Source organism: Myodes glareolus, chromosome 12 (genome assembly GCF_982192425.1).
Source record: "Myodes glareolus chromosome 12, mMyoGla1.1, whole genome shotgun sequence".
NCBI classification, from domain to species: domain Eukaryota; kingdom Metazoa; phylum Chordata; class Mammalia; order Rodentia; family Cricetidae; genus Myodes; species Myodes glareolus.
The window spans coordinates 18,908,883-19,049,161 of NC_142037.1; the positions used below are offsets into that span (position 1 = coordinate 18,908,883).

At 45.9% G+C, this 140,279-nt stretch overlaps 7 protein-coding genes and 1 long non-coding RNA gene across 17 annotated transcripts in view; 5 read left to right on the forward strand and 3 right to left on the reverse strand.

The window, feature by feature from the left end:
* The window catches only part of Nfatc4 (nuclear factor of activated T cells 4), a 13,527-nt gene extending 7,300 nt beyond the window's left edge, over positions 1-6,227 (forward strand). Inside the window, 8 exon segments of the mRNA XM_048443756.3 lie at positions 2,147-2,319; positions 2,717-2,857; positions 3,688-3,743; positions 4,295-4,421; positions 4,576-4,775; positions 4,777-5,016; positions 5,018-5,159; positions 5,866-6,227. Of these exon segments, the coding sequence (XP_048299713.3) occupies positions 2,147-2,319; positions 2,717-2,857; positions 3,688-3,743; positions 4,295-4,421; positions 4,576-4,775; positions 4,777-5,016; positions 5,018-5,159; positions 5,866-5,933 (1,147 nt within the window). The 3' untranslated portion in view covers positions 5,934-6,227.
* Positions 6,228-29,290: 23,063 nt separating this feature from the next.
* Positions 29,291-47,818, forward strand: Nynrin (NYN domain and retroviral integrase containing). 2 transcript variants are annotated; one of them, XM_087912058.1, is made up of 10 exons: positions 29,291-29,353; positions 29,513-29,727; positions 36,738-37,393; positions 37,524-39,050; positions 39,451-39,581; positions 39,721-39,817; positions 41,242-41,343; positions 41,554-41,655; positions 43,188-45,130; positions 45,588-45,774. In XM_087912058.1, exons 2-10 carry the CDS (start codon positions 29,530-29,532, stop codon positions 45,623-45,625), a joined length of 4,794 nt encoding a protein of 1,597 aa, XP_087768184.1. In that variant the 5' UTR covers positions 29,291-29,353; positions 29,513-29,529; the 3' UTR covers positions 45,626-45,774. The 2 variants fall into 2 exon arrangements, with proteins under 2 accessions (XP_087768184.1, XP_048299696.3); XM_048443739.3 differs by having other exon boundaries at positions 43,188-47,818.
* A 7,384-nt stretch (positions 47,819-55,202) lies between these two features.
* Positions 55,203-57,865, reverse strand: Cbln3 (cerebellin 3 precursor). Its single transcript, XM_048443735.3, has 3 exons — positions 57,357-57,865; positions 56,909-57,028; positions 55,203-56,653 (listed from the first exon to the last, which is right to left on the reverse strand). The coding sequence occupies exons 1-3, from the start codon at positions 57,630-57,632 to the stop codon at positions 56,456-56,458; spliced, it is 594 nt and encodes a 197-aa protein (XP_048299692.3). The 5' UTR covers positions 57,633-57,865; the 3' UTR covers positions 55,203-56,455.
* Khnyn (KH and NYN domain containing) lies at positions 56,866-70,540 on the forward strand. 7 transcript variants are annotated; one of them, XM_048443717.3, is made up of 9 exons: positions 56,866-57,091; positions 58,089-58,235; positions 59,241-59,458; positions 59,966-61,083; positions 61,165-61,295; positions 61,376-61,472; positions 65,779-65,886; positions 66,064-66,165; positions 66,632-70,540. In XM_048443717.3, exons 3-9 carry the CDS (start codon positions 59,258-59,260, stop codon positions 66,882-66,884), a joined length of 2,010 nt encoding a protein of 669 aa, XP_048299674.3. In that variant the 5' UTR covers positions 56,866-57,091; positions 58,089-58,235; positions 59,241-59,257; the 3' UTR covers positions 66,885-70,540. The 7 variants fall into 7 exon arrangements, 6 of the variants coding, with proteins under 6 accessions (XP_048299674.3, XP_087768186.1, XP_048299681.3 ...); XM_087912059.1 differs by lacking the exons at positions 56,866-57,091; positions 58,089-58,235 and adding exons at positions 58,427-58,608; positions 58,982-59,156; XM_087912060.1 differs by lacking the exon at positions 58,089-58,235.
* Positions 69,051-72,086, reverse strand: Sdr39u1 (short chain dehydrogenase/reductase family 39U member 1). 2 transcript variants are annotated; one of them, XM_048443667.3, is made up of 6 exons: positions 71,980-72,086; positions 71,588-71,694; positions 71,420-71,502; positions 70,951-71,072; positions 70,014-70,157; positions 69,051-69,761 (listed from the first exon to the last, which is right to left on the reverse strand). In XM_048443667.3, the coding sequence occupies exons 1-6, from the start codon at positions 71,993-71,995 to the stop codon at positions 69,349-69,351; spliced, it is 885 nt and encodes a 294-aa protein (XP_048299624.2). In that variant the 5' UTR covers positions 71,996-72,086; the 3' UTR covers positions 69,051-69,348. The 2 variants fall into 2 exon arrangements, with proteins under 2 accessions (XP_048299624.2, XP_085554679.1); XM_085698553.2 differs by lacking the exons at positions 70,951-71,072; positions 71,588-71,694; positions 71,980-72,086 and having other exon boundaries at positions 71,420-71,497.
* Positions 72,011-94,510, forward strand: LOC146892204 (disks large homolog 5-like). Of its 2 annotated transcripts, XM_087912062.1 has the most exons (11): positions 72,011-74,922; positions 78,866-79,011; positions 84,854-84,942; positions 85,353-85,524; positions 86,190-86,329; positions 89,015-89,177; positions 90,360-90,488; positions 91,127-91,310; positions 92,790-92,905; positions 93,664-93,757; positions 93,918-94,510. In XM_087912062.1, exons 6-10 carry the CDS (start codon positions 89,110-89,112, stop codon positions 93,746-93,748), a joined length of 582 nt encoding a protein of 193 aa, XP_087768188.1. In that variant the 5' UTR covers positions 72,011-74,922; positions 78,866-79,011; positions 84,854-84,942; positions 85,353-85,524; positions 86,190-86,329; positions 89,015-89,109; the 3' UTR covers positions 93,749-93,757; positions 93,918-94,510. The 2 variants fall into 2 exon arrangements, with proteins under 2 accessions (XP_087768188.1, XP_087768187.1); XM_087912061.1 differs by lacking the exons at positions 72,011-74,922; positions 78,866-79,011; positions 84,854-84,942; positions 85,353-85,524; positions 86,190-86,329 and adding an exon at positions 86,914-87,113.
* A 26,388-nt stretch (positions 94,511-120,898) lies between these two features.
* Positions 120,899-123,188, reverse strand: LOC148120168 (uncharacterized). Its single transcript, XR_015739441.1, has 2 exons — positions 122,507-123,188; positions 120,899-122,101 (listed from the first exon to the last, which is right to left on the reverse strand). It is a non-coding gene; the product is annotated as an uncharacterized LOC148120168 (long non-coding RNA).
* A 16,464-nt stretch (positions 123,189-139,652) lies between these two features.
* LOC148120169 (disks large homolog 5-like) overlaps positions 139,653-140,279 on the forward strand; it is a 6,682-nt gene continuing 6,055 nt past the window's right edge. Inside the window, exon 1 of the mRNA XM_087912066.1 lies at positions 139,653-139,891. Coding sequence (XP_087768192.1) covers positions 139,740-139,891 — 152 coding nt within the window. The 5' untranslated portion in view covers positions 139,653-139,739. The remainder of the gene's footprint in view (positions 139,892-140,279) is intronic.

A 140,279-nucleotide genomic window follows, 5' to 3' on the forward strand; every position in this document is an offset into this window, starting at 1 on the left:
GTTCTCTAGACTGATTCCTGCTGTCTAGGGGTAACAGAATCTTCAGGGGGTCCTGAGGAAACTGGGATAATGGTCAAGTCCTGGGAGAACTAGCTGTTTTTTGTTTAGTCTCTATGTGATGGGAAAGTGTAGAGCTTATCTGAAGTCCTGGCTGGATAGTCTGTAAGACTGGGCAATCTTAGCTAGCAGCTTTGACGCTGTTCTGGATGTAGAATTTTGAGGAAACTGCAACAGAGGCACTCTGAGAGGCTGGATCACCTGGGCTGCTTGTCTTCATTGGTGTCTGGTCCTTTTTTTTTCCTGAAAAGCAAACTTTTAAAGGTAGCATATACATCTGTATTAACACAAATATGGACTTTGCAGTGTGTACAAGAGAGCTAAAGGTGATTTTTTTGTTTTATGTTTGAGCAGGTAAAAGGCATCTGCAAATTTTATGTTTTTTTGGACTGTATAACCAAACCTCATACTGTGCTATATGAAAGGATGGCATGTAATAATAAGTATGAATACTCTATACCCAACAAGATTTATCATGTCTCATCCAGCCTCAGAGCAGTTCCCATAGTAGAGGGATCAGCATATATATCTCCTGTCTTTCTTGGTTTCTTTTTTCATGTCTGTAGCCAAGATTTTCAGGAGGTTTTTCCCTCAGTCAAATCTGATCTTTATTAATTTTGAAGAGAACTTTTTGTTTCCTGTGGAAACAAAGGCATAGCCTCTTCCCCAATGCAATGTATTTTCTGACTTTCGTTTTGAAGTTAAGACATTCTTAAAATATATAGGTTGATTTCATTCAGCAGTTTCTATAATTCAATGTCTCTCTGCAGCTATTGTTTTTTTGTTCATTAGCATTAAAAAAATTTAAAGTCAACAAAGCAATACACAGGATCCAGACACCATGTGTTTTTTTCATCTTTATGTGGCTTTTTTCTTTTCTATACTTTACTCCCTTTTTAAAGATTTTACTTTATTATTTTTAAATTATTTATTCTTTTATGACTGTCTATACCCATTTTTTTTTCTTCTCCAACATCTAAGTCATTTTTACACATACTGTAACCTACTCAGAGGGTGTTATTTGGCCTGGAATTGACTTTACGAAGATCCTGTAGCCATACTCTTGCAGCATTCTCTGACACATGAGCCTGATCTTAAACTGCTAAGCTGTGGCTAGGCCCTCTGCCATGAGGCTCTCTCTCATGGCCTCACGGCTGGCTCTGCCCACTTAGGGTCAGTGAGAGTAGAGCCGCTTGTTCAGAACTTTTTTTCTTAGCTTCCTCAGGCCTTATGTGGATCCACGTTGGGCACCATATGTAGCAAGCTTTCTTGTCAGACTATCGATGGATCACTAGCCTACAGATAATGACCTGGAGACTTCTTATTAATTATGAGAGTTAGGCCTATATCTTAGGGTTGTTTCTAACTAGGTCTTATAACTTAAATTAACCCATTTATGTTAATCTAAGTTCTATCCCATGACATTATCTCTCTTCCATCTTGCATCTCCTATTTTCTCTCTGTGTCTCCTGGCATCTCTTGCCTGCCTTGATTCCTCCCTGTCTTCCTTTCTCTCTACCAGGAAGTCCCACCTATCTCTCTTGCTTATCTATTGGCTGTTCAGCCTTTCATTACATCAATCACAGCAACCATACAGTGTACAAATGTTTTGCAACAATTTTGTACCATTGAGCTATATCCTCAGCTCAACTTCCTCCTCCTTCTTAAAGTCCTGGGAATTGAACCTAGGGCTTTATATACACTAGGCAAATGCGTAAATCCCCAGTCAGTTTCTGACCTTAATGTCTAAAGGCTGGGGAGCTTTTTAAAAAATATTTATTTATTTATTATGTATACAATATTCATTTATTATGTATACAATATTCTGTCTGTGTGTATGCCTGCAGTTCAGAAGAGGACACCAGACCCCATTACAGATGGTGGTTGCTGGGAATTGAACTCAGGACCTTTGGAAGAGCAGGCAATGCTCTTAACCTCTGAGCCATCTCTCCAGCCCCGGCTGGGGAGCTTTCTATGGGGGCCATCTCTAGATTAGAAAATGGACTGAGGGTGGGAGCTTCCCCTCTGGAAAATGTCTCACTGTCTGGCCTTTGGCTAGGAAGGCTTACCATCTCTTCTTTGCCTTCAGCATTGACTGTGCTGGAATCCTGAAGCTTCGAAATTCAGACATTGAACTTCGGAAGGGTGAGACGGACATCGGGCGCAAAAACACACGTGTGCGGCTGGTGTTCCGTGTACACGTGCCTCAGGGCGGCGGGAAGGTCGTCTCCGTGCAGGCAGCATCAGTGCCCATCGAATGCTGTGAGCTAATAGGCCCCGGCCAGTTCTCTGTTTCTCGCAGCTCTTTTGTCTGTCTATCACCCATTTCCTCTACACAGTGTCCCGTGCCCCGTGTGTTGTGGGTAGCCCTATAGAGGACTCAGTTCTCCTTCTGCCATGATGAGGGAGCGGTGAAGGTGGTATTTTAGTTGACCCCTGCTACAGACTCTGTCTCGGGGACGGTCCAGATGAACCTGTACCTATCTGCCCCGTCTCTGTTTCAGGAGTGGACCTTGCAAGTCTCTGTGGTTTCATGGTTGCTGTTGGTTATCTTTTCCATTTGCTCCTGGAAAGAGGGCTTCCCCAAGCACTAGCGCTGGAAAGGGCTGTCCTTTCTGCACCCAGCCCAGCCAGACTTCTTTCTTATACCACTTTGCAGCCCAGCGCTCGGCCCAGGAGCTACCCCAGGTGGAGGCCTATAGCCCCAGTGCCTGCTCTGTGAGAGGAGGGGAGGAGCTAGTGCTGACTGGTTCCAACTTCCTGCCAGACTCTAAAGTGGTGTTCATTGAGAGGGGCCCTGGTGAGTACCCCCTGAAAAGAGGAGGGGAGTAGAGCTTATAACCCGCAGGTGAGGCTCTGTGGCTGTCACGGAAGCACCGAGCTGAGCCTCGGTTCCTATGTACTATCCCCTCCTTGTGTACAGTCAGTTTCTCGTGGATGTGACACAGCTAACACACCAAGGATAGTGAGCAAATACAAGATATACACATCCCACTTATTAAAGTATTAAAGAGGAACTGGCTCTGACGGATTATCGTCATGAAAAAAGTATATGAAATGAAGAAGGGACTTAGGATCCCTGTGGATTTCTCTGAGCCTGTCCCGAGCTCAGAGATAAAAGCCCAGCTGTAACTATGGGGTGCCCCCAAGACGGAGCTGTAGGGGTGGAGAAATGGGAGACAGGATTCTGGGTCCAACTACCAACCTGTGACTTTTCCTTCCTTCAACCCTTCTCACTGATGGCCCAGCCCTGAGACCTCCGTTAGCACCCTGGGGTCCACATCATGAGTCTTGGTCTTAGTGCCTTCCTTCAAGATGGGACCCAGTCCTACCTCATTATCTGTCTTGCTGATATCATGGGAGAGGATGTCTGAGTTAGTTGGTGGAGGAGTTCCAGGGATACTTCTGACACTCTCTCTAGGTCCCTGCCATTTCCCTTGGCCTTAGTTTGCCTTTTGACCTCCTTGGGGGCAGTTTAAAAACCTGTCTTTGTCATCCGGTATAGTCTGTGCCAGACCCTCTAAGGATCTTTTTAAATCTGATGTTGACTCCCGCAGGAGGGGGAAGGGCAGGGCACTGGGCAGTGGGTGGGCCCTAGAGCTAGGCTGGAGCTCTTTTTCTCCTGCATAGATGGAAAGCTGCAATGGGAGGAGGAGGCTGCGGTGAACCGGCTGCAGAGCAGTGAGGTACCAGCGTCCCCGGGGTACCCAACCTGGTTGTGGGATGAGGGGTGGAAGAAATAAGGAACTCTCAAGAGGGCCCCCTTAGAGGCAGGTGGAACTCTGAGTTCAGGGGCAATCCTGGTCTACAGAGAGAGTTCTAGGACAGTCAGTTAGAGACTCTTGTCTCCAAAACAAAACAAACAAACCAGGCCTTTGCCTGGGCAGTGCGGATGGCACCTTCAATTTCAGCACTCCAGAGGCAGAGACAGGTGGGTCTCTGTGAGTCTGAGGCCAGCCTGCTCTACAGAACGTGTTCCAGAATAGCTAAGACTGTCCTGTCTCAAGAAACAGGAAGAAAAGAAAAGAAAAGAAAGAGAAAAAGGAAAGAGAAAAAAACAACAGAAAAGGTTACTCCAGAGTAACTTTTTCTGGCCTGGAGTGTCTAGTTGCTTCATCTCCAGGGAACCAACTTTGCTCCTCAGCCATAGACTAGGAGATAAGGTTTGGGTTCATGGAAGGGATGGACTGATAATAAGATCTTCAAGGACTTGTGTCTCGTTCTCTGTCCTAACTAGGTGACACTGACTCTGACTGTCCCCGAGTACAGCAACAAGCGGGTATCCCGGCCAGTCCAGGTCTACTTCTACGTCTCCAACGGGCGGAGGAAGCGCAGTCCTACTCAAAGTTTCAAGTTCCTACCTGGTGCGCTCTAAGACTGCCTGTGGTGGGGGTGGAGGGGGACCCCAATGTGAGGGGATAAGGAGTGGATGAACCCTCGGAAGGGAGGGAGGTTGGAAGGTGTGTCCTGGTGGAATTGCCAGGACCTCACCAGCCTCCTGCCTCCTCATCTTCCCAGTGATCTTCAAGGAGGAGCCCCTACCAGACTCATCTCTCCGGGGCTTCCCTGCCACATCGGGTCCCCCCTTTGGCACTGACATGGACTTCTCACCACCCAGGCCCCCTTACCCCTCCTATCCCCATGAAGACCCTGCTTATGAGACTCCTTACTTGTCCGAAAGCTTTGGTTATAGCACCCCCACTCTCTACCCCCAGACGGGGCCCCCCGCCATCCTATAGATCAGGCCTGCGGATGTTCCCTGAGACTGGAGGTACCACAGGTTGTGCCCGCCCGCCCGCAGTCTCCTTCCTTCCCCGCCCCTTTCCCGGTGATCCTTATGGAGGACAGGGCTCTTCTTTTGCCCTGGGGCTTCCATTCACCCCTCCAGCTCCCTTTAGGCCTCCTTTACCATCCTCCCCGCCCCTTGAAGACCCCTTCAATCCCCAGAATGCTGTCCACCCCCCTTCCTGCTGAGGGCTACAATGAGGTGGGGCCAGGCTATACCCCTGGGGAGGGGGCTTCGGAGCAGGAGAAATCCAAGGGTGGCTACAGCAGCGGCTTCAGAGACAATGTACCTATCCAGGGTATCACCCTGGAGGAAGGTGGGTGCGGGACTGGGGGCTGTGAGTGTGAGTGAGTGCAAGGAGATTGGTTTGCGCGTGTGCTGAGGGCTGGAGCTTGGCTACTCAGAGACTGGGCAGCCTTAGTGTCCCAGGGTAGGCAGAAGTCTCAGGAGCAAGTTCTTGGTGTACGTGTGGCCACCTGAGGTCAACACCTTCATTCTGAAGGGCGCATGGAGTATCTTTCAGCTTTTTTGTATTTTTTCTGTCTCTGCCCTCCGCCCTAATCACAAAATTTCAGCCCTAGAAGTATTTCAAGAGCATTCCCTCTAATTCCCTGAATTGTAGATTCAGGCATTGAGTCTCAGGGAGGGACGGTGGCTTGTGGAAAGCTTAGCCGAGTGTTTTCCCTTACCACATCTTTCCCTGGTGACTGTAGTTTGCTTTGGTGAAGAAGACCTTCCTGTTTTGTCTCTTCTCTGCCCAATTGATGACACCTACGTCTGACCTGCTGCCACTAGCATAGGCCAAGCTGGCTATGATCCAGGGCTGGGAACCCACATGCTTGGAGTTGGACAAAATTTAGTTAGGAGCAGATGTTAAGAGACATTAGGGAAACTGAGGCCCAGCAAAAGAGGAATCCGGATGTATCCTAGCTGGAGGCTTGCCTGGAATTGAAGGGGGGCTTGGCCTCTGGAAAAGGAAAAGACCTGCCTTAGCCCTATCTTTCAACTGCCCTCCTTTACAGTGAGTGAGATCATTGGCCGAGACCTGAGTGGCTTCCCTACCCGTCCTGGAGAAGAGCCTCCTGCCTGAACCACGTGTAGTGGCCCCGGAAGCCCTGCCTCCTTGCCCTTTTAACTGGGGCGCTGGCTCCAGAAGCTTGGGGCCAACTCTAGTTTCTTTTTGCCCGGCTTTTATCTTCCCATCGCCTTCTCCCTCTCCCAGCTGAGGTGTGGCCCCTGGCCTGGTGCTGCCTTGAAAGGGAGTGAGAGTGTGGACAGGGACTGAGGCCGGATGCCAGAACTGACTGGGACGCAGATGCTGTCCGGGCTGTGGTGCGGGCAGGCCGGGCAGGTTGAAGGGTAATAAACTGCTCACTGACCAGCGCTTCAGCCTCCAGAGCTCCTTGGAGAAAGCGGGGGATGCAAGCTTACTCCAGCTCCGGCCTGAGGAGGCTGAGAAGTTGGGAAGAGCTGGGGCGTGGCTTGGAGCAATGAATCCTAAGGGTCTCCCTGATGGAGGGAGTGAGGGCAAACAAAGGGGCTCCCGAGTTGAGGATCTGCACTGCTTCCTAATCCTCCCTGGAGGTTCAGGTTTCTTAGCTTTGGGATGAGGCCTAAGAATCTTTGGTGTTCCCAGGTCCCTGTGTGTTGTCACCACCCAGATGATTCTGATTTATAGTCAAGGTGGGAAAAGGTCAGTCCAGTTTCTCACTCAGAGAAAGAATCTGAGGTCCAAAGAGAGAAACAGGCCTGCCTAAAATCACAGCGGCACAGCAGCACACTGAGCATGGTCTCCTGGACTCCTGTCCCCACTGCACCCTCGCTCATCCTTTGAAGTGAGGGAGGGATGAGAAACAGTTGGCATGGGCCTACCCATGGAATCTCCTATCCTTGGCGATTGTGAAGACGATCCAGAAATATTTATCCTTTAGTTGTTAGACTTCAGGAAGCCTTGCAGCCTTCCTCAAAGTTCTGAATTCCCGGGGCTCACGGCATGCATGAACTCCAGGCTTCCCTTGCAGCTAAGCCCACGCTGGCCTTCTGCATAGGCAATCCATTGTCATTAGCAGACCAAGGCAGGAAGCCTGGTCTGTTCAAGACATTCAGAGAGCCAGTCCTTGGAAACCTTGCCTCGCCTCAAGGCTGCTTCGGTCCCTGCATTGTCCACTGAATCCAAATAGCCCAGGGAAGTCCCAGGAAAGTCACAGAAACTGTGAAGGACTGGAAGATTGAAGAACCCAAGCGACCTTTCCCTCTGCCTATTGCTGTTTCGCAATGAGTTGCTTAGCCACACCTAGTTTGTGTCCTAGAACACAGCTGCTGCCAATCACAGTGACATCAGCTGATCAGCTCACCTGACCCTAGCAGGGTTTCTAAGAATCCCCTCCAACCCGAATCCAGAGTCATTGCCCTATAATCTTCATGTTGGAAGGGACCATGGTGCACACGAGTTACTTCCAGCCTTACTCATTTCCACCCCGCGCCTCTTATGGGATGGGTTAGTCTCCATGTGAACGAAGGGCTGTCGTGATAAGGATTGGCTGTCTTGTGTGGGTTACTTTCCTCTTGTTGCGAGGAAATACGATAGCCAAGAGCATCTTAGAAGAAGTAAATTATTTTGGTGTATGGTTCCATAACCATAATGTGGGGAAAGTGTGGTGGCAGGAGCAGATCACATCTTAACCACACAGGAAGCAGGGAGGGAAGGCATGAAGTAGCGTGAGCCTATCAAAACCCAAAGCCTGGCCCCAAGGATGAACTTTCTCCGGCAAGGCTCTTCCTCCCAGAGTTTTCATAATTTTCCCAAAGAGCACCCAACAGGAGACCAAATGTTAAAATACATGTGGCCAGAGGGGACAGTTCTCCTTCTGTCACCCACACACCTCCCAGGGGGGACACTTCTCATTCCTGTCACCCACACCTCCCAGAGCAGTTTGCGTCAATTCCTGCCAGAGTGCCAACGCTCAGTCAAGGCCAAATGTTAGTGAGCAGCTGCTAAGTGTCAGTCTGGAGGACTTCTTAGTCTCCTGGGCTGGAACTCATTGTATCAAAGACACGCGCCACCACACCTGGCATTCCTTTTCTTTTATGGGGATAGAGGCTCATTTAGCCCAAGCTGGCCTGGAACTTACAATGTAGCCAAGAATGAACTTGAAATTCTTACCCTTCTTCCTCCATCTCCTGATTGGGACTGTAGTGTCTGCCACCGTGCCCAGTCTTGTGCAGTGCCGGAAGTGAACCCCAGGGCTCTGTTCGCCGTAGGCAAGCTTTCCACATACTGAGCGGGAGCCCCGGCTCTCCGTTGTTTGTTTTATTTTCAGTGCAGACTTCTAAGCAACCTCCAGTCTACTCAGCTATATTCTGACGTTCAGGGTCCTAACATCTGTATTTTTTTTTCGTTTATTTGGGGAGTTATCTGCAATTTGTTTATGTATATGACAAGCTAGCCTGGAACTCAATAGGTAGCTCAGGCTGATCTTGAATTTGCTGCTATCCTGTTCCACCAGGGTTCCAGCCACTATGCCCATTTCGGCTCAGGAAAGTTGAGTTCTAAAAAGCGTCAGATTCCAGAATAGCTTCGTTTCCCCTATCCAAATCCTGACTGTGTTGGTCTGAGGGGAAGCTCATATGGAAAAGTGAGCCAGTCTCTCACTGCAACCCATTTCTCCCCTTCCCTGGCTCTATGCTTTTGTCCCCATGGGAATAAGAGGGAGTTCATTCTGAGACAAACATGAGTGACCACGGCCCATAGATAAGGATCCAGGATGCCTGAATGATGTTTTCCACTATGGAAAAGGTTATCTGAAGTTAAAGGCACATGTAAAAGAAAGTTGTAAATTGATGTGCTTACTTGGGTAGGTACATTAGCTATGTGGGTTTCGGCAGAGCAGGGAAATTCTGTTGTTGGGTATAAGAGTCTTAGTTTTAGGTTTGGGGGGACCCTGGTGGTCAGCTACATTCAACAGTATGTTTCAAGAGCTTTGTTAGGTCAGGTACAGAGATTTAGGACAGCTCGGAAGGGAACTAAAGATAGCCTAAGATAATCTTGGCTCGTGGTCAGCAGCATTCCTTCTCTCTGCATGTGATGTTCTGGTCGGTCTCAAGGGTCTTTAACACAGATGAGGTTTCTTTAGAGAACTTCATTTCACAGGAGAATCCAGCGATGGTCCCAAGCGTATCCCAGAGCCCTGGTACTGTAGCAGCCGCTCTAGGAACTTGCTGAGCCTCCTGTGCCTGGAACTCTGGGCCAGCAAGGTTCTTGGGGAGAAGCTGACTGGGATGCCTTCCAGTTGAGCTTTTGACTCTGCTTGGAGCTAGTTCTGTGAGGCCTAAAATCTTGCTGCCGGATTTTCTGAGTTGTGTTGGAGAAAAAGGCCACACAGAAGTGTCATCTCACAACATCCTAAAAATGGCAGCTGCAAAGTATGTAAGGACTTGATTGCTCCTTACCCTTGTCCTCCACAAACCCTGCAATGAAAATTCAAGTGTTATGCAGTGTGGACACGAAGGTCAGTGTTGTATTATGGCTTTGAGCTTGAAGGTCCAGGATGTCTCTAGAGGGAAGATCTTTCTGCCTAGAGATTAGGGTGAGGTGGAGGGCAGGAACTAAGAGGCAGAGATGCTAGACTGCTGGGGAAGTACAGGCAAGTGTGAAGAACATTGCACCGAGGAGATGCTTTTACGCTGGCTCCTGGAGGAAGGATAAGGGCTTCTGGGTACACAAGCTAGAGATGAGACAAGGTGATGTGCCTGGTTCAAGTCTACGAAGGCAAACCCTGATTGGCGGACACACCCATGACATCAGCACGTAGAGGGAGAGGCAGAAGAACTGGGACTTCAAGGCCAGACTTGGTTACATTTGGAGATTGAAGCCAGCTGGAGTTACATGGAACACTTTCTCAAGACAGACAGACGAGCAATGTTGGAAGTCAGATCTGGACAGGTTAAAAGAAGTGAGACCCCAAACACTTTAATTAACCAGGTGGGAAGCATTGTAATAGACAGGCATTTGTTCATTTGGTCAGAGGCTCTCTCTCTCTCTCTCTCTCTCTCTCTCTCTCTCTCTCTCTCTCTATATATATATATATATATATATATATGTACATATATATATATATATATATATGATATTTAAGAGTTAGAACATATGTGAAGAGATGGTGCCAAGAAGAGTAGAGAGGAGTTTTAGACATGGGTAGCCTAGTCTCTGCCTTTACTTAGCTAAATAGGATGAACTAACATTGGGGTCAGAGGACAGGAAAGGTGGAAGTTCTTGCTCAGCCACTAATGAACCATGTGACCTTCATGTCATTAGACTGTGGCCCTAGCCACATCATCACATCATTTTTTAAACATTTATGATCTCTTGTTATGTACCAACCTTTGGATTAGAACAATGGGCCAGAAAAAAGCAACTCGTTAGAGACTTTGGGAACTCATTGAAAAGGCAACCAGCCTGCCTCCTGCTTGTATATAGTAATGACATGCGACTATACTTTGACATAACTCACTGGCTCCATCTCTTGTGAGTGGCAGTGGCAGGGAGGGACAACCATACATTGTTTGAAAAGAAAATGTATTCCTAACAGATTCAACACAATGCCCATCAAAACCCCAGCAAAATTCTTCAAAGACCTTGAAAGATCAGTGCTCAACTTCATGTAGAAAAGCAAAAAACCCAGGATAGCCAAAATAATCCTGTACAATAAAAGAACTTCTGGAGGCATCACAATCCTGACTTCAAACTCTACTACAGAGCTACAGTACTGAAAACAGCCTGGTACTGGCATAAGAACAGACAGGAGGACCAATGGAATTGAGTAGAAGACCCGGATATCAATTCATACACCTTCAAACACCTGATTTTTGACAAGGAAGCAAAAAAAATCAAATGGAAGAAAGAAAGCATATTTAACAAGTGGTGCTGGCACAACTGGATATCAACATGTAGAAGGATGAAAATAGACCCATACCTATCACCATGTACAAAACTCAAGTCCAAATGGATCAAAGACCTCAACATAAAGCCAGCAACACTGAACCTTACAGAAGAGAAAGTGGGACGTACACTTGAACACATTGGCACTGGAGACCACTTCCTAAATATAACCCCAACAGCACAGACACTGAGAGAAACAATTAATAAATGGGACTTCCTGAAACTGAAAAGCTTCTGTAATGCAAAGGACATAGTCAACAAGAAAAAACGACAGCCTACAGAATGGGAAAAGATCTTCACTAACCCCACATCAGACAGAGGTCTGATCTCCAAAATATACAAAGAACTCAAGAAATTGTACACCAAAATAACACATAATCCAATTAAAAAAATGGAGTACAGACCTAAAGAGAGAACTCTCAACAGAGGAATCGAAAATGGCTAAAAGACACTTAAGGAAATATTCAACATCCTTAGTCATCAGAGAAATGCAAATCAAAACAACTCTGAGATTCCATCTTACACCTGTAAGAATGGCCAAGATCAAAAACACTGATGACAACTTATGCTGGAGAGGCTGTGGAGAAAAGGGAACACTTCTGCATTGCTGGTGGGAATGCAAGCTGGTACAACCCCTTTGGATACCAGTGTGGCAATTTCTCAGAAAATTAGGAAACAACCTTCCTAAAGACCCAGTAATACCACTTTTGGGTATAAATCCAAAGGATGCTCAATTGTGCCACAAGCACATGTGCTCAACTATGTTCATAGCAGCTTTGTTTGTTTAGCCAGAACCTGGAAACAATTTAAATGCTCCTCAACCAAAGAATGAATAAGGAAAATGTGGTACATTTACACAATGGAGTACTACACAGCAGAAAAAATAATGGCATATTGAATTTTGCAGGAGAGTGGATGGAGCTAGAAAACAGTATTTTGAGTGAGGTAACCCAGACACAGAAAGACAATTACCATATGTACACACTCAAACATAAAGCAAAGAAAGCCAGCCTATAAACCGCAATCCCAGAGAACTTAGACAACAATGTGGACACTAAGAGAGACTTACATAGATCTAATCTACATGGGGAGTAGAAAGTAGAAAAAGACAAGATTTCTTGAGTAAATTGGGAGCATGGGGACCTTGAGGGAGGATTGAAGCGGGGAGAGGAGAGGCAGGGAGGGGAGCAGAGAAAAATGTAGAGCTCAATAAAAATCAATAAAAGGAAGGGGGAAAAAAGAAGAAAAAAAAGAATACTAGAAAGTCCAAAAAAAAAAAAAGAAAGAAAAGAAAATAAAATGTATTCCTAATGTCATCTCCTTGAGTCAAGGAACATCTAGGGTCAAGACTATAGATGTAGACATTGGGTAGAGTTGAAGGAAATAGCTCTTGCTGCTCTCTCGGATGGGTGTTGGGAGATCTGGTAAGGCCTGAGAACTTCTCAGCAGTGCCTACCACAGTGAGGCAGGATCTGAACAGGGCTGGAAGCAAAGGGCCAGTGTTGGACAAAGTGCCCCACAGGGTACTTTGATTGGGTGCTTCTCTTCTCTAACTGCCCCGGAGGTTAATGTCCAGAAGTGTTGGGCAGGTGACTGACAACAGCAACAGAGAGGAGGACTGGAGGAGCGGTAGGCAGGAGGGAGGGGCTTCTGAGAAAGGTTTGAAAATGAAATGGCACATTCTTGTAAGAATTTCACACCTGGTGTCTCCTTTGCTTTTTCTCAGACTCCCTGGCCCCCCACCCCATAGACATACACAGAGAGACTGGTTCCTCCCTAGAATTGTTCCTCATTTGACCCTTAACAGTCACTGTGATGTTGAATGCTTAGTCACCAGGAGTGGCACTGCCTTACAGGATTTAAATGATTTAAAGTATTAAGAGATGTGGCCTTGTTGGAGGAAGTGTGTCACTGGGGTGGGCTTTGAGGTTTCAAAAGCCCATGCAAGTCCCAGAACCCTCTCTCTGCCTAGGGATCAGGATGTAGCCCTCAGCTTCTTCTCTGGCACCTTCTTGCATGCTGTCAGGAAGATAATGGCTAATCAAGCTCTCCACCATGATGATAATGGGCTAAACGATCTGAGCCACACACTGTATTATACAGTAAAAGTACAGCTGACAGACCACTAGACAGACTCATGGGAGTGCACTCTAACGAGGAATCCAATTTGCAAAGCTTTGGGAGTTTGTCTTTTGGAAAGTCACTGTCAAATTTGTAGAAGTCTTGTGAAATCATGGTGTTCCTCTCTTCCATAATGGAATCCATCCAAAAATACCTTAAACAACATTTTTTGGGGTGGAGGTGTTATTTGAGACAGGATTTCTCTGTGTAACAGTCCTGGCTGTCCTGGAATACACTTTATAGACCAGGCTGGCCTTGAACTCACTGAGATCTGCCTGCCTCTGCCTCCAAAGTGCTGGGGTTAAAAGCGTGTGCCACTACCGCCCAGTGTATAAAGAGTTCTTTAAAACTGACTTCCTGTACTGGCAACTGTGTACCTTTTTTGACACCATGGAGCCCTGGTGTGAAAGCATTCACTTAGCCAAACCTTTGTTCTAGTAGTCAATTCTACATAAAGTTTGTCCCCCACAATTATCCTCATTGACAAGAAAGGGAGGCACTGAGCAGAGAGAGAGAGTATGTCTGCTCTCATTGATAAACAGGTTTCAGTGACCCTGAATTCTTTAGCAACAGACTCAGGAAGGTGTAATCTACTGGCCTCTGCTCTACCCTAACAAGCCATTAATATTCTAGACTTACCTTCATCTTTCATTTGACACATTGTCTTAGTCTAGGAAATTAATTGTTTGCACCTTTACCCCTAAAATATACAGGAAAAAAAACCCCTGAGTCACTAAACCAAGCCCAGAGAAGAAAATTCCTTCTCACCTGGGCACCAGTGGATACAGCACAAGGATGCTTGGCCTGGGGGTGGAGTGGAGGGGCGAGCTCCATCCTAATCCTCCCTCCTCCTGGAACCTGCCAGGGAGCTTCACAGTCATGCCCCTTCTGGGTCATGAGGTGCCTACCTTGTCAGTCTTTTATCCATCCTGTTAGCCCTAAAAAAATGCACGCTTGCTAACTATGTCTGTGTGAGTATGTCTGTGTGGGAACCTTGTGGGATGGGGAACATCAAGGGAGCACTGGAGAGAAAGCATAGAAAGAATAAACGGTACACAATAAAAAAAAGACTTATGTAGCTAATTTATTTCATTTACCCTCAGACCTTATTAGTCAGGTTTTTGCCTGCCATAATGATCATTCTGAATCCTGAGAGGTTTAGTGGGGCTTAACCCCAACATATACCTTGACACTAAACCTCTGAAACTGTAAGCAAGCCTCCAATTAAATGTTCTGTTTTGTTTCTGTTTTACATAAGAGTTTCTGTGGTCATGGTGTCTATTCACAGTAATGCAACAGAGACTGTCATGGATTTGCTCCATTAAATGTGCTTTTGGGAAAACGCCTGCCTCCTTTAATAACTGGTAAGACTCTCAGGGGCAGAGACTGCTTGAGCTTCCCAGTGCAGTGCCCACGACTGCTGTGATGGTGGTGTGTCATGGGGGGGGGGTCCTTCATGTTTTAACTCTGAGTGTACCTGCAGCTGTAAATCAAGGTTCAGAAAGTTAGGAAGAAGGGCAGTGGCAGGAGCGGTCCCCCTGAGGAGTCCTCTCAGCAACCTTTACATCCATAGCTGATAATAGCTACGTCTTTCCCAGCAACCCTGGCATGTTAGTCCAGACAAGGAAACCTTGACACAGAGGGCTCAAATAACATGCACAGAGTCAGACATCACTAAAGACAGAGTTGGGATTTGAACCATTTAACTCCGGATTCAATTATATTTTACCACACATTGCTGCCAATTCCTTACGAAATGGGTAAAATCAGATTAAAGTAAATTCCAGCTGGGTGGTGGTGGCTCACACCTATAATTCCAGCCCTTGTGAGGCAGAGGCAGGTGGATCTCTGTAAGTTTGAGGCCAGCCTGGTCTACAGAGCAAGTTTGGACTACCAGCGCAACACAGAGAAACCTTGTCTCCAAAAATCGAAAACCAAAACCAACCAACAAAACAACCAAACAACCAAACAAACAAAAAGTAAGTTTCACACTAGCCCTCCAATCTAATAAAGTTACTGGGCACTCCAGAGCATGAACTTCAGACTTTCATTTTATTTTGGTTTATTTTATACAGAATTTCTCTGTGTTGTCCTGGCTGACCTTGAACTCAGAGATCCTCCTGCCTCTGCCTCTCAAGTGCTGGGATTAAAGGTGTGTGCCATCACGGCCACCACCACCACCACCTCTGCCTGACTGAAGTCTCATTTGGATACTATGTCATCCCTTTCAGAATTATGACTCTGTCACCCAGACTCATCTGAAGGGCAAGATGAAAGAAGTGAATTGTGGGTAGGAAACTGGAGGGGATGAGAGACTAAATTTGGCTTTTGCTTCTGCTCACTTCCTTTGTCATTTTATTCTTTAGGTTTCTTCTTTTCTTTCTTTCTTTTTTTTTTTGTGAGGTGGGGGTTGAGATAGGGTTTCACTGTAGCTTTGGAGCCTGTCCTGGAACTCACTCTGTAGACTAGGCTGGCCTTGAACTCAGAGATCCACTTGTCTGTCTGTGGCCCACATCTTTAATCCCAGCACTTGGGAGGCAGAGGCAGGTGGATCTCTGTGAGTTCGAGGCCAGTCTGCTCTACAGAGCAAGTTCCAGGACAGTCAGGGCTGTTACACAGAAAAATCCTGTCTCAAAAAACCAAAGCAAACAAGCGAACAACAACAACAGCAACAAAGAGTGAGATCTGCCGGTCTCTGCCTCCCGAGTGTTCAGATTAGTTTCTTGTTGTTGTTGTTGTTTTGTTTTTTTGTTTTTCAAGACAGGCTTTCTCTGTGTAACAGCTCTGGTTGTTTTGGAACTAGTTCTTGTAGACCCTGAGAAAGGACAACCGATCAAAAGGCAAACCCCCACCCACCTGCCACGCTCTTTCCATCTGGGCTGCTATGTGGGTGCTGCCCACACTTGGGGATGGGGATTCCCACATCAGTTAAAGCAATCAGGACAGTTCCACAAATGAGGATCCCTACTCAGGTGGCTTTAAGTTGTGCTAGGTTGACATTAACACCAAGGAGTGCTGTGACTTAACAAGTCAGCAGTTAAGACACTGGCTGCTTCTCTGGATGACATGAGTTTGATTTTCAGCAACCAAATGGTGACTTACAGTGTTTTTAAACTCCAGTTCCAGGGTATCTGACCTTGACCTCTTCTGGCTTCCACACGAATCATTCATGCCCATGGTACAAACACATAAAGTAAAAATAAATAAATCTCAAAAAAAAAAAACCCAACCCAAAACTAAAACCAACCACCATATAACCCAAATTCTATTTTGTTATTTAATATTCTTTACTAAGTCATCACTAAGTAGATTTCCTTTTCATAAGGTTTTTGTGTTGGCTTATTACTTATTTGAGAAGGTCTTACTATGTAACCCTGGCTGGTCTGGAACTCACCATGTGGACCAGGCTGGCCTTAGACTCACAGATATCTACCTGCCTCTGTCTCCAGAGTTCTGGGATTAAAAGCTTGCACCACCATGCCCACAGTGATATCTAATTTGATATTTTACATTCACTGGGTATCTTAGTTATGGGTATTATTGCTGTGAACACCATGACCATGGTGACGTTTAATTGGGGTGGCAGCTTGCAGTTTCAGAGGTTTGGTCATTGCCATCATGATAGAGAGTATGGAAGCAAGCAGGTAGATATGGTGCTGGCTACATCTCGATCAGAAGGCAACAGAAAGTGGACTCAGTTTCACACCGAGCAAAGCTTGTCACCCCCATAGTGACACACTTTCTCCAACAAGGCCACACCTCCTAATAGTGCCACTCCCTTTGGGGGCCATTTTCTTTCAAACCACCACAGTGGGCTAAGGGATACTCAAAGCTGGTAAACCATTATTTGGGTGTATCTGGAGGAGGATTTCTGGAAGACTTTATCGTTTGAATTTATAGGTTAAGAAAGTCTACTCCACCCCAGAGAGGGAGCTACCAGGTCAGCTGAGAACCTGGTAATAATAAAAACACAGATGGGAGGCAAATTCTCTTTGAGCCAGAACAGCTTTTGCCCTCAGACATTAGAGTTACTGGTGCTCAAGGCTTTGAGCCTAGCCTGAATTTACCACTGGCTTTCCTGCTTCTTCAGCTTCCAGATGGCAAACTGTGAGGTCCCTCCCTCATAATCACTGTCTTAGTCACTGTTCTGTTGCTGGGAAGAGACACCATGACCAAGGCAACTCCTATAAAAGAAAGTATTTAGCTGGAGGCTGGCTTACAGTTTCAGAGGTTTAGTCCATTCTCATCAGGCAGGGTACATGGCTGCACTCTGGAGGCTTGGAGCAGTTGCTGAGAGCTACATCCTTGATCAATAGTGTAAGAGAGACACTAGGCCTGGCACAGGCTTTTGAAACCTCAAATCCACCCTAAGGCCACACCTCCTAATCCTTCTAATCCTTTAAAATAGTTCTCTTCCCTGTTGACCAAGCATTCAAATATTTGAGCCTCTGGGGGTCATTTTTTAAACACTTTAACTGATTCTTTGTGGATTTTACACCTTGCATTCCGATCCCACTTATCTCCCTGTCTCCCTGCATCTGTCCTCTGACCTTGAAATCTCCCCCATAAGACATAACCAAATTTAAAAGGAAAGCAAAAAATAAAAAAAAAATAAAACAAACAGAAGAAGAAGGAGGAGGAGAAGAAGAATCTTGTGGAAGCTGTAGTGTGGCCTGGTGAGTCACACAGTACACCCTTTAGTCCATTCATCTTTATTTGCAAGTGCTCATTGCCATGAGTCTGGTTCAAGACCGCTGGCTTCTACTATACCCTTGATACTGGGTTCTCACTGGGGCTCCTCTTGGATATCCTGTTGTTGTCGTTCTGTGGCGTGGAGATCCTGTTGCTTTGAATCTGTAGTTTTGTCCCCTTAACATGTTCCAACAGTTCATAGATGAGGTGGATGTTGGGGCGGGATAACTCACAGCCCTGATTCTGGGCCTGGTTGGTAGCTGGGTTGGCCAGCCCTCCAGCTTTCCCTTATCGTCACTACCCAGGCGAGCTCTCCTGCACTGCCCACACTTGCTCACCCAATGCAGCCTGCAGCAAGAAGCGAGGCCAGTTCTCCTGCAATGGGGGTCATTTTTTTTTCAAACCTAACCACAATCAGATTAACCAGTTCTAGTAAGTCTCAAAGTCTTCTTTGTCTCTGTTTTGTTGGCTTTTTCTTTGGAGAACTCTGACTTGGATGGGATTGTAAGATGAAGGAAGGAGAGGTTTCTGAGGGAGGAGGCAAAGTTTGTTCCGCAGTTGCTATCATTGGTGGTCACAGGGGTCTGTGGTATAGTTCTATGAGTTAGCTCACAAAAGATTTATTTACTAGTAAGTATTGGAACTGCTAGGATCTGGAGATATCCACAAAGGTGTGCTTCCCATACTCAAGGATTGGTCTTTTTGAGACAGGGTTTCTCTGGGTAGCCCTGGTTGTCCTGGAACTCACTCTGTAAACCAGGCTGGCCTTGAACTCAGAGATCCAAGTGCCTTGCCTCGTGAGTGCTTGCACGCTACTGTGTCTGGCTAGGAGCTGATCTCTTAACGCAAAGTGTTTGCTTGGTTGGCAAGGTGCTTTCACGACGTCTGTCTGCATAATGCTCTACTTCAGTTCAGTGACTTACAGTAACATGGATTTACCTTTCCTCTCAGCTTGGTGGTTTATTCTGGCACTTCTGCTCCAGTGTGGCACACCCAGGTACTGTGTTCAGAGCCTGGTTCTGTTGTTTGGTTCTGTCTCCCAGGTCTAAGGCCAGGCTTTGGTTTTATGATTATACGCTCTCTTATCTTCAGGTTATCCTGGGCTCCCTTATATGAGGGCAAAACATTCTAAGACAAGCCACAGCCAAGGCTGCAAGGTCTCTTTAAAGTCTTAGTTCAATGTCACCGTCACAATATCCTATTGGTCAGCACAGGTCGAAAGTCTGATCAGACTGGGCATATACATTTGGTGGACTCCACTCTGAATACGGGAGGATGGTAGTCCAACGTTACATGGCAAAGGTGTGTGTTGTATCAGGACAGGAGAGATCTGGGCTGTATTTTATCATCAGCCATTTGCTAACATAAAAATAAAACGACATTTTCCAAGAACATCAAGTTTATTGTATTTTTATTTTAAAAGCGGAAAGATTTGGTGACACACCACTAGGATGAGAGAATTCTGGCCTGTTTAGACTGGACATCCCACCTGTGGCTCATCATGGACTTCATTATCCTTTATGGTTGAAGAAGCTGGGATTTTCAGAGTGGTGAGTAGATTCTGAATAGCACAGCTGGTGTCCCCACCCCTTCTGAGATGGTCTTATGTGGCTGAAGTCGTCCTTGAACTCTGATCTTCCTACCTCTGCCTTCTAAGTGATGAGATTATAGGCTTGTGCCACCATGCCTGGCAGGGGCTGGTGTTTTAACCACTCTATTCCACTTCTATCACCAAGTGTTCTTCATAGGAAATGATGCTGGAAACCATTGCCAAGGAGTTACTGAGCATGTTTGAGTAAGCCCTTGCCAAAAAGAAAGAGATGTTCTTCAATTAACCGGAGTCTGGATTTAGAATGGAGTAGTCTGCCATTGTAGCAGCTTCAATGTGGTTCCAGTCACCTGGGCAAATCGGTGTCTGCAGTATCTACATCTGTAAGGCTCTGATGATAAGACTCTTACAACCAGACCAGAGAAGCTCCAAATGAGCCAGCTGCTGCTCGTGTGTAAGATACTAACTTGATTGTACCACTTTCCTCCTGGGGACTTGATAGGATCTGTTCTTCCTATACTTAATAGTCTCTGTTTAGATATATTGTTTTGTTGCTATTTATTTAAAAATGGGTTGGGTCAGGGAGATGGCTTAATGGGAAACAGTGCATGCTATGGGCTGCAAGATGGTTCAGTGGTTAAGAGCAATTGACTGTACTTCCAGAGGTCCTGAGTTCAATTTCCAGCAACTACATGGTGGCTCAGCAACTATCTGTAATGGGATCTGATGTGCTCGTCTGATGTGCATGAAGGCAGAACACGCATATACATAAAATACATGAATAAATAAATCTTAAAAAAACAGTGCTTGCTCTACTCTTCATGCATGAGAACCTGAGTTTGAATTCTCACCATCCACTTAAATACCCCAGCGTAACTCTGTTTACCTCTCACTCCAGCGCTGTGTGTTGTGTGATGATCCCAAGAACTCCACTGCCAGCCCGAAAGCCATAGCAGAGGTCTGCAAATTCCCAGTTTAGTAGGAGACTCTGTCTCAAGGGGGAGGGCAATGGAGCAAGACACAACAGGTGACAGGGCTCTAATGTATACCATAGGTCTGGGCTGATAATGATGCATCAATGCTGGTTGATATAACACACACACACACACACACACACACACACACACACACACAAGTATTACCTTGAAGCAGAATGTTATGGTGGAGGAAGTTGCCAAGAAGGATAGGAAGTGTCTGGGAACACCACACTTCCCACTCAATTTTGCTCTGAACTAAAACTACTTTTAGTTAAAGTAAAGTCTCAGTGGGGCTCAGTGGAACAAGGCTGAGTTCTCAGACATTCAGGAAGAGGAGGCAGAAGATTGCAAGTACAACTCCTGCCTGAGCTATAGAGTGGATTTCAAAGTCAGACAGGGCAACTTAGTGAGAGTTTGTTTCAACATAAAAAGCAAGAAACCGCTGAGATGGCTCAGTGTCAAGAGTAAAGGCCCTGTCCCCAAGTGCGAAAGTTTGAGATCAATCTCCTGGCCCCACTGGAGGAAAGAATCAACGCCCGAAGGTTCTGGCTACCACATGTATGACACAGCACGTGTGCTCGCTTGCACATGCGCAGGCACACACACACACACACACACGCACACGCACACGCACACACACACACACACACGCGCGCGCACACACACACACCTAATAAAATAAAAAGACAAATTAGGGTCGGGAGTATAGTTCACTAGTAGAGTATCTGTCTAGCATGTCTGAGGCCCTGGAAGCAATCCCCAGAACTGCCAATAAATAAATAAAATCAAAGTATACACATTTATTCATTTGAGGCAGGGTCTCACTATGTAGCCTTGACTGGCCTAGGACTCACTTTGCAGATCAAGTTGGCCTTGCCTTCAAATATAGCTGCCTATCTCAGCCTCCTGAGTCCTGGGACTGGGATTGAAGGAGTGCAGGACCACCACACCTGGCCTCCATACAGTATTACTTTTTATTCTTAACATTTCATGCAGTTACAAAGAAATAATTGTGCAGTTACTATCTTTTCACCCGAGGATAGAGGATCCATGAGCACACTCTGGCCTCCTACAGGCCCTCTTCCAGATACCTAGAACAGAGCTTGGCACATGATGGACACCGTAGATGTTAGTTACAGGAAGGACAAATCTATCTCAATGTGTGACTGGACGAGCATTGGGACGTGAGCTCCCTACTTCAGAGTGGCTTTCATTGATCATTTGCCGCTCGCTTTCCGCAGCTCCTCTCCCTATAGTGTTCTGCTTAACTCTGATGGCTTCCAACCTCTCGTGCTACTGAGACCACGTTGATCTCTCACCTGCCCTCAGTGGCCGCTGTAACCTTCACTCAGTGTGCCTTTTCCCTTCCCCAGAGACCTCCAGTCTCTGCAGGTGCTCCCCCTTCAAATGTCTTTTACTTACCCCCGAACCCCCAGCTCAGTCCGTGAGGCACTCAGAGGAGCTGTAAATCTTGTTCTTTTGAATCAGTTGTTCAACGTGCACCATGGGCTTCGTGGTTGTAAAGATGGGGCAGGCGTCGGAGATATCAAGGTTCTCTGGTGTCCTGGTACTTGGGGGAGTCTATCCTTGTGAATGCAACACATGATTCTTCTAACAAAGGCTAGAAATACGCTAGGATGGAGCCAAGGCAGAGATCACTGAATCTAGTGTGCTACCAGGGCAGACAATCTTGCCAGCTTAAGCCAAGACGATAATAGTTGAAGGTGTCTGGCTCCGAGAGGAGTTGTGGAGAGGCAGAAACAGTGCCTCATGTCAGTTTACAATTCTTTCTTTGCTTGTTGGTCTTGAGACAGGGTCTCACTCTGTAGCCCAGCTGGTCTTAAACTTGGGGTGGTCCTTCTGCCTCTGTCTCTTTAGAGGATTAGAAATTGTGAGCCATCACACTGGCAAGAAAATTATTAATGATAGAGAAATTTAGGTACTGGAGCATTCGTGTTATATATATATATATATATATATATATATATATATATATATATATATATATATATACACACACCTTTCTCCTGTTAATATTGAAAAATTATGCCAGGTGGTTTAAAAATTAATGCCAGCACTTGGGAGGCAGAGGCAGATGGAGTCCTGAGTTCAAGTTTCGTGTATGGCTGGTGGTTGTTGTCCGGGATTCAGCACGTGGAATGTGGAGGCCAAAGGCTCAATAGTTCTACCCAGAAAGTCTGTGCTATGCGAGACACTGCTTCAAACAAACAAATAAAAAACAAACAATAACAAAATCCATGTAATATTAATATTATTAAAAAATATAGCTGCACCTGGTGGCGCCAGGCAGAAGTAAGGATTGCAAATAAAAAGTCTGCTGAGACTCAGAGTGTAGCACGAATTCTAATTGGTTTTTAGTAAATAAAAAACCAGAATCAGATACTAGGGGTGAAAGTTGAGAGATCAGAGAAGCAGCGCAGCCAGCCACTACCGAATCCTCAGACCAGAAGGGAGATCCTGTCCTCAGACTGCCTGTTGCTCAGACTGCACTGAGCTCCTGTCTCCTCCCATCTTATATTCCTCTCTCTGCCCAGCCATATCACCCCTGTCTCCAGCTGGGATTAAAGGTATGGGATCCCAAGTGCTCGGATCACGTTTGTGTGAACTCTGTTTCTTTTTTAGACTGGATCAATTTAGTGTAGCCCAGGGTGGCTTTGTGTAGCATGAGGGGCTGGCTTGTTGGGTTTTCTGTCCCGCCCGGTACCCCACAGCCAGCAAGCCCCAAGAAAATCACACAGAGATTTCTTTAAGTTATAAAGCTGATTGGCCCATTAGCTCAGGTTTCTTGTTAACTCTTGTAGTTTATATTAACCCATTATTCTGATCTATGTTAGCCATATGGCTTCGTACCTTTTATAGCTGTCAGCTCACATGTTGCTTCTTCGGTGATCTGGGCAGGAATTGGCGAGAGAGTTTCCTGCTTCCCAGAATACTCCTGTTCTCATTGCATCTCCTCTACTTCCTGTCTGATTTTCCCGCCTATACTTCCTGCCTGGCCAATCAGCATTTATTTAAAATATGATTGACAGATTATAGACAATTCTCCCGCACTAGCTTTGAACTCGCAGAGATCTGTCTGCCTCTGCCTGCTGAATGCTGGGATTAAAGGTATGTGTCACCACTGCCTGGCCCCTAGTTGATGCGGGAGAATTGTCTGTATTCTGTCAATCATATTTTAATAAAATGCTGATTGGCCAGGCAGGCAGTATAGGCAGGAAAACCAGACAGGAAGTAGAGGTGATGCAATGAGAACAGGAGAATTCTGGGAAGCAGAGAGGTTCCTCAGTCACTCCTGCGCAGACCACCAAAGAGGCAACATGTAACCTGCCCAGCTGGAAAAGGTACCAAGCCATATGGCTAATATAGATGAGAATAATGGGTTAATATAAGCTATAAGAGTTAACAAGAAACCTGAGCTAATGGGCCAATCAGTTTATAACCTTATGGAGTCCTGTGTGTGATTTTCTTTGGGGTTTGCCGGCTGTGGGGTACCGGGCGGGACGGAAACCCCAACAAGCTGGCCCCCTCATACTACATCTAGTGGTTTAGTTCTGTACTCTGATCTTCAGGCAAACTTTATTTGTTAAAACACAAACAAAATATCAGCATAACAGAGTGAGCTCAAAGTAACTTAATGGGATCTTGTCTCTGATTTAAAAATATAGCAGGGTGCAACAGGGCACACTTAAAACCCCAGCACTTGGGAGGTAGAGACAGGTTGGTCACGAGTTCAAGGTTACCTTCAGCTGTGTAAAAAATTTGAGGCCAGCCTGGGCTACATGAAACACTGTCTCAAGAAACAGTAAATAAGTAAGTTAAAAATGTGAAGTGAGTTGAGGATGTAGTTCGGTAAAAAGAAATTATAAATACAGTAGAAGTCTAAAAACAAAGCAGGATATTGTAGCATGTACCTATAATCCCAGCACTTTGTCTGGGGAAAAAGAGTCACAAGTTCAAGCCTAGCCTGGACTACATAGCAAGACCTTCTCTGAAAAATGAGCAACTTAAATTAAATTATCTAAAAATGATGGCAAGGACTTGAAAGCAGGATGATGAAGTCTTAAACTCTTGGCCCATACTCCTTGTAAAATCAGCACTGAGCACTTAGCTTGTGCCTCTTCCTTTCCCCTGTAGGAATTGGTCTATCATTTGCCTCATTATTTTTATTGCCTCCATAACTTCCCACAGTTCTAAATGACCACCCTTGTGGAGAACCATCCTTTTATGTTCCTCTTCTACTCTAACAATTCCCTCCCAGGGACTTTCAGGCTGACTACCCGGGAGTGTGAGTTCCAGGACTGTTTGTCAATAGTGAGTCCTTCAGCAGATCTGTTAACTGTAATATAATCAAGGACAGATGAAACCGACCACTTAGAATGAAAGACATTTGTCATTTGAGAGACAAAAGGCTTTATCATTTAGTGTACATATGTTTCCTACTCATAAATTTCCCGTTGGGGCAAAATGGACAAGGAAATCAGGTTGTCTGCCCTGTGAACTAGACTCCTAAGGTCCTAGCAAATAGCAAGGACATTCCAAAAAAAAAAAACATATGTTTTTTTTGTTCCCTTATAAAAACATACAAAAAAATTTGGAAGGGTTTGGGGGCATAGTTCAGTGGGCAGAGGGCTTACTCAGCATGCGTGACACCAGGACCGCATAAACCAGGTTGAAGTAATCTCAGCACTCAGGTGGAGGAAGGAGGATTTGTGGATTAAAGTTAGACTTGACGACTTAGGGAGGCTAGCGTGGGTTACATGCGACCTGTCACCAAACATTAACAAGTGGGTAAATGTAATAAGGTAGGTTTGGAAAGAGTGTTAGGCCAGTAAAAGTGCTCACTACACAGGCCTGATGACCTGTGCTTGACCCCTAGACTCACAGTGGAAAGGGAGAATCAGGTCCCCAAGGTTGTCTTCTGCACACGTGTACTGTGGCACAGGGGCACCTGTCTCACACACACGCCATAACAATAAAAAAACGTCAAAAGCTAAGGGCGGCGTTAGAACGGTACCCTGCATTTTATCTTTGAATTTAATTTTTAAATTGAAAAGAATTTTGATTTGTTTTATGTGTGTGTTTAACCTGCCCGTGTGTACGTGCCCTGGTGCTTGCAGAGGTCAGAAGAGGGCAGTTGATTGCTACCTTAGAACTGGAGTTAGGATGGTTGTGAAGCCATCTGTGGATGCTTGGAGCCAAACCTGGGTCCTCTGCCAAGAATAACAAGCGTTTGGAACCACTGAGCCATCTCTCCAGCCTCTTGTTTTTAATTTTTTTGCACAAAATTGAAAAACATATCTAGAGCTGAGCATAGTGATGCACGCCTTTAATCCTAGCACTCAGGAGGTAGAGGCAGGCAGATCTCTGAGTTCAAGATCAGCCTGTTCTACAGAGTGAGTTCCAGGATGACCAAGGCTACACAGAGAGAACCTGTTTTGAAAAAGAAAAAAAAAAACCAAAAACAAACAAAAACACAAAAACCCAAACAAACCAAAACAACAACAGAAAAAGAAAGTAGTTTTTTTTTTTTTAAAAAAATAAAAGCTAAGAAAGTACCACAAATACCTTAGAGCCCCAAAAACTTAAACCTTGAACCTGATCCTCCTACCTCTTCCTTGAGAGTGGTGTGTGAACGGCAAGAGTCACCAGGCCTGGCAAGATCCCTTCTGTAAACTTTCTTCAGCCACCCTTCTGAGAACACCTTTTCCCATCTGGATGCTGGGCACTCTGGGAAATTACCCTATTTAGTGAGCCGCAGAGCAGTAACTGGTTCCCTTGGCATCCTTTAGTAGCTTGTTTGGAATCTCCTTAGACTTTGACAACTGTATGCCTCCAGGAAGCCGCTTCTGCTCTAGTGGGAGCCCTCCATGAGTGAAAGATACTTAGCAACTCCCGCAAAATCCAGGCAATGCCCGCCTCTTCTCATAGTTACTGTCACCGAAAGGTTCCAGGCAGGGCTATGGGGTTCACAGAGTTCCCCACCGCTTCCCTAGGAACCGAGATGGGTGTGGATCTGGGTTAGGTATTTGAGTGACAGAACACCCCTCCCTCTCAAGGTTTGGAAGGATGGGATCTATCAGTCAGGCTCAGAAAGAAGGTCCCTCCTTAATCATGATGATCTTTTGGCTTGGGGGCCTCTCATTCCTCATGCGAACATGGCAGGGTTTCTTAGATGGTGCCAGACATGCTTAGCCACTGCCTAGTTTTTCTCTTAGTCAGGATCCTTCTACTCCAGGTAGATTTGGGCCAGGTTTCAGGAGGCTTCTGACACAATCAAGCAACTTTTAGCCTAATGTTGTAGGTAAGGAATTAATGAATACAGGCCAGGCATGGTGGAGCATGACTTTAATCCCAGTATTTGGGAGGCAGAAGTCATCTTGGTTTACAGAGAGCTCCAGAACAAGCAGGGCTACACAGAGAAACCCTGTCTCAAAACCCTTCAACCTTGAAAACATTGACGAATAGAGTTAAACATGAGCTGGGAAGATACTTGGCTCAAAAATTAAAAGAAGATGGGCATGTTGATGTATGCAAGTGATCACAGCCCTAGGGAGGCAGAGATGAGGATTACTTCAAGTTCAAGGCCAGCCTGAAGGAGATAGTGAGTTCTAGGGCATTCTGAGTCATATAGGACCCATATCAAGAAGCAAGGAGACAAACCAAGTCAAAGCTATACCCCAAGAACCTGGCTCACAGCAGATAAAAAATAAGTGTTAAAATTGTTGAATGAACTTGGTCCAGTGAATACATTAAGAGAAAGAAGCCCCAAGAGACCAAAGGATTTACTGACTTGCTTGAGGGTTCACAGCTCACGCTGACAAAGTGGGGGCAATAACCAGGCTTTCTGGCCAAATCCAATGCATCCAAGTGGATGCATGAGCAGGCAGTAAGGGGTGAGTCAGGAAGAGAATCTCTAGGACACACTGGCTTGAGCTGAGATGGGGAGGGGACAAGATCTGGGAAAGAGAGATGACCGGGTAGCAAGTGTCAGGTTCTTTACCTGTTCCATAGTGTTCAAAGAACTACTACCCCCCACTTTTATGAGCTAAAGCAACTGAGCACAAAAGTTTAAATACATTGCTTTCTTTTATCTGTTTATGAAGTGTCTCATGCTTGGCTTCTTTCTGCCCTCCACATGATCTCTTGAACACAGGACTAAACCTGGGGCCTTCCCTTGACAATAGTAACTGTGCTCGAAGTTCACAATCACTAATGGAGGCCAGAAAGGATTTTGTATCATTTACAGAAGGAGTGAGGATGAGGTTGTGTGGCTGTGACCTTGCTAAAGAAGGGAAACTGAGGCACAGCCCTTCATTCCCTTCTGAATCAGGGTTTCCTTCCTCACCCTCCCGAGTGTTGGGATTTCTGGGGTGCACTGCCACGCCTGCCCTTTGGTAAACAGAGCAGTTAGGGGAGGAAAAGATAGAGAGAAGAGACTTCAAAGCCTTAAAGATGGCAGGCTGAGGAACTGACTAGCCAGAACCCCACAGATAGCCCTTTACTTTTCTGGATTCCAATATAGGGATAAGAATTAAAGGTGGGGCTTGACCATCCAGTCTAGACTGAAAGTAACCTGAATCTTTTCCTCAGCTTGGCCCTTGTTTTACCGCATTTCCCTCCCCACTGACCTTGGACGCTGATGAGCACACACACACACACACACACACACACACACATACACACACACACACCATGCAGCATGCCCCTCCCCACTGGCCTGGAGGTGCTGGTGAGCACAGACACACAGACACACACACACAGACACACACACACAGACACACACACACACACACACAGCATGCCCCTCCCCACTGGCCTGGAGGTGCTGGTGAGCACAGACACACAGACACACAGACACACAGACACACACACACACACACAGCATGCCCCTCCCCACTGGCCTGGAGGTGCTAGTGAGCACAGACACACAGACACACAGACACACAGACACACACACACACACACACACACACACACACACACACGCACGCGCCTCTATAACACAGGCTCCCTTGGAAAGGCCTTAGTTAAATTCAGCTGCCTTTTGTTTGCCTGGGTCTGGCCACACTGTGTCTGTCAGACTGTGACTTGGTTTGTTTGGAAAGTAAGGTCCCCCTGAGGCCCCAAATGCAGACTCTGCTTTCACAGTGCCAGGCCACTTTGGGCTACAAGACCGCATAAAGTGTTCTTTGTAGGGAGGATGCCTCCAGGGCAGCTAGGGTTTTTGAAGGTGTCCCCAGTCCTGGGCTAGTCTTGGACCACTGATGCCAATTTGCTGGCTGTGGATAAGGGTGGAAGGCGACCCTAGCTCCCACTGGCTCCTCAGGACCTGACTCCCACTTGTTGAAAAGGGGCTCTCAAAAACGATTCCTGCTGAAAACTCAGGCAGCTAACTCCCCTGCCCCTCCAGGCATGGGGGGCTTCCGCAGGGTCTGGGCTGTGTGCCAGTCCGAGGCAGTCCCCAGACTTGAGTGGGGGGTGGGAGTCAGAGCTCTTACCCTTTACTTCCTGCTTGGTCTCCAGCCCAGAGTTTCTGGAGGCCCTGGCCTCTGTAGGCTCTCCACCCCATTCTCCTTTAACCCTTTCCTGCCACGAAGAGGTAGGTGAGGCCCGGGTTCTGAAGGGAGGTGCAGACCACCAAGGAGTGGGGTATATTTGTGTGTGTGGGAGTGGGGTGTGTGTGTGTAGGAGTGGTGTGTGTGTGTGAAAAGTGATGATGTGTATGTGTGTGTGTAGGAGTGGTGTGTATGTGTGTGTGTGTGTGTGTGTAGGAGTGGTGTGTGTGTGTGTATGTGTGTGAAGGAGTGATGTGTGTGTAGAACCCTGCTTTAAATCTCAGAACAGGGTCTCAGAGACCAACTCTTCTCTTCTTCCTCTCCGTTCCTTCGAGGAAAGGGGAATCTGAAGGAAATTAACTTTGACTTCAGGACACAAAACGTGATGGAAGGCAGTTGCTTCCACGACCCTGCCCGGTTTCTCCCTCCTGCTCAGCCTCCTCTCCTTCCCTCCCTTGGTCTCCAACGCCCCTTTAAGCCATCCAGCCGCCTAGGCGAGTTTATCCAGGGGGCCTGGCTGCGAGGTCGAGGGGGAAGGCGGGGTGGCGGGATCCCGCCCGGTCCCACCCCTAGCTACAACCCCTAGCAGGAAGGGCTTGTCTCCTGAGCAGCGGCGGAAAGGAACGGAGCTGGGAGGGCGGCGCGGAGCGCTGGCGGGTGGGTCGCAGAGCCCGCAGCGGGGAGGCGGTGGTGGGGGGCGCGCCGCCGGGAAAGGGAGGCGTGGCTTAGGCTTCGGGGCTAGGTGGCTGGGGGCCTCCTGCCTGGGGTCCTCGGCGCTGGGACAGGGACCGGTGACACTTGTCTTACGCTTTCCAGGGACAGGAGGGGCAGCCATGCTCTTGTCTGGAGGTAGGCCCCCCGCGCAGGAATGGTTCATGGTGCAGTCGAAATCGAAGCCTCGGGTGCACCGACAGCGGCTGCAAGTCCAGCGCATCTTCAGGGTCAAGGTGAACGCCTTCCAGAGCCATCCCGACAACCCCTACTTCTGGCTGCAGCTGGAAGGGCCCCGGGAGAATACGGGTAAAGCCAAGGTAATCAGCTTCTCTTCACTCCTCACCTAGCCCTTCTAGTCAACTCCTCTTCCTCACTCTCCAGAGGTCTTCTGTTTGGGTTCTGCAGTTCGGCTGGCAGGTACTGGGCCTTCCTCTTTCCAGATCTGTAGCTCCAGTTTGGTCCCTCCCCTTTCTTGCTAGTCACTTCTGTCCTTCTAGTGTTATGTCTGTCCTTCAAGGGTTCCTTTCTATCCTTTCAAATGTGCTGGGAGAACCTCTGCCTAGCAGCGTCCTCTTCGGCCAGGCCTCAGTGTTCAGAACCCTGATTTTCCATCTTGGGATCCATGTAAGGGCCTGCATTTTTTGTGACCTCTGCAACACAGGTCTTTGTTCTCACCAAGACTCTGGAAGGCCTCTGTCCTTTCTGTCTGCTTACATCCTGGGCTGTTTCTTTGAATACCAGGACCGGGGAGGGCTCTAGAGACATTTCTAGAGCAGTGCTTGTATTTTCTAGATGAGGCATTGGGGCTCCGAGAAGGTGAGGGCCTGCCTGAGTCTCAGAGTCAGGTAGGAGTAGGCTGGTGGAGGCTGGACTAGAACTCAGGACCCTGCCACATATCCTCGCTGTGTTCAGTAACCTCTCACAAGGGCTCAGGGCAGAATGCATCTGTTCTGGAAGGCCCTGCGTTGGGATGCCAGGGATCTGAGAGGAAGCTCGCGGACTTTTGAGATGACAGGGCCTGCTGTGTGTAGCTGGGTGTTGGACAGACCAGGCCACAGCTTGGAGCTCTTGTGTTCAATTTGGCTTTTCTCACCAGCTTCTCCGCTTGGGCTCCTCCCTCTGCCTCCATTACAACCAAGGTCCCCACTCCCTGAGATCGCCTTATCTTTTCCAGTGGGAATGACTTAGGCTCCCTTCTCTCAGTCTTTGGCTGGGGCTTTATCCCAGTCAGAAAAGGTCTGGGAGGCCCAGCAGCTGCCAGCCGCACAGGGAGGCTGGGAAATGTCTCTTTTAGTACTTGCAGTTAGATGCTGCTTCAGCAGTTTTTCCAGTTCTGACAGAGGTGCTGGGGGAAGGGAAGGTTTCTGCCCAGATGTGTTGGAGTCCGTGAGTTGGGGGGGGGTAGGGCAGCAAGAGGCTTTGGGGTTCTTTATGCCCTTAATCTTTCTGTTACTGTAAAGTACCACAGCCCAGTCTTCATGGAGAACCAACCGACCGACAAGTACTTCCTTTCTAAAGTACTGCCTTGGAATGGGTACTGAACCCAGAGCCTGTGCGTGCTACACGGTCCCTTTGCCACTGAGCCGCTACCTCCCCTGCCCCTGAATAGCCCTGTTTGGGATGCCCCACTTCGTGTTTCTTGTTCAAACTTGAGGTCAGAGTCTTCAAACTTGTCAGCTTTAGCTTGCACTGCTGCCTCTTTGGGTCATAGATGTTAACCTCCAAGGCCTGGTAAATCCAGCGGCTCTGTCAAATTTCTCTTGCATCCCTCCTTGCCCTGGAGAGAGAGGCATTGTTGATGTTGGAAACATAGCTTGCCAAGATTACCCCCCCCCCACACACCTTTTTTTTTTTTTTTTTTGAGCCAGAGGCTCTCTGGGTAGTCCTGGCTGTCCTGGAACTCAGTCACTCTGTAGCCCAAACTGGCCTTGAACTCAGAGATCTGCCGAGTGCTGGGGTGCTGGGATTAAAGGCGTACCGTCCATCCATGCCTCTGCCCCTCCCCACCCAGCTTTCCCGGGATTCTGGGTAACTTCCTTTCCTGTACTGGCGATGAGCAGAAGGAAGAAATTCAGGGGAGGATGTGAGATGCAGGAGGACAAAGTTTTGTCCCAGGAGTTGGGAGCTTTGGATTTGACATGCTGTCACCGCACTGTGGCCCAGATAGAGGAGCTGCGTCTCTGAAGAGGCCCAGCTCTAGAACAGTGTAATAGTGTTCTTCTCACGTGAGAGTTGTGAGGGCCAACGAAAATAATGCATGTTCAAATACTTTGGCAAAACGTAGATGACAAGGGGCAGAAGTCGGGGATTGCTGTTAGTAAATCGCTTTATAGTGGATCAGGTCTTTCTCTCAGAGTCGGTGTCTTGTAAAGTGAGAGGCTTTGATTACCTGCTGTCTTAGTTAGGGTTTCTATTGCTGTGATAAGATATTATAACCATGGTAACCCTTTGGAAGAGAAACATTTAATTGGGTGGCTTACAATTCTGAGGTTTAGTCCATTATCATTATGGTGGGAAACTTGGCAGACAGTCCTGAAGAGAGACTGCCACACTCGTCCTAGCTTGAGCATATGAGACCTCAAAGCCCTCTTCCACAGTGACACACTTCCTCCAAGGCCACGCCTACGTTAACAAGGCCACACCTCCTAATAGTGCCCCTTCGATCGGTCAAGCATTCAAACTCATGAGTCTATGGGGGCCATTCCTAGTTTTCTAGTTAAATCAGCACACCTGCTGTGTGAGCATTCCCTAATGTGAGGATGCCGTGTTTGTCATATGGGTGTGGTGTGGCTGACTCAAGCCGCAGCTGTGTGGGATCTGGAGTTTTGCATTTTAACAGTGGTCTTCCATGTATACAACTGGTATAGAGGTCTTGTGAAAGCTGGAAGCTTCAAGACAGACGGAGCGGGAACAGTGGGGTCATTTGTTCTGGTCTGAGTGGAAGAGAGGTCAAGGGAGATGCAGGCTCACTTTAAAAAGGGCCTGGATGTGTTTTTCTATTACTTATGCTTGCCTTTTGAGACAGATTTCTGTTAAACTTGCATGTTTAAGTTCTGTGCAATGGCAGGACTTAGACACTATTGGAGGTGTGGCTGTGCATCCCATCCCAGGTAAGAAAACAAACCCGGGGAAGCTGGCTTCCCGGGGGGGGGGGTCAACAAGAGGAAAGGGATTGAATAGTGGTTAAATGAGCCCAGGTTAGACCCAACACATTCCTTCTGTATTGTGTGGATTGAGTGCCCGGCAGAAGAGCTGACATGTTTGCTTCTCTTGTTTCTGGAGAAGATGGATAGAGGTGACAGTGGCAGTCGGAGTGACTTCTGGGTCTGAAGCTCCAGCTTGGTCCTCAGACGGAAGCTGGCCTGTCCCAGGAACTGCATGAGCAGAACTGTGGAAATTGGTAGTGGTCAGGTGTGTGCTGGATTTGGCTCACACACACCCATTGTTAAAATTTTAGGAACTTTGTAAGCTGGTGGAGGGATATTTACAGCCATGGTGGGGACATTTACACCGCAGAAATTGGCAAATTCTCTAAATCAGGGTGGCACTCCGTCTCCATGTTTGCCTACATATCTGCTGTGACTGAGCACCTAATCTCTCTTTTCTTTTATGTTTTTTTTTAAACCAAGGAATTTACATTTAAAAATTCTTGTCCTCTTTCTAAAAGTTCACAAAAGAGGATAACAATCCTTTTTTTGTCCTTCAGGACTCTTCTGGAATTCATGAATCGCCAAGGCCCTCACACGGCATGTAGACACTCTAGGCCCTCACACGGCATGTAGACACTCTAGGCCCTCAGATTTTATGTAGACACTCTAGGCCCGCACACAGCATGTAGATACTCTAGGTCCTCACACAGCATGTAGACACTCTTAGTTTTTGACTTTGAGGCTTCAGTTTACTGCTTTCCTGGGGCATCACTATGTTGTCTCTTCTCTTCTCTTCTCTTCTCTTCTCTTCTCTTCTCTTCTCTTCTCTTCTCTTCTCTTCTCTTCTCCTCTCCTCTCCTCTCCTCTCCTCTCCTCTCCTCTCCTCTCCTCTCCTCTCCTCTCCTCTCCTCTCCTCTCTTCTCTCTCTCTCCCTCCCTCTCTTTTTTTCTTTCTTTCCATCTGTCTGTCCATGCTTGCTTGCTTTTCAAGGCACGGTTTCCCTGTATAGTCCTGACTGTCCTGGAACTCACTCTGTAGACCAGGCTGGTCTCTAACTCGACAGAGATCTGCCTGCCTCTACCTCTTGAGTGAGTACTGGGATTGGTGGCCCTGCCTTGTAAATGCTGGGATTGAAGGCATCATGCTACCTGACTAACTCTGGCTTTTTGCCTGACTATCTTTTAATTCTTGTTTTTTTGTTTTGTTTTGTTTTGTTTTTTTGAGGGAGAAATTCATTGCTGTTGTTACATTCAACTCTCTAAGAGTTATGTGTGTTCCTTTTACATGGTGGAATGGCATGAAAACCAAAACTAAAAACTAAAAATTTTCACTCTAAAAATACTGTCCTATTTACTATGGGCCATATTGTTTACTGTTTCTAAGAAGAGTAATAGTAGTAAGCCTTTTGAAAGTAGGGAAGTCTATGTCTGTCTGTCTGTCTGTCTGTCTGTCTGTCTGTCTGTCTGTCTCTGTGTTTGGAGTATTAAGTTTTCAGAGTGATCTCCTTTTCTAAGAACTCAGCCTGTTTTTCTCATTCCCTTCACTCGAATTCAAAGCTTCTTGGTTCTGTCATTTTTCTTAGCCTTTTTAGAATTCTTTCATGTAAATTGCAGTGGCCCTTGAAGATAGATAGCAAACACCTGAAGGTGAATAATGAACACTGACTTTATAAGAAGGGAGGCGATCCACACGGCAGTGGTGGCACACACCTTTCATCCTGGCACACGGGAGACAGAGGCAGGCAGATCTCTGTGAGTTCGGGGTCAGCCTGGTCTACAAAGTGAATTCCAGGACAGCCAGGGTTACACAGAGAAACCCTGTCTCGAGAAACAAAACAAAACAAAACAAAAAGAGAGACTCCTATGAAGTTGTAAAAGCACCTTGACATGCATAGACTGGTATAATATTGTTTGGTGCTAATGTTTTTATTTAACCTCAAGGTGACAAAGGACCTGTAGAACATTAGGTAATATATTTTTATAAATAATATCATTCCTTTTTCTTTTTGATGTTTACCCATTTTCTGTGCCATTTGTCTATAGATTGTTCACACCATTTTCTGGACTGTAAATGCCTGCTGTTTCCTTACCTGTTTTTGACTTGCAGTGTAAATAACATCATGGGCAAGACCCTAGGCTTCAGGGTCATTGTGCTGGGTATCCCTGCCTATAGGTGAACATGTGACCTTCTTTCCTCATTGAAAAAGAAGATAATGGAGATTTCCTTTGTAGGACTGAGAGAGGAATATATCAGATCATCTATGTGCCCAGCACATTAAGAGGTCTAAGTAAATATTAGTTCATATTATTATTTTAAAGATTATCTCAATTTCTATACCTTTCATAAGTGTTGAACTATTGATGGAACAATAACTATTTTAAGCTCTCTTTCTCCCTCTGTGTGTGAACGCGTGCGCGTGTGTATGTGTAAGTGTGCCATGTGAGTGTGGTAGTGCCCACGGAGGCTAGAAGGTGTCAGATCCCCTAGGGCTGGAGTTACAGGCAGTTGTGAGATGTTGGATGTGGGTGCTGGGAATTGAACCTGGGTCCCCTGGAAGAGGAGCAAGCACCCTTAACTGTTGAGCCATCTCTCCAGTCCCTTCCGCCTTCCTACCTTTTGAAATGGCAGTTTCCACTGAACATGGGACTCACTGACTGACTAGACTGGCTGGCCGGTGAGCCTCTAGGAAGGACCCTTTGTCCCTCAAGGTGCTGGAGATCTGAGCTCTGGCTTTCATGTTTGTACAATAAGCATTTCCCCAAAGACTTATCTCCCCAACCCCATTTTAAAAAAAACCACACACACTTTTCTTCCTCAGCTTGCCTCTTTGACTTTACATATTGTTTTTTTTTTTTTTTATGTAGTTGGGATGTGGGGTGCATGGGCTGGAGAATATTTGTTAAGGTGAGAGTTATCTGCTTCCTGTCTCATTTGCCTTTGCTTAGTAGTGGGACCAGATGAGGCTTGGGCGAGAGATGTTGGGGTGTCCGTCAGATTTTTGTTGAAAGTTGTATCTGGGAAGGAGGTAAAACAAGATGAGCAGGGGAAAATGTCCTGTGCCCTGAGCAGAGGGGCTAGTGTGGTCCTGTGCCGAGCAGAGGGGCTAGTGTGGTCCTGTGCCCTGAGCAAAGGCACAAGGGAGGTCTTCAAGATGGCTGCTGGAGATTTAAAAAAATACATGGGGAGCATTTGTTGGGGACGACAGGAGGGGTGATTGTTAAGGACATGGATGTGGAAGGACAAAAGGGTGAACTCAGTCCGCTTGGGCTAGCGCTTTGAGAGATTGTTTAGGAACTCTTGAAGGTCCTGGGATTGTGCTGGTAGTTAGATGAAGCCAGCTGCTCTCCCTGTAAACACGCCACTGGTCAACCTGAGCACTAGGGGCTTTCCTTCTGGTTCGACAAGATGTGAGTCTGCGGGATGTGACACTGGCCCGGCAGCTTAATCTCCACCACGAGGCAACAGTTTCCACGGTTACGGGTACAGGTTGTGCCTGAGAGCTTCTGGAGCGGGATTAAGCCAGAATCCTACAGGATTACCGGGAAGTCACTGTGTTGTCAACCAGAGGAGGTGCAGAGAGCTCTGGTTCTAGTCAGGTAGACGTAGGCTGTGATCTGGTGCAGGCAGAGTTGAGTTCTGTGCACTTGGGCCAGCTCTTATGAGACAGGAGGACGGGAACAGGCTGTGCCAGGCACCGTCCTCAGTAAGCTAAGCTCACTTAGTCCCCTGAGGCTCCCAGTAGACTGGTGAGGCAGAAACGGATGGGAGACACCGAAGGGAGGAGGAGTTAATAACTTGCCGCAGACTGCCCCTATTCTTGGCATGCGAGAATACTTAATAGTGTATAGCCCCTTTTCCGCGGGAGCCACAGAGTTCTGCAGTGCCAAGGGAGGCCTGGACCCTCTTGCCACGCTCTAGGTGAAGAGGCTGGGATCCTGAGAAGAGGGTGCATTTCCTACAATCCTTCCTCGTTGAATAAGGCCAAATCAGAACTAGCATGAGACCTCTTGATGCCAAACTTGGATCTGTTCTTTTCTCTGAGTCTCATTCATTCTGTCACCATTTCCTGGAGAGAGGGGATAGAGAGGGAGGAGTCCTCTGATGGTGGTGTTAGCTATAAACTTAGCAAGGGTTAGCCACTCACAGGCTGGCTCTCTCTGTCTCTCCCTTTTGCCTAGGAATATCTGAAGGGTCTATGCAGCCCAGAGCTATGGAAGGAGGTTCGCTATCCGCCCGTCCTGCACTGCGCCTTCCTTGGGGCACAAGGCTTGTTCCTGGACTGCCTCTGCTGGCGTACTCTGGCTTACCTGGTGCCTGGTCCCCCAGGCTCCTTGATGGTGGGTGGACTGACCGAGTCTTTCACCATGACACAGAACTGGCTGGAGGAGCTGGTGGCGCGGTTCCGCTGGGGTCCTGCCCCTATGATCACCCCCCGGGGGGGCTGGGAGACAGAGGTGACCCGGGCTTTTGGGGCCCTGGTGTGGATCCGTGGTGACCAGTATGCAGGAGATCTGATGCAGCTTCCCCCAGCAGTCCAGGAGCTGCTCCTCAACCTGGTGCGAGACGCTGCTGGCAAGGAAGACATCATGGAGTGGCTCAGCCACGTCGGCATCTCTAGCACCTGTTCCAACCCAGAGGTCCTCATCTGCCCTGGCCAGCAGCAGAAGGAAGGCTCGTCCCTGGTGACCATAGGAGAGAGCCCTGGACCCTTCCTAGAGATAGGAACCTTGAATCAAGCTTCAGAGAATTCAAAGAGATTGGCAGGGTTAGGAGCAACTGGACCCCCGACCCCAGCCCAGAGCAGTCAGCAGGAGACAGCATGCCAGCTGGTCCGGTAAGTACTGGAAAATGGGCTTTCTCCACCCCTGACCCTGCTCAGGATCCCAAGGAAGTAGTAATTTGGGACCAAACTGCCTTTCTCATCTTTTCAGTAAACTTGGGCTTTTTTTTTTTTTTTTTTCCAGGATCCGTCCCAGCAAGCCAGGTGAGGTGAACGGTGCTCGAGAGGAAGGGCCCCTCGTGCAAGCCGTCAGCAGCCAGGGCTCTGCCAATCACACACAAGCCCTCTTGCAGCAAAGGCAGGCACAGAGGACGGAAGACAGAATCTCACTGCGGTCACCAGGGTCGGCTCTCAGTGTGTGTCCATCCTGGAAGTCCTGGGCCCCGGGGCCAGCCTTTGGGCCCTTGTGGCCAGGGGCCATTGCTGCAACGTTCTGGAAGATCAACGAACTGCATTCTCTCCACCTGGCCTGGCTGCTGTCCCAGGCTTGCTTCAGTTTCCCGTTCTGGCAGAGACCCGTGGGCCCCATTCAGCTGAAGCTGCCAGGACAGAATCCTTTGCCCTTAAACCTGGAGTGGAAGCCAAAAGAGCTGACTCCTCTGCCCAGTGCAGAAAACCAGGCTTGTAGACCAGATGGAGAGCTAGGAAGGGAGACAGCCCTAGAGCATAGCCCGAGGCCAGAGACCCCCACAGAAGCCATCAGTTTATCGGTGGTGCCAGGGAACTGTGGTATCACAGAGGTTGTCAGCTCAGAACCTCCACAAGTAGAGCCATCCTTGACACCTGCACCCCAAGCTGAAGCAGAGCAGGAAGATGAAAGAAGTTCACTGTCAGATGGTGATGGCCCGGAAAAGTCCTCTTCAGCACTGACCACAGAGCAAAGGGGACCCACAGCTCAAGAGAGGCCAGTGGCTCAGGCGGAGATGACAGATCAGTCAGTACCCAAAGCTCCAGCAGTGTCTGAGACTCCTGAAACGCCCGTGGCTACAGCCGTGTCCAAAGTCGACCACCCACCTACCGAGGAAGGGCTGCCTGCGGCTCCCAAAGTGCCTCCAGCCCTAAAGCCAGCAGCTCCGGAAGTGCCTTCAGCGCCACCAAAGTCAGCAGTTCCTGCGGTGTCCACAGCCCCCAAAGCAACCGCGAGTCAACCAGCAGCTCCCATGCTACCCACAACTTCCCAGACTCCCGCAGCTCAGAACATGCCTTCAGTAAAAACACCCGCAGGCCCCCCAACCCCCAAAGTTCAAACTGGGAATGCCACTAAAGCAGGGTCTGCCACACCCAAAGCACCTTCCACCACCAAAACACCTGCAGCTTCTAAAGCCTCCAGAGCATCTAAGACACCCACAGCCCAGGTGTCCACAGTTGCAGGGCCGACCGTGGATGAAGCCAAACTCTCAAATGAGGTCCAGGCTTCAAAGGGTAGAGCTGTTGTGCCAAAGGGCCAGGGAAAGACTGGAAGGCAGGGTCCCCAGGCCAGTAACAACTTGGCCTCCAGAAATAAGCATCAGTTCTTGAAGGAAGGACTTCTTGGGACTTGGGAGGGGGCCCAGAGGAAGTCAGCTCACCACCTGCAGGCCAATAACACAGTGACCAGCTTCCAGAGGTACCATGAGGCCTTGAACACACCCTTTGAGTTGAACTTGTCTGGGGAGCCTGGGAATCCAGGACTGCGGAGAGTGGTCATCGATGGCAGCAGTGTGGCCATGGTGTGAGTAGCGTGAACTGGGTAAACCGGGGAGCTGGGCGGGTATTCCTTCCTGACCTTACATGGGTAGCAAAAGATGAGGGGCGTGGCACACGTTGAATGGTGTGTACAGTGGGGCCGCAGGCCAGGTGTGGTGGCACATCCACATTTAACCTGGCATTCAGGAGGCAGAGGCAGGAGGATTTCTTTGAGCTCAAGATCAGCCTTGTCTACATAATAAACTTCATCCAGGACAGCTAGGATTTCATAGAGAGTCCTTCTCTCAGAGAGGGGGCGGGCGAGAGTGGGGTGGGTAGGGAAAGGGGATTGCTAGCATCTTTGGTACCGGCTTGGGCCTCAGGGCAAGGGCTGTGTGGTAAGGCAAGGCCTTCTGGGAGCGGTCCCTCACTTTCATATCCCACAGACATGGCCTCCAGCACTTCTTCTCTTGCCGAGGCATTGCCATGGCAGTGCAGTATTTCTGGAATCGAGGACACCGAGAGGTCACTGTGTTTGTACCCACCTGGCAGCTGAAGAAGAACCGGAGGGTGAGAGGTGAGATGCCCAGTGCTGCCCGGCCCCTCCACATCACCAGGCTGTCCCCGCTTGCCCCTCTGCCTCATTTTCCCGCTACCCTACCATGGCCTGTCCCACTTAGCCCTTCTTCTACCTCTGTGTTCTGTGTTGCCCTCAGAGAGCCACTTTCTGACGCAGCTTCACTCACTCAAGATGCTGTCAATCACTCCCTCCCAGCTGGAAAATGGCAAGAAGATCACCACTTATGATTACAGGTGGGCTGTTCCCCAGGTCCCTCCATGGGAGACTGGGGGTGGTCTTGGATGGCGTCCCATCTCATCTTCTCAGGGGAAAATGGGACAAATGCCGTGTCTGAGAGGAGGTATAGGGGCACACATGAGATGGCTGAAGGTCGGCTCTTCCCAAACAGAAGGTCGCTGACACCTTGGGAATGGTGGTGCTGTGTTTCCCTGAGTTAGCTGGCTTTCCCCCTCCATGGCCTATGGGCCCAGGCTTATCTCATTGGATACAGGATGAACCTCATCCTCCAAATAAGTGGCAGAGGTACCCTAGGCTTTTCAGTGCCTGTTTGGCTTAAAGTTCTAATCTCAAGGGATGCCTTCAATCTTCCTTCCTCAAGCTCGGACACTGGGCAGAGGTATATGTGACTGGATATAGATGGATCCTTGGGCAGGGCTCTAGAAATGGAGGTAAATGGACTGGCTTGCCTAAGCATTGACATTCTCTCAGCATTCACTGTCTAGCGTGGCTACAGAGCTAGTGCGCCTAGGGAAGTCTGTGACCCTGCCTGTCTGTCCTAGGGCAGGGAAGGGAGGCCCTGCTGCAGCCCTAGGCCAGATTTTCAATCGACAGTTTTTGGCTTCACTTGGGCACCTCACATGCTGGGTGGGGAGAGGTTCTGTTTCATTCCTGTGTCCCCTGCAATCCATCTAGCCTTCAAGGCTGTGAAGGGCTGGGTAGGCCACTCCAGCATCCCAAACTTCCAGAGCTGACTCCTGCCTGGATGAGTTTTTTAAATCCTCCAATTCCAGCCAGGCAAGGGTTTAAGGGAAGATGGTTTTCCTGTCGAAGCGCCCTCTGCTGGGCTCTTGGGGAACAGCATGTGAAAATTCCAGGGACTGTATGGTCCCAGCCCTCCTCAGAAGGAAAGTGATCCAAAGGAAAATAGTTTTATTTATTAAGCCACATGATTTTATGTGTTAGTATTTATGTGGATGTGCATTTCGTCATGAATGAGTATTGTGCCTTGATGAAGAATATTGTGTGCTGTGCGCTAGGTACTGAGTTAAACACTTAAACATCATTTCAGTTTCATTATTACAGAAATATGGGGTGGATATTTTATCTACATTTTACAGGTGCAAAAATGGGAGTGGAAAATGTCCATGTGTGACTGTGAACCAGAGGATGGGTTCTGCGATGCATGAGCCTCCTATACGAGAGAGGTGTATGCTTGTATGCACACTTGGAGGTCCATGCAACCAAGTACACCTTTTGGAGAATGCTGGGATCCCAGATGGCCCCATGGAAGAGAGAATATGCTATAGAACCTTGTCTTGATTACAGAGGGCAGAGTTTTTGTCTGACCCATTGGGGGGAGCTCTAGTTCATTTTCCAGAGGGTCTGGGAAGTGAGAGGGTAGTTACCAGATAGTTGGTAATTTCCTTTTCCCTTGCAGGTTCATGATCAAGCTGGCGGAGGACACTGATGGAGTCATTGTCACTAATGAGCAGATCCACATCCTCATGAATAATTCCAAGAAACTGATGGTCAAAGATCGGTGAGCCATTCCTGGGGTCTTGGGCCCCCCTTTCCCAGTGACATCGGCAGCCTGTGGCAGAAAAGGATGGTGGGGCAGGAAGAGGAGCCTTAGAGTAGGGCTCTCCAGTACTTGCTGGTGAATGGGGAAATCTCAGCCCTGTGGAAGCAACAGAGAGTGGCCGAATCTTGGGTTCATCCATGTTCTTGCCTCTTTCTTTTGTGGGTCCAGCCTGCTGCCCTTCACCTTTGCGGGGAATCTCTTCATGGTACCAGACGACCCCCTCGGTCGTGATGGCCCCACCTTGGATGAATTTCTGAAGAAGCCAAACAGGTAATTTGTCAGGCTGTCTCTACCTCCCAGACATTCCCGGGACTGACCAGAAACGACTCTTGGTACTAGTCCACATTTACCTAGTTCTCCATAGTGAGCAGAGTGGTTTGGCCACTTTACGTCTTGATATATCCGCCACAATCTGATGCTTCTACCCACTCTTTACATCACGCTCTTAACACTTCACACACACACACCTTCCATGCATCTTTCCACAACTGGCATTTGTGTGTTATCTTTTCTTGCTTTCTTCAGACCTATGCCACGGGAATTCCTGTAGTACACTTTAGCTGCCGTGTAGCATTCCATTCCGTGCAGAAGGATCTCCTCTCTGCCTGGGGCCGTTTGACTGCTTTTGCTTTATGCTGCTGTGATGCGTGCCAGCAAAGAGCCTTGCTTTTCTTTGATTGTGTCCGTGAGAGCTGTCTGTGCATATGGGCTTCATGTTGACTATCTCCTTTGACCCTCACAACTTAAGTGAGATGTAAATGATCACATTCCTCATTTCCTACACGAGGAATCTGAGGTGCAAGTGACTTTTCCAAGGTCATTTTGGCAGAACTAGTTTATAGCCACTCTATATAGCTTCTATGTGCTTTGAGCCACATTTGCTGTCCCTGGCCCCCTCACCCCCAGCGTTCTGGGACCTTCAGGGGAAGTTGGTTGGGACCTGTGGGTAGGGCAGTGCTCCCCAGGCCACCTCTCCACACACACACCTGCACCCCACCTCCATTTCATCAGTGTGTGGAAATGAAGATGAGGTTTCTCTGTTGTGTGCTAGGCCTCCCATCCAGGGTTGATCTTACCCTGGACTGTTCACCCTGAGTAAGAGTGGAGGCTGCCAGTTATCTCTTATCCAGCCACTGACTCAAAACTAATTTAAGTGTTTCAATTTAAGTCTATTTAGCTTTGTTCCCTGTCATTGGGATAAAATACCTTGGCAATAGCGAAGTATGGAGAAAGGGTCGTTTCTGGTCACAGGCCTAGATGGGGAGTCCCAGTGTCAGGAGCTTGGGAAGAACTGGTCACATCATGTCTGCAGGCAGAAGAGAGCCATAGATGTGTGCTTGCTAGTGTTCAGCTCACTTTTTCCACTTTGCACGGTCTTGGATCCCCTGCCTAGGGAATGACGCCACCCACAGTGGAGGGTCTTTTCACCTCAGTGTAAGCAAGATAATTCCTCACAGATATGCCTACCAGCTACCTGGTCTACGCAGCCCTTCCACGGAGACTACTTTCTCAGTTGATTCTATATTATGTCAAGATGACAATTAAGACTGACCATCACAGTTTAGTAAGGTTTTGGTTTGATGAACTTTCAAAGCACAGAAGAATCCTTGTTGAAGTTCTAGCATGTGTGAAGATGGAGATCACGTGTTTATGGGCTGGCTTCTGTCTGACCCCTGCCATGCTGAAGGACCCTTAGGAATGAGGTGGGATTCTGTGGGGTGACCACACATGTGATTGTCACCACGAATAACCTGTGTGTGGGGGACTGCCCCCTCTCCTTCTTCTACTTGTTTTGGTAATAGGTTGGACATGGACATTGGCAATTTCTTGAAGGTGTGGAAGACCCTTCCTCCCAGCTCAGCCAGTATCTCTGAGTTGAGCGACGATGCTGATCCTGAGCCAGCGGTGGGTCCACAGAATGTGGAAGAGGTCAGGGAGAAGAGGGAGGACAGCCCAGCCGAGGAGCTGATGGAGCAACCGGGAATACCGAAGCCTGAAGAACAAGACGACTGTGACTCTTCCCTTGCGTCGGTGTTTGGAGCTGAATGCCCTTCCTTTTCTGAGGAAATCCTCCAGTGTCTCAGCCTGCATGACCCCTCTGAGGGGGCTTTAGATATTGACCTTCTGCCAGTGGTGTCCTCTCCCTACACGGATGTCCCCTGGGATGGGCAAGCTCCCTGTCAGCAGGTTCTTGCCCAGCTCGCTCAACTCACTATCCCTAGCAACTTCACTGCTCTGTCTTTCTTTGTGGGCTTTATGGATGCGCACCGGGATGCTATTCCTGACTATGAAGTCCTTGTGGGCCCCCTGCACAGCCTTCTCAAGCAGAAGCCGGACTGGCAGTGGAGCCAGGAACATGAGAAGGCTTTCCTGGCCCTGAAACGAGCCCTAGTGTCTGCCCTCTGCCTGTCAACCCCCAATTCTGATCTGCCCTTCTACCTGGAAGTGACCGTTAGCCAAGTGTCACTGACGGCCATCCTGCAGCAGGAGCACTCAGGAAGGAAGTACCCTATCGCCTATACCTCAAAACCTCTCCTCCCTGATGAGGACAGTGAGGGGCCACAGTCAGGGGGGGACAGCCCCTACGCTGTGGCTTGGGCCCTCAAGCATTTTTCCCGATGCATTGGAGACAATCCAGTGGTTCTACGTCTTTCCTATGCCTCCCGGACCACTGTGGACAACGAGACATGGGAAAGCTGTAGGGTTTCCAAAGCGTGGTTGATTCGATGGTCTCTCTTGGTTCAGGACAAAGGCAAGAGGGATTTGGAATTGACCCTTCTCCATGGCCTGCTAGGGGAAAACCGGCTGCTGACACCTGCTTCCTCGATGCCCCGAGTTTTCCAACTTCTGCCTCCTTCTACTGACCTGTCTACATTCATCTGCATCCATATGTCTGGCTATTGCTTCTACCGTGATGATGAGCTGTGTGCTGGCTTTGGTCTCTACATCTTGTCCCCCACCAGCCCCCCAGTCTCCCTTACCTTTTCCTGCTTCCCTTATACACTCACCTATGCCCACCTGGCAGCCGTGGCCTGTGGCCTAGAGCGCTTTGGCCAGTCCCATCTCCCTGTGGTTTTCCTCACCCACTGCAACTGGATCTTCAGCGTCCTCTGGGAGCTCCTGCCACTCTGGAGAGCCCGGGGCTTCCTCTCATCGGATGGGGCTTCCCTCCCTTATCCAAGCTTGCTCTCCTATATTATATCCCTCACATCTGGCTTCTCATCCCTTCCCTTTATCTACCGAACCTCTTATCGGGGATCTCTGTTTGCTGTGACAGTCGATACTCTGGCCAAGCAGGGCGCCCAAGGGGGCGGGCAGTGGTGGGATTTGCCGGAGGATGTGCCAGTGCCAACGGTGACTCCCCATACTAAAGGCAGGAAGCCCAACCTGCTGGCCTTACAGCTGAGTGACAGCTCGGTGGCCGAGATCATTGCCAAGCTGCAGGCAGGGCAGAAATTGTCCGGGCCCTCCCCTTTCAGTTCTGCTTTTAATTCACTCAGCCTTGACAAAGACAGTGGCCTGCTTATGTTCAAGGGGGAAAAGCATCCCAGGGTCTGGGTCGTCCCAAGGCAACTTCGGAGGGATCTGATATTTTTTGTGCATGACATCCCCTTAGGGGGGCACCAGAGGCCAGAGGATACCTATAAGAAGTTGCGGTTGCTGGGATGGTGGCCTGGCATGCAGGAGCACGTGAAGGATTACTGCAGGAGCTGTCTGTTTTGCATTCCCCGAAATCTCATAGGGGGTGAGTTGAAAGTTATCGAGTCCCCGTGGCCCGTCAGGTCAACCGCTCCCTGGTCAAGTCTGCAGATCGAGGTGGTGGGTCCCGTCACTGCCAGCGAGGAAGGTCATAAGCACGTGCTCATTGTGGCTGATGCCAACACCCGGTGGGTGGAGGCATTCCCTCTGAAGCCCTATACGCACATGGCTGTGGCCCAGCTGTTACTGCAGCACGTGTTTGCGAGATGGGGTGTCCCCGTAAGGCTGGAGGCAGCCCAAGGCCCCCAGTTTGCCCGACACGTCCTGGTGAGCTGTGGGCTGGCCCTCGGAGCTCAGGTGACCACACTGAGTAGGACCCTTCAGTTCCCTTGTTTGATGAGTTCAGAGGCCTACTGGGAATTCAAGAGGGCCCTGAAGGAGTTCATCTTCCTGCATGGCAAAAAGTGGGCAGCCTCCCTTCCCTTGCTGCACCTGGCTTTTAGGGCTTCCACTCCAGAGGCCACCCCGTACCAGGTCCTGACTGGGGGTGAGGTGAGGCTGATGGAGCCCCTGTGGTGGGAGATGAGCACCGCGAACATCGAGGGGCTCAAAATGGACACGTTCCTGCTGCGGCTGGCACGGGAGCTGTTGGACCTCCACGGGAGGGTGGCGGAGAAGGCTGGTGAGAAAGCTGACAATAGACGTTTCCAGAGGGAGATCCAGAACAAGGAGTGGAATGTGGGTGACCAGGTCCTCTTGCTGTCTCTCCCCAGGAATGGCAGCAGTGCCAAATGGGTGGGTCCCTTCTATATTAGCGACCGATTGAGCCTATCACTCTACAGGGTCTGGGGTTTCCCAACCCCAGAGAAGTTGGGGTGTGTCTATCCTAGCAGTCTAATGAAGGCCTTTGCCAATGGCGACACACCCCTGTCCCTCAATGACTTGGACCAATGATTCGAGCCATCAGGGGGCTCCCTGCTCTGGGGGTCCTGGGTTTCTGCTGCTAGGTCTCCTTTTGCTCTAAGAAAGGCTCTCAGCTCTTGGGGGCCTCCAGTTGTGCCTTTTGTGAAGTTGTTTTGTTGATAAAGCTTTGCTGAATTGCCTTGACCTAGGGATGAATGTCCCTATGGAAATATCCCAGCTTAGGGTTTTTGGAAACCTTGCCAAATGTTGTCATGTGTGGGTTCTGGCAGTTTTCCACTTGGGAGCAGAAAGTCTCCTTACTAAAGTAGGCCAGGCTCACAGTTTTCTCCAAGTGCCGTGTTGTCCCTTCATACACATGCAGGCGTATTTTAGTGTGTGCTCTCCTCCCCCAATATCTTAAACCTGGTCTATTTAATAGTGCAAATCTGAACCTCACAGTGGGCACCACGCCGCTCGCTCTCGTGCGAGTGCCTCCCCTTACACTGTGGGTTTGGCGAGCCTTTGCCCTTGGAGTTTTCAGTGGCCATGGACACGTGCTGGTAGGGAGTGGGGGTGGGGAGGGCACAGCGGTTCTCCAGTCAGCTTCCTTTGCCTTCTCAGCTGTCAAGAAAGGGTTTTAGCCTTCATATGCCTCTAGGACGATGGCTCTGGGTGGCGATGATCAACCCCACGGCACCTGCGCCACCTACCTGTGTAAGGGAAGGGGAGAGTGGAAGATGAGTTGGCCTACCTCATTTGATTCCAGTCAAGGGAGGTGATTCCTGACCTCCGCCATGCTGGTGGTCACCTCATGGGAATCATGGACCTTGGTGCCCAGTGTGGCATCTCTACTGGAAGTGCTGCTTCTATTAGGTCAAGTGGTACCCACGCTCGGCTTCATGGGGAGGGCGTCTGACAAGGGTAGTTTGACACGTGGCCAGGTGCTGGGTAGCTTTACCTCTTACTCTTCTCACCCCCTCCCCAAACCTACAGCCCTCTCCTGCCTGTACCGTACCTTGCCGTCTCCTCAGACGCCACGTCTCCTCAGACGCCACGGGGCTGCTCTGCCCTGAGCAGCTGTGGCGCTCTTGATCTGCCTCTGTGTAGAGCTCCCTAAGAGCCAGCCATGCAGACAGCGCTCTTGCAGTGGGAGTGGGCCTCTCACAGACACGAGTGCCGCTCACCCATCTGCATGTCCACACTTCTGAGCTGTCAGTCTGCAGAGGAAGGTCAGCGCCACGCCGCTCTGGCTCAGGTCCCTAGTAGCTCATTTCCTCAGGAGCCATTCCAGTTTTTGGGCCCAGCACGGGTCACCAGTCATGACATTGCAGAGCGCTGGGGCCAGAGAAGCTGCCCTGAGTCCAGCATGTTTCACGCAGAGGAAAGAGGGCCAGAGGGGGGAAAGTGACTTGTCCAAAGTCATACAGCAAATTGGTGGCGGATGAACCTTCTTGACTGACTTCAAGTTCGCCATGATAGGGATTCTAGCAACAGATTGGAGCAGGAGAAGCCTTTCGGATTTGGTACCTCCATTCCGTCTCCCAACTTTTCTAGATAAACTACCTGATGCTGTTTCTCAGCCAGTCCAGCTGTCAGCCCTGCCCAGGGGTGAGTGCAGGGTGACACCCGAGACGCTGAAAGGTTAGATGTAGAGTTTTTAGCAGGTACTGTATTTCCTCACTTTTGCCCCTTTCCTGGCCTCACTCTGCCGCCCCCCCCCCCCCCGCCACCAGGGCTGTATTCAAAACCCTCTTCCTGTTAAGAACAATTTTGATCATATGCTCTTTCAAGCGATTTTCATTCTATTTTTCAATAAATCAATTAAAATAGAGCCAATGGAGTTTTTTTGTTGTTATTTTGTTTTGCAGAATTGGGGGATAAGGAGGATGGGGCATCTGTGGAGGTATGGTTCATTATTACTCTTCTTCTGGAATCCGTGTTCTTCCCCCTCTTAAGCTCAGAGTCCTTACTCTTGCTAAGCTTCCTGACTTCAGGCCTTGGTTTCTGCTGCCTTTTTTATTTGCCTCGACTTCTGCTTGGTGCTGGCATGGTTACAGAGTGCAGGAGAGAAGTGTGAGCTCCCATGAGGCCTCCATTTCATATTAAAGCACACCTACTGTGTGTCATGTTCTTTCTAGGAGTGGAGAGGATACCAGGTCATGTGACTGACGTGGCCTCAGTCCTACTGGAGCCCAAAGTCAGGGGAGAGAGAAAGAAATGACGCAGTACAGTGTGGTTTGATATGAGGCTTATGAGAGCTGATGCAACAAAGTCCCGATCTTACAACCTGTGTGATATTCAGAAAGGTCCTCCCAGAGCCCCTTTTGCAAAAGCAAAAGACTCTTTGTGCAGTCCAGAGAGCAAGAGAATAGGGAGGCTAAAATGGAAGGCCGTTTGGAAAGGTTGGCACCAAAAATCCCATTACTTTCTATTCTAGATGGCTTGAAGCAATGATCAGTTCTTACTCATACTGGCTTCTAAGAATTTCTTTGTCTATAGGAACTTTACAAGGTTTTAGTAGATATTTGAGAGTCCCATCTTTTTTTTCTTTTTGGAAACAAGGCTTTATGCGGCCCAGGCCAGCCTTCAACTTACTGTGTGACTGAGGCTGACTTTGAATTCCTCATCCTCCTGATCTGACATCCTAAATTTTGAGATCACAGGCCTGGATGAGATTCCTTGATTTTTTTGGAGAGTCAATAAAATTTGCCCACAGTCAAGCATTGTGGGCAGTGTTAACTAGCAGCCCCTGCCCCTCTCATTTCCACCATCACGCTTGCTCTCCTTTAGGGCACTGGTAGGTGGGCTTCCTTATGCAGCAGGGATGGTAAAGCCGCCACTGCCACATAGACAGCCTGTTACCTAAGGCAAACCATACAGCTTTTCCATCCTTCTGTCAAACTCACATGAGCATCTGATAGTCTGTTACCTAAGGCAAACCATACAGCCCTTCCAGCCTAGAGACACTTTAATGAGCATCTGTGAGTGTCCTACCACTGCACTAGGCCAGCAGCTAACTGGAAAACTGAGCACACTTGGAATATAGAAACATTGTAAAGGTAGGTAAAGAGCCACTAGAACTCAAAACGTCCCATCTGCCTCCAGAGATTGCCAAAGAACCCTGGGACCCCACAGCTCTGCAAATGTTTACTAATTTATACATCAATGACTCATGTACACTGAGTATTTGCCAGGCGCTAGGCTAAGTGCTTTCCGAACCTGACTGGTGTAGGAGGTCCTTCTTCTCTTTGTGTGTTGCTTTCATTGGTTGAATAAAGAGACTGCCTTGGTCTTTTGATAGGGCAGCCCTTAAGTGGGCAGAGTAGACAGAACAGAATGCTGGGAAGAAGGGAAGTGTGGCAGATGCCATGATTCTCCTGCCCAAGACGGACACTGGTTAGACTCATGCCGGTAAGCCACAGTCAAGTGGCGGTACACATTAATAGAAATGGATTAATCAAGATGTGAGAGTTAGCCAATAAGAGGCTAGAGATAATGGGCCAGGCAGCAACTTAATTAATACAATTTCCGTGTGGTTATTTCAGGAGTTAAGCTATCCGGGTGGCAGAAAGCAGCCCCGCCGGTCCTCCATACTACACCTGACAAAGTTAATAGCTCCGTTTTATAGATAAAGAAGTTGGGGCACAGAGAGGTGAGGTTAGCTCACTGAAGGTCATGTGCCCGTGAAGGAGAGGCTGGGTCTGCATGCCTATCAGGTACAACCTGGGAACCGTTATTCATGCTTTCTCTCATGCGAGCGTTTTTACTTCCTTGGGTACTTACTCCCCATGCCTCAATCTCTGGTTTCTCTGTGTTTTATTAGTGCGTCACATAGTGCTAGTTACTATCTCTCCATTTGGGGGCTGGAGGGATGGCTCCGTGGTTAGATCATTTGTTGCTCTTGCAGAGAAAGGCACCCAGACTTGGTTCCCAGCACCCACGGAGCGGTCCACAGTTGTCTAACTCTAGTTGCAGGGGACCCAACACTCTCTTCTGACTCAAGGCATGCACATGGTGCACATACAGACATGCAGGCAAAACGCTCATGCACATAAAACTTAAAAATCTAAAAAAAATAAAATTCTCCATTTCCATTTGGTCCAGATTAAAATGCTCTACAAACTAAAACATGTTCTTGGGGCTGGAGAGATGGCTCAGTGGTTAAGAACACTAACTGCTCTTTCAGAGGATCATGGTTCAATTCCCAGTACCTACATGGCAGCTCACAATTGTCCATAACTCCAGTTCTAAGGAGATCTGGCACCTTCTTCTGGCCTCTGAACACAGACATTCATGTAGCCAACACACTCATGCACATAAAATAAAAATTAAAAAAAATTTTAAAAAATGTCCTGATTTTTTTTTTCTGTTGAGTCCAAGAATAATTCTTTTGGGCCTACCGAGTTTTGATTTAAATCTTGTGCTTTCATTTTCTAAGGCATGTCAGTTAAATAGCACAATTTCTTATGTCGTCACGTTCTTGTAGGTGCTGAAAATGGAGCTGAGGAGCCGGCAGCAGCCGGACTGTGAGACAGCTCGTACAGCGTGTTAGAGATTATGCATTACACCCCAGCACTCTAGGCTTCACAGGGCTTTATGCTGTGATGGACCACTAAGGTGATCCCCAAGAAGGGAGAGTAGTGGCTGTTGAGAAGAACTGGAGGGGGCCAGGGTAGGGGCTAGGAGGCAGATTATGGGACTTTTCTAGAAATCTAGATAGCAGATTGCTAGTTGCTAGCCAAGGAGAAGGAAAGCAATGGCAGAACCATTGGCTGTGGTGGGTGACAAGCGAGTCAGTCCCTGGGGAGAAAAGATGGTTTCTAGTTTGGGCGACAGGAAAGTTCAGATTACAAAGTAAACAGGGAGGGAGAAAAGCCTTGGTGAGTAGAGCCTGTAATTCATGTCTCAGCAGGGTGAGTAAAGGTGGCACTGGGAGTCTGCTCAGAAGGGGGCGACTGTTCAGAAAGTGTAAAAATGGGGCGACTGTCACCATGCAGATGAACATGTGTACTACGAAGAGTGTGTTAGGGCCAAAGTTCAGGACAGAGTCTTGAGAGAAACCAACATTTAAGAGAGAGCAAGCGAAGCATGGCGGTGCACACCTGTAGTCCAAGCACCTCAGAAGGCTGAAGCAGGAGGATTGTTGAGTTTGACACCAGTCTGGCAAGACTACCTCAAAGCAACAAGCAAAAGAACAAAGGAAGGTGGCAGACGAGTCTAAAACAGGGTCTGGGACATGCGCAGAAGATACGGACGTCTGAGCGTACTCCAGCAACATCTGTTAGGACATGGGCGAAGGGATCTCACCTTAGGGACAGCTCGTGTAGCAGGACCAGCTGTCCGGGGACAATAGTGACACTGAGGATGGGTGCCTGTTAGGGCAGTGTGGGTGGAGCAGCAGAGGCCGACTTCACCAATGATTAACAGGCCAGCAACTGGTCACAAATGTTTACATTATGAAATTAAAGCCAAAAGACAAGGCAAGTTGATGCTACGCTAAAGGGTTCAGGGCTTTAGAGAGCTGAGGATAGTAGCCGCAGCACTCCCGTACCTATCTTTTTCTCTTTTAAATTTAAGAGATGCAAGCTCTTAAATCTAACTGCTGATGGGAAGGAGTAGAGAAGAGCAAAGGGCAAGGGATGTGCTCAGAGGAAACAGGGTCCATGCTGGTGGGTGGAGACAGCCACCTCACCAGGAGGTGAAGTCAGCCTCCAGGGGCAGCACAGGAAGCGGCAGAAGAGGGTGTGGTGGAGGGAAGGGCTCCAGTCCCAGTCACCACTCAGGGGAGCTGAAGCAAAGCCTCTCCGCTGCTGACGTCGGTGGGGCGGTGGGGCGGAGGGCAGAGTTCGAAGGTGGGAATTGAACGCTGCAGCACCTAGGTTCTGTGGAGGGTGAAGCAGACCAGAGAATGGCTTGAGTACAATGACCACGTGTGGCTGGCTGGAGGCCGTGGGTTTAGAACTACAGTGGATTCCTCCTTGGCCCACTTTCTCTGTGGAAATTAGCTGTTAGGAAGAGGGGCTGAGTGAATGTTGACATTGAATTTTATTTTTAGGATCCCCAAATCGGAGGCGCTTTGGTCCCTACAAAGAAATACCTATGGCCACAAAGACTTTGCTTACTATTTAATCTGTGTACTTAAGCAAAAACTGAATATAAAAACACACAGTCAGCAAATCAGATTCTGTACATGTTACAAGTCAAAACGCTTACACAATGATTACAAATAAACTAAATCCTGAATATTTTAATGGAATCACAAGTCTAATAGGCCAGCTCCTTTAAGAGCTTTGAACATTTTGATGAAGCAACCACATCGCTACAAGCATTATACAAGTTTGTGTGTGTGTGTGTGTGTGTGTGTGTATGTGTGACAGAGTATAGGTAGCCCAGGCTAGCCTTCAACTCCTGCTTCTGCTTCTCAAGTGCCAAGTTTATAGGTGTGTACCATCACGCTAGGCTGGCTTGTCCAGTTTTTTTTCAAAAATTTATTTATTTTTATTTTATGTGTATTGGTTTTTTTCCTGTATGTGTGTCTATGTGAGGGTGTCAGATCTTGGAGTTATGAACAGTTTGTGAGCTGCCATGCAGGTGCTGGGAGTTGAACCCAGGTCCTCTGGAAGTGTAGTCAATGCTCTTAACAGCTGATCCATCTCTCCAGCCCCATGGATTGTCCAGTATTAAATGTCCACTCTTACCATCATAAAAGCTAGTTTGTAGATTATGAAATGGATACTGTCGCACTCAGATCAAGTTTTGGATTTGGTCTTCACATTCCAAAAAAGAGGGATACACAGCTGTGTGGCCTAAAGATAAGCCATGTATGTCTGGGCCAAAAGAAAAGAGGGGTATTCTCTCCATGCCAAGGAGTTCTGGATGGGCAACTAGTGGATTCTTGGTTGAGTAGGAACTGATTTACATTCTAAGCTGATAAAAACGTGTGTGTGTGTGTGTGCATGTGTGTGTGTGTGTGCGCGTGCGCGCGCGTATCTATGTATGTATGTATGTATGTATGTATGTATGTATGTATGTGTGTGTAATCTGGAGAGATGGCTCAGTGATTAAGAGCCTGATGCCCTTGCAGAGGATCCATTTAGCTCACGTTACACATGGTAGCTCACTGCTGGCTGTAACTCCAGTCTTAAGGGATCTGACACTCTCTTCTAGCCTCTGAGGGAATTGTATGTATGTGGTGAAAAGATGAAACACCCATGCAAATAAGATAAAAGTAAACTAAAAAGCGAAACAAAACAGAACAGACCTATGCTGGTGTTGACCTTCTTGGGTATCTCACACTCACATCCTTCCACGCGGTGGGTCAATTGTGTCAAGTGTTTTTCTCAACATTCAAGGTCTGTGGTATGCAGACATCTCAGTGCCTATACCCTAATCACCAAGACATTCCAATATGCTGTTCCATGGAATGGGGACTTTGCATATGCACTGCAGGCGGGGACCTTAAAGCAGAAAGATTGTTTTGTGTATTCTGGGTGGGGCTAGTCTAAGCACTGAATCCTCAAACTCCAATAATTTTTCTCATGGAAGTCAGAAACTTGGAGCAGGTAGAGGTCGGAGAGAGTGAAAGGGTGGGACTGGGCCTAGAGCTTTTGGCTAGAAAATGGAGAAGCCTGGGGACCTCAGCGCTACAGCTCTAAGGAGCCGGATTCAAAAAGAGTTTGGAAGTGGCTTCTTCCCTCCTAGTGAAGAAGGCTGCTGCCTTCCGCCTTATTTTTGACTTTGTAAAACCTCAATCAGAGAATAATCACACTCTGCGAGACGGCTAACATACAGAAACGGCAACAAATAAACAGCGTCTTAAGCCACTTGGTGTTTGCAAGAGCTGATCTAGTCCACTGTATCTTGAAAATCTTCCAATGTCCAATTACTCTTCTTCCTTACTATAAGACTCCTGACTTTTAACTGGACATAGTCCCCTAGAGTAAAGTCTATGGGCTATGGAGATGGCCCAGGGGTAGGAACACCTTCTGTGCAAGCCTGGTAACCTTAGAATCCACATACGAGCTGGCCATAGCCCATGCATCTGTAACCCTTAGAATCCACATACGAGCTGGCCATAGCCCATGCATCTGTAACCCTTAGAATCCACATACGAGCTGGCCGTAGCCCATGCATCTGTAACCCTTAGAATCCACATACGAGCTGGCCGTAGCCCATGCATCTGTAACCCTTAGAATCCACATACGAGCTGGCCGTAGCCCATGCATCTGTAACCCTTAGAATCCACATACGAGCTGGCCTTAGCCCATGCACCTGCAATCCTTGTGCTCCTAGGGGAAGACAGAATTCCCAGAAGCTTCCAGATGAGCTAGCCTGGAGTACACAATGATACATTAGAGTGGGAAGTGAGGACCAACTCTGTCCTCTGACTCTCTCTGTGTCTGTCTCTGTCTCCTCCCTCCACCTCTCTCTCTCTCACACAGAAAATACTTCAAAAAGTTAAGATTGTTTCCTAGCCTGTCCTGGCATGGTGTGGCCAAGTGTGAGTATATTCTGACAAGGAGATGTACTCAGAAATGGTATATGCAGCTGTCAGAAAACCTTCCAAGGAGCGGGTCCTTTCTTCTTCCTATCCAGGACTGCTGGGCTGATGTAGTTGTTGAAGCTCAAGAAGCCGTCTTGGGCCACAAGCTATCATGCCAAGGACAACAGAACTGCAAAGAGGGAGCTTGGGCTTTTGTGAGCAGCTGTTCATCCTGGACTCCCTGCCCTACTGCAGACTCTTCCACGTGAGACAGAATGATCTCTTATCTTGTTTAAACTATTCTTCCTGGTCACATGGTGTAGACAAATGCTGAAGGAAAATGCTCTCCCTCTTTTTCACCCACTCCCCACCCCGTACCCCAGCGCTGGAGTTCAAACCTGGTGCCTCTGAGCTACACCTCTAGCCTACCTCCTCCCTCCCTCCTTCCATCCCTCCCTCTTTCCCTCCCTCCCTCCTTCCATCTCTCCCTCCTTCCCTCCCTCCCTCCTTCCCTCCCTCCCTCCTTCCATCTCTCCCTCCTTCCCTCCCTCCCTCCTTCCCTCCCTCTCCCTCTCCCTCTCCCTCTCCCTCTTCCACTTTCTCTCTCTCTCTCTCTCTCTCTCTCTCTTTCTCTCTCTCTCTCTCTCTCTCTCTCTCTCTCTCTCTCTCTCTCTCTCCTTGGTCCTGGTATTTATTTAACTTGAGGACTATTATAGCCTTTTAAAAAATTGACTGGTATGCTCGGTTTGAATTTATTTTCTCTTCAACAAGTCATATGTGCCCCAATCCTGTAATGCCTGTTTCAAACTGCATCCTCACCAAAGTGAGAAGTCCAGGTCTCGCCGACCACAGTTCTCCAGACCAATCCATTCATGCTGGACCACTGGGACAATGGATACAACAGATGAAAGAGGATTTCTGACGCTGGAGGAAGAGCAGTTGGAGGGGCGATTCATGGCTTCCTCAGTAACAGGAAACTTAAGAAGGAGAATGAGACCGTATGGATCAAAGGAAGAGTGATTACCGGTAGGGACAGGCTGTAGGTGTAGAGAAGGTAGATGAGAGACAGCTGGAGGAAGTCAGCAAGAGTGGGGAGTGACCGAAACTCAGATTTCAAAGGTGGGGCAGTTTTAGGAAGTGACCAAGGAGGACACATGGTCACTGATGTGCTGTTCCATGGCTCGTATGTGACCTTTGACCATGCCTCCAGCTCTGTATACCTGCTCTGGTTTCGCCTGTTGGTCAGAGCAAACACACGCATGCACGCACACACGCACGTACACATGGTCAGGAAATGAGGGTCAGAGTCCATTGGGACCTGGCACTGATGGATGGCAGGATTCCTGCCTGCTGACTGTCCCAGTTTATTTGCAGAATGTTTACCATGTTCAGGGTAGGTACATGCCCTCATTCTATCTCTTCAGCTATGGATGCTCTTGTGGCCCTCCCCACACTTCTTTTTATGGTTGGGCTGTCAGTCCCTGTTAGTACGGTGCTGGCTGAGATCTCCCATGCTGGCACTCCTAACAGGATGGAGTCTGCAGGTACTATGAGGCTCGTCCATCTGGGTCCCTGTGGGAGCCTGTCAGGCTTACCTGTGCCACCTGTCACCAAATAACACTGAGCAAGAAGCCAGGGTGGAGAACAGGAGGAGTGGAGTCTGTGAAGTAGTACAGGCTCCCCTCTTGCCAATCCTGCTTTAAGTCAGAAGTGGAGGCAGGCAAGGGGCAGCAGAGTCTGGGAGGGCAACTGGAGTGGTGGGGGTGAGGAATGTTGCCTCTAGAAACTCCATAGCTCTGTTCTTCTACACTCTTAGCCTTGGGTGTTTGGCATAGGATCTCATGCAAGGAGGTGGGCTATAGGCAGCCTGAGGGGGCCTTTCTTTTGCTCCAAAGACGCTTGTTTCTGGGGCAAGGCAGGGCAGGGCAGGGCAGGGGAAGGCAGAAGACCAGATACTAGATATCTGTCTTTTAAAGGCTTGGGTTCTCAGAGTGGGAAGATGAGGAAGCCAGAGAAGCTTGAGTATTTCCAGCCACCCAGAAGATTCCCCCGGCGAAGGCGCAGGGACACACGGTCCCCAGGGTCCAGGGGAAGCAGCACAGAGCTTGTGGCTGCCTCTCGGGTCACATCAGGGTCATTGGCAAAGGCTGAGATGACCGGCCATGTATTCAGCATCAGGCTCACCTGGGGAGGGGAGCTCAGTTAGCTTCTATCTCCTAGCCCTTAGCTCAGGACCCTCATCTTTCCAAAGACTTCCTTTTGGGAACCCGAGGCTTAATGGGCTCTCTTGTGAGGGTTGAGGGGTGGCCTGTGTTGGGCTCTGCACACCTGCCATACCCTGCTAGTCAGGACCTTTCCTCCCTTGCTCACAGTCCCCAGGTGCTGTGGTCTGCTCATGACCCTCCCTTCCCTGGGAGATGGGGCTGATACTCTGGTCACCTGGACAGTTTGGCGGTTGTACACCTTTACCACGTGGAATCGGAAGCTGTAGACTCCACGGACAGGGGCCACGAAGCAGCCTGAGGTCCGATCAAAGCCACCACCCTCATTCACCAGCACCTACAGGAAGCAGATTCTGTTGGGTGGTATCCAGGGTGCCTGGGGCTCAGGTGCATCACTGAGGTTGGTGTTTGGGCAATGGGTAAGGACAAGAGGGGTGGCAAGCAAGTGTGACAGGAATCTGTGGATTCGGAGATTATGAGAAATGGCGAAGAGGGGTTGTGTGTATGAGTGAAGGAAGGCAAATAGTCGGTGGCCATCTTTGGTGAAGGTGTGCCAAGAGACGCAGGAAATGGTTTTCTTGAAGTCTGAGGGATGCAAAGTGGGGCTTGGACAGTAGAGTCCAGGTCCTCGCAGGTCCTCTGCATGGGGCAAGGGTATTAATTACCTGGTCAAAGTAGATGGCACCAGTGGTGCCGTTGCCGGTTTCCCCTGCTGGTTCATGGTGATGGCTTCGGACTGCAGCAAACGCCACTCTTCCTGGAGGTGCCTCGCCCAGGGCTGCTCCCCCAGGTCCCCCTGCAGCAGGTCGACCTGGCTCACAGACCACCAGGCACTCCCCCTCCAGCAGGACAGGCTCTGACCCTTCTTGAGCCCACCCAGCCCCTAGGGTCAGAAGCACCAGGGCCAAGGGCAGCTTGTGGTTGTGCCGTTGAGTTCCCATCGTTGCCGGGTACCTCTGTATTCACAGGTTTCCCTGTCTTCTGGCTCCCTTTTGCTCTCCCTCCCCTGCTTCAAGCTTTCAGAGCCTCTTGCCCTGCTCCTCTGTCCTCCCTATGGGTCTGTCACCTAGTTTGGGCACCCCCTTCCCTATAGAGCTCTGCCTGGCCTCTCCTTACTCCTGCTGTCACTGCAGTTCCCTCCTTCTTGGCAAAGCATGGAGTGACAGCAGTTGGGCTCTGGGAGGGAGAAGAGGCATGGAGGCAGGACACAGGGCTCAAGCTTGATTCTGTAGCAGGGAGGCCGGAGAGTGGGTGATGGAGAATAACCACACACACACACACACACACACACACACGACGAAGTTTCTTTAGCTCCTTCCTCATCCTCTCCTTTTCAAAACTCTTCCCAATCTGTCTTTCTCCGTAGAATCTTTTTTTTTTTTCTTTTTTGTTGGAAGGTGTGTCCTCATCTTTCCCCACAATCTACTTGGTGAAAGTGCTTGGGCCAAGGGCAGTATTCTCTTGTCACTCTGGGCAAGTCACTTCCCTCTTGGAACCTTCAACTGAATGGAACACGCAAGAACCCCCAAGAACGGGAGCTAAACGTGAGAGTCGGCGGGAGGCATTGGGGTGGGGCTGGGTTGGGGGTGGGGACAGAAGTGTTGGCTACCCGCTAAGCCCCGCACGGGACGTGGAGGGCGGGTCGGTGGGCCGCAGGGCAGCAGGCGGAGCCCGGGAGGGCGGGCGCGGGAGGACACAGCAGCGCAGCCCTGGCGGGGGAGGAGCCGGTCTGACTCCGCCCCAGGCCGGGAAGTGACTCCAAAACCAGAACGCGTTGTTGACGACAGGAGTGTAGGTTGGGTGGGAAGCCGAGGAGGCCCTCCCAGATTCGGGTCCCCAGCCCCAGTCCCCTGGGGTGCGGGAGAAGCGCGGGGATCCCGGGCCCCTAGAGAAACAGCGGGACTCGCGGCTTTGGCGGTAGGCGCGCCCTTTCCCGGCGATCCGGAGCTGGAGGCCGCGGCCGGAGGGTGATCGGGCTGGGGGGCGGCCACCACGGCAGTCTGTGGGAGGGCGGGCCAGGCCCCGGGTCCTGGGTGGGACGCTTGGCGGTGGACGTCTCCGAGGAGAGGGGAGGAGAAGTAGGAGTGGCTAGAGAAAGAACGTTGGGCAAGGGCACCCCTCTCCCAGGACTACACTGTTACTGCCTTCGGCAAGTAGTCGTCTGTGAAGAGGCCCTCTTCTATTCAAAACTTGCAGAGACCTCTGAGCTTTGGGAATCTTTCCTCACCCACCCACTTCTTATGACTCTCAGAATGAGCTGGAGGCTCCCTCACGGAACTCCCCCTCTTAGGGCGGTGGTCATCGGTGTCCAGAGGCCAGTCGTCCATACCCTACTCCCCCACCATAGCCTTGCTTACGAAGGACTTCCTCTCTGGGAGAGGCCTGTGGATAGATAATTTTCTATCCTCTCCACACCCGAGGTGGCCGTTCTACCTCCTGAGGTTGTTTACCGGTGCTGTGACTAGGTGCGACTTGTTGATTGTAGGCCATGTGGTTGAGATTTGGGCTGAAGAGAGACAGAGACTTTGAGCTTGCCTCTGCCTTTCCAGGACCCCAGGAAGAAGCCATGTCTACTTGGGGGTTTGCTTCCCCGACTCCTGACCGCTTTGCGGTGTCTGCGGTGGCAGAGGACAAGGTTCGGGAGCAGCAGGCTCGCTTGGAGCGTATCTTCAGCGTGGGAATGAGCATCCTCTCCAAAGACTGCCCAGAGAACCCTCATATCTGGCTGCAGCTTGAGGGCCCCAAGGAGAATGTCTGCAGAGCCAAGGTGAACTCCTCTCCCAGGTCCTTTTAGAACCCCGCCCCTCCCCTAGGCAGTTTAGGAGGAGTGGCTGGGGAGGATTTCTGCCTTTGCTATCTTATTTACTGCTTCTGTCCTGAGCTTTGAGGAACTCAGCAGTTATTTTTTATTTAGAATTTTGGTTTCACTTCTGCCCTGATGGCCCAGGTACTGCAGGCTTTTGGAAACAAATTACTTTGTGCTCTTGGGGATAGTAGAGTAATCCCACCATACAGGTGGCCCTTGCCAAGGAATTCACTGGGAGTGAGTGGGTGTGGCAGGGGGTGGCCACATTTCTTTCTTTGGCCTCAAGGAGGAGTTCTGATACAGCTTCACCACTCGACAGCCTGCTGATCTAGTCTTAAATTTCCTTATGTCTACAATGGGGATAATAACAGTATCTTTTTGGATGATGCATGCTCTTGGAGCTCAGGGAGAACAATGAACCTGAAGGAGATGACTTCTAGAAGGTTCCTCTCTGACCTTCCCATCTAGGAATACCTGAAGGGGCTCTGCAGCCCTGAACTGCAGAGTGAAATCCGCTACCCACCCAGACTGCACTGCGTCTTTCAGGGAGCTCACGGCTTCTTCCTTGACTGCCTGGCTTGGAGCACATCTGCCCACCTGGTGCCCCTAGTTCCTGGCTCTCTGATGATCAGTGGCCTAACGGAGGCATTTGTGATGGCTCAGAGTCGGGTGGAGGAGTTAGTGCAGAGGCTGAGCTGGGATCTTCAGCTGCCGTCTTGTCCCGGAGCCCCTGCCAGTGCTGGAGTGCTGAGAGACTTCTCTGCTCTGCTGCAGGCTAGGGAGGATGCCTACACAGAGGCCCTGCTGCAGCTGCCCCTGGCTGTCCAGGAGGAGCTCCTAAGCCTGGTACAGGAGGCATCCAGAGAGCAGGGTCCACAGGTGTTGCCCTCTCATGAGCAGCAGGGGAGTCGAGGCCTGTTGAGTGCTCAGTTCCAGGGAGTTGGGGCTCCCTTGAGTCAAGGTGGGGAGCCCCGGGGTACTGGAGTGGTGGGGTCAGGAGATTCAAGGGCAGCAAGAGGAGAAAGACCTACTATGGAGAAGCAGGAAAGTAAACAGGATGGTGTCAGGGACACACATTCAGGGAGGAAGGAGCCCTCTGGGGAAGAAGTCTGGGAGAGAGGAGTGCCTTTCAAGTCACAACCAGCAGGTGAAGGAGCAGAGGCATCATTGAAGGGAAAGGCCTTGGGGAAGGAGGAGGTTCCTCAGCAAAGAGGAGGGTTCAGTACGCAGGGTGACCCTTTTGGTGCCCATGTGCCCCCTCAGAGGGCAGCTCAAACTCGGGGAGCCTCTCTCCTCCAGCGGCTCCATAATGGGAGCACGTCACCTCCCAGAGTACCGAGCCCTCCACCTGCGCCGGAGCCTCCGTGGCCCTGTGGAGACCGAGATCGGGGAGACAGGGGAGACAAGCAACAGGCTGGGGCTCGAGGTCGAGGGTCTAAACGAGGTGCTCGAGGGGGCAACTTGGTGACTGGCACACAGCGTTTCCAGGAAGCCTTACAGGACCCTTTCACCCTGTGCCTTGCTAATGTGCCCGGCCAGCCAGACCTCCGTCATATCGTCATTGATGGCAGCAACGTGGCCATGGTGTAAGTAGCCGGTGGGGTTCTGAGGAGGGGCTGGTGGTGCAGCCTTCTCCGGGTCCTGAGCATTGACCCCCTCCATTGCAGACACGGCCTGCAGCACTACTTCTCAAGCCGCGGCATTGCTCTTGCGGTGCAGTACTTTTGGGACCGTGGGCATCGTGACATAACCGTCTTTGTGCCTCAGTGGCGCTTCAGCAAGGATTCCAAGGTCAGAGGTAAGTTGGGTTTGGCCCTCTGTGTCCTGGGTCAGGCCATGCCTACCTTGAGGAGAACCCTGTTGTATCTTGTTCTGTAGAGAGTCACTTCCTGCAGAAGCTGTACTCCCTGAGTCTGCTTTCCCTGACACCCTCACGAGTCATGGACGGCAAGAGGATTTCTTCCTATGATGACAGGTATTTGCTCCTCCCTTGGCCCCCAGTTTTATTGAAGGAGTCTAGTGGGACTCTGAGCAGGAGAGAGATGCTCCTGACTTCTGTCTTCCAGCCTCAGTAGTGGGTAGGTTTCCGTGGGACATGTGATGGGGTAGGTAAGTCAGCTCTGCAGGTGACACGAGAGGGACTGTGGACAACTGTGTTCGCCTGCTCATCATTCCCCTTGTATTTATAGAAAGTGCTTTACTGTCTAGAAAATACGCTGTCACGGAGAGCCGGGAAAACTGACGGCATGAATGGCTGGCAGAATTTCCAAACATGTAGAGAAATTCTTTGGACATTCTGGGAAAATCGTCAAAATAAATAAGATGCAGAAACACAATCTTTGAATCGTAGGACTGTCTAGAACATGGTTCAGTGAGAGACCACTAGCCTCAGAAAGGAACAGAATGTCAGAATTAGAGTCCAGGTTTCGCTGTTGATCTGCTTTCTCCATGGCCTTGGCCCCACCTCTTAGTGAATCAACCTCTTTGTCTCAGGGTCCTTCTCCATTCATTCACCCTCCTTGTGAATATCAAAAGAAGATAAGGTATGTGCTTGCCTCATTCCTGGTGCTAAGCAAGAGTCCAGTGACGTACCCTCTTAACATTGCATGGGCCCAATTAAGTGTTGCATGAAGCTGGGTGTGGTAGTCACGCCTGTAATCCCAGCACTTGAGAGTCCGAGGTAGGATAATCCCCACGAATTTGAGGCCAGCATGAGCTACAAAGTATGTTTCAGACTGGCCTGGACCCTGTCTCAATAAATTAAAAAGAAGAAAGGAGAAAAGTGATGCCCATATTTATCTCTGTTTACAGAGGTAGATACAGAGGATAAGTGGTCAACTTCCTTGACAAGGGTTACTATATAGGCTAGACAGAAAACATAGGGTATACTCCTGCTACACCTGTGCACACGTAATGTGGAAATATACACATTTTAAAGCTGATTAGCTATTTTAAATCTTTCTATTTTGTGTAAAATAAAAAAATCTTATGTGTAGTAGTGTTTTCCTATATGTATGGATGTGCACTTTGTGCATGCCTGGTGCCCACAGAGTCCAGAAAAGTCCAAATAGGCAACTTTAAGGAGTGTTTATTTCAGCTCCCTGTTTCAGGTTAGAGTCCATTATAGCTGGGAAGTCACAGCAGCAGGATCTTATGGGAGCTGGTCACATCACATCCATAATCAGGAACAGAGAGCAATGACTGTATAAATGGTATGTTCAGCTTGCTTCCGCTGCTCATAGGACCCAGAATCCCCTGCCTAGGGAATGGTGCCGCTCACAGTGGTTGGGTCTTTCCACTCTAATTAACCACGTTCTTACAGACCACCCGATCCAGACAGATCCTCACTGTGAACTCTTCTCAGGTGATTCTAGATTGTATTAAGTTGACAATTAAGAACTAGCCAGCATAGTGATTATGTGTTTATCATTTCAGATATTTAACTTTTACTCCCTAGGAGTAAATAGTATTTTACAAAGGTACTTCACTTTCTTCTTTGGTTCTGTTGCGGTGATAAATACCATGATCCAAAGAAATTTGGAGGAGAGGGTTTATTTTGTTGTAAAACTTTCAGGTCCATCTCTGATTGGAAGTCAGGACAGGGACCTGGAGGCAGGGATTGGCGCAGAGACCACAGGAATATGACTTACTGGCTTACTCAGCTTGCTTTCTAATACCACCCAGGGCCACCTGCCTAGAGGTGACCCTGCCTCCAGTGGCCCGGGCCTCTGTCAATCAGCAATGAAGAAAATGTCTCACACATTGCCTACAGGCAATCTAATGGAGCCATTTTCTCCCTTCCAGATAACTGTATATTGTATCAAGTTGACAAAAACCAAGGAGGACTCTTCTGATGCTCCTGTTTTTGGACAGGATCTCACTTTGTAGCCCTGGTCTGGAACTGGTACTTCTTCTGTAGGCCAGGTTGGCTTTGAGCTTGTGGCGATCCTCCTGCTTCTGCCTCCCAAGTGCAGTTATTTTGTTTTAAGGCCTAGATTTTAGGTTTATCTAAGACAGTAATTTACATGATACAGACTTGGAATTTCTCTTCATTGTGGTACAAATCAGCACAGTGGAACTAAACATGGCCTGCTGAATGAGTGCTGCAGAGCAAGATGAAGCCTAACCTGAGAGCCGGGAAGCCCTTGACTAGAGAGCACACTTTGTGTACTTCTCTAGCATAGCACCCCCTAAGCTTGTTTCCCACATACCTGTCGTACCTAATCCCGATTCCCTGTCTTTTCTGAACCACAATGCCTTTAAGATACTGACTGCTCACTTCAGACTAGGTGCATGACTTGGAGAAAGAACTCTGGGGCAAGAGTTGGTCCTTGGCTTCAGAAGGCCCCATAGTGAACAATGATAAAAACCCCATAAATCAGGCACTGTAGGAGCTCAGGGAAGGGAGCCTTGTTGTGACTGGGATTTTCCAGGAAGGATGGATTGGGAGTTTTGATTGAGAAGGATGTGGGATGGACTGATTTCTTTGATTTTAAACCTCTCAAAAGTTAGTTTACTGCCTACCACCTTGTGAATCTTACTCTGTGGATGGAGAATTATTAAAATGAGACCTGGCCATGATGGCAAATGCCTTTAATGCCAATATTTGGGAGGTAGAGGTAAAGGCAGGAAGCTTGAGGTTAGCTTCAGCTATTCAGTAAGTTGGAGGCAGGCCTGGCCTATGTGAGTTCATATCTCACAAATAAAACAAAACAAGAAAATTACTAAAGTAGGCCTCAGGTATCTTTAAAAATCTTTATAATTTTGGTGTTGGAGAGATGCTCAGCAGTTAAGAGCACTGGTTACTCTTGCAGAGGTCTTAAGTTTAATTCCGAGCAACCACACCGCAGCCCACAATCTGATGCCCTCTTCTGGTCTGCAGATACACATGCAGACAAAGCATCTGTATGCATAAAAAAAAATCTTAAATAAATAAAAAAAAAACCTTGAGGGACTGGAGAGATGGCTCAGCAGTTAAGGGCGCGGACTGCTCTTCCAGAGGACCTGGGTTCAATTCCCACCATTCAGATGGCAGCTAATAACTGTAACTCCCAAGATCCGACAGCCTCATACAGGCAGAACAACAATGCACATAAAATAAAAATAAGTAAATTATTAATAAAGAACAAAAAAAACTTGAAAATTTTATTTTTCTATTTTTTGAGGTAAGGTCTCTTGTAGCCAGGTTGGTCTTAAGGCTCACTGAGTAACCAAGGATGACCTTGAACTTCTGATTCTCCTGTCCCACTTCCTGAGTGCCAGATTACTGGTGTGTGTTACCATTCCCAGTTTATGTGGTGCTGGAGGTTGAACGTAGGGTCTCATGCAGCTAGGTGAGCACTTTACCAAGCGAGCCATACTGCCCGCCCCCAGAAAGTAAGTTCCTTAGGTGCCAGCCTGGACGTGTGGACTTACTACTCAAGGCCTCTCACTTGGACTGGGTTGGGGTGAAGGGCAGGAGTGGAAGAGCTCTGTGTAGGGGAAGAGCAGGTGAGACTGAGGGATGGAGGATGGTGAGGTGAGGCAGTTGAGCTGGTGGAAGGCTGGCAGCAGTCCCAGTTTTAATGTCTGAATTATTAAGGTGATTGTGGCCCTGGAAAGAAAGGCAGTGTGGAGGAATGCAGGATTGTGAATGTCTGGTGGGGCGGGACTTTTAGACACAGTCTTCAGTGATGGGTGTGGTGAATGGGGTGCCAGTGGGACACTACCTTGGATTTCTCACTGTTTCTTCTCTGACCTTGGTGCCTACGTCTAGTTAGTCGCCCAGGCTGGTAAGAGGAGAGCTGAATAAGGAGGCACAGACTATAATCAGAACTGTGGCAGGAAGATTTAGAGTTCAAAGCCTGCTGGGGCTACAGAGAGAATTCAGGGCTAGACTAACTTAGCAAGATTTGTGTTTTTGAGATAGGATCTCTCTATGTGGCTGTCCTGAAACTATATAAACCAGGCTGCCTTAGAACTCAAGAGATTTGCCTGTCTCTGCCTCCTGAGTGCTGGGATTAAAGGTGTGCACCACCATGCCCTGACTGTCTCTGACCCCCATTGCCTCGGTCAGTCTGTCTGTCTACCTACCTACCAGCCTACCTATAATCTCAGTGGTAAAGCACTTGCCTAGGATTATGAGGGTCTGGCTTCAATTCCCAAGAAGCCTCCCTCACCCTTTTTCATTTAAACGAGTTTGGAGACTGACATCCATCACCAGAACTGGGTCACAGGCATTGATAGCATACCGTGAGAGCCATCCTTGGGGAATCCCAGCATTCTGTGTTTCCTCGAGACAGGTTCATGGTGAAGCTGGCGGAAGAGACCGATGGGATCATTGTCTCCAATGACCAGTTCCGAGATCTGGCAGAGGAGTCAGACAAGTGGATGGCCATCATCAGAGAGCGGTGAGAACAGGGCAGCGACTCAGACCTTTCTCTAAAGCAGCTCTTCTCTGGCCCCTGGGTGAGAATCCTGGGCAAGGGCTGGAAGATGCCTGAGGACGCTAGCCAGTAGCTCCGGGTGGTTTTGGTCTGGGTGATGTCGGTGAGATCGTTCCTGTGACTCCTTCTCTCTGCATCCAGCCTGCTGCCCTTCACCTTTGTGGGAAACCTCTTCATGGTCCCAGATGACCCTCTGGGGCGAAATGGCCCCACCCTGGATGAGTTCCTGAAGAAGACAGTCAGGTAATGCCCTTGCTTCTGCCTGCAGCCTGTTGATCTGTTCCTCTCTGAAGGACTGGAGGCTTGGATGGGAGTGTCACAGTTTGGGCCAGCTTTATACTGCTTTATCTTGAGTTTGTGGGACTGGCCTTTAAAGTCCCCCCATGGATTGTGGGACTGGCCTTTAAAGTCCCCCCATGGACTCCTGACACAGACTTCGTACTAGGAAGAGAAATGTTTATTTCTTTTCTCTTTTGGTCTGTGTGTTTGATGGAAGGATTTGGGAGGTGATTGCATGTAATGATAGCCAATTGCAGTCCCACACCCTCTATGGGCTCATTAAGCAAGTGATGAAACAGACATTGCATTCCTAGTGGGATACTGCCGCTCAGTGGCCAGCATAGGGAACTTCACAAATTCATCTCCAAAAGTTGGGAATTGTCAATTTGCCTGAGGCTCCTGGATTGCTTCTTATTCTGCTTTTCTCCAGGAAACAGGGCTCGTCTAAGGCTCAGCAACCCTCCAGAGGCCCCAAAGACCATGGGAATCAGCAGCAGGCGAAGCAAGGGAAGGAAGAGGAAAAAGGTGGCATTCGGAAGACCAGGGAGACAGAGCGGCTCCGGCGCCAGCTGCTGGAGGTGTTTTGGGGTCAGGACCACAAGGTGGACTTCATCCTGCAGCGGGAACCATACTGCCGGGATATTAATCAACTTTCTGAGGCCCTGCTGAGTCTCAACTTTTGAGCCTTACTTGCCTGCATAGCTGCTGCCCTATCAGATTTAGTGACCCCAGCCCAGCCCAGCCCCTTCCTTACAGTCCTCTGCTGCTCAGACTGTGCCCGACTCCCTCTAAGACGGTGCTTTGGCTGGAGGAAGCACCGGAGAAGAGCTTTGAGTGTGGGAACACTCTTGCTTGGGATCCATAAGGTGACTCGAGTCAGGACCGCAGCCAGCTCTAAGGAGCCTTTGATCAGATTTAACCACTCATCCTGGTCTTTGCAGAGGGTTTCTGCAGGCTGTAGAGGCTTCTCCTGAAGGCTGAGACTGTTGGCCAAGTTAAGTTGAGTTGGAGGCTGGGGTAAGCTGAGGAAGAAGGCATCCTCAGGCTGCTTTTCTATGGCTAGTGTAGGCTGAGCTGTCGCTGTCTGGGTTCTGCAGGCCCACCGTGCTATGCGGGCTGTTGCAGTGGGACAGCAGAGGCCCAGAAGGCTTCCAGTCTGGGTTGTGCCTGCCTGCGACCTTGGCAGAGTCGCTTGACTTTTACTTATGTCTGTACAACGGGCATAAAAAATAACCTTTGAGAGGAGAACTGGGTACACAGAGGAAGGCTCCTGTGAGGAAGTGATCTTGGATCATGTCTCAGGTGTGTCTGCCTGTGTCTACATAGGCTCCCTAACCAAGACTTCACGTTCAGAGATGTCCACAGTCCACACCCTCAGTTTTAACTCGGGGTTTTCTGCAGAACATGCCTGTAACGGCTGCATCCTTTCCCGGCAACCTTCCAGACACACATTAACAAAAGAGTTGTTAGGGCTGATTGCTGCATTACCTAAACACTCTCAGGGTCCCTAGAAGAGGCAGCTGGTCAGTTGCATTCAAATGTGTTTACAGATTCACAGATGTGTCAGAAAGGACCTGGTTAAATCCTCTCTCTGGTGTTGAATGTGTTCACCAAATTCATGAAGCTATGCTTTGCAGTGACAATGTTAGTGGGATCTATTATTTCCTTTATGGAAGACGTAGGTTGCATTTGGTAAGGCACAGTACTGCTCCTGTGTATGGTTAAGAAACTATCGTCTAGGAGTGGAAGCTGAAACATCAGCATTGAAAGACACCTGGTTAGTCACAGATGACCTTCACTGACCTATCATGGCCAAGTGTTTACATACTACTTCCCACAAGTCATTGTTTTGTATCTGCTTGATTTCTGTGCCAGGGAACTTACTCTCTGCAAGGAGGCACATTCCTGACCTGGATGTATAGTTTTCCAGTAGTTTTTTTTTTTCTTTCTCTAGTGTAGCCTAACAAGCTTCTGTTATTTTTACCTTCCCCAGGAATAACTCAGAGCTAATCAGCTTCTCAGATAAAGAGGTAAGGCAGATTCCCTGGGTTCAGTTCTGTTTGAGAGTTGTAGCAAGTCCCTGAATTAGCTTCTTTTCTGGCTGACTTACTAGTGACACACAGAGGTGACTGTGGGTGGAGCTCAGTGATCAAGGAGAGGATCCCTAGGCCCATGTCTGTCTGTTTCATTGGGCCATTTTCATCTCTACACTAGATTGACTCAGGCTGGGACAGTTGTATTGGAGGCAAGTTGACCAGGGAAATGACAGTGACTCCGTTCAGCACCCAGGAAACAAAGAGAATGGTCTGAACTGGTTGCTGGTAGAAGTGCTTTTTAAGTTTGTGATTGGTTTCTTGCTCTTTTCGCTTGCTGTGATGGTGGGTCTACAGAAGGCCAGAATTAGTTTGCTTTTTATCCTGAGGGCCCTGGATGGAGGCTGAAGTGTTCCCAAGCAGATGAGACACAGATCCTAGCTTATAGAGGGACACTGGCTTTGTGTTGCTGCAGTATGAGGTGGGATCTGCGTGTGTTTGCTAGATGAATTCCCTGCCATTTGGGTGAAACACTGAGGCTAACCTACAGGCCTTTTTTTCCCATTTTTGCTGACATCCTCTGAACAGGTGGCTAGGGCAGCACCAGAACTCACTGGAAGTAGGTCCTTATGTGTACTGTCTTTAATCTCTGTCATACCTCATGCCTCACCAGCTCATTTGGGAAGAGACCAAGAAAGGGAAGGGTGAGGAGAGAGACTGAGTATTACAACATTCAGAACCTCATTTAGGAAGAAGAGCCATCTAGGTAATAGTCCTTAAGATAAATTCTAGGAGAATCTAAGCCAAAGAGACAGCTGAAGCTGGAGAGAATTTATTGCCATAACTGTTGAACTTTCTCTACACAGTATATAGGAGAACTGGGGCGACAATGCGACACACAGAAACGACAAGAAGTTGAAGAGGTTAAGGTTAGGATGAGATTACAACCTTGATTGGAGTTCTCAGATGGGGGGAACACAACACGGGAAGAAAGTGAGGGGGAGAGGTTCTAAGACCCAGATGGCTTCTAATCTCAAATACAGGCATCACCTGAGCCAATTTTTAGTATGAGGAACAACAGGCCTCAGCTCCTGCCTTGGGGGTCCTTCTCTACTTAGGCTACAACATCTTTCAAGGCAGCCCCTAACTCTGGGAAGGAATACTGGTAGCCAGTGGCCAGTGTTCGCCGTGGGACCACTTTCTGGCCTTCCAGCAGCATGGTGGCACGCTCTCGTCCGAAGACTGCTTGTACCACCGTGCTGGGGACAGGTATGAAGGCTGGGCGGCCCAGGGCAGCACCCAAGGCTTGGGCAAACTCGGCATTGGTTGTGGCAGATGCTGGAGCCACTCCGTTCAGGACTCCTTGGACGTGGTCCGCTTCAAGGGCATGAGTCAGAATTCCTGCCAGATCACCAATGTGTATCCAGGGGAAGAACTGGTGACCTGAACCAATGGGGCCTCCTAGGCCCAGGCGGAAGGGCAGAAGCATGTGGCCGATGGCACCACCCCCACGGCCCAGCACAACCCCTAAAGCAGGCAAGAGGGGTGGTACAGAAAGGTTGCTTAGCCTTGAAAATCTGTATTACTCTAATTTCTCTTTTCCTTTCCTCACTTTCTTCCCACGTGGGTTTGGACAGGACAGAGTTGTGGATTGTGGATCTTCTTGGGACTTTCCCTCTGTAGGTTAGCTAGACTGATGGTGTTCTCTCACTGCAACCTCAGCCCACCTTGGCCCAGAAATCTTCCACTTTGTCAGGTTCCCAGGCCCTTAGTCCTCACCTGAACGTACCACGACCTGGCGTGTAGACTCTCCAGGCAGCCTGGCTGCTGCTTCCCATTTGGTTACCAAGTTGGAGAAAAAGTCAAAATCTCCTCCTGGACTGTCTTCATCATACTCCTCAGTCAGGCTTGGCTGGTAGTAAGCTGTCATGGGAGAGCACTCATTGCTCTGACTGGCCCTATCCTGCTGGGCCCTGCATTAAAGGCTCCCTAGCCTCATTCTCTTTGATCCGTTGGATCTCTACAGGAGAAGGAAGAACCATGACTGTTTTCCCCTTGAGCTGCTTCCTGTGTTCCTGCCTGCAAGTCTAGCCTTTGGCTACAGGGCTATACCTAGAGGCTGTTAGCTTGTAGTGGTTAGGAACAGAAACCTGGGTGCCAGGCTGCTTGAGCTCCGCCATTCCTGACATCTGTGACTTTCTGGCAAGCTACTCTCTGTATGAACAATTTGCATCTTCAATATGGGAGTAACTGTACCTACCTCATAAGGTTTTGCAAGGATTAAATAATATAACATGTATAAAATACTTAGTAGAGTATTTAATTTTAATTGTTTGCAATTATTTTGTCTCAAGGGTGACACACTAATAGGGGACTTGTTTATAAAGAACTGTGAACCAAAAAGCAAGGTATTTGGCAGTAGGTTGACTTCCTCAGCACTAGGACTGGTACCATTCTTTTCTCTGAGGGCTTCCACTAAGGGCTTTTAGCTTCGAGTCTCTAGCCAAGTACACTCCCCACTCAGTTCACACTCATGAATACCTCGTAATGAAAATACAAAGGTTAGGAGAAACCTGCTATGGCTGGAGGGTCTAGAAGCTACACTGGAAGGGATACTCCTCTAGGGTGCTGCAGTGGGGTCTAACTAGCCCCAAGGGCCTGAGTGCTTTCTCTGTTCTCCCTGTTAATGTAAGAGGTTGGTGATTTCAGGACATACCTACACCTGTGACTAGTATCCAAGCCTGCGGTGGGTGTGTGGCTTTGGTGATGGCTTTAGCTAGCAAGTGGGTGGTATCCAGGCGACTGTTAAGAACCTCTTTTTGGAAAGCCTCGTTCCATCTGCAGAGAAGATGAAAAGGTCAGAAGTACCGACACACATCCAACCCATATCCTCACTACTCATCTGTCCTACCCCTTTACACCTGCCTATTCTTCCCATCAGCCAGTTGCCCTACATCTATCTTAATGCATAACTCAGGGTGGCTAAGACAGCTAAGACTGTTCTCCCCTCCATAATAGGCATGGACTATATCTCTTTAGCCACAACAATGGGCTTTCTTAGACACAGATATAGAACGCCTCCAATGTTAAGAGACACTTTGCACAGTGTATGTCTGCCGTGCATAGCTCACAGGAGTCGACCTTCTGTCCCTGTGCAAGTGACACTGCTTTATGGCCCAGCTGACCTTCGCAGAGGGTTGAGGATGTTCTCTCCAGCCAGGTTGATGACAACATCGCAGAGGGGCAGCCCTGACCTAGTGAGCTCACTCTGTTGGAGAAAGCACAGGACCTGCTGGTACAGTTCGTGGGTGCGCAAACTGCCCTCCCACCCACCTTGCTGAGGCTGGACGTACCCACGTGATTCGACCCGGCCCAGGCTGTCGGGAGACCAATGTAACTTTGTGGCCCTTGGCTTTCAGCAGCTGGGTTAGGGCTGTCCCGATGAATCCCGTCCCGCCACCTGATGGGAGAGCACAAACTGTTTATACTCCGCGAGGAGGCAGGAGGCAGGCCGGGCTGTCCTTTTTGGTGCACCCTCGGACACCAGGCCTCTCCTCCACTCTACCCCCCTCCCCCGCCCCGCAATGAAGAGGTGACACAGGACTCGGGGTTTCAGGGATTCAGCTTTGGGGGCTGGGAAGCCAAGGCTAGGTTGCTTGCTTAGAAGACCACGTCCGGTGGGGTTGGTCTCCCAGCTCTCGGCCTCAGCCTAAGCCCGCCCGCGACTCTCCCAGTCCTCCCTCACCCACGAGCACCCGCATAGCGACGGGGAACCAACACGCCTGCGCGAGATTTAAAGCGGGACGCGACTACGCGCCTCAGCTCACGTGAATCGCAGGACTAGGTGTGCGCCACCCCACTTCCCCCGACCCGGAAGGAGTTATAGCAATATCGAAAGACCCGTAAATTTCCGTGGGAAGAGAGGTTGATGACTCAAAAGACAGGGGAGGACGACGCGCAGAAATACCCGCTCCTAAAGAAACAGACACATTTCCAGACCTCAAAGTGCTAGATGCTTCTGTCTTCAAGGACTTTAAGGACGAATTTTGGCGTCTGTTGATTGCTCCGCTTCCTTTAAATTCTTAAACTATAGATAATGTTGCTAGTTGGATCCTAGGACCCTCTTTTCACCCTCTATGCTCCCTTGCTCGCCAGCCCCTCTTTTCCCTCTTTGTGTTTGTGTGTGCTAGAGAGTGCATGTGAGGAGATAGTCCTCTGTCACCCTCCACCTTCCTTTTCGACCCAAGGTCTCACTGAACCTGGAGCTCACAATTGCCTAGACTGGCGCCTGCTGTGTTCCCTGAGATTAATGGTGCTGGTTACAACTGACTTTTATAGTTCCAGCTTTTCATAAAGGTGGTTGGCGATCAGAATTAAGGTCTTGCTGATGCCTGTGCAGCAGTCTGCCCACCAAGCCAACTCAGGTCTCTCGTTTCCATCCACCGTCATCCTGGCTGCCCACAACACATAGCCCCTGTCTGTTACCATCTGTGTTGTGAATTAAATCACGAATTCTTCATAGAACCCCCCAAATGTATGCAATTCAGATCTCTTCTTCGAGTTCCTGACTTCCATACAAACCACTCATTTCAAGAAGAAAAGTATGTGTTTGGTAGTTTTGCCTGCTTGTGTGTCCCGGTACCACGTGGGTGCCTGGTGCCCTTCCAGGTCAGAAGTTATGGTATTCCCCAGAACTAGAGTTCAAACGGTTGTGAGGTCCTGTATGGATGCTGGCTCTCCAGCCCAGGTCCTCTGGAAGACTATCAAGTATTCTTAGCCACTGAACCATCACTCCAGCGCCTCTAGATCTCTGGTTGCCTGAAATGTAGTTGATTTTACTTACTAAAAATCTCTCAGACTTATTTCTGTCTCTGCTAATTACAACCCTCATTCCAGTTATTCTGTCTAAACTCCCGGAACACTTTCCTAATAGGTTTTCTGATTTTGAGTTTTTTTTTTCCTCCACCTACACAATGAAAGCTGAATGATCATTGAATAACACATGACACCCTCTAAGTTAGTGCCTTTGTCTCTTATTGCCCATTGTTACCTTCTTTTTCTTTTGTACTTTGAAATTTTATTTTTACAAAATTCCATTTTATCAAATATTCCTGCTAAATCCATTTAGCAACAACTGCCATTTTGATAATCTAGTTATCCATATTCAGTTGGATATTTTTAAACCATCTTTTACCACCCTCCAGGTGATGTCTGATCGTCTTGATTGGTGTGTATATATAAGATCCCTTTCTCATTGCTGTGGCCAAATACCCTACACAAGCAGCTGAAGAGAAGTGGTTCTTTTGGCTCCCAGTTTGAGGCTACAATCCTTCAAGGCCTGCAAGGTGTGGTGGCTGAAAATGGATTTGTCTAGTCGGGAAGCCAAGAGTTGAAGGCTGGGGCTCAGTTTACTTTATCCTTTGTTTCAGTCTGGGACTCCAGTCTATGGGATACTGCAGTCCACAGTCAGGCCGAGTCTTCCCCTTTCAGCTAAACTTCTCAGGAAATGCCCTGACAGACACACCTAAGCATGTGTCTCCTAGGTGATTTCAAATCTAGTCAGGTTGACAGTGAAGATTAACCACCCTATCTGTCTTCAGTAAAACCTGTTAGGTAGGCGTAGCCAGAAGTCCACACACCCTGATACTTCCTCACAGCTATGATATTAAATAGAAAGGGAAGTTGCAGAAGTATTTACGCTATAATTCCACTTAATTATTAAAAGCAAGCAAAACTATGATATTTTAAATAAATAGATTATAAAAGTAAAAAAAATGCATGAGAATAATGCAAAACTCAGGGTAGCATTTTCCTGTGGAGGCAGAGTATGACAGGGAGGAATACTGTAGCAGTTCCAATGTAATTGACCTTCATAATATCACAGGTAGTGGCACTTGTAGGAAATGTGACTTTGTTGGAGTAGATATGGCCTTGTTGGAGGAAGTATGTCACTGTGGGGGTGGGCCTTGAGGTTTCCTGTGCTCAGAATATCACCAGCGAGTCAGCTGACTTCCTCTTACCTGCACGATGTAGCATCCTCAGCTCCATCACCATGTCTGCCTGCACGCTGCCGTGCTCCCCATCGCGATAATGGACGGAACCTCTGGAACTGTAAGTGAGACACCCCAATTAAAAGTTTTCCTTACCAGCTCGAGCAGTGGCTCAGAGTGGTAGGAGCGTCTAACGCTGTGTCCTGGCGCGGTGCCAAGGTTCACGGGTTAGAATCCCGCCTGCTCTAGCTGCTATCGATCGTCATGGTCACTGCTATATGATCAATCGATGGTGAAATTGGCATATCGCTGCTAATAATAATCGGAAAAAAAAAGTTTTCCTTATAAGAGTTGCCGTGGTTATGGTGTCTCTTCTTAGCAATAGTAACCCTAACTAAGACAAGTACCTGGGGAACTCTAATTTCTTAGATCAAGTGATGGGTCCAGGCTATTCATTTTATTAATCTTGGTATTGCCTGAACTATTTTATAACAAAAGTACATTAATTCAAAATTTATTGTTATATTTCAGGTGTGGAAAAAGTATAATTTTGCATAACTTTATTTTCTTCTTTTTATTTATTTATTTTTGGGACGAGGTTTTATTTTGCAGTCCAGACTGACTTCAGATTCACAGCAATCCCCCTGTTTCAGCCTCCCATATTCTGGAATCCAGGTTTGAATCACCATGTGCAGATTGTAAGTTTACTTTTTAAAATGAATTTGCTCATGAATATCTCTTGAACAAATGAAATTTGCTGGCAAATGGATGGAACTAGAAAAGATTACCCTGAGTGAGGTAGTCCACACCCAGACAAATGTGATATTTACATTTATAATTAGATATTAGTCTTTGTGGTAGTTTGAATGTAATTGACCATCATGATCTCAGGGAGTGACACTATTAGGAGGTGTGGCCTTGTTGGAGTAGCTGTGGTCTTGTTAGGGAAAGTGCTATTGTGAAGGCAGGCTTTGAGGTCTCATGTATGCTCAAGCCATGCCCAGTGAGTCGGTCCACTTTCTGTTGCCTTCTGATTAAGATGTAGACAGCACCATGTCTGCCTGCACATTGACATGCTCCCTGCCCTGATGATAATGGACTGAACCTCTGAAATTGTGAGTGAGCCACCCCAATGAAATGTTTTCTTTATAAGAGCTGTTGTGGTCATAGTGTCTCTTCATGGTAATAGAAACCCTAACTAAGATGGCTATTAAATAAAGATTAACCATACTACAATCTACAGACTCTGACAAGATCAGTAACAAGGAGGGATCAAGGGGGATGCATGAATCTCACTGTTAAGATGAAATAGAATAGACCATTGCTGGTGGACAAGGGGAGGCCTCTGGATGGAAGTTAGGAACAGGAGAAATCAGGTAGAGGGAGGATGGAGGGAGAAAGTACTGGGAGAGACAACTGGAATTAGGGGTATCTCTGGGATGAGCTAGAAACCTAGTACAATGGAAACTCCCAAGAATCTATGAAGGTGACCCTAGCTAAGACTCCTAGCAATGGGGCAAACCATGCCTTAACTGGCCATCTTCTGTAACCAGGCAAGACTTTGAGTGGAGGCACTTGGGCATCAACCCGTCTACAAAACCTTAGACCTACAGTTTGTCCTACCTTCAAGATGTGCATGGGTAAAAGTCACAAATAAATTGTGGGAGTGGCCAGACAATGACTGGTCCAGCTTGAGACACGACTCCACCTCTGACAGGACCTGGAGGGCCACGACCCAGACGTTACATAGCCCAGAGATCTAGAATAGAAGCAAACACAATTGGGAAAAAAAAAGTCAACGAAGTGATTCCTAATGATATTCTGCAGTACTCATAGATTGTTGCCTAGCCCAGTTGTCATCAGAGAGGCTTTACCCAGCAACTGATGGAAGCAGAGGCAGAGACCCACAGCCAAACATTAGGTGAATCTCAAGGAATCCCGTGGAGGACCTGAAGGAAGGAATATAGGAGCCAGAGGGTTCATGGACACCACAAGAAAACCCACAGTATCAACTAACCTGGGCTAATAGAGGCTCACAGAGACTGAACCAACACCCAGGGAACATGCATGGTCTGACCTAGGCCTTCTGTATATATGTTACAGTTATGCAAATTTCATTGTATTCTTATAAAAAATGACCAAGTTTAGTAAATCTAATAATATACCCGTGAAAAAGAAATTAGAAGTTAGTAGAATGATCTGCTCTTTAAAGGCTTTGGCTCAGAGATGGAAAAAACCATTCTGAAGCCTGGGCAGGACATACACCTTCAAGAAACATCATTTTATAGTCAGTAACCCCAGAGAAGCCAGGAAACAAGAAGGACCCTAAGAGAGACATACAGGGATCCCTCTGGGAAGGGGAAATAGACAAGATCTCTGGAATAAACTGGGAGTATGGAAGGTGGGGGAGGGTGGAGGGTGGAAAGGGATTGGGAAGTGGGGAGAACATGAGGGATTTGGAAGGTTGAGTTGGGGTAAGGACAGAGAGGAAAAACAAGGAAAGAGCTATCTTGATTGATGGAGCCATTCTGGGGTTTGTGAGAAACCTGGTACTAGGGAAATTCCTCAAAATCCACAAGAATATCCCAGCTAAGAATATAAGCAATAGTAGAGAGGGTACCTTGACTGCCCTTCCCCTGTAATCATATTGATGACTACCTTAATTGTCGTCATAGAACCTTTATACAGTAACTGATGGAAGCAGATGCAGAGATCCACAGCTAAACTCTGGACCAAGGTCCTGAAGTTCAGTTATATATAGAGAGGAACAGTAATATGAGCAAAGGGGTCAAGACCATGATAGGGAAACCCACAGAAATAGCTGACCCGAGCTAGTGGGAGCTCACTGACTCTGTACTGACAACTGGGGAACCTGCATAGGACCAAACTAGGCCCTCTGAATGTGGGTGACAGTTGTGTGGCTTGGGCGGTTTGTGGGGTCACTGACAGTAGAACCAGTATTTATCCCTAGTGCATGAATTGGCTTTTTGGAGCCCATTTCCTATGGAGGGATACCTTGCTTAGCCTAGATGTGGGGGACGGGGGACAGGGCCTTAGTCCTGCCTCAAGTGATGTGACAGACTTTGTTGACTCCCCAAGGGAGGCCTCACCCTCTCTGAGGAGTGGTTGTGGGATGCTGTGTGTGTGTGTGTGTGTGTGTGTGTGTGTGTGTGTGTGTGTGTATGTGTGTAAGGCAAGGGAGTGGGAGGAGGGGAGAGAGAGGGAAATGGAATTGGTATGTAAAATAAAAAAGATTGTTTTAGAAAATAAAAATAAAAAGAATTCGAATGACAACATGCTACTTGTGTTCAACATCAAGATAAGGGTTAGAGTCTGCAGAGAGTAGAAAGGTTTATGAAAAAAATGTGTGTTCTGATGTTATCTCCAAGTACCCAGTGATAAGATTTAAATACATTATTTAATACTCTAAAAAAGAATGTGACATTTTGACTACTCTCATTCTGAGTTTGAACAAGCATTCAGTATCTTTGTCATATTTAATTTTATAGATGAAATACAAATATTAAAATCAGTTTGACTTTATATGTTGATATCTACAAGGCATTGAGTGGAAGTGGAAAATGAATGGAAGAACATCTGCTAAAGCAGAGAGCCTCTGTGCTGTAATAATAGGAGTTAAAAGACCATGAGGAAGTTACAGAGTAAAGAGGATTGTGTTGCATACGTGACATCATTACTGGTCCAATCACAGTCCAACAGCAGGCAATGGTCCATGCTCCACAAAGTCTCCAGAAAGACTGAGGATGTAGGTCAGTCAGTAGAGTGCACCCCCAAGTTCCTGGTTTGTCTGCCAGCATGTGTAAATTGTCCATGGCGTACACATCTGTAATTCTAGCACTAGGAAGGTAAAGACAGGAAGATCAGAAATTGAAAGACATTTTAGCTATGTAACAAGGTTGAGTTCAGTCTTGATACCTGAAACTGTCTCAAGAAGGAGGAGGAAGAGAAGAAAGAAGAGGAGGGGGAAGAGGTGGAGGTAGAATCTAACCAAACAGGTTATACTTCAATATCCTAGGTGATTTTGTTGCTTTTTCTTTTTACATTTTGGTGTCTTCTCTTTTTCCTTTTCTCCGTTAAGACAGACATCTGTCCAGCATACACCACGTCTAACATCTGTGGAGGATAGATTCCATGATGCCCCTCAGTCTCAATCACAAACAGTGCTGAAACACACACATTATATTTTCTCCAGTACATACATCTGCACCTATGAAAAACTTTAACATTTCCACTTGAGGGCAGCATGTGTCTGCTCTTGCATATCTAAATGGCAGCAAAACACAGCACTATGATACCCGAAAGTCATCCTGATGACACAGCTGATGACACAGGCTGGCAGCATGGACAGCAGGGCGATGCTGGAAAAGATGCTTTGTGTCAGAACTGAGGGATTTTGGATACTGCCAGGAAGAACGGGTGATTTAAAACAAATAAACTGCTTATTTCTGAAGTTTCCATTTGAAATTATAACCCATGAGTAAATGCAGGAACTACAAAACTGAAAAAGTTAAACTAGGATGAGGAAGAAACTCTGTGTATTTGCTGAGTGCCTAACTGCCTGCTGTATGGGGAGTACTCGGGTGTCTTCCATGACACACAGGCTTCTAATCTTCATTCTAGGCTCAGCACTCAGGAACAGAAAACTGAAGCCTACTGAAGATGCCTGTGTGTCCAGACAAGACGATGAAGGAAAGGGTGAGGACATTGCTTAGTCCGGTCAGAGAAGATCCTGATGGAGGAGAAGATTGAACTGTCTTCAAACCATAGTAGGTTTTCCAGTGGAAAAGATGCATAACATAGTTCTAGGCACGGATCATATCAGTGTGGCAAACGAGTGAACCAAGTATGGGTGACAGCCTTAGAAATGTACCTTAGAGAAGGTGATGTGGCTACCACCTTGAAGAGTAGCAGGCATCTTCATAGTGTTCAACTGCAAATTCCTATTGTCAAAATTATGGGCCAAAGATAAATAGATATGGGTAAACAGTTCAATAGATGCATGCATTTGCTCTAACGAAACTTAAGCAGCATAGGAGACAATTTACTTATTTTAAATAATAATCTCTAGCTTATGGAAGAACCACAAGCTTCACCTGCTCTAAAGCAGCACTACCCCTCTGGGGACAAATAGGAAGGTCTTCACACAACAATGTCCTGAACTTAGAAGCCCATGCCTTGAAGAAAGGCAGTGAATCTTTCTCTGGAGCCAAGATTTTTGAGATGGAAAGAGATTTTTGTCTGTGTTGAGGTCAGCTTAGCATTGTTTTCTTTCCCTTCCCTTCCAACCTTTTCTTTTTTTTCTTTTTTAATATTTATTTATTTATTATGTATACAATATTCTGTCTATGTGCATGCCTGAAGAGGGCACCAGGCCTCATTACAGATGGTTGTGAGCCACCATGTGGTTGCTGGGAATTGAACTAAGGACCTTTGGAAGAGCAGGCAATGCTCTTAACCGCTGAGCCATCTCTCCAGCCCTCCCCACCTTTTCTTTATACATCATCATATTTCCTAATCTATCTTGCCTAAAACTATTCTGTCTTTAAACATGAGAGAAACTCTTCATAAGAAATGAGGAAATGCCAATGCTTATTACTCACAATCAAGCTTTATAAAATAAGAGATGATTGAATTTGACATGAGTTATCTTATTGTAACTCTTATATAGACATATGGTGATCATTAAGTCATAAACATTCTTCTTTCACTAAATATTTTGTTATTGCCTTTATTTTTGAGATTATAATTACAAATCAATTCCCTTTTTCCTTTCCTCCTTCCAAAGCCTGCCATATATTCCTCTTTGCTGTCTTTCAAATTTATGCTTCTTTCACTAATCACTGTTAAATATGGATGTATATACATGGTTATTCCTAGATACATAAATACAAACTGTTAAGTCTAAATAATACTATTTGTAAGTATGTTTTCAGGGCTGAACAATCAGTACTGGATAACCAATCGGTGTGTTCTTCTCTGGGAAGCATCATTTCTCACACTCCCATCATTCATTAGGTTTCAGTACTTTGCTGTCTAGGATTGAGGCTCTGTGCACTTTCCTCCCTCCAGTTTAGTATGTCTATTGTTGTTGTCCTGTTCATCTCAGCCTTTGACAGTCATGGTCTTCATCCGTGTAGCCTCCAACAGTCTTAGGAGACACAATTTCACAACAAACTCCCTGATATCTGGCTTTTTATCATATTCCCTCTCCTTTTTTTTGTCAATATTTCCTGAACCTTAGATGCAGGAGTTATATTGTAGTCATAGCCATTGGGACTAGGTTCTCCAACTCTGCATATTGACTGCTTCTGTTTTCTGCAATGGCCTCCATCTGTTAGTAAAGTCGTGGATTTTATAGGGGAACCTACAGCCACCACTTTACTAAAACAGCACAGTCTATATTCTGACAGGGTCTACTTGCTTGACTCATATTGGATGAGCCATTCATTTTATTTTGTTGAGTTGTAAGACTTTTTAGATATTCTATTTAAAGTTAGTTGGACAAGATATTTGTGTATTTTCTCATAGTTGCCTGCCTCATTGTTTTCTTAAAGACATTCAGACGTCTGTCTAGAAAACATCCGAGCAACGATGAGTAAGTTAAATGTATGAAAGGGTATAAAATAGTGAGTTAAAAGATTCAGTAACTTCAATTACCTCAAAGTCTTCTATAAATTAAATAACAGCACTAAAGCTTCAAGCAACATTTTTTTTTTTTAAATTGATGAATTAAATAGAGACCTGCCCGCTGTGGGCAGCACCATTCTGTGGGAAAGCAACCTGGGTCATAGGAAGTGTGAGTCTGTGACTGAGCTAGCAACAGAGTCTCCTCAGGGTTTCTGTTTGAATCTCCTGTTTGAGTTCTGGCCTTGGTTACCACTAATGATGGACTAAGACCTGGCAGTGAAAGCTAAATAAATCTTTTCACCTTCCAAGTAGCTTTTTCTCAGAGAGTTTTATCACAGCAACAGAAAGGAAGTTAGAACATTCAGCTCTCTGTACATTCTGTATCTCCCATGGCTTGATGTTCTTGCTGTTGCTGCAGTTTGTTTTCTCCTCAAAAATCCTGATCCTGTCCACAGCAGGGTTACCTGGGAGCCTGCCTGTGCCTTTCCTTCCCTTTTCTCTTTATTTGTTGCGAATTCATCACACTGCGGCTTACATGATCACATTGACTTAGTTCTCTAACCAGCTTTTCTGTTGGTTCTAAGAAGGACACATTTATGATTCAGGAGGGAATATATTTTGAGAATTTAAAGACACAAATCCTTAATCTACATGGCTAAAATCTTACACAAGGTTAAAACTCAAAACTCTACCTATACAGAAAAGGGATATTAAATCAAACAAATGACCTTTGGTGGAATTCTGATGAGTTATGACAGGGATCACAAGGACCATACCCACCCAGCTGAAGGTTGTGTACTGACTGCCGGTGTGTGGGGAGCACTATGAATCCACGGCACAGAAATAAGTGCCTGAGTCTGTGGTCTGAGAGGAGGAAATGTACAAAGAGCTGCAGAGTTCCTGGATGACTGTCGTGGACTTCAGTCTTCCACTCTGCTTTGTTTCAGAAGGATTGTAAAACAGACTGATGAGGTGTCCCCCAGGACTTTGGTAAAACCACTGCATTTGGTTTGCAGAAGTGGAAAAGTTGCACTGCAGCTCTGTGCTCTCTCCCTCCTGCAGCACCAAGGACACAGGACTCTGCTTCACTTGCTGCCCGTTCACCCCTGATTAGAAACAGAGAAAGAGACACAGGTGGAGGTCACTGAGCATCCACAGAACTTTGAACACCCTGCCATGTCCTTTGAGAAGGTGGGAGCTCTGCAGGACCCCTGAGCTGCTTCCCCACCCTCCATGTGCTGAGCAGAATCCTCTCTGTCCCCTGGTGAACAGCCATACTCACAGAAAACCTGGGTGCACAGAAGCCCCAACAGAGAGCACAGCAGCCTTTTCATGGTGTTTGTCTGGCTGCTGGAGACAGAAGCAAGTAACCAACCCCTGGGCTGTGGTGTCAGGACGGCTGTTGAAGTGTCCCTTTTCCTGCAACCAGTCAGTTCCACCCAGGAACCCTGCCAATCTAGATGCTACAGAGCTTCCTCCCAGCCTTCTGAGCCTGAAGCTCCTCCCAAACTAGACCTGGCTAAGAGGCTGGGTGTAGCACAAGTGGGGGCAGCATTTTGTGATGACCCTGGGGTTGGGTGGAGTTAGAGATGTTGGAAGCAGGAGAGGACCAGCCCCTCAAAGGGAGAACAAACCTTAGCCCACACAGAGACTGGCACACTCAGAGAAGCAACAGCTAAAGATTTAACTCAGAAGACAGGTCCATGTTCTGTCAAAAAATCCTTTACTGAGGCCAGAAAAATAACTCAACAGGTAAGGGTCCTTGTCCTTCTAGATGGCCTTAATCCTCCCTAGCAGCTACATCAGGAGGTTCACAGCTGCCTGTAACTCCAATTCCAGGGGATCTGTTACTCTCTTCTGTCCTCCTCAGAACGTGCACACAAATACCACACATTTTTACAGAGCCACTATCATACTAAAATAACAAGATCTTCACCCAGGAAATAGTTCAAGTAAAATCACCATAGTAGAAAAAGAAAAGAAACAGCAACACAATGACAGAGTAAGTATAAATGCACAAGTTTTTAAAGTTTTAGAATTCATTTTAAAAATTGGGATACTCCTACTCCAATCAAGATTTGCTCTAAATGTTAATTAAAAATGAGACTGCATCATAAGGAAGTGGGCTGGGGAAAGCTAATGCAGGAGTGCTGCAGCCAGAGTGGCAGGGGCAGCGGAGCTGCTGGGCTTTCGCATATGGTGAATGCAGGGAACCACACAGTGTGCATTTGTAGCAACAGAGAAATACATTTTAAGGATTTCACATTCAGATTAACTGCTTGAGAAATGAGATTAGTAATGAAAAGCAACACTGCAATCTCCTCCAATAACTCATAGCCAAACTTACCCCATCTCAGCCCACCACTGTCTCCAACAGTATTAGATCAGTGAGTGCCCCCGAGCCTTGCAGGGTATTTTAGATGAAAATTTGACTGAAGTAAAAGCTTTCCCAGAAAACTGCTGTTTCCCTCTGAACAGAGACCCTCTTTAGAGCTGAGTTCCCCACACAGCACTGATGCTGCAGGAGGATGCAGAGCCCAGTTGGTGCCCCAGCCTGATGGCTGCATCTGTGCATTTGCAGCAGGTGCTCTGGCGCTGAGGGGCAGCTACTCATTTCTTGTCCTCAGGGCCATAGTTCTACTGAAGGAGAAATCAGAACTTTTCTTTGCAAAATGAGAAACAAGCAAATGGCAACTGAGATCTATCCCACAGGAATGAAGCATTTCCCAAGATTCCGCTTTTTCTATACTGTTGCATTTATGGAATGTGCCAACTCCCTAAAAGTGTCTGAGACTCTGGTCTCTTACTCTGTAGTTTCAGGTGGTTTGTGTCTAGCTCTGCTGAGTGTGCATTTGTGATTCAGGGCAGAGGATCACCCACCTCCCTCAGTCCCATTGTCAGGGGATCTACAGATCTACAGGTGCTATGTGTTCCCACCCTTCCCATAATCAGTCTGAAGACTCTCCATGGCTGAGACAGGCGGGCTTCCTGGTGTGAGCGCCAGGAGGTTCCGGAGACCCAGGTGAGGGTGCTGCACATGCAGGAAAGGACCCTGACAGACAATCTTCACTTTGATGAACTCAGATCAAATTCAACATCATTCAGACTGATGAGGGATGTAGTTACCGGTGCAGTCCTTTTGCATTTCTTAAAAAAAATACAGCGTAATTCAGAAGTGTCACCTGCTATATCTTAGGTCCTGCCCTCAGGAGGAGACTGTACCATGCATGGACACCAGGGGGCAGGAGTTACGAGCGAGCAACTACCTTCTGTAGTGGCATTTCGTTTGTATTTTAATAAATAAAGCTGGCCTGAAGATCAGAAAAGTAAAACAGCCCCACTGGTCAGCCTGACAGACCAGGCAGTGGTAGGTAACACACCTTTAATCCCAGTAGCTACACTAGTTTGCCATAGAAAGCAGGTGGTGCATACCTTTAATCCTGGTGGCACACACCTTTAATCCTAGAACTAGAGAGGATTATAAAGCAGGAGGAGACAGCTCTCAGACACAGTCTCATTCTGAGATTCTTGGAGGCAGGATCGGCATTTCAGACTGAGGTAGAAGTCAGAGCCAGTGGCTGGCTGTTTTGCTTTTCTGACCTTCAGGTTGAACCCCGATATCAATCAAGGGAAGCCAAGGCAAGATCCCAAGGCAGGGCCTTGAAACCACAGAGGAACACTGCTCACTGATCAGCTCAGCTAGCTTTCCTCTGTGGCCCAGGCTCACATGCCTAGGGATGGTGCTATCTATGCACACAGGGCCAATCACTCTTAAATCAATTAACAATCAAGAAAATGCCAAAGAAACATGCCTGCAAGCCAGTTTGATGGAGTCAGTTCTTCAACAATATGTCAAGTAGACAGCAAAGATTAAAGATCACAGCAAGACCTAAAGTAGAAAACATAATCCTCTGCTTACTGCTTAGAAAATTGAGCCTCCACGAATGGAATTCTATGTCCAACGTGAAATTTCAATTGTAGGAAGAATCATTTAAAAGGACTTATGTCGGGAAATAATGCTATGCTTACATAAAGAGTGACAATAAGCCCAAGTCACAAAGGAAAATTTGGTAAGTTTGACTTCTTAAAGCCCTTTTTGGAGGCTGTAGGGTGGACATGGGGAGGGACTGTTGGCTGCTTGCACCTTTGACCATCCCTCCGGTGTTTTGGTAGAGAATTCCCATCAAAAGCCCTACTCCTTACTACAGAGACTAGGTCTCAAATCCAAGTCTGAAGCATCAACTGCATGCCAGAGCTTATGTTCTAAAGAAATGGAGGAGTCCAGTCTGCTTGATAATTTGGGAAAGTCTGTATCCCTTTTTCAGAGCCATAGATGTTGTAAGTCTCTGAAGCAGCCCTAGGCACATTGTCTAATGACAGCATTCTTAGTGACACACATCGCGGTGCCCCGTTCATCACGGCAGTGTCAGCGGTGTCTTCTCTGGTATGATTTGACTCTGGAGTTTGATTTGTTTCCTAGTACCGCTGTCTCAACTCCTGCTTCTCTGACCCTCGGAGAAACTTCAAATAGACACTTTTGCTTTGAAATCAATAGGAAGCTTCTAGCTGTTGTTTAAAATGAAGACCACACAGAAGTCATCCCAGTTCCTCCTGTTTTAGGAAGGAGTTTTGCTCATCACAGGATGCATGGAGTAAGTAATGTGCAGTCTGGTGGTCTGGAGGAGACACCCCACTCTTGCTGATAGGTCCAGTGTGCTTGTTGTTTAATCTTTTCTTCATTTTTTCTTTAAAGAGTCCCATTTTCTGCCTATGGACACTTTTCCACTGTAGTTACTACCAGACATAATGTAATCCTTTGAATTTCAAATTTTCAATTATAGAGAAAGACCACATTCTTAACTTATTGGGTTTCTAGCTGTTTCCCTCTTACTCAAGAAACCAAAGACTGGTATTACATCCTATTTTAGCTGTCCATGGCCATAAAGAGGCCACTGAAAGTCATCATGACCATGGGATCTAAAACTGATCCACATTTAATTGTTGATTAGCGGCACCCCTTCCTTTCAATCTCTGATGGAGCCATTTGCTCAAGAAGATTAGTAGTTTAAGAATTTGATAGCCTCAGTTGTCAGTGTGACTACATTAGGGATTAACAATAACCCCAAAATAGAGGGTACACCTGGGGACTGAAGCAGGAAGAACTTCTTTCATCTGGATATTTGAGGTAGGAAGTCATGCTTTTAATTCAGATCTTGAATCCAGATTCAGTCTGGACCACTCCTTCAGCTGGAAGCCTACATAAGTACATGGAAGAAGGAAGCTTTTACTTTTTCTCTGCTTGTTCTCATTTTGCTAGCACATCCATTCCTCCCCTGGCATCAGAGCCTACTTTTTAAAGATTATACCATACGCTGCAGACCAGTTGAGAGGTTCAGTCTTCTGGCCTGAGCAACTCCTGGATTCTTGGACTTTCCATCCATAGCCAGTCATTGTTGGGTAAGTTAGAGCACAGCTTATAAGTCATTCTAACAAATCCACTTTCAATATATGGAGAGATCCATTTTATAATTTCTGTTACTCTAGAGAGCCCTGACTAATACACAGGCATGGAGAGAGGGCAGTCTAGAGCAGTTTGGGTCTCATAACAGTCTGAGCTCACTTACAAATTATCAATAGTCACTTTCCCATAACCTCAGCCTTCCCCAGGTGATTTTTCACTTCAGAGGGCTCAACCCTCCTCCTCCACATAATCTTGACTTAATTTCTTAGCATGCTTTATTTCTCATATAATTGGGTATGGATGTTCAGGAGGGGAAGGGCCATTCTTGGGCAGTGCTTATAAAGTGAACATTCAACTCTCCAAGGGTGAAGCAGAGAAATGATTCTAATGAAGGAGAAAAATCTCTAGTTTTGGGAGGAAGAGATGCTGAATGACTTCCCCTGTGTCACAGGAGAGACTCATGGAAAGAAAACCTCAGCTTCTGCTTAGTTCAGGGAGAAATAGTTAGCAAGGAGGTAAAGGCTATGCCCGTGACATCAGCAGTTCCTTCTCTGGAAATTCTACTGTATCCTGGAGAGCTCTTGGAATCCTGTGATGTCATTTGTGTTGTAGCAACACCAACTGCCCTCAGGAGGACATTCGTTGAGTGCCTATAAGATTCACTTATAGACATGTTGTCTAGACTGAGGAACTTACTTTGGAGAGAGAATGGAGATCAAGGAGAGATCAGAGTGAGGCAGAAGGAAGCAGGGAGAAACAAATGGTCCTGGGGAAGACGCAGTGAGTTCACGGAAGGGACTAGGAAGCTTTCTGAATGTGATGGCCTTGAGCCGTCCAGGGCTAGGGCTCAGGAACTATGGGTTTCTGGGACACAATAGGCCAATCTTGTTTCTCTGAGTTTCTAAAGGGCCAACCCACATCAAGGATTCATGATAGTTAATTTGACAGAGTCAGGAATTGACAAGACTGTAGCCTTTGTGTTGGAGATCCTCTGAATTCACTCTGAGTGGGGAAGGAGGCACAGTGGAATTAGTTAGATTTCAATACCAGAACTGCACTTTTCCCCCAGTGGAGTCCTTTAGGTTGTGTGCCAATAATAATAGGAAAAGGAGAGTGCTCTGGAAAAGCCTGAGGTTATTATGCTTTACATAACAGTCATTAGCAGGGCTGAGGCATCAAGTAATTCTCTCTTCCATTGACTCCTAAGGCTTCTGACTTCCCAGTTATGAATGATACCCTGGTCTCCAGTTCAGCCTGAGAGCTATTAGAGACAGTTGTGAGAGAGACTGGGAAGAGACTGCGATTTTTTGTTTTGTTTTGTTGAGACAGGGTTTCTCTGTGTATCTTGCGCTGTCCTGGAACTCATTCTGTAAATCAGGCTGGTCTCAAACTCACAGAGATCTGCCCACCTTTGTCTCCAGGCTTCTGAAAGCACATGACTGAGGTCTACGAAGTCAAGGGGCATTCTCTGTAGCTCTGAATAAGCCTTAGAAAGCTTTCCTCTGGGTCACCTTGTACAGGGAGACAGAGGTAACCAGGTGACTTCTGAATGACAGACAGGCACCTCCCTATAGAAAGAAGGGAGAACTGACACCCGCAAAGGTGACTCAATCTGATATTTCAGATTCTACTTGGGCAAAGTCTTATCTGTCAGTCACTTCCTGAACATCCTTCAGTGTGTCAGATTTGACTGAGATGAGGTTCTGTCCTTTGATTTCTAGAATTGGGTATTACTGAGACACCTAATCCTGTCTAACATGGTTGTCAGTGTGAATGACATGTGAATGGACATAGTTCATCCCACATCACTCATTTGTTCTGGGGTCCACCTAGTACACTTCTGAAGCCAGAGTCAAGACTTCTGGTGAGCTTTCAATCTAGGCTGAACATGATGCTAGTTCTTCATTTTCAGGAGGCCAGTAAATTCAAAAGTGTGAAGTGGGCTCAGTAAGTCCTGGGCAGGGAATTAGAAGGTTCCTGGAGGAGGTGAAGGGCTTGGCATCTGGGAACTTCTTGGAAGCACTGGGCTTCTCCTACTTCTCTGGGTTCCCCAAAAGAATGCCTAGAGTCAACAGTTACTGATAGTTAGTTTGGGAGGGCCATGAATTGCCAATTGTACAGCTATTTTTTTTCCTGAGAGAGTCTTAATCTCATTCTGGGTGGAAAGGGAGGCCAGCAGGAGCAAAGGAGGGACTAATTAGGTGTTCCTCTCAGGTAAGGGTGTTGCTGCACTTCATCCTAGTGGATTCCTTCAGTTTCCATGGAAATCTGGTATAAATAAGAAGAGAGGGGAACTCCCCTGGCCATGCACCAATGTCTCAGACATTCAGATGTTTTGGTCCTGGCACATGTGATCAGGACTTAGTGCTGTTAAGCACTAGGGACAACAGGAGTTACTTGTATCATATCAGATATGAGGTGACACTGTCCTCCAAATCCGTACGACTGGGTTAACTTGTACCTTTCAGGGACAGGGACTGCATTAGGGAGCAAGGCATATGCCTAGCCCTGGTGTATGAAGACAGAGACAAAGCTCATTGAGGATAGCTTCCCTGTTCTTTGGGGACCTCACTTTGTTCCTAGAATTTCCTATTCCTTGGGTTTCTTTTTGGGACTCAGCTTGGACTCCTGTCCCTATTCCATTCAATTACACAAGCTCACTTATCTTTATCTACCTGCAGGGACTGCTGGGGAGGCACCATCCCAACTCTCCACCTTCACTGAGCAGGAGCAGGAGGTGAAAGAGGTGGAGGATCTCATCATTCAGATAGAGAGTATGAAATATGAGCAAATTGAGCTGTGTGGATTCATGACCAATTTTTACTACAAAGATTTGAACAACAGGTAGCTGTTTATGCCCAGTTCTCTGCTGACCATCTTGATCCCACAGTGCCAAGTCAAGATTTCCTGAGGAATAGGAGGCTGAACCTCAGAGGGTCCTGTGCCTAAACTAATTTTCCTGAATGCTTCAGAAAGTCAGAATTTGCAACCTGGGTAGCTATGAGATGAGGAACCGGGTTATTCTGCTTCCTCCAAATAAAAAACAGAGCCTGTGACCTGAATCACACTCCAGGGATAGGGACAGCAGTGTGTCAGCTTTCAACATGCCTTAAAAGAGGCCTTGGCAGGTTTTGGTTTGTGAGACATGCTAGGTCCTGTGAGTTTGTGGTGAGTCTTTGTGCTTGACCAGCAGATGACTGTGTGCTGAAAATTCCTGGCAGCAGCTGAGGGGCCTGGTCCCATCCATCTATATCAGTGTGTTGCTGGAAGGCCCAGAGTTCATCACTGCTCCTCTCTGGTCTTGTTCTTTATAATTTGAGTCCGTGCCACCTCCCTACACTTCATGGGCAACCTGATTGTAGGTGTGGGTGGGTGGGGGGGTAGAGGAATATGTGGGGAGTGTGTTCTTCTGGGAGCCTGAGGTCTTTGGCAGAGACTGAGGTTTTGCCATCCTCACAGTTTCTAGGGGATGCCAGTGCTGAAGCCAGGGAGTCACATTTTGAACAGCACAGCTCTTGGCCACTGTGCTCTACTTGGTGCAGCATTGGAACCCCCTGTGGAGTTTATAAAGCCATCCTGAAATTGGGTCTCCTCCCTGGAAATACTGATCCTGTGCTCTGGCATTCTGTGTAGCAATAAGAACCTAGGAATGAGAATCTCCTGAACTCAGGAGAAATGCCATTATAGGTTTCTTGCAGGCCCAGATATGTGGCACAGATTCATGGAAAATTCTTAGAGAGCTATTCTAAAGCTCCAAGCCTGCTGAGGGTGCTCATGTAGCCCTGGATAATTCCCTTTGGACACCTTCCCTCTTCTGGCCTGGGGACAGGATAGTAAGTTAAATAAGATTGCGTTGCAAGAGATCTGCGAGGAGGTGAAGAGGCTCTTGAAGGAGGCCCCAGTGTATAGGTGCCAGGTCGTGGCATCCACTGAGCAGGGTTAGTTCAGGACACAGCCTGATTTCTTACGATTCTTGAGTTCCGTGTTCATGGGGTTCTTTTCTCCCGGGGCCATGCCCTACCACAGGATGAATTCTCTTGAGATGCGGGAAAAGGAGTATAAGCAGGTGATGTTGGACCTGCAGAAATGGCCCACGGAGATCAGCGATGCCTTGAAGAAGTGCAAGCGGCTAAGAAAGGAGAACAAAACCTACAGGTAAGGACCTGATATAGCTTTGGAGAGACTGATTCTGCCCTCTTTGTCTTTGACCCAAAGGGAGGGTTCTGGTTCTAGCCCGACTGCCTCTTACCAAGAAACCTGACTTGGAGCACTTGACCTTGTGCCTCTTGGACTCAGTTTTGCTGAGTGTGAAAGACAGTGAGCCTCTCCCAGTGATGTCCTAGATAGGAGCCCCCCTGGATAGGAAAATGATTTGCACCATGAAGGGGGTGTCATGAAGCCCCGGGTCTCTGGGGCTCTGGAAGTGGTTTCGCAGATCTGGTTTCCATGGGACCTGTAGACAGAATGTTGGGACTTCTGCCCTCCTTCAGAGAGTGTTTGCTCTCTACCTGCTGATGCTTTCCCCATACCATGAAGAGTTAAGAAAAGGTGTGGGCTGCACCCTGCTCTCAGGCACACAGTAACAGTTTTGGTGTTAGGGTTTCCAGAAAGTTTGAATCTTTCTGGAATTTGTTTTTTCTCTGGATTTGGCCTGCCTCTGAGTGATCTTAGGTCCTGTGAGCTCTAGTCTTGGGTTGTCTGGGGTGTGCAACATTTCTGGGCTGGTGGTGCTTGGAGGTTGGGATGGCAAATGGAGGATGGATGGGGCTCATCATTTTTGGGTGGTGGTTCAGTTGCCTTCACAGTCAGATGGCACAAGAATTGCCTGAGCTGAAGAACAGCATACATGGATTGAGAGCCGAGAAGAGAAAGCTGCGGGAGGAGCAGATTGCATTGCAAGAGACCTGCGAGGAGGTGAAGAGGCTCTTGAAGGAGGTCCGTGAGACGATCTGTGACCCCTGTGCTGAGCAGCAGCAGGTAGGTTAAGGCAGCGGAGTCACACTGTCCACCAGTCCAACCATAAACAGCCAGCCAGCCATGTAGCCATCCACCCACCCATCCAGACGACCACCTACTACCACCCAATTGTTGATTTCTGTGATCACTCACAAGTCTCTCTGGAGAGTTATTCTCTTGCAAGACACTGGAGATTGGAAGGCAAACCTCCTGCTTTGCAGGGTGCTGGAGTCCACTGAGGGAGATGGATCAGTCACATATCACACACCTACATGTCATTATGGTCAGAGGGAGTTACTTGGAATAGAACAGAGCTTTCATTGATGAGTTCAGCAGCTGGTGGCTCATTTCCTTTGCAGGGGTCACATGAGATCACAGGTAGAATACAGCTTGCAAGGACTAGAGCCCAGCGCCAATGCAAGTGGGTGGTTCTCATTGTCATATTTGGGGGGGGGCATGAATGTGATATTCTCTTTTCTTCTGTATCCCAATGTCTTCTCTTCCCTTTGCTCAACTCTTGGTTCACACCGACAGAAGCCTGAGTAGCAGCTTGTCAACCCTGTTTTCTGTGGGGGTGTGGAACTGTTCCCCTGTGCTGGAGCTTCCAGTCTGGAGCTGACTGGATGCTCATAGATGCAGGAGGACGTTTTCAGGCTGAGGATTGGGGTGACAGAGGGGAGGCTGCAAGAGAACATTTTCTCTAATTACCTCAGCACAGTTTAAGCAAGCTGTGTGTGCTCCTAGGAATTTTTAGTCCCCGAGGGATGGACAGCAGTGCTGTGGGTCTCAGTAGAGAAACCTGGTGTGCATGGTCTGAATTCAACTGTTCATTCAGTGTGATGTCCTCTTCATATTTTCAGCTCACTCATGTTTTTGTGGCCCTTGTGTGATGTATACATGCATGTGTAGATGTGTACAATGGTGGGTGTTGTACATATAATAACATATACATATAACATGTACATATAACAGATCATGACCTCTGTTGTTGTCCTCTGCTGTTCTTTCCCTTATTCCCTTGAGCCCAGACCTCTCAGGGAACATGAAAATTTCTGTTTTACTTACTTAATCTGGCTGGCCAGTACTCTTGGGATCTCTTCTACTCTCCAAGGTGGATCTTCTGTCTTGTTTTGTTTCCTCTAATTGTTACAACATTCCTATACTCCACAGCCTGGGAAACTTCCTAAGCACAGTTGGCTAAAGAGCCAGGACTCCAGAGCTCCACCTGTCTGTGAATTAGATTGACAGGATGGACATTTCAATGACTGAGTTGCCTATCTCTCATGCCCATGTGTTTCTCTCATTCAGCAAAGGTCAACCTTTTTCTCAACAGTATCCCTGGTGATTTTCTTTATATTATCACTAACTGGTAAATCAAACACATTACTGTATTACAGTGTGCTTCTATGTGTACATACATGTATTTGTTTGTGTTCATGAATTCATGTATGTACATGAGTGAGCAGCCCTCCTATGAGAATTCAATCTCCTAATGAACAGGAGCAAAAAAGCCTGGATGAAGGACTGAAGAAACCACTGAAGCAGAAGGAGCTGGTGACCCAGCACAGGGACTTGGCAGAAAAGCTGCAGCATCAAATCAGTGTCCCCGAGATGAGGTAGGAGCCCAGCTGGGAGGAGCAGTTAGAACCATGTAGGTCTCCTGTACCTAGATCTCTGTCCTTTTGGGGATTCTCACTTTCTGGATGTCTCTCAGCCTCAGTCAAGGAAAGAACACCTTAGAGTATTGTGCTGGTCCAGTCAACAAGAACTTCACCAGGAAACACTGTTTTTTTTTTTTTTTTTTTTTTTTTTTTTTTAGTTTTCCTGGGCACTGTTTACACCTTATTCCCTTCTGAGCTCGCTGGTATCTTCTCAGTATCTGTTTGTTTCTCCACATAATTCTCCCTCTGGTAGTTCTAAACCTAGCAGGAGGAGGGTTAGTTGTGGAGGATAGGGTGTGCTCCTGCCACTTTACTTTCCTTCCAGAACATAACCTTTAGAGGGTCTACATTGAGTTTACCCGGTTGCTCACACTCACCTGGTATCTAACCAAGGCCATGCATATCTGTCTTGAACCGTTACGCTGACATTGCTACACTGCTATTTTTTTCCAAAATCTATACCACTGGAGAAATGTGCTGTATTTTCTTGCTCAGTACAGTGTCGTTTTCAGTTCATCTTCTAGAAGATTCTAAAAACTGAGAAAAAAATCCAGGCCCAGGTGTACTCTGACCCTTCTCCCTTGGGAAATGCAGGGAATGCCCTCAGCTGAAAAGTCATGTTGGATTGTCCAGCTGAATAGAATGGATTCAGATCACTAGATGACAGAGCAGGTCCTCACCAGGTTTTCCCCCTAACCGCCTTCCTCCTCTAGGTCAGAAAATCTCCAGTCTGAGTCGGAACAGGTCACAGTCCAGAATGAGAGCCTGCTGCAGACAGAGCTGCCACAGCAGGTCTAAGTCTTACAGGCAAGTGAGCCACCATTTCATCCCATCCCCAGCAAAGTTGGCATTGGGGGGACTGGGAGTTCTCAACCTTGGCTTCCAGTATGAATGGATCCTGATTGTTTTCTAGCTGGTGGCCCAGCCAGGCTGCTTATTGGTCTGATTTCTTTTTCTTCTCATATAGCAGATCTTGAGAGAGCTGAGGAGGCCAAAGAAGTCAAAGATGCCTTGAACCCATGACATTCTACACCCACGGATCAAGGCCTCCTCCTCAAAAGACACCCCCTTATATCTGTGAACTTACCAATGAGGCAAATACCAGCTGACCTCCACGTGATCCATCTCCAAGTATATCCATCAAAAACTGCCCAAAAGGGCCACAAAGAATGCTCTTGAAACAGGTCTCAAACTTACTGATGGTGAGGCCTTGACTCACAAATCTTCAAGGAAACCTGGCTATTCTAGCTTTGAAAATGCTTTTTACAATTGATGACAGCCTTCTTACCATGTTTCCAAACATGTCCAGTGACAATGTAGGTCTGTGTGGCTAAATCTGCAGAAAGAGAAGGCTGCTTGTTTAAATTTTTCTTTCGTTTTTGGTTGAATTTTGTTTGCTTTGCTTTTGTTGATTTTCTTTGTTACGGTTTGAGGTTCTGATATTTGTTTGTTCTTTGGATTTTTTTGTGTTTTGGTATTTTTAAAGGATATTCACTATTTATATTGACTGCTTCACTTAAGTCCTTATTGAATAAAATGATTATTTTTATTAATACAAAAGTGATTTCCAACTCTTCTCTCTTAGAACCAATTTCTTTGGTCGGGTGTGGTGTCTCACTCCAGTGGCCCCAGAACCTCCTGCAAGACCATAACTCTTGAGTGCCCAACTTGGGCTGCATAGTGAATTCACAGTCAGCCAGGGCTACACCGGCATGTGAATGTGGATGGTGCATTGCATGATGGAAAAAGTATTCATGCTGTATCCTTGTAGTCATATATTTATCCATCCCTAAAATAAAACATTCTGTTTACACATTTCATGAAATAATCATGTATGCCAAATTAATGAGAAACACAATAGTATTTCTGTAAAGCCTCTCTGGAAATGAAAACATTTACTAGGGGAATATTAAAGAAATTCATGGCCCGCTTGCCACCAGGGACCATGATAATGTCCTTGCTTGGGCTGCTACCAAGGGCCATATCCAGTCCATGACCCTGACACTGATGTGGGGGTCTGTTTTGGTATCGGTGATTCCTCTTACCAGTGAGGTCCTTGCAATCACCTGAAGACTGGGCCACCACCTGTGACCATGTTGGTGTTAAAGGGATGTGCTCACATTGGGGGGCATGTGTGTCTTAGAGTGTTGTGCTGATACTCAGGCCCAGAGTGACATCTGGGCAGAAACTGATACTGGGGGCCTTGGCTGGCATAAACGGTGGCCGCTCTTTCATTCCTGGCTGTCCAGACCTGAACAATCACACAGAAACTATATTGATTGCAACATTGTTCAGCCAATAGCTCAGGCACATTTCTCTTAGCTCTTTTCTATTGATCTGTATATTGCCATGAGTCTGTGGCTTACCAAGGTTCGGTCCACTTCGGCAGCTATATGGTTTCTCCTTGACTCTGCCTACTCTTTCTCTCTATCTCTGTTTGGATTTCCAACTTGGCTTTATTCTGCCCTGCCATAGGCCAAAGCAGATTCTTTATTAACCAATGGTAATAAAACATATTCACAGCATGCAGAGGGGAATCTAACATCCGTCTGGGTCCATGTCTCTGCTTCAGTCAGAGTCTGCGTTGATGTCTCATCCTCCGGTTGTCATCAAATCAGGGCAGATTTCTGGAATAGGACCACATTCTGGGAGCATGGTGCTCCTGGGTCCATACCAATCTGATTGACCTGCACTGTCAACCAGGGCCCTGGTGACATCCAGACCTAGACTGCTGCCAAAAGCTATGTCTGGATCCAGTGTGCTGCCACAGCCTTGGCCGTGTTGATATCAATGTCTCCTGTTACCACTGAAAGAGGAGAAGTTAACAAAGAGTTACTGGAAGCTGCCCCTCACCAATTGTGGCTCTCGGGAGAGAGGGTCCTGCACCTGAACTGAGCAGCACAGTAGAGTATAGTAGAGTGGTGGTGCAGGTGAGCTGGCCCCGAGGGGGTGAGAGCAGAAGAACTGAGTCCACCCTAGTTCATCCACCTTGTGTCAGCAAAGGTGAGGGAAAGATGTCTGCCTGACCTGAGCATATGCACCTGTAGCTGTGGGAGAGTTGGCCTCTGGGCCATGGGAAAAGAGATCTCACCAATGACAGAAATTGGGGTTGTAATTCCAGTACCTCCCCAGGACAAAACATTAGAGCTCTCCCCTTGTGGTCCGAGTGAAGGTAAGTGGGTAAGTGAGATGTGAGGGCATGGGAGGAGGAGAATTGACTTCTCTCCATTCTGCCTGCTGCATTGGAAGAACTAGCTGGGGCAGTGCTGGAGAGCTGGCCTGGGTGGTGAGATGAGAAAAGGTGGTGAGCTAGCCAATCTGCTACCACCTAAGCACAGACCAGGGCTATGAGTTATCCCACCTTATCATCCTCTTCATCTAAGAACTGTTGGAGCATGTGAAGGACCCAGATCTGCAGATCTAAAGCTGAGGATATCAATGACACAAGACGTGAACAGGATATTCAAGAAGGGTATAAATGAACGTCCATTATCTATAGTGTAGAGAAACCAGGGGCATAGAAGTCTTATCAGACCACATGTATGGACTAAATGGTATACTGTGTGATTACAGGGCCACACAACAGCTTCCCTGATAAGAATTTTGTTTGTTTGCTTTTAATTTTGTGTAATGGATATTCTACTGAAAACAATCTGAAGATTTAATAATGTCAATATTAAAATCCCAGTACTTTATATAATTTACAGGGATATAAAAACATTAAAAATGTATGAAATTACAAAATACTCAGAATAGTCAAAGCTAAGTAGAAATAGTAAGGTAGGAGATATCACAATTTCTGATACCTATTTATAGGACAGCATCATGGGAGCAAAACAACATTTTACATTAATGAAAGAGACACACAGACCAATGGAATTACTCTTGAGGACGCATAAAACGATATAACTACAGCAATGCAATGGTGAAAGACACCTTCCGTAAATGGTGCTGGGAAAAATAATTAGTAGAACAAGTTATATCTTTGCTACCCTAAAGAATATTAATTAAAATTGATCAAATAGCTCAATGCAAGACCTTAAGAACTAATACTGTTGGAGTAGGAAAGGGAAACCAGTTTACCAGGAATTTGATTGTGATTGCATCATATCTACATACCGCTTTTGGTAGAATAGCCATTTTTACAACATTAATTCATGTGACCCATGAATAAAATGTCAAGACTTTTTCACATACATAGCAAGAAAAACAACTCCACTTAAATGATCTCTTTTATAAGCTATCTTGGTCATGACGTCTCTTTACAGCAATAGAAAAATAACTGAGGCCAGAAGTTAGGTTAAGCCATTTGTAACATGGACCAAAGAAAGGAAGAAACTAAATATCTTGTGGACTGAGAGTGAAACAGATGTTTAAAGACTGGAGTCTATATTTGTCACGTGGACATAAATTTTCAGAGAAATAACAGAAGATTGCTGGGGAATATCAATCACTAAATTTTGTAAGATATCTTGGTAGAGATAAATCCTGTCAGAATTTTCCTGAAGATATTTTTTTGAGAGAGGTCCTCCACATAGGGAGAGAACAGTACTGGTGTTCTGTTCAAAGCCCAGGTTGTCTCTGGCAATGACTTCCATCCTGTCCTGTCAGAGTATCCACAAATTCCAAGTTTTCTAGGACTTTGATCTGAAATTTGTTGCTGCATTTTAGGAGGCTGAGTAAACCCCACTTAGGGAAGGCACACAGCTCTCCCTCACAGGGCCACTCCCGTCAGCCCTCCTGCACCCTTGGATTGTGTGCAGCTTCCCCTGCAGTCTCCCTCCCTGTGTCACTCAGAGCACAGAAGTACAGGGCAGAGTCCCACAGCTGCACTGAGGACCTCTGCCTGGGGAAGGAGCTGTTGCATTCTCTTCTGGAGAATGGCGTGGAAAACTTGGTGCTCTGTCCTCTTGTTGTCTGTGGAGCTCCTCAGCGGTAGCTGAGGGGTTTTGACATATTGCACGTACCAGAAAAGGAAAAGGGCTGAATCAGTATTCTGATAGGTACAGTTCAGCTTCACAGACAGCCCCTCTGTGACAGTAACCAGGCCTTCTTGCTGGAACTCTGTCTGCCCTGATCCTTGCAAGTCTTATCTGTGCTCTCAACCTCTGTGAGTTCATGTGTGCAGTTGCCCTGGTATGTCCAGAAAACACTGTCTCCTTGTAGTCACCCCCATCTATGTCTCTGACATTCTTTCCAAGCCTCCTTCCTCAGTGGCCTCTGTCCTTGGGAGGAAAGTGTGTAATGTAGATGTCCCATCTGTGGGTGAGTGTGCTACAGTCTGTTTTTCTCTGCAACACAGTGTGCTCTGGTTCTCTGTGACAGTCACCATGTGCTGAAACCACAGAATGGGAATGACAAAATTGTATTTCAATTTCTAAAAACAGAATAAATCATCCAAAATTGTATTGAGTGACTTGAAGTTAACTTTATTATTTTGCGTTTTTAATGTCTACACTATAGTTGGCACTGACCAACCAACAACTGGCATATGCTGTACTGGAAGGCCTGTGATATGTTGATGGGGCTCCAGGCCCTGTGACAGGTTTGAGGAGAGGCTGTAGGTGCCTGGGGAGCAGTGTGCCCTTGCAACATAGAAGTAGAAAATTCTCCAGGCTTGGTGTCTGTGATGTGCATGGCGAAGTGGTTGGCTTTTTTATCCAATAAAGTTATCAGTCTTTCATCCTGCTTTCTTTCCATATTTGAAAGACCCCAAAAGAATAGATGGAAAGAAGTAAACTGAGGGCTTAAATCACTGAACTAGAAACAACAAAAATAATTACAAAAAAAACCAATAAACAGAGATGGTTCTTGAAGTCTGAAGAAAATAAGATTGAAGAATTACAAAGCCTTTTCAAAATCATCTAAGACAAAGACAGAAAATTTGGGATAACTCTAACCAAGAAAGTGAAAGACTTGTATAATAAAAACTAGCAATTAAGGGCAAAATTAAAGAAGAAACCAGAAGATGCAATAATCTCCCATGCTCATTGATCAGTAGGATTAATGATCTTGATACCAAAAGATCAGTAGCATTACTCTACCAATAGCAATTATTAATAAAAAGAACAAATCAATAATGTATATGTTCTGATTTTTTTGTGTTTTCATACAAAGTTGGAGATTTTTATACCAGTCAGAATGGCCAATATCAATAAAATAAAGCAAGGGCTGTCAATGGATGTAGAGAAAGGGTGACACCTCTTTATTTCTGGTGGGAGTAAACTTTCTCTAGGCACTATGGTTTCCAAGGAAGCTAGAAACCAATCTACTTCAAGACCTAGCTAAGCCATTCTTGTGTATATATCCCAAATATGAAAATACTTGCTGAGTTATGTTCACTGCTGCTCTATTCATCATAGCTAGAAACTGGTAACAGCCTAAATGTCCACCAACTGATGAATGAATAATGAAAATGTGATACATTTAGACAATGGAATATTATTCAGCTATTAAAAATCATAAAATTCTCAGGTAGTAAATAAATAGAGCTAGAAAGCATCATCTCAACCGAGGTAACATAGATCCTAAAAGATACTGTATGCCTTCTCTCATATGTAGATGTTAGCTTTTAAGCTTTCTATATATGTGTTATTTTCCAGATTACCACAGAAGTTGGATACCCAGTAAGGGAGAGACTCGCCGAAGGAATAAATGATAGAATATGTTGTTGTGGAGAGACAGGGATACTAGGAGAATTAAAATGGTGCTGCAGCCAGCGCAGCCTGGATAACCAAGACTGGCTGGGGGTGCCGGGATTGAGACACAGAGGCTTCTTTTCAGGTGGAAGAACAGCAACCTTTACTTTGCCCAGCAACCTTTTATACCTCTACCCCTTCTGTGGAGTCCCACCGGCCAGAAAGAACACAAACATCCTTGTCAATTACAGACCACAAGGAAGTTCCCCTGCCGGTCAAGGGGAGTGAGGGCAGCTGGATCACAGCAAAATGGGAGGAGATGAGTGAAGAGGGTAAAGGAGGGCTGTGGGGAGGACAACTGATTCTAAAGGACGTCTGAGAAACCAATGTGGAAACCGACTACTGTAGAAGATTCCTAAAACACACATATGTTTAAAAGGGATCTAAATGGAGTTACCAAATAACAGTGGAGACAACTAGACATTTTATGCCACCAAGTAAAACCTCCAGTGCCAGGAATGGGTGATACCTTACTGAGCTTTTGGCCAAAGAGGCCCCAAGGAAACCCCCAAATATATTAGGTTATTTCCAATGCCAGTGATTACTTTCCATAATCTGATAGTAAGGCTCTATTGCTGAAAATAACATTCACTTCTATCATTAAATATGGAATAGCTGAGTTAGTGCCTAATTAGAAATTTTGCCTTTATTGATTAGCCCTCATGGTAGTAGAAGCTATTCTGCTTGATACCAAAAGATCAAGGTAACCGACAATATTACCAAACTACAAACCTGTGACTTACAACAGTAAGACATTCTAGTTTAATAGAGGCACAAATGTTACGGGAGCAACCAGCCACTTTGTGATTTCATGAGATAAAGCTCAGACCTACACTGACAAAGTGGCTTAGAACTCCAAACTGATAGATCACGGTCTTTGGGATGCCTACTACTATTATTCTGAAAGAGGAACATAGCAATAAAACATCTCTTAATGGCAGCTGACTATACCCATAGATCAGTGCCTTGCCCAATCCACATCAGAGAAGCTTCTTTTAGTAGATGGGAAACCCCCAAGTGCACAATGTGTAGAAAGTGACAGACATTGGAGCATTCTGTCCTAAATGGGATGTTTTGATTGAACCCCTCCCCACAAGGCTCAGGGAGGTATGAGGAGAGGAGGCAGAAAACCTCTAAGAGCCAGAGGTGATGCATGACTCCAAGGAAACAGTGACTTCTGGGCACGAAAGGACTGATGTACATATGAACTCATGTAGACTGTGGCAGCAAACAGAAGATTTGCACAGGTTCAATCCTGTAGTCCCAGCACTAAGAGGGGGAAGTGTTTATATAATTCTTTGAAACTTTCATATATGCATATAACATATGCATATTTTGGACATATTCACCCACGCCATCCTTCTCAACTTTTTTTTTATTATAGTTCAGTGGGTTCAATTTGTGTTGCCAGTATAGGGACTGGAGTTGGGCTTCCACTGACACATGGTTGACCAAAGGGGTTCCAATTCTTAAACTGACTCTTTCCCCAGAAGAGATCAACTGTCAACAGCTCCTCAGAAGCCCCGCCCCCAGAAGGGGAGTTTGCAGGCCGGGGGCGGGGCGGGGGAGGGGGGAACGACACGAAGCTGTCTACTCAAGGTCCACGGGCAGCGCATGCGTGGGTGGGCGAGGCTGTTGCAGGGGGTGAAGGAGGCCCCTGTTAAGCTTCTGGGCTCCACCAGTGCTAGAGTCCCCTCTTCTCCCCAGCCGTCGCCAAGGAGTTGTTGCCTATCGTCCTTCGCCACCCAGGCGCGGAGGTGCTCGGACTTGGCCGCGGGTGAGCTCTTGGAGCCAACCGGTGAGGGCTCAACTTAGTTGAGGGAAGTCTGGGCGTGAGGAGCGGTTGCCGCGTCGGCCTCTCAGCCTCGGTTGCCCTCGGCCATGCGCGAGATGCAAGACCCGGGTCAGGCGAGGGCATCCGTAGCCAGGGTTTGGCGTGGCCGCCGATCCCACCCTCCGTGGATCCGCGTTCTCCTGCTACCAGCTTCAGTGGCTCCTGCTGGGACTTTCCTCTGATGGACAGGGTCTCGGCGGGGACATCACAGGAAAGAGCACTCTGGTCCAGTGGATCAGTCAGGTAAGCACTGCATGCCCTGGCAGTCTTAGGGCATTTTCCCATGCTTTCTCTGGGGAAGGGGGTGTGACCAATGCTCAGAAAACTGCATTCAGATCCTCAGCTGGGGCCCTAGTGCATACCCAGCTAGTCGCTGCTTTTGGTACATAGAACTCGCGGGATGTACGAAACAATGTAGAATACCCCGTTTTCTTCTAGTTGAGAAATTGTCTACCCCCATTCCCACCCCATCTTGTCTCTGAAAGATTGGGTCACATTAAGTTTCTAGACCCTATTGTGAATTCAGGAATTCACAATGAAAATTGGATTTTAGTGTTTGGTCTTTGTTTTTCTACTCTGTAATGAAGCTATTTTGAGAGTTCATTGCCAAAGTGATGTATCTTTTTTGCTTACTACCGTCACTCCCTTATCACCCCCATTTATTTCCAGAAGTCGCTCATTCATGTTTTTAAACCATTCCATTTTCTGGGTCTGGAGAAGTGCTCCAGCTTTTCAAAGGGCATTGTCTGTAGAGGCGTTTCCATGAGCTAAGATGACCTGAGATAAATCGGTGTCATTTTGTACACTTTCATTTCTTGGGGATTTACAGACTGAATTAAGCACGTGCCTTCTTAAGTTTTGAGTGCATTCAATTCCCCTGCATTTCGTAGACTGGAGTTATGCTGTGATGATGATTCTGTTTTAATTCCCGAAGTGGATCTAGCTTAAGTATCCTTTCATTCATATTGAAACACAATGGTCATGTCATTTCATGTTAATTTCAGATGCATCTCTTTGGCATCTGTTAAAGTTTTCTTTGAAAAATACTGCAAATGATATTTTGATTTCTTTTCTTTTCTTTTTTATTTTTCCATTCAAAAATTTCCACTTCCTCCCCTTCTCCCATTCCCCTCTCATCCTCCCCCCCAATTCAGTCTTAAGAGAGGGCAAGGAACCCTGCCCTGTGGGGTGTCCAAGGGCCTCCCCCATCCATCCAGGCCCAGGAAAGTGTGCATCCAGATAGGCTAGGATCCCAAAAAGCCAGTACATGCAGTAGAAACAAGTCCCAGTGCCTTTATCAATGGCTTCTCAGTCAGCCCCCATTGTCAACCTCATTCCTAAGTCCGGTTTGATCACATGCTCATTCAGAGCTGGTCCAGCTGGATTTGGTGAGCTCCCATTATAACAGGCACACTGCCTCAGTTGGTGGACCAACCCTTCGCGGTTCTGACTTCCTTGCTCGTCTTCTCCCTCCTTCTGCCTTAAAACTGGACCTTGGGAGCTCAGTCCATTGCTCTGAGGAGGGTCTCTGTCTCTACCTTCATCTGTGGCTGGACAAAGATTCTATGGTGGTATTTGAGATAATCATCAGTGTGATAGTAGGGCAAGGCCAGTTCAGGCAACCCTCTCCTCTGCTATTCAAGGACCTAGCTGGGGACATCCATCTGTGGACACCTGGGATCCCCTCTAGAGCCAAGTCTCTTGCCAACCCTAAAATGGATCCCTTAATGTAGGTTACTTCTTCCCTGCTCCTATATCCGCCCTTCCTCCATCTCCTCTCTCCCACTCCCCCAAGCTCTTGCCAGTCCTTCCCTTCTCCCTTCCCTCTCCCCACTCCCCTTCCCACAACCTCAACCCCATCCCTTCCCCCACCACTATGCTTACAACTTTTGCCCTGCAATCTTGTTTGCTTCCAATTTTCAGGAGGATGTATACATATTTTTCTTTGGTTTCACCTTGTTATTTGGCTTCACTGGGCTTGTGAACTATAGGCTTAATGACCTTGGTTTGTGTCTAGAGTCCACAAATGAGTGAGTACATACCATATTCATCTTTTTGGGTCTGGGTTATCTTACTCAGAATAGTGTTTTCTATTTCCACCCATTTGCATGCAAAATTCAAGATGTCATTGTTTTTACTGCTGAGTAGTACTCTTTCTGTACTTTCTGTATTCATTCTTTCTGGATCCATTCTCTCATTGAGGGGCATTGTTTCCAGGTTCTGGTTATTACAAATAATGCTGCTATGAACATAGTTGAACAAATGCTTTTGTAGTATGACAGGGCATCTCTTGGGTATATTCTTAAGAGTGGTATTGCTGGATCCTGAGGTCGGTTGATTCCGAACTATCGGCGAATCAATCCCACACCAGTTATGTTTTAAGGGGTTATTTATTTTGGGGGGTAAAACTTACATACACCATAAACCGTCAGGAAGGGAGCCTAGTCGCAGGAGCCGGGAGCAGGAGCCAGGAGCAAGCACCGGAACCAAGAGCCAGAACCAAGAGGGCCTGATCCGGAACTGCTTCTCTTTTTAAAAGAGAAATATACCACGCCCCAGTGGGCTGGTATTTCAGCAGCTATTGGCTGATGGAGCGGAAGTCGCTCCCCGCTGCACTGTGGGCTCGTATTTCAGCGACTATTGGTTGAGGCAGCGGAAGTTACTCCCACAACACCGAACTTCCTGAGAAACCGTCACACTGATTTCCAAAGTGGTTGCACAAGATTACATTCCCACCAACAATGGATGAGTGCTCCCCTCACCCCACATCCTCTCCAGCATAGGCTATCATTGGTGTTTTTGATTTTAGCTATTCTGACAGGTGTAAGATGGTATCTCAAAGTTGTTTTGATTTGCATTTCCCTGATTGCTAAGGAGGTTGAGCATGACCTCAAGTGTCTTTTGGCCATTTGAAGTTCTTCTGCTGAGAATTCTCTGTTCAATTCAATCCCCTATGTTTTAATTGGATTAATTAGAGATTTAGTGTCTAGTTTCTTGAATTTTTTGTATATTTTGGAGATCAGATCTTTGTCTGATGAGGGGTTGGTGAAGATCTTCTCCCAATCTGTAGGTTGCCTTATTGTCTTAATGACAGTGTCCTTTGCTTTACAGAAGCTTCTCAGTTTCAGGAGGTCCCATTTATTCATTGTTGCTCTTATTGTCTGTGCTAATAGGCTTCTACCTAGGAAGTGGTCTCCTGTGCCCATGTCTTGTAGACTCCTTCCCACCTTCTCTTCTATCAGATTCAATGTGGTCAGATTAATATTGAGGTCTTTAATCCATTTGGACTTGAGTTTTTTGCATGGTGATAGATATGGATCTACTTTCATTCTTCTACAGGTTGACATCCAGTTATGCCAGCACCATTTGTTAAAGATGCTTTCTTTCTTCCATTTTATACTTTTAGCTCCCTTGTCAAAAATCAGATGTTCATAAGTTTGTGCGTTAATATATGGGTCTTCTATTCGATTTCATAGGTTGACTTTTCTGATATAAGGCCAATACCAAGCTGTTTTCAATACTGTAGCTCTGTAATAGAGTTTGAAGTCAGGGATGGTAATGCCTCCAGAAGTTCCTTTATTGTATAAGATTGTTTTGGCTATCCTGGTTTTGTTGCCATACAAACTTTATTATTGTTCTCTCAAGGTCTGTGAGGAATTTTGATGGTATTTTGATGGGGATTACATTGAATCTATAGATTGCTTTGTGTAGAATTGCCATTTTTACTATGTTGATCCTCCCGATCCAAGAGCAAGGGAGATCCTTCCATTTTCTGGTATCCTCTTCAATTTCTTTCTCAAAGACTTAAAGTTCTTGTCAAATAAGTCTTTCACTTTCTTGGTTATAGTTACCCCAAGATATTTTATGCTATTTGTGGCTATCGTGAAAGGTGATGCTTCTCTGATTTCCCTCTCTGCTTCTTTATCCTATGTCTATAGGAGGGCAACTGATTTTTTGGAGTTGATCTTGTATCCTGCCACAGTACTAAAGGTGTTTATCAGCTGTAGGAGTTCTCTGGTAGAGTTTTTGGGGTCGTTTATGTACACTATCATATCGTCTGCAAATAACGAAAGTTTCACTTCCTCCTTTCTAATTCGAATCTCCTTGATCCCCTTATGTTGTCTTATTGCTATTGCTAGAACTTCAATCACTATATTGAAGAGGTATGGAGAGAGTGGACAGCCTTGTCGTGTTCCTGATTTTAGTGGAATGGCTTTGATTTTCTTTCCATTTAATTTGATGTTAGCTGTCAGCTTGCTGTTAATAGCTTTTATTATATTTAGGAATGAACCTTGTATCCCAAATCTCTCCAGCACCTTTATCATAAAGGGGTGTTGAATTTTGTCAAATGCTTTTTCAGCATCTAATGAAATAATCATATGGTTTTTTTCTTTTCGTTTATTTATATGATGGATTACATTGATAGATTTTCGTATGTTGAACCAGCCCTGCATCTCTGGGATGAAGCCGACTTGATCATAATGGATAATTTTTCTAATGTGTTCTTGGAATCGGTTTGCCAGTATTTTATTGAGAATTTTTGCATCGATGTTCATGAGTGAGATTGGTCTGTAATTCTCTTTCCTGGTTGTGTCTTTGTGTGGTTTTGGTATCAGGGTAACTGTAGCTTCATAAAAAGAGTTTGGCAGTGATTCTTCTGTTTCTATATTGTGAAATACATTAAGGAGTATAGGTATTAGCTCTTCCTGGAAGTTTTGGTAGAATTCTGCACTGAAACCATCTGGTCCTGGGCTTTTTTGGTAGGGAGGTTTTTGATAACACCTTCTAATTCTTCGCGTCTAACAGGTCTGTTTAAATTGTTCACCTGATCTTCGTTCAACTTTGGTATATGGTATTTATCTAAAAAAATGTCCATTTCTTTTACATTTTCCAATTTTGTGGCATACAGGCTTTTGTAGTAAGATCTAATGATTCTCTGAATTTCCTCTGTGTCTGTGGTTATGTCCTCCTTTTCTTTTCTGATCTTATTAATTTGTGTGTTTTCTCTCTGCCTTTTGATTAGTTTGAATAGGGGTTTGTCAATCTTGTTGATTTTCTCCAAGAACCAGCTTTGTGTTTCATTGATTCTTTGGATTGTTTTTTGTGTTTCTATTTTGTTGATTTCAGCCCTCAGTTTGATTATTTTCAGTCTTCTACTCCTCCTGGGTGAATCAGCTTCTTTTTTTTCTAGAGCTTTCAGGTGTGCTGTTAAGTCTCCAATGTGTGCTTTCTCCGTTTTCTTTAATTGGGCACTTAGTGCTATGAACTTTCCTCTTAGCACTGCTTTAATAGTGTCCCAGAGGTTTGAGTATGTTTTGTCTTTATTTTCATTAAATTCAAGGAAGACTTTAATTTCTTTCTTTATTTCTTCCTTGACCCAGGGGTGATTTAGTAGTTGACTGTTCAGCTTCCATGAGTTTGTAGGCTTCCATGGTTATCCAACAAGACACAGGTGGTTTCTAATATTTTTTTGTGCCTGTGGAAGTTTGCTTTGTTACCAAGTATGTGTTCAATTTTCGAGAAGGTTCCATGAGCTGCAGAGAAGAAGGTATATTCTTTCCTATTTGGGTGGAATGTTCTATAGATATCTGTTAAGTCCATTTGATTCGATACCTCCAATAATTCTCTTCTGTCTCTATTGGGTTTCTGTCTGATTGATCTGTCCATTGGTGAGAGAGGTGTGTTGAAGTCTCCTACTATTAGTGTGTGTGGTTTGATGACTACTTTGAGTTCTAGAAGTGTTTCTTTTACATAAGTGTGTGCTTTTATATTAGGGACATAGATATTCCGGATTGAGACTTCCTCCTGATGAGTTATTCCAATTATGAACATAAGATGTCCATCTCCATCTCTTGTGATTGATTTTAGTTTGAAGTCAATTTTGTTAGAAATTAGAATTGGCCACACCCTCTTGTTTCTTAGGTCCATTTGATTGAAAAACCTTTTCCCAACCCTTTACTCTGAGTAGGTGTCTGTCTTTGTGGTTGATGTCTGTTTCTTGTAAACAGCAGAATGTTGGATCCTGTTTTCATATCCATTCTCTTAACCTGTGCCTTTTTATAGGTGAATTGAGTCCATTGATATTAAGTGATATTAATGACCAGTGGTTGTTGACTCCGTTTTTTTTTTATTTTTATTTTTTTTTTGGGTAGTAGAGTTTGTGTATTTCCCTTCTTTAGTTGTGTTTGGGAATGGTAGCTAGATGTCTAAGTTATTTTAGACAGTGTTGGCAATGTTGGATTCCTTGGGTTGTGATTTTCCTTCTATTACTTTCTGTAAAGCTGGATTTGTGGCCACGTATTGTTTAAATTTGTTTTTATCTTGGAATATTTTATTTTCTCCACTGATAGTGAATGATAGCTTGGCTGGGTATAGTAGTCTGGGCTTGCATCCATGGTCGCTTAGTTTCTGCAGTACCTCTATCCAGGACCTTCTGGCATTCATAGTTTCCATTCAGAAGTCCGGTGTAATTCTGATAGGTTTACCTCTATAATTTACTTGACCTTTTTCCTTTGCAGCTCTTAATAGTCTTTCTTTAATCTGAATGCTTTGTGTTTTGATTATTATATGGCGAGGGGCTTTTTTTTTTTTGATCCAATCTATTCGGTGTTCTGTATGCTTCTTGAATCTCCATAGGAGTATCGTTCTTCAGGTTGGGAAAGTTTTCTTCTATAATTTTGTTGAATATATTTTCTGGGCCTTTGATTTGCAATTCTTCACCTTCTTCTACCCCAATTATTCTTAAGTTTGGTCTTTTTATTGTGTTCCAGATTTCCTGAATGTTCTGTGGTGAGAATTTGTTGAATTTGCTGTTTTCTTTGATCAGAGCGTTTATTTTCTCTATGGTGTCTTCAGAATCTGAGATTCACTTTTTTATCTCTTGTATTCTGTTGGTTATGCTTGTTTCCGTAGTCTCTGTTCATTTACCTTGGTTTTCCATATCCAGCCGGCCCTCGGTTTGTGTTTTCTTCATTGCCTCCATTTCAGCTTTCAATTCTTGAACTGTTTCCATTACCTGTTTGATTGTTTTTTTCTTGGTTTCACAGTGTTTCATTTATGGATTTACTCATTTCTTCAACCTTTTTGTTATACTTCTCTTCCATTTCTTTAAGGGAGTTATTCATATCCTGTTTAAGGGACTCTATTGCTTTCATAATGTCACTTTTTCCCACTTCTTCTGGATTAGGGTGTTCAATTCCTTCTGTTGTAAGATCGCTGGGTTCTGGTGTTTTCATGTTGTTCTTCAGATTGTTGAAGAAATTATTGCCTTGGCGCCTGCCCATCTCTTCCTTCAAATGCTCTCCAATGGATCTTCTGGTACAGGGTCAGGTTCCTTTGTTGGCCAGGGACCTCGCTGACAAAAGGCCTACCTTGTTGTTGGCAGGCTATTGAAACAAAGGAACTCCTGCCTTCCTGGTTGCACTTACCACCCTGTCCCAGCGCCCAAACAGGCTGAGCTGGGGGATTTTATGGCCCCGAGGAGGAAGGGAGGGATAAAGGAAGGAGTTCCTGGGTGAAACCTGGGGTGGGATAGGAGGAGAGAGGGCATAGCAGGGTGGAGCAGCCCCTGCAGAATGCCTAGGGAGTTAAGGGGGTCGGGGAATGTCTGCTCCGTTCCCGGGCTTCTGTCGTGGGTCAGGAGCACACTCACCCCTCTGATGGATCTTCTGCTACAGCCTGTATGCTTCTTGTACCTTCATAGGAATATCCTTCTTTAGTTTGGGAAAGTTTCCTCTATAATTTTTTAAAAATATTTTCTTGGCCTTTGAGTTGTAATTCTTCTCTTTCTTCTACCCCTATTATGCTTAGGTTTGGTCTTTTCATGGTGTCCCAGATTTCCTAGATGTTTTGTTTTAAGAATTTGTTGGATTTGCTGTTTTCTTTGATCAATGAATTTATTTCCTCTATAGTATCTTCAGCATCTGAGATTCTTTCTTCTATGTCTGTATTCTGTTGGTTATACTTGTCTCTGCAGTTCCTTTTGCTTACCCAGATTTTCCAAATCCAGCCATCCCCTGGTTTGTGTTTTCTTCCTTGCCTCCATTTCAGTTTTCAAGTCTTGAACTCTTTCCATTATCTGTTTGATTGTTTTTTCTTGGTTTTCTTGGGTATCTTTGAGGGATTTATTCATTTCTTCTAATTTTTTATTATTCTTCTCATCCATTTCTCTAAAGGAGTTTTTCACATCCTGTTTAATGGTCTTCTAACACTTTCATAATGTTACGTTTAAAGTCTGTTTTTTTCTACTTCTCCAGGATTAGGGTATTCAATCTTCCTGTGCTTCCTTCCCGGGACATCCCGCCAGCCGATCGGACATACTCTCACCTCTCTGGATGGATCTTTTGGTACAGGATCAGGGCCACTTGCTGGCCAGGGACCTTTCAGACCAAAGGGTGGGCTTGCTGGGCGCAGGCTCAGTGGGATAAAGAAACTCCTGCAGCAGTAGCCCTCACCACTGTGTCTCCAGACCCTCGGCCCCGCAGCTGGCTGAGTTGGGGGATCCTAGGACCCTGCAGATGGTAAGGGGTGCTTGGGAGTAAACTGGGATGGGATAAATAGAGAAAGCCAGTAGCCAAGGAGAAGCCCTGCTGAATGGATGCTGAATGAATCCTCCTTCTCCTGCTCCTCCTCCTCTTCTTCCTCCTCCTCCGTGGGACTCCAGGTGTTGTAGTAGGAAAATTCTACCCAGCTGTGTGTTTTGGGAAATGACAAGAGATAATTGTTTTCTTTTCATTTTTTGTAAAGATTTTATTATGTATACAATACAGTGTTCTTTTTCCATGTATGACTGCATGCCAGAAGAGGGCACCAGATCTCATTGTAGGTGGTTGTAAGCCACCATGAGGTTGCTGGGAATTGAATTCAGGACCTCTGGAAGAACAGTCAGCGTCCTTAACCTCTGAGCTATCTCTCCAGCCCTGAGAAAATTGTTTTCAATACTAGCAATAGTGTGTCCATCTTAGTGTTCTGTTGCTGTGAAGAGACATCCTAACCATGGCTACTCTTAAAAGGAAAAGCATTTGATTGAAGATTGCTTCCAGTGCAAAGTTTTAGGTTTGTCATCATGTTGGGAAGCATGGCAGCATGTAGGTAGACATGGTGCTGGAGAAGTAGCTGAGAGTTCTACATCTGGATCCACAAGCAATAGGAAAAGGGAGACTCTGGGTCTGGCTTTGGCTTCTGAAACCTCAAAGCCCACTCCCAGTTACATACTTCCTCCAGCAAGACCACACCTCACCCAACAAGGCCACACCTCCTAACCTTTCAGCTAGTGTCACTACCTGGTGACAAAACATTCAAATCTAAGATCCTGTGGGGGCTGTTCTTATTCAAAGCACCACAGTGTCTAAGTTGCAGACAGTTTGACTTTTCCATTTTCCATTGGCTGTGAAAACAATATGGCTTTCTGACATCTCAAGTTTGCACAGGATAGAACTAGACTGGGTGTTAGCAGAATACACAGTTGAGAGACTTAAGCACACTCACTTGCCTTTCCAAATGCCACTATTTACAGAAAGAAGCTTTGATTAAAGTGGGTTGTACCAACTTAGTTTAGAATTCTTAAGATACCAAATGGAGTAGATATATTTTAGAATTGTTTACCTGATGGAACCTAAAGATTGTGGGTATAAATATCCTTGATCAAGTTACCTGAAGAAGCTTAGACTTCAATGCTTGCTGCTCTTAAAGGTAACTTTTAAGTTCACTCGAAGAGTATTGAACTGTAGTTATTACTGACAAGGATGAACATCCTTATGGAAGTGATTATCATTGTATTGTGTGTTCTGCCTAGCTTACTACGTTGGGGAAGAGACAAGGAAGCTGTTAGTAGGAAGACATTTGTTTCATGCACATGTCCTCAAGTGTGCAGTTTATAATCCATGTTTGTGTTGATCAGGTAATTGTACATAGATCAGACATTATTTTTATCAGTCTTTGCTGGGAGGTTGGACTGGTAGATCAGTACTGAAACACTGTGATTGAATTCTGCATTGGGCAATGGGGTGGTACATTTTTTTGTATGATATGGATGGTAAGTGAAAGAAAGGGGAGGTGTGAGGCATTTACTCTTTATGCCATAATGTAGGCTTCTTGTAGGGGTTTTATTTTCTGATCATAAGCCTGTTCTTGATCTTAGAATCAGTTCCTGCCACCACAAATAATGAATTACTCATGAAAGGTTTGAAATTAATTAGGTTGGCACCCAACAATCAATTGCCCTTTTTAACTTGAGGTGTCACCATAGGGGAAAGCCTTTCCTAGATGTTAAGCATCAAGTCTTGTAGAACCCCAAGATGGTTCTCTCTTATGATCTCTACTAAAGGGCATTGCCATTTTTCGCTGCCTGACCTTGAGCAAGCCATTTTATCTTTCTCAGACTTAGTATCTCTGCTTATTATTCCCACCTCCACCCCACTCCTCACTATTATCCTGTCAGCTAAATGCTACCTTTGTGAGAAACAGGCCAGAAAGCACCATACTGTGTTCTGGTGCAGTTTCATTGATCAGCTCCTGGTACGGACAAAATGGAAATCCTAGCCCTCAAGGGAAAATTTGCCATTAGCCTCAATGTTGTCTTCCCCTGGAAACAACTAAACTATTACAGCTTGGGAAATCTGTCCTGTTTTCATTTTCTGTTTGGGTCTTTTCACATTTCCTCTCCCTGAATATTTATCAGGGAGTATTTTTAAACTAACTTTTGGTTCAGAATGCTTGTTAGATGCAAACCACTGTGGATGCAGTGCTAACTTTGATGCTGGGGCCTGATGTCAGGTGAAACAGCGGTAAGCAGTGAACAGTGTCTGGATATTTAAAGCAGACTGTGGAGGAGGTCAGTGTAGCTGCTGTTCTTTCCTATCATTTTCATACTTATCATTTACAATTAGTTCACTCACTTTTCTTCTGTGCTAGGTGCCCTTTATTTTACCTACTTTCATCATTTCATTCTCAATGCCCTCCCTCCTGTGGGTGGGGATCAACGAAGAATCCTGAGAATGAAATTATTAACCAATTTTTAGGATAAGGAAAAATTCCTAAAGTAACTTAGTAGTGGTCATGTAGGCGGCTAGAAGGCCTTAATGTGATGTTGAGTTGATTATTATGACTCAGAGGTCAGGCCTTTCCATATCATTGATGTTGTCACATGAAGATTTCAAGTTCATTTTAAAAACAAATCAAGTTTGTTGAGGCATCACAGAATGCAATAAATACACCCATTTTAAGAACATAAGGTTTAGTGAGTCATGATAAAGCATACTTGCCTGTAACTCAGTGGGGTCGAAACAACATTTTTACCATTTTCAGGACTGATACGTCTGCCACCTTCTTGGTCAGTCTCTTTAATGCTCATCTCCTGCCTACTCTACCATAGCAAACCCTAGGGTACTCTGTATTTTGGTAGTGTGTAACATGATGGGCCGGCTTGTTGGAGTATCTGTTCCCACCTGGTACGCCACAACCAGCAAGTCCAAGAGAAAATCAATCACACAGAGATCTCTATAAGTTATAACGCTGATTGGCCCAGTAGGTCAGGCTACTTACTAGCTCTTATAACTTACGTCACCCCATTATCCTTATCTACGTTAGCACATGGCTCAGTACCTTTTCCAGCGGGGCAGCTTACATCTTTCCTCTCCGGTGGTCTGGGCAGAACTGGAAGCTTCCCAGAATACTCCCAGTCTCTTTGCTCCACCCCTACTTCCTGTCTGGCTCTCCCACCTATACTGCCTGCCTGGCCAATCAGCGTTTTATTAAAATATGATTGACAGAACACAGACAATTCTCCCACACCAGTAGTGTAGTGCTATCTTCTTTGACCTGCTGCCTTTTTTTGTAAATAAGGTTTTAGTGAGATGCAGCCACACCCATATTGTCTATGGCTGCTTTGGAGCTCAACACTTCTACACAAGTAATATGTTGAGTCTTAATCATATCTAGCGAGATCCAGTTATTCATTCTAATGTGAACAATACAATACTTTTCTGCATATATTTGATGTTATTTTAGCATTAATTTGAAAAACTATGGGGGGAGGACTGGGTAATGGGTCAGTGGGTAAAATGCTTGATGTGGTAAGCTTGAGAACTAGGTATGACACCGTGTTCTGTAATCTGAGGGCTGGTAGGTGGAGACAGGAGGATCCCTGAGTCTCTTAGACAGATAGTCTAGCCAGTCTGTGAGCTCATATTCTCAGAGTGACTGTCTCTAAGACTAAGAAGGAGAGTGATCAGAGGAAGACAACTGACACCCACCTGTCCTCCCTAGGTACACACACTAGTACGCGGCCTGCATCATAATGCACACACCACACACAGATGTGATCTAGGGAAAGTCAAGCTTCACTCAGTACATTGTTACTGTGTCTCCTTAGTCTCCCACTTCTTTCATTCTCTAAAATCAGAACCTTTACATTTATTCAAATTTGTTGACTTCAGTGTATAATGTCTTACAGATTTTGACAAATGTGTATATTCATCTAATCACTGCTTGAATTAGAATAATTCCTTTGTCCTTCCAGATTGGTCTGTATCCTTTTGTAGTCACCCAGTTTTTTGCTCCTAATTCTCAGAAACCATTAATCTGTTTTCTGTCTTCATGTGGTTTTTGTTAGTTTGTTGTTTGTTTGCTTTTGTTGTTGTTGATCATTTTTAGGAACGTTTAGGTTTAGGGATGTATGGCAATTTCTGTGTATCTCATATGTACAAAAGCCTATGTTCAATCCCTAGTAGCAGATAACCCTGTATGAGGTGGTAGATGTCTATAATTTCTGAATTTGGGATTGGGTAGAGGGGTGGAGGCCAGAAGATCACACATTTGTGGTTACCTATTTCTTCATAGGCTACCATGAACTATATGAGTCCTGTCTCAAGTCAAAGTTTATGTGTTTGTGTGCTTTGTATTGTGAAATTAATGAAAACTTAAGATGAGCTTTTGAGTTGGTAGAATATGAAATATGTTAACTTTAAATTTGGTTTTTAGACATCTTTTTTTTCAGCTGATGGCTGTGCTAAAGGTGGTAGATATTTGAGAGACTTTTTGTAAATTTTACATTTTCTGTATTGACGGTTGACTTTGAAAACTCAGAGTGATTTGAGTGCTCCCTCTGTAGAAGCACGTCTCCTTGTCTGGCATTGAGTTCTGTCTGGTGTACAGCAGGTGCTTTTCTGAAGTGGACTGTGGCATTGAATGAAATAATTTGTTACTTCTGACAAGCTGAAGCTGATTTTCAAAATTTCTCCTTAGATTCCCTCAACAGAATGGCTAGATTCTGAACACCAAGGGACTTTTCTGTGCAAGAGACTTTGTCTTTGCTGACTTACTTAGGAAAATGTTGTGTCAGCAAGAGGTAAGAAATAGAGTACTATAGATGTCAAAGCTCTGTTTTAGTGTCATGGTCATTTGGAAAAGTAAAATATGGCAGGTTTATACAAACATAAGATAAAGCTTTATTAGAAATCAATAAAAACTAAAAGTTCTGTTCGATATCCATGTTACTACTGCAGCTGAAAAAAATAGTAGAGAAACTGCCTTGAAAATTGTCTTCTAGGCACATGGTTTCCTTTGGCAAGCACACTGTCTTGCTTTGGTGACTCACCTTTTGTTTAGTCTTAAAGAGGTGCAAAGAAGAGTTTTTTAGACAAGAAATAGGATCAGCATGGATCCAACAGCAGACCCCAGGTGGGCTTAGGTGATGTCCACATTTCAGGTTTCTGCACTGTCTTTGATGGCAGCATGAGTCTGGATCATAAATGTAGACCCTGGCTTCAGCAGAGCCATAGACCCAGACTTGGACCTCAGCACCAACCCTGGCCCAGATGCCATTATAGTCATGGATGGCAGCACAGCACTCCAAGATACACATGCCCCCTGTGGGAGTATATTCTTGTGACTGTGACAGTAGCATAGTGGCCTAGACTGAAGGTAGCTGCAGAGCCCTCGGTGGTAACTGAAGTCACAGATATCATCACCACTGCCCACTGTTGTGTCAGAGTAATGAACTAAGACATGGCCCTTGACAGCATCCCAGGCAGGGACAGCACCATGTCCCAAATACCAAGTAGGACATGAAGTTTTTGCATACTGCCTTAGTAAATGTTTGAATTTCCCGAGAGACATTAGAGTCATACTGTGGTGTTTCTCATTAAATGGTTCCACATGATCATCTCATGAAATATGAATACCGAATACTGTAGTTTAAGGATAGCTATAATATGACAATAAGAATACAATATAGATACATTTTCCATCATGAAATGGTATACATGGAGTTGGCAACACCATCCACATCCAACAGCCTACCAGTGTAGCCCTGGCTTGTGGGGCAACTAACTATGTAGCCCAAGCTGGGCACACAAGAGTTCTAGGGCTACACATGACTGAAGAAATTGGTCTTCAGAGTGAAAAGTTGGAAGTCTGTCTGTCTGGAACAACTGGACATCAACACAGTTTTCAATGACAGATTTCCCATCACATAGGGAGAGATGAGGACTTAGTTAGCTTGCCAAGGTTAATGACATTAAACTGTCAGAAAAAGTCCTCACCAACATCTCTACCCTCGATGTTGTTGTGCCCCTCAGAGGGGACACTAGATGTTGAATGTCAGGGTTCTCGGTAACTCTTGTCTCAGAATTTCTGTATCTCAAGCTCATTCTTTCTTTTCTGCAGGAGTCCTGAGTCAACAGACCCATGGATCTGTTTGGGGAGAGATCACCTGGAGGGGAGTTGGTATTTGCCTCACTGGTGAGTTCACAGCTGGAAAAGAATGCTTTCTGAGGAGGAGGCCGTGATCCTAGGGTGGGGCATGTCATGTGGTCATGTGTGGCTTCTTCAGCTTCCTCAGTTTTTCCTCAAGAGTGGCTGTCAGAAAAGGAAAGGCAACCAGACCCAGAGCAGCCTGGCTGGACCACAGGCTAGACAAAATCAGGGCCTAGAGCAATACTGACCAAAAAAATTGGTCTTAAGAGTAAAGAGTGGGAAATCATTTTTTATTAATAAAAATACATTTGTTTTACTCAGTAGTACCTTAAAGGGAACACAATGTAAACACTCAATAACCTAAAAAATTACCAAAACAACAGGAACAAGAGGAAGAACAAATTAATTCCAAAGATCAAACCATAGCAAAGAAAACAAACCCAGGCCAAACAAAACCCACCAAATAAACCAAACAAAAAATTAAACTTAGTAGCTTGCTTAATTCAAAGATGAGCTTAGTCTTGCTGCAGATTTTGTAGCACAGACCTATATCCTGTGGCTGGCCTTGGAAACATGGTAGGAAGGCAGGTATAAAGTGTGCAAGGCTTTTTCAAAGCTAGTATAGCCACGCCTTCTTTTTTTAAAGTAATTTTATTAAATTATAAAAGTTTCCATTTCCACCCCTCTTCCCACCACCCTCCCACTCCCCCCACTCCCTCTCCTCCTCCCTCTTCGTCCCTTAGGGCAGTCAGGGTTTCCTGCCCTGTGGGAAGTTCAAGTTCCTCCCCCCCTCCCTCCAGGTCCAGGAAGGTGAGTATCCAAACAGACTGGATCCCCAAAATCCAGTATATGCAGAGGAAACAAGTCCCAGTGTCATAGTCAATGGCTTTTCAGAAAGACTTCGGGCCAGCCACATTCAGAGAATCCGGCCAAATTCCGAGAATCTGGTTAGATCACGTCCTCGTTCAGTCCCAGTCCAACTGGCCTTGGTAAACTCTCATTAGATCCGTCCCCTTGTATCAGTGGGTGATAGCATCCCTCGCAGTCCTTATTTCCTTTTTCATTTTCTTCGTCCTTCTGCTCCTCATTTGGACCTTGGGGGGCTCAGTCTGGTGCTCCAATGTGGGACTCCGTCTGTATCGCCATCCTTCGCCAGATGAAGGATCTATGGTGATAAGCAAAATATTCATCAGTATGGTTATGGGCCAAGGCCAGTTCAGGCACCCTCTCCTCTGTCCAGAGAACAATCTGGGGATCTCTCCTTGGACCTGGGATCCCATATATAATCAAGTCTCCTGTAAACCCTAAAATGACTCCCTTAGTTGAAATATATTCTTCCCTGATCCCATATTCATCCTTCCTCCCTCCCCCCCATCCCGGTCCACCGAGCTTTCCCCATTCCTCCCCTACTCCCTTCTCTCTAACCCTCTCCCCTTCCAACAACCCTCCCACCCCCCCCATGCACCCGAGGTTACCTGGGACTCTTGTCTATTTCCTACCTCCTGGCGGATAGCTAAATAATCTTCATCAGGTTCATCTTCTTATTTAGCTTCTCTAGGATCACGAATAGTAGGTTCAAAGACCTTTAATTATGGTTAGAATCCACTTATGAGTGAATACATACTGTGTTCCTCTTTTTGGGTCTGGCTTACCTCACTCAGTAAAGCGTTTTCTATTTCCATCCATTTGCATGCAAAATTCAAGATGTCATTGTTTTTTACCACTGAGTAAAACTCTAATGTGTATATGTTCCACACCTTTTTTAACCATTCTTCTATTGAGGGGCACCTAGGTTGTTTCCAGGTTCTGGCTATTACAAATAGTGCTGCTATGAACATAGTAGAACAAATGCTTTTGTAGTATGTTAGGGAATCTCTAGGGTATATTCCCAAGAGTGGAATTGCTGGGTCCTGAGGGAGGTTGACTCCCAGTTTCCTGAGAAACCGCCACACTGATTTCCACAGTGGCTGCACAAGTTTGCATTCCCACCAATAATGGATGAGTGTTCCCCTCACCCCACATCCTCTCCAGCATAGGCTATCATTGATGTTTTTGACTTTAGCTATTCTGACAGGTGTAAGATGGTATCTCAAAGTGGTTTTGATTTGCATTTCCCTGATCGCTAAGGAGGTTGAGCATGACCTTAAGTGTCTTCTGGCCATTCGAAGTTCATCTGTTGTGAATTCTCTGTTCAGTTCAGTACCCCATTTTTTAATTGGGTTAATTAGAGATTTAGTGTCTAGTTTCTTGAGTTCTTTGTATATTTTGGAGATCAGACCTTTGTCTGATGAGGGGTTGGTGAAGATCTTCTCCCAGTCAGAAGGCAGCCTTTTTGTCTTACTGACAGTGTCCTTTGCTTTACAGAAGCTTCTCAGTTTCAGTAGATCCCATTTTTTCATTGTTTCTCTTATTGTCTGTGCTACTGGGGTCCTACTTAGGAAGAGGCCTCCTGTGCCTATATCTTGTAGACTACTTCCCACTTTCTCTTCTATCAGGTTCAAAGTGGACGGATTAATGTTGATGTCTTTATTCCATTTGGACATGATTTTTGTGCATGGTGATAGATATGGATCTACTTTCATTCTTTTACAGGTTGACATCCAGTTATGCCAGCACCATTTGTTAAAGATGCTTTCCTTCTTCCATTGTATACCTTTAGCTCCCTTGTCGAAAATCAGGTGTTCATAGGTTTGTGGGTTAATATCTGGGTCTTCTATTCGATTCCATAAGTCGACTTGTCTGTTCTTATGCCAATACCAAGCTGTTTTCAATACTGTCGCTCTGTAATAGAGTTTGAAGTCAGGGATGGTAATGCCTCCAGAAGTTCCTTTATTGTATAAGATTGTTTTGGCTATCCTGGGTTTTTTGTTTTGCCATATAAACTTGATTATTGTTCTCTCAAGGTCTGTGAAGAAGTTTGATGGGATTTTGATGGGGATTGCATTGAATCTATAGATTGCTTTTGGTAGAACTGTCATTTTTTACTATGTTGATTCTCCCAATCCAAGAGCAGGGGAGGTCTTTCCATTTTCTGGTATCCTCCTCAATTTCTTTCTTCAAAGACTTAAAGTTTTTGTCAAATAGGTCTTTCACTTCCTTGGTTAGAGTAACCCCAAGATATTTTATGCTATTTGTAGCCACGCCTTCTTAAGACCTTGCAGGGTATCCTCTGAGGAGGAGGAGGCCTTGGTGCCAGGGTGGAAAACGCCATGGACACAAGTTGTCTGTGGCTTCTTTGACCTCCTCATTTCTCTCAAGAGCAGCTGTGTGAGAAGGAAAGACAGTCCCAGAAGCAGCCTGGCAGGCCACAGGATAGACAAAATTCGGGCCTATTCACAGAGAGGAGCCAAAGTCAAAAGTCTCCCATCCCCCAATGAATGCCATGGTTGCCGGGTTGGAATGCAAAGGTGGCTCAGGTTCCTGTGAGACTTAGTGCTCCTACTGCTGCAGCTCCTTCTACAGGAAGCTCTCTTCCTGGGCTGTGACCTGTTCCAGCTCTGACTGGAGATTTTCCAGCCTAGAGGAGGAAGGCATTTAGGGAGCAGGCCTGGTGGAGACCTGCTAAGGCAGCTACTGAGCCGGAACCAGCTCTATTCAGCGAGACAATCCATCATTACTTTTCAGATGAGGTCATTCCCTGCATTCCCCAAGGGAGAAGGGTCAGAGTGCACCTGGGCCTGGAATTTTTTCTCAGCTTTTAAATCTTCTAGAAGATGAACTGAGAGTTACACTGTGCTGTGCAAGAAAATATAGCACATTTCTCCTGTTGTCTAGATATATTATTTTAGAAAAAATAACAGTTTAGCAATGCCTGAGTTCAGGACAGATTTGCATGGCCTTGATTGGATATCAGGTGAGTGTGCACAACCTGGGGAAGGCAATGTAGACCCTCTAGGGGAGCCTGTAAAATAAAAGCATTGAAAGTTCTCATTATTGCAACAGCACAGAAATGTGCCTGGGTTCAACTTCTCAAACCCTAAGTCTTCTTATAATCAGAAAAATCATTTCGTAGGAAGCCAATGCACACCTCAGAGAGCCTGTAATGAGCAGGAGTGTGCTGCATGCAGATCTGCCCAGAGGCAGGAACTTCTGTCTAAAGGTGATGTTCTGGAAGGAAAATAGAGTAGCAGGAGCACACAGTGTCCTCCACAACTAACTCCCCTGCTTCTCGGGTTAGGACTACATAGGGAGATTTGTGGGGAGACACAGGGGACAAGGGACTGAGAAGATACCAGAGAGCTCAGAAGGGAATAAGGGTACACAATTCCCAGAAATACGAACGATCAGACATAGTGTTTTCTGGAGAAGCTCTTGATTGGTCTAGCACAATCAATACCCTGAGGTGATCTTTCCCTGACTGCGGCTGAGAGACATCCAGCTTGAAAGAGTCCCCAAAAGAACAGAATCCAGGTACAAGTGAGCTACCCGGTTCTAACTGCTCCTCCCAGCTGGGCTCCTACCTCATCTCAGGGACACTGACATGAGGCTACAGCTTTTCTGCCAAGTCCCCGTGCTGGGTCACCAGCTCCTTCTGCTTCAGGACATTCTTCAGTCCTTCATCCTGGCTTTCTTCCTCCTATTCATTAGAAGACTGTGTTCTCACTGGAGGGTTGGCCACTCCCATGTACACACATACACTCATGAATATACACATGAATGTGAATGTACACATACAAACACAGTGTAATACAATACCTTGTATAGTTGCCCAGTTAATGCTAATATAAGGAACAATCTTTATTGAGGAAGTTAACTTTTGTCAGAAGAAGGAAGACCACAGAGGGCATGGGAGATGGAACACTCACTCATTGAAGAGCCTATCCTGTCAATCTAATGTGCAGGCAGATGGAGCTCTAGAGTTGCCTGTTAGCCAACCCTGCTTAAGAAGTTCCCCAGGCTGTGCAGTCCAGGAATGTCCCCCAACACCATACCACTGGAAGGCAGTAGGCCTGCCCACTGTGCATGTTCACCGCTTCCTAGTTGTCCCCAAGGTGAGCAACTTCCTCCAATAGGAGTTCCCTTTACCACAGGCTTCATCACTTCGGATGCAAAGCAATGAACTCAGGAAACTAATAATCTGCACAACCAGCATCCAAAGGAAACAATTCGTCCTGTAATGTGATTTCATCATCGATTTCATTGAGTAACAAATGACTAAGTCAGTGCCAAGTGATTACATGTATTATCTCATGCTGAACAATATTCCATCGAAGGGCTCATCCACATTGTGCTTTTTCACTCTTTGAATGATGGACATCTGGGTAGTTTCTACTTCAAGGCTACTCTAAGGAATGCTGCTAAGACCCTGATGTCCCCTCGCTTCTCTGTGGACACCTACTTCATGTTCTGGACTCACTGGGTCACCTGGGGATTGCCATTCAACTTTCTGAAGACTTGTGCGTGGCTTCTCACTGCACTACACAATTTTACAGAACCAGCAAGGTCTGAGGGTCCTCATTTCTCCCAGTCCTCCATGAGGCTGATTTTAACTCAGAGTGAACAACTCTGAATAAGAGCAGTTACTGAGTGCTGCAGACACAGCACATGGTGAGTGCTTTAGACCGTCGGGAGCCTAAGTGGGTGTGGGTGCACTGAGACAGCCCCATTCTGACGTCACAGCATGGCTGTGGGACTCTGCTCGACTGAGATATACTGAAAGCACACTGCGTGTCAGAATCTCTCATGGAATAAAATCCAGGCCAAGCTCCAAGGCCAGGGTTAACTGAGCAAGGTTAGGCAAAGGTGGAAAAAAAAAAGGAATTGGGGCGGCGAATTCTCAAGACTGCTTCTGGCTGATTTGTGGGCGTCGTCTTTGGGGGGAAAGGGAGATCTGAGAGAAGGCTGGGTGCTGTTCACATCCTGGCATAGTTGGTCTCTGTTCCCGACAGGTGTCTGTGGCATGGAAATGTCTGGTGTCCCTTGTACCTGGTTAGGGTGTTGGCAGAACAGAGGACAAAATTAAATTGAGAAAAAAAAAATTAGGACCAGGGAATTGAGGGGTTATGTATCTGACCTGTTTACGGTGGGTTTTTTAATTTGGCTCCCTGGAACTCATAAGAAAAATAGAAGTTTTAGACATATACATTGTACAGTGAAAGGTATTTTTATTTGGTGAGGCAGCCTGGCAAAACCTCTTAGCTATCAGACTGTGAGAGGTCTTTGAGAAGGATAAGATTTTACTTGAGTTAAAAAATGACAGAGAACTTACTTGGTTGGCATCTAGAGCTACTCTTTTGGGTCCTCCATGGTCGCTGAAGGTTGTTTAGTGCAGAGCCTGTCAGGCTTTTGAAGACCCTGTGGGCTAAGAAATCTGTAGGAAGACAGGCCTACCTTGACCTGGGCAGCTAGGCTGTCGATTCCAATGATTCTGTCCACGTTTGGAGGTCTCCAGTTTAGGTGAAAGGCAGTTTTTGCCCAATGGTCAGCACTTGGCAGTTGAAGCAAATTGCAGATGGATGCTGGTCTGTGACCATTTGTCTTCTGTCGTCTTGGAGGAAACAGAGTGCTTGCTAGGAGCCAACCTGTCTCTTTTTGTTATGAAAAGTTTTTTAAATAATTAAATACTTAAATATTGCATTCCCCAGATCTCTGAGCAGTTGAGGCTGTTTATTAGGTATAGTTGCAGTATAGAATCTGTCTGGAAGGTTGGGTTTGAGTTTAACTGTATTGACTCTTAACAGGTAAGATCCACATTTGTAAAAAGACAGAAAGAAAGAAAAAAACTGTTTGTAACATTAAGATTAGTGGCAGAATTGACAATAGTAGAGAATAGCTTAATATTAAATATAAGAGAGGTAAAAGTACATACCAGTTTAAAATATGAGACTTATGATTTTATAGTCTGAAATGAGATATAATGAACAATCATTATACATAGAAAGATTGAACAGAAATTAGGCAAAGTGTGTGTTTCTGATGGGCCCTATCAAAAAGCATGTCACTATGCAAAACACCTGTAATCAGAGTTAACGAGAAGATTTCAGTGAGCACTGAGGAGGGGGAGAGGAAAGCAGGACATCATGGCATCCCTGACTTAAAAAATAATTTGGATGAGATCCTTCTTTTTCTATTTTATGGAATAGTCTGAGGAGCATTAATTGTTCTTTAAATGTCTAGTCAAATTCTACACTGAATCCATTCTGCTCTGAGCTTCTTTTATTTGGGAGATTTTTAATTGCTGTTTCTTAAATTTTTCATGTTTTTTTTTGCTATAATTTTGATGGATCCTGAGCATTAAGAAATTCATCAATTTTTTTAAAAAAATTTTTCCTGCTGAGTGGAATGTAATTTTTAAAGAATTAAATTCCGTCCATGTCTCCCTTTTCTCCTTTCTTTTTACTATTTTCACTTCATCTTAATTTTTGTGAATTTGGCTAAAAGTGAGCTCATATTGTTAGTGTTTTCAAAGAACCAATTTTGGTTTCACCACATCTTTAAATTTTTGTTTTTATTTCACTGATTTCAGCCATATATAATGTAACATTTGTGTCACACCCTTTCCAAAAGGCTCAAAGACCATCATGTAGGTCAGGGAAGATTAGAGCAGACAGTGTCTTCTGCCCATGGCAGACTCATAACAGTTGTGTGCACTTGTACAGTATCAAGCTGGTCATTGTTCAAGCTTGGGGTGGGGAGAGTGCATGAGCCCCTACTCCTAACAGATAAGCTTTCACCAAATAATGGCTTCTGGCAGAGGGAGAATCAGTTTTCTTTAAGAGCCTGCCCCTGGGGTTATTAAAAAGTAATTTAATGAGGAAATACAAACTTAAGTGTCACAGATATGGAGGCAGACTTGGGATGAAATGAGAGGAATTGGGATCTGAGTATGTTCAAACTATATTCTAGAAAATTCTCAAAGAATAAGTAGAAATATAATGAAGCATATTCATTAAATTTTTAATGTAAAGAATGTATCATTATATTGGGATCTTTTATTAAATATCTTTAATGAATTCTGTTAACTTCAATGTGTTTTTCAACTTGTGGATTCACTCATAGAGCATTATCTATTCTGCCTGTAATAGTGTTTTAGTTCAAATGGCACTCTACAAAATGGGAAAAGGTTTTTTTAATCAACTATATATCCAAAATATATAAAGAATTAAAAAAAATGAATATTGAGAAAATAAATACCCCAATTAAAAATGAGGTACAGCTCTACACAGATAACTTTAAATAGAGGAAATTCTAGTGTCTGGAAAACACTTAAAAATGTTCGGTATCTTGATGAATTGTTCTTGTTATGAGTGCAAAATGTCCTTCTCCATTTCTTCTATTGATTTTAGGTTGAAGTCTATTTTGTTAGATATTAGGATAGCTACACCTGCTTGTTTCTTAGATCCATTTGATTGGAATTTTTTTCCAACTTTTTACTCTGAGGCAATGTCTGTCTTTAAGGTTGAGGTGTATTTCTTGTATACAGCAGAAGGATGCATCCTGCTTTTGTATGCATATCTTAGTCTGTGTCTTTTTATAGGTGAATTGAGTCCATTGATATTAAGAAATATTAATGACCAGTGATTGTTAATTCCTGTTATTTTTCTGTGGTAGTATTTGTGTGTTTCTCTTCTTTGGTGTTTTCTGGTGTGAGGTTATCTGTTGCCTGTGTTTTTATGGGTGCAGTTAGCTTCCTTGGGTTGGAGTATTTTTTCTAGTACTTTCTGTAGGGCTGGATTTGTGGATAAATATTGTTTAAATCTTGTTTTGTCATGGAATATCTTGTTTTCTCCATTGATGGTGATTGACAGCTTTGCTGTGTATAGCAGTGTAGACTTGTATCCACGGTCTCTTGTGTCTGCATAACACTTGGCGAGGACCTTCTGGCTTTCATGGTTTTCATTGAGAAGTCAGGTGTAATTTTGATAGATCTACCTTTATATGTTACTTGACTTTTTTCCTTTGCAGCTCTTAATGTTCTTTTTTTATTTTGTATGTTTTGCATTTTGACTATTATATGTCAAGGGGATTATTTTTTGGTTCAGTCTATTTGGCATTCTGTAAACTTCTTGTATTTTCATAGGATATCTTTCTTTAGGTTGGGAATGTTTTCTTCCATGATTTTGTTGAGTATATTTTCTATGCCTTTGAGCTAGACTTCTCCTTCTTCTATCCCTATTATTTTTAGGTTTGGTCTTTTTGTGGTTTCCCAGATTTCCCGGATGTTTTGTGTTAAGAATTTGTTGGTTTTAATGTTTGCTTTGACCAATGAATCTATTTCTATAGTATCTTCAACACCTGAGATTCTCTCTTCTATCTCTTGTATTCTGTTGGTTATGCTTGCCTATGTAGTTCCTGTTCATTTACTCAGGAATCTGGCTGTCCACAGACTCCTCTGCTGCACTGTGAATTGTCTAGAGATACATTTGTTTGGTACTGTACTAGAACCCTAGTATGATCAGCATAGGGAGAAGTGGGTTATATCATAGCTAAGATGAGGTGAGAGGTTTCCAGGGAGTGGGAAAGTATCAGGTGGATCCCCAGCAATCTAAGTCATTTCATCCTAAAAGATTTATGCTTAGAGTTATTATTCATTCTCAGTTAAGGCAGTTGAGTCACCCAGTAGTCACACCAGTAGGATGTACAAAATGGATTTGAGTTTAACTCAAATGAGTTGAACACAGGCTACTTGTTCCTTTCTAGCTCCAGCAGACAAGATCACTGAGTGTCCCTGACCTTGGGTAAAGGTTTAAGGATAGGCAAGCTAGTGTGAGAGATAAGGGTAGCTCAGGTTTGCCCTTTTCCTGATCAATGGAAGATTGGTATAGGCTACCTACACACATACCATCTTGTGTGGTTGCATAGAGCAACAGATTGCATTTTTTTTTCCATTTGGTTCTTTATGGGGGCCTTGGCTCACTGGAGACTTACTGATAAGATCCTCCAGGGTGCAAATGCAAGCTTATTATGCAAGAGGGCCTAGCCTGAGTGTGTGTGTGCACAAATCTATAAAGCTAGTAGAGGCAAAAATGTGCAGAACTAGTACTTGTTTATTAATCTTTGAAATTGAGGGCTAATTTTCATAAAGATGTGGCTTGACTTCCTAGACTGACAGTTTAGACAGCAGGTTGACTTTTAAACTGACTTTAGGCTACTGTGGAAAGTTTTACTCTGTATGTGTTGCTTTCATTGGTTAATGAATAAAGTACCTGATCTGCCTGTGATAAAGCAGAGTAGAACTAGGTGGGAAAACTAAACTGAATGCTGGGAGAAAGTAGTCAGGGTCAGTGGGACGCCATGTAGCTGCTGCAGAAGACAGATGTTCTGGAACGTTGCCAATAAACCATGAGCCTTGTAGTAAAATATAAAATAATGGAAATGGGTTAATTTAAGAGGTAAGAGTTAGCCAATAAGAAGCTAGAGGTAATGGGCCTCACAGTAGTTTAATTAATACAGTTTCTGTGTGGTTATTTTGAATCTGAGTGGCCGAGAATGAATAAGCAGCCTCTGCCATCAACAGGCTATTTTATTTATTTTTTTCTGGTGTTTTTTTTTTTATGAGACAAGTTGTCTCTGTGTGACCTTGGCTGTCCTGAACTAGCTCTTTAGATCAGACTAGCCTTTAACTCCTTGAGATCTTCCTGCTTCTTCAGTTGTTCTGGGATTAATCTGTTCTATAAAGGGAGTTCCAGGATAGCCAGAGCTGTTACAAAGAGAACACTAACCAGGATAGAAAAAAAAACTAACACATAAATGTATATATTTATTAATAATTTTTGGCCAGACCAGGTGGTGCATACTTGAAATCCAAACAGTCAACAGGCAGATGCAGGTGCACCTCTATGAGTCCAGTCAACCAGATCTATATAAGAAGTAATAGTCCAGACAGAAGTCCTGCATAAGTCCTCTAACTAACATGACTACAAGCTTGATTATTATTGATGATTATCCATTAATAACCTATATTTCCTAATTATACATTGCATTTTTAAATGAACTACACAATTACAATACCTTAATCAAGATCAGAAATGCATATACATATAACAAAATTTACCCTAAAATCCATACCAATGCAAATCTATATCATATCTATATCATATCCCCCTTTAAATGTAAAAGAACATTTTTACATTTCATTATACATTACATTTTACATTACATTATAAATGTAAAAGAACATTTATAAACAATACTTGGGAATATGGACGTAGTTATTTCTCTCTAAACTTCCTGCTGTATAGGGGCACTCTTAATCAGGTCTTTTATGGTGTAACCTGTCTGCCAGGTTTATCTCAGTCGGCAGTTGAGTGAAGTAATTTTTTGAGGGTGTTCACAGCAACCTTTCAGGAGGGCGTGGTCTATCATACCATATTGGGATAAAAGAAATCCAATAGGTCTCATCCTCTGTGAAAACAAAAGAAGAACCTCTTTTCCAAAGCATCATGTTCCTAGATCCAAATTCTGAAGTCAAGATAGCTTTATAATATATGTCCTGGTTTATCTTACCAGCCCACACAATGAGATGTGCCGCTGTACTTAGCTCCTTTACAGCCAAAAATTCAAAGAAAACACAATATATAGAATCCAAACTCATTATGAATTTTCTATTTTTATATGGTTTATTTTTCTTTATTTCTTTTAATCTATAACTATCTGTACTCTGTCTCTTTAAGGACTTTACCTTTTTTTCTAAAGGCATTAACTTTATTCTCTATATTCTTTTTCTTCTCTCTCCCAAGTCTAAGTTTGTCTAAAACTATGACCCATTTAGAGGTCTTTTATGTCTGAATCTGTCCTATTGTATTGTCAGGAACATTTTTTAAAAATTTATTTATTTATTTGTTTATAAAAATTTCCACTTCCTCCCCTCCTCCCCATACCCTCCCATTCCCCCCACTCCCTCCCCCCTCTCCTCCTCCCTCTCCAGTCCTAAGAGCAGTCAGGGTTTCCTGCCCTGTGGGAAGTTCAAGTTCCTCCCCTCTCCCTCCAGGTCTAGGAAGGTGAGCATCCAAACAGACTAGAATCCCAAAAAGCCAGTACATGCAGACAAAATAAGACCCAGTGCCATTGTCAATGGCTTCTCAGTCAGCCACATTCAGAGACTCCAGTTTGATCACATGCTCGTTCAGTCCCAGTCCAGCTGGCCTTGGTGAGCTCTCATTCGATCAGTCCCTTTGTATCAGAGGGTGAACGCACCCCTTGCGGTCCTGATTTTCTTTTTCATGTTCTCCCTCCTTCTGTTCCTCATTTGGACCTTGGGGGCTCAGTCCAGTGCTCCAGTGTGGGTCTCCGTCTCTATCTCCATCTATCGTCAGATGAAGGTTCGCTCTGGTCCTGCCTTTCTTGCTCACGTTCTCCCTCCATCTGCTTCTCATTTGGACCTAGGGAGTTAAGTCCAGTGTTCCAATATGTGTCTCTGTCTCTGTCTCCATCCATTGCCAGATGAAGGTTCTATGGTGATATGCAAAATATTCATCAGTATGGTTATGGGCCAAGACCAGTTCAGGCACCCTCTTCTCTGCTGCCCAGGGAACAATCTGGGGACCTCTCCTTGGGCCTGGGAACCCCTCCAGAATCAAGTCTCTTGCAAACCCTAAAATGGCTCCCTTAGTTGAGATATATACTTGCCTGTTCCCATATCCATCCTTCCTCCCCGCCCATCCCATTCCCCCAAGCCATCCCCAATCCTCCCCTCTCCCTTCTCTCTAACCGTCTCCCCTTCTTTCCACCCCCCATCCCCCCTGCACCCAAGTTTGCCTGGCAATCTTGTCTACTTCCAATATCCAGGAGGATAACTATAAGATTTTCCTCAGCTTCACCTTCTTATTTAGCTTCTCTAGGATCACGAATTATAGACTCAAAGACCTTTAACTATGGCTAGAATCCTCTTATGAGTGAGTACATACCATATTCCTCTTTTTGGGTCTGGGTTACCTCACTCAGTAAAGCGTTTTCTATTTCCATCCATTTGCATGCAAAATTCAAGATGTCATTGTTTTTTACCGCTGAGTAAAACTCTAATGTATATATGTTCCACACCTTTTTTTAACCATTCTTCTATTGAGGGGCACCTAGGTTGTTTCCAGGTTCTGGCTATTACAAATAGTGCTGCTATGAACATAGTAGAACAAATGCTTTTGAAGTATGATAGGGCATCTCTTGGGTATATTCCCAAGAGTGGAATTGCTGGGTCCTGAGGGAGGTTGACTCCCAGTTCCCTGAGAAACCGCCATGCTGCTCGCACTTTTCTGCGGAACCTCACTCTCCTGGCACAGGGCGCACTTCCTGTACCAGGTTGCCACGAGTCTGGATCATTATCCTAGGAGTTGAACACACACACACACACACACACACACACACACACACACACACACACACAAACAGATCGGATCATTTGCCCAAAGGGTAAATGTCAATCTTTATTCAGCACACGTAGGTTTATATACTTGGAGGCAAGAGGATGAGAGCCCCCTCCCACCTGGAAGTGAGAAGAGGGGTGTTGACCACTTGGCCCCAGTGGCCTGAACCTCCATGCAGGGGGTAACGAGCTGGGAACCCTGACAGACAGATGGGAGGAGATTTAGGGCACCTGTGAGGACCTTCTAAATTTTCACCTGCTAAAGGTGAAATTATCATAGCAATGACAGAAACAAGGCTTTGAACTAATTCCCTCAGGCTGCCAGAATGAGCAGGGAAAGTTAAGCTGGTTAGCGTAAACAATTCTTGCATCCTGTGCTTCAGCCTCAAGGAACAGGGAAGACAGGGCCCTATACCGCTACACTGATTTCCACAGTGAGTGCACAAGTTTGCATTCCCACCAATAATGTATGAGTGTTCCCCTCACTCCACATCCTCTCCAGCATAGGCTATCATTGATGTTTTTGAGTTTGGCTATTCTGACAGGTGTAAGATGGTATCTCAAAGTTGTTTTGATTTGCATTTCCCTTATCGCTAAGGAGGTTGAGCGTGACCTTAAGTGCCTTTTGGCCATTCGAAGTTCATCTGTTGTGAATTCTCTGATCAGTTCAGTACCCCATTTTTTAAATTGGGTTAATTAGAGTTTTAGTGTCTAGTTTCTTGAGTTCTTTGTATATTTTGGAGATCAGACCTTTGTCTGATGAGGGGTTGGTGAAGATCTTCTCCCAGTCCGAAGGTAGCCTTTTTGTCTTACTGACAGTGTCCTTTGCTTTACAGAAGCTTCTCAGTTTCAGTAGGTCCCATTTATTCATTGATTCTCTTATTGTCTATGATACTGGGGTTCTACTTAGGAAGTGGTCTCCTGTGCCTATATCTTATAGACTACTTCCCACTTTCTCTTCTATCAGGTTCAAAGTGGTCGGATTAATGTTGATGTCTTTATTCCATTTGGACTTGAGTTTTGTGCATGGTGATAGATATGGATCTACTTTCATTCTTTTACAGGTTGACATCCAGTTATGCCAGCACCGTTTGTTAAAGATGCTTTCCTTCTTCCATTGTATACCTTTAGCTCCCTTGTCGAAAATCAGGTGTTCTTAGGTTTGTGGGTATCTGGGTCTTCTATTCGATTCCATAGGTTGACTTCTCTGTTGTTATGCCAATATCAAGCTGTTTTCAATACTGTCGCTCTGTAATAGAGTTTGAAGTCAGGGATGGTAATGCCTCCAGAAGTTCCTTTATTGTATAAGATTGTTTTGGCTATCCTGGCTTTTTTCTTTTGCCATATAAACTTGATTATTGTTCTCTCAAGGTCTGTGAAGAAGTTTGATGGGATTTTAATGGGGATTGCATTGAATCTATAGATTGCTTTTAGTAGAATTGCCATTTTTACTATGTTGATTCTCCCAATCCAAGAGCAGGGGAGGTCTTTCCATTTTCTGGTATCCTCCTCCATTTCTTTCTTCAAAGACTTAAAGTTCTTGTCAAATAGGTCTTTCACTTCCTTGGTTAGAGTTACCCCAAGATATTTTATGCTATTTGTGGCTATCATGAAAGGTGATGTTTCTCTGATTTCCCTCTCTGTTTCTTTATCCTTTGTCTTTTGAAGGGCAACCAATTTTTTGGAGTTGATCTTGTATCCTGCCACAGTACTATAGGTGTTTATCAGCTGTAGGAGTTCTATCAAAAGTAGAGTTTTTGGGGTCACTTATGTACTCATATCGTCTGCAAATAATGAAAGTTAAATTTCATCCTTTCCAATTCGAATCCCCTTGATCCCCTTATGTTGTCTTATTGCTATTGCTAGAACTTTAAGCACTATATTGAAGAGGTATGGAGAGAGTGGACAGCCTTGTCGTGTTCCTGATTTTAGTGGAATGGCTTTGAGTTTCTCTCCATTCAGTTTGATGTTAGCTGTCGGCTTGCTGTATATTGCTTTTATTATATTTAGGTATGATCCTTGTATCCCCAGTCTCTCCATCACCTTTATCATAATTTTATTTGTTAAACACCTTTATTTGTCAAATGCTTTTTCAGCATCCAATGAAATGATCATATGGTTTTTTCTTTCAGTTTATTTATATGATGGATTTCATTGATAGATTTGCATATGTTGAACCAGCCCTGCATCTCTGGGATGAAGCCCACTTGATCATAATGGATAATTTTTCTAACGTGTTCTTGGAATCGGTTTGCCAGTATTTTATTGAGATTTTTTGCGTCAATATTCATGAGTGAGATTGGCCCTGTAATTCTCTTTCTTGGTTGTGTCTTTGTGTGGTTTTGATATCAAGGTAACTGTAGCTTCATAAAAAGAGTTTGGCAATGACTCTTCTGTTTCTATATTGTGAAATACATTAAGGAGTGTAGGTATTAGCTCTTCCTGGAAGTTCTGGTAGAATTCTGCATTGAAACCATCTGGTCCTGGGCTTTTTTTGGTAGGGAGATTTTTGATAACAGCTTCTAATTCTTCTCGACTGACAGGTCTATTTAGATTGTTCACCTGGTCTTGGTTCAACTTTGGTATATGGTACTTATGTAAAAATATGTCCATTTCTTTTACATTTTCCAATTTTGTGGCATATAGGCTTTTGTAGTAAGATCTAATGATTCTCTGAATTTCCTCTGTGTCTGTGGTTATGTCCCCCTTTTCATTTCTGATCTTATTAATTTGTGTGTTCTCTTTCTGCCGTTTGATTATTTTGGAGAGGGGTTTGTCAATCTTGTTGATTTTCTCCAAGAACCAGCTTTTTGTTTCATTGATTCTTTGGATTGTTTTTTGTGTTTCTATTTTGTTGATTTCAGCCCTCAGTTTAGATATTAGAATGGCCACACCTGCTTATTTCTTAGGTCCATTTGCTTGGAAAACCTTTTCCCAACCCTTTACCCTGAGTAGGTGTCTGTCTTTGTGGTTGATGTGTGTTTCTTGTAAACAGCAGAATGTTGGGTCCTGTTTTTATATCCAATCTCTAAGTCTGTGCCTTTTTATAGGTGAATTGAGACCATTGATATTAAGTGATATTAATGACCAGTGGTTGTTGACTCCGGTTATTTATTTATTTTTTTTGGGTAGTAGAGTGTATGTGTTTTCCTTCTTTGAGTTTTGCTTGTGAATGGTTGCTAGCTGTTTGAGTTATTCTAGGCAGTGTTGGGAATGTTGGATTCCTTGGGTTGTGGTTTTCTTTCTAATACTTTCTGTAATGCTGAATTTGTAGTTACATATTGTTTAAATTTGTTCTTATCCTGGAATATTTTGTTTTCTCTGTTGATAGTGAACAATAGCTTGGCTGGGTATAGTAGTCTGGGCTTGCATCCGTGGTCTCTTAGTTTCTGTAGTCCCTCTATCCAGGACCTTTTGGCTTTCGTGGTTTCTGTAATATGAGGGCCGGCTTGTTGGAGTTTCTGTCCCTCCCAGTACCCCAACAGCCGGCAAGCAACAAAGAAAATCACTCACAAGATTCCATAAAGTTATAAACTGATTGGCTCATTAGGTCAGGCTACTTATTAGTTCTTATGACTTATCTTAACCCATTATTCTGATCTATGTTAGCCATAATGGCTCCATACCTTTCTCAGCTGGGCAAGTTACCACACGGGCTCAGTACCTTTCTCAGTGTGACAGCTTACATGTTGCCTCTTCGGTGGTCTGCGCAGGAGTGGCTAAGGAACCTCCTTGCTTCCCAGAATTCTCCTGTTCTCATTGCATCACCTCTAATTCCTGTCTGGTTTTCCCACCTATCCTGCCTGCCTGGCCAATCAGCGTTTTATTAAAATATGATTGACAGAATACAGACAATTCTCCCGCATCAGGTTTCCATAGAGAAGTCTGGTGTAAGTCTGATAGGTTTACCTTTATAAGTTACTTGACCTTTTTCCTTAGCAGCTCTTAATACTCTTTCTTTAATCTGAATGCTTTGTGTTTTGATTATTATATGGCGAGGGTATTTTTTTTTTGATCCAGTCTATTCGGTGTTCTGTATGCTTCTTGAATTTCCATAGGAATATCGCTCTTTAGGTTGGGAAATTTTCCTTCTATAATTTTGTTGAATATATTTTCTGGACCTTTGATCTGCAATTCTTCTCTTTCTTCTATCCCTATTATTCTTAGATTTGGTTTTTTTTTTTTTTTTTTACTATGTCCCAGATTTCCTGAATGTTTTGTGATGAGAATTTTTTGGATTTGCTGTTTTCTTTAGTCAGAGCGTTTATTTTCTCTATGGTGTCTTCATAATCTGAGATTCGTTCTTCTATCTCTTGTATTCTATTTGTTATGCTTGTTTCTGAAATCTGTGTTTGTTTACCTCGATTTTCCATATCCAGCCGGCCCTCAGTTTGTGTTTTCTTCATTGCCTCCATTTCAGCTTTCAATTCTTGAACTGTTTCCATTACCTGTTTGATTGTTTTTTCTTGGTTTCCCAGGGTGTCGTTTATGGATTTACTCATTTCTTCAAACCTTTTGTTACATTTCTCTTCCATTTCTTTACTCATTTCTTTAATCTTTTTGTTATACTTCTCTTCTACTTCTTTAAGTGAGTTATTCGTACCCTGTTTAAGGGATTCTATTGCTTTCATAATGACACTGTTTTCCACTTCTTCTGGAACAGGGTGTTCAAGTCCTTCTGTAGTAAGATCGCTGGGATCTGGTGTTTTCATGTTGTCTTTCAGATTTTTGGAGGAATTTTTGCCTTGGCGTCTGCTCATCTCATCCTTCAAATGTTCTCTAATGGATCTTCTGGTACTGGTTCAGGTTCCCCCCTCTGATGAATCTTCTGCTAGAGGATCATCGCCCCTTACTGGCCAGGATTCTTGCTGAGCTGATGCAGGGCCTACCTTTCTACCACCGGCAGGCAGGCTATTGAAACACAGGCACTCCCTCCTGCTGGGTTGTACTTCCAGCCCAGTCCCAGCCTGCAAGCTAACTGAGCTGGGTGATTTTATCTGTCAGGAACATTTTTGCTTTGCAGTTTTAAATCGCTAAGTGCTTAAGAATCTTAGCTGTGACATTCCTAGGTCAAAAACAGGTACTGTGGGCTTGCCCCGCCCAGTCCAACATGGCGGAGCTGCTCGTGCCTCTGAGCCTTGCACATTGCACAGCTAGCATGGCAGAGCTGCTTGTGCCTCTGAGTCATTTGTGCCGCTGAGCCGTGTGTAGTGCCCCCCTTTCAGGCACACAGTGAGTGCAGTTTGCCATCAAGCAAGTCATAGCATTTTACTCACAAAACCCTATCCAAATTTTCTTTTTCCCTAAGAGACAGAGGTCATGGTAGAAGCATAGCCCAGAAAGCCAGTGTTTTAAAACTGTGTGACTTTCTTTCTTCCTTTTTTTTTTCTGTCTCCAGGTAGGAGCCACACTCAGTACTTTAATTCTGAGAATGAGCTTTTTATCTCAGTTACATTCAAATCTACCAGGCACAGCACTGCGTAGCCTGGAAACATCTCTGTGTATGGTGGCAGAAATCCGCCATGCTCTTCCTCCTGTCTAAGCCTGATTCCGCCATCTGCCCAGGTGCAGGCAGGGAGTGCTGAGCCATTGGCATGGTCTCAGAGTACTTTCTTTCCGATCCCGAGCGGGAACACAAACATCCAGTTCCATAAAAGCCGTTGAAATGCTTTATAGCTGGAGTTCGCGCTAGCAGCACAGCCCAGGAAGCTGCATTTTAAAACTGTGCAGCTTTTTTTCTGCTGCTGTTGCTGAATCAGGGATTTCTCTACAGCACGCCCTAGCAAACAGCGAAAAGCTGTGTTAAACTCTATATTTGTGTCTAGAATTCCTTTTTAAGCCCTCTTAGGTTTTATGTGAATTAGTTACCACATTGGAGCGCAGTGATGTAGGAGGGTCATCTGTCTGTGTGTTACTTTCATTGGTTAATAAAGAAACTGTCTTGACTTTTGATAGGACAGCAGCTTAGATAGGCGGCGTAGACAGAACAGGATGCTGGGAGAAAGAAGTAGAGTCATGCAGACGCCATGGAGCCAGCCGTCAGGTCAGATATGCTGAATCTTTCCCTGTAAGCCACCACCTTGTGGTGCTACACAGATTATTAGAAATGGGTTAATCAAGATGTGAGAATTAGCCAATAAGAGGCTAGAACTAACGGGCTATGCAGTGTTTAAATGAATACAGTTTCTGTGTAATTGTTTTGGGTGTAAACTAGCCAGGGAGCCGGGATCCCAGCAGGAATGCCGCCCACCGCTCCTTTTGCAACAGAGTGACATAATTATTTTGGATAAAGCTAGCCAGGCGGCCAGGAGCCGGAAAAGATTGAAAAGCAGCCCAGAACTCCTTTTACAAGATTTTAGTACTTTGACTACCTTAATGCCCAGTAAGAGCAGACCACTTCAAACTACTTCACACAGTGGACTTTTTCCTGTGCCATTCACATTCCGACCACACAGAATTCAGTCAAATTCTCTGCCCCACTGACTGTCTTGCTTGCCTCATGGCTCTTGTTCCTAGTCTGTGCAAACCTGTTCCTCTGGCACAAACATTGCCTGACTGACTGCTTTTTCCATCCTGAGACCAACAGAATCTGTAATTTTCTTTGAGAGGTATTAACCACTGAGAACCTAGACAACAAAGAGGACCCTAAGAGAGATATAGGTGGATCTACATACGAAGAAGAAAAAAACAAGATCTCCTGAGTAAATTGGGAGCATGGCGGTCACGGGAAAGGGTAAAAAGAGAGAGTAGAGGAAGGGAGGGGAGCATAGAACAATGATGCGGGAGAATTGTCTGTATTCTGTCAATCATATTTTAATAAAACGCTGATTGGCCAGGCAGGCAGTATAGGCGGGAAAACCAAACAGGAAGTAGCAGTGATGCAATGAGAACAGGAGAATTCTGGGAAGCAGGGAGGTTCCTCTGCCACTCCTGTACAGACCACCCAAGAGGCAACATGTAAGCTCTCACACTGAGAAAGGTACTGAGCCCATGTGGCTAATGTAGATAATGATAATGGATTAATATAAGTTACAAGGAATAATAAGAAGCCTGACCTAATGGGCCAATCAGTTTATAACCTTATGGAGTCCTGTGTGTGATTTCTCTTTGTGATTTGCCGGCTGTGGGGTACCGGGCAGGACGGAAACCCCAACAAGCCGGCCCCCTCATGTTACAGAACAATGTACAGGTCAATACAAACAATAAAAGAGGCATTACCCAGAAACCTGTACCCAACAATTTTTCTGTCCTTTCAACTGCTGCATCCTATCCTCTTTTGTGCCCTTGTCTTCTAGGGCAGAGATGCAGCCTGGCTGTGCACTGGGTGCACTCTGTGTACAGAGCATTGATGAACCAGGCACCCAGGTGACCTTGAAGGTGTTCTACTTTGCAGGGGTAGCCTCCATGAACATCGCTGTGGTGTGTCATGGATCAAAGAGATCATCAAGCTTGCAAGACCATCAGGTAGCTGCTCCCTGGCTTGTTTATTTGGGACCAGTTGTCCCTTTGCTCATGAATGCCTGTGATTTGATAATAAGGCAGCGTCTAATGTTTAGAGGGCAGGTTTGCTATGCTTTTAGAATGTCATACAAGTCAAAAATGGATATGGTCAAAATGGAAACTATGGTCTTATTTGCTTTGTTTATTCTATTTTTGTTTATTTTCTGTAAATGAGTGCTTTATCTACACATACCTTTACAAGAGAAGATGGCATCAGAACCCACTGGGAATGGTTGCAAACCACCCTGTGGTTGCTGGGAATTGAACTCAGGGCATCTGGAAGAGCAGCCTGTGCTCTCAACTGTTGAGCCATCTCTCAGCCACTTGTTCTGTTTTTTTTTATAGCCAATAGTTACATGAGTTTGTCATAGGCATTGCACTATGCTAGAAGAAGTGGATGTTACTCAGTAGATAAGATGGCCAAACCCACTTTCATTTGACCTCTATGTGGACCTAAGGAAAGGCAAGAGCAATGCCCTTAAATTACAAAGATAACTCCACCTACCAATACATCTCCATAAGATGAAAGACTGTTAGGGAGAATGGTAAGTTTTTTTATTAGAAAGGATTGGGAAGTGAGGCCTTAAAGGTCGGGCTTGTTTCTGCTTTATTTCTTGAGGAAGGGTCTAATGTCTCCCAAGCTGTCTTCACACTGGCTTTGCAGGTCCCGCTTGAGCTTAGATCATCCTACTTACACTTCACAAGTGCTGAGATTATAAGTGGAACCACCAAGACCAGTGAGGACAGCACTAGTCATTGAACACAGTACTTGCTACATGCTAGGCAGGCACTCTGCCAACTGAGATGTGTCTACAGTTGTTGTCTTTATTTTTCCGCTATCCTTCTTATTCCTCCATTAGTCAGAACCTCGCTGTAACTTACAGAGCCCTGTAACTAATCCTGCTTTGGTGTCTTTCATGCAGTGTGGAGAGCAGCACACTCAGCCCGAGGCCTTTCATCATGGTGGATCCACTATTTCAGCTTTCCTCTGCCAATGGATCATCACACTTTTGCCAGTAGCCTGCTGAGTGCATTCTCTAAGTGCACCTGGGACAGTTTTCTAAATCTAAGCCTATGGCTTCTATGACTGTACCCTTAAACCAAATCCTACACTGTAGCCAGTCCTGCAGGTTCTTCTGTATCTGTTTTCAAACACTCGTACTTCAGGAACATGATGTTTTCTCATCCACGTTTATCCTTACATGGCTTCTCAGGAATATTTAATTCTCACATTGATGAACAGAGTGATTTTAGGGAAGGAATAAGAAGTTTCTGGGCACTATTTGAAAAGCATAGCTTATTTCTCAAAATGGAAAGCATTATGAACCTTCCAATTAAGCTAAGGGAACTCTAGCTGTAGAATGAAGAGGTGCTGAAGATCTTCTCCTATGTTCCGAGAGAGGGTCCTGGAAAGGGAACCTGGGCTTCTAATCATTTCTGGAAAGCTAATTCGCACGGTGGCAAAGGTTGTTCCCCATGACAGCAGCAGTCTCTTTTTTGCATAATCTATTGCATCCTGGAAAGCTCCTGGAATCCTGTGATGCCACCAGTGATGTTGCAATACCAACTGCCCTTAGGCCATTCCTTCAGTGCCTGTAGGGTACACCATTAGAGATGTTGTCAAGACTGAGGAGTCTACTTGGGGGAGAGAATGGTGATCGTCCAGAGAGCAGAGAGATGCAGAAGAGTAAAACAAGATCAAACGAATGGCTCTGGCATAGAAACAGTGAGTCCTTGGCAGGAGATGTTGAGCTTCCTGGAGGAGGTGAGCTTGAGGTAGTGGGGCAGAGGAGTTAGAGACTCTGAGATGCAAATGGGCTCTCCTGTTTACCTTAACTCCTAAAAGTCAAAGACTCTAGAACACTAGTTTGTCTGTTCCCTAATCTAGGAGCTGGCCATGCCAAAACTGTTATGTGGGAGTATCTAGCTTTTTCATTTATTGGAGTTTGGGTATATAATTAGGGGACAGAAGGAGAACAAACAGCAGAAGGCAGGGAGGCACTAATGTGTCCCCGCTTTAGGACACGCCTTACTGCACTTCACGCTCAGTAGCTTCCTTTAGGTTCAGTGGCTCTCTGACACTAGTCACATGGAGAGAAAAGTGCTTCTGGCTAAGACATTGTGTCCTCAGACTGTACAGCAGAATTTCTCTGACCACTTCTCACTGATAGTGGCCCACTTAGGGGTCTGATCAGCAGTTGAGGGGGGCAGCCAGTTCTCTAGGGCAAGCCAAACAACTCTCAGAGGCATGATACTAGAGCAGAGTTCGACTCTTTGATGCCAGCTTCCATGTTCTGGACTGTCAGTGGGGCGACTTAGTGAGTCTGCTGATCGTGTTTTGCCCCTGAATGACTTCTCAATCCACAGCCCTTCCAGGCAGGAGATATGGGCTCCTCACAGAACCTGAGTGCTTGTGCACTCTGTCATTTTTCTCCTGGTTTCTGAAACCACAGTCAGGATTCAGGGCCCTGGGCCATGTTGCATCCTGTGCTGCTGTGAATAAGCCTGAAGAGGTGGTCTCTGTTTTTACCTGAAACGTGTGTAGGGAGGCAGAGAAAACCCCTGCCTTTTTATGTAGCCACATCTCTGCATAGTGATGGAAAAGATTGCATCCACAGAGGGAGCAGCTCAACCAGGCCAAAAAAATTTGGTTTGTCACTTGGTTCCAAATTGATCTTTCTGTTTGGGCCTCAGGGTGGTCTGTCTGTCCTCTCTGCCTTGTCCTGTGCAGTTTCACTTTTGTTCTGTGTACCCACAGATGCTGCTATGAAGCCAAAATCCCACCCAATGCTCCTCACCAAGAATCAGATGAAGCAGGAAGTGGATAGGCTGACCACAGAACTGCAGCTGATCACCAGCCAAAGAAATGAGCTGCAAGATCACCTGACCTTCATCAGTGAAGATACCATGGACAATAGGTATGCATTGTTTCAGTCTTCATGGGATTTTCAGCAATGTCACCCTCACCTTTTTCCTTTAAGGTTTTGGGTTCTCAGGTCCCGGACCTCCAGTGTGACCCATCACTTAAATTCTTCTCAGTAGAGGCAGACCTGTAGCTTGTGGAGAGGGAGATGGTGACTCTAGCTATTCTTCTTTCTCCAAATGAAAACCAGAGCCTGTGGTCTGAGTGACACAACGAAGGGACTGAGATAGTAATGTGCACTTCCCTGGATGCATTTGGGAAGGACCTGACAGGTGGTGGCTTGGGTGAGATGCTAGCTGCTGTGAATTTGTGTGAGTCTTCAAACTTGCCTGAAAGCTGATTGTGTACTGGAAGCTCCTGGTAGCAGCTGGAGAGACCTGTTC

Excerpts from the sequence above, each read along its gene's own strand:
- Nynrin (XM_048443739.3), top strand. The coding sequence starts at position 29,530 with ATGCTCTTGTCTGGAGGTAGGCCCCCCGCGCAGGAATGGTTCATGGTG. Across the intron at positions 37,394-37,523 it reads ACAGCATGCCAGCTGGTCCG|GATCCGTCCCAGCAAGCCAG; the intron begins GTAAGTACTGGA and ends TTTTTTTTCCAG. Across the intron at positions 39,582-39,720 it reads GAAGAACCGGAGGGTGAGAG|AGAGCCACTTTCTGACGCAG; the intron begins GTGAGATGCCCA and ends TGTTGCCCTCAG.
- Khnyn (XM_048443717.3), top strand. The coding sequence starts at position 59,258 with ATGTCTACTTGGGGGTTTGCTTCCCCGACTCCTGACCGCTTTGCGGTG. Across the intron at positions 61,084-61,164 it reads GGCAGCAACGTGGCCATGGT|ACACGGCCTGCAGCACTACT; the intron begins GTAAGTAGCCGG and ends CCTCCATTGCAG. Across the intron at positions 61,296-61,375 it reads CAAGGATTCCAAGGTCAGAG|AGAGTCACTTCCTGCAGAAG; the intron begins GTAAGTTGGGTT and ends CTTGTTCTGTAG.
- Cbln3 (XM_048443735.3), bottom strand. The coding sequence starts at position 57,632 with ATGGGAACTCAACGGCACAACCACAAGCTGCCCTTGGCCCTGGTGCTT. Across the intron at positions 57,029-57,356 it reads GTGCCATCTACTTTGACCAG|GTGCTGGTGAATGAGGGTGG; the intron begins GTAATTAATACC and ends TGCTTCCTGTAG. Across the intron at positions 56,654-56,908 it reads ACAACCGCCAAACTGTCCAG|GTGAGCCTGATGCTGAATAC; the intron begins GTGACCAGAGTA and ends TCCCCTCCCCAG.
- LOC146892204 (XM_087912061.1), top strand. The coding sequence starts at position 87,005 with ATGTTGTCTAGACTGAGGAACTTACTTTGGAGAGAGAATGGAGATCAA. Across the intron at positions 87,114-89,014 it reads ATGGTCCTGGGGAAGACGCA|GGACTGCTGGGGAGGCACCA; the intron begins GTGAGTTCACGG and ends ATCTACCTGCAG. Across the intron at positions 89,178-90,359 it reads TACAAAGATTTGAACAACAG|GATGAATTCTCTTGAGATGC; the intron begins GTAGCTGTTTAT and ends GCCCTACCACAG.
- Sdr39u1 (XM_048443667.3), bottom strand. Across the intron at positions 70,158-70,950 it reads GATACTAGTCACAGGTGTAG|CTTACTACCAGCCAAGCCTG; the intron begins GTATGTCCTGAA and ends CTCCCATGACAG. Across the intron at positions 69,762-70,013 it reads CCAGGTCGTGGTACGTTCAG|GGGTTGTGCTGGGCCGTGGG; the intron begins GTGAGGACTAAG and ends TGCCTGCTTTAG.